The sequence below is a fragment of the Lissotriton helveticus genome, chromosome 7, assembly GCF_964261635.1.
Source record: "Lissotriton helveticus chromosome 7, aLisHel1.1, whole genome shotgun sequence".
Lineage (NCBI taxonomy): Eukaryota > Metazoa > Chordata > Amphibia > Caudata > Salamandridae > Lissotriton > Lissotriton helveticus.
In genome coordinates this window covers 222880949-223025127 of record NC_136068.1, presented here as the reverse complement: position 1 = coordinate 223025127, position 144179 = coordinate 222880949, and positions in this window count along the sequence as shown.

The following is a 144179-nucleotide window of genomic DNA, read 5'->3' as shown; positions in this document are numbered from 1 at the left end:
GTGAGTTACACAACCTCTATGTGTCTCACCCCTACCTTCTACATTATTCAACAATCTGCAATGTTTCAAAATCTTCAACAAAATTCTCAAAATAAGCATCCACACCTTATAAATGTCCTTGTTACACCTAATCTGTCTGTAGCACTGTATCACAACTGTTTAACAAGAGCATGTGCCCAGACACACTCTATTCAAATAAAAATAAAATCAGGTGTTTGTTAAGTGCGACTACTCACCAATAAGGGTCTCAAGGCGCTAGGGGGGGGTAGTTAGCAGGTTCCAGTCCATCAAGAAGGGGGTCTGTCGAAGAGCCAGATTTTGAGGTTTCTTGCAAAGATGGGGAGCAATGTTATCTATCTGAGGTCGAGCGGAATGTCGTTCCAGGCACTGGCCACGTGGAAGGAGAAGTAGCGGCCTCCCGATCTGGTCTTTCTGGTGCAGGGACCACGGCGTTGGAGAGCTGGGCCAATTGTAGGGTCCTTTGGGGTGCGTGGAATTTGAGTCGGCAGTTCAGGCATGCTTACTAATCTATTCCTTGTGAATTTCAGTGGTCTTTTCGGGGTGGGGATCATTTTTCTTAACAATTTGTTTTCATCTCAATTCCACACCTAAACTTTTCATTTATTTAGTGAATTTTGATGTTTCTTTAATGTATACTATGATTTTATTGCCATACCTAATTATAATGTAAATTTAACATTTGTATTTTTTTTATGCCTAGTTTTTTCCTTTCCTGTTGCGCGCACTAGCCTCAGCCCCATAGTTGGGGTGGTGTTTTCATTGGAATAAGTGGGAGAACTCTGGGGGGTAGGAATGTTGTGAATTCCTGCAGATCCCAGACGTCTGTCACAGAAATGCAAGGAAACTTTGTGATTTTGGACAACCTTTGGGGTTTGGAGGATATTGTGGGTGTGAAAACACCATGGGAAATACTCAAAGCACACTGTCATGGCCCTGTAATTCCCTGGTTCTCGAGGATTCTGAAATATTGGATTTGGTAAGTTGCTCTGGGTGACGGACGACTCTGAGGTCTAATAGTGCAACCATTCAGCATGGCAAATAGGATGATATTATGATTTAGACCCACTCTGCTGGTCAATATGTAAAAACAACACCCAAAAGAACTGACATTTCCTCTTGCTTAATATAGAAATAGGGGTGCTTTAGTCTCCAGCTGAACAGAAAGACCCCACCTTAATAATTTAGGAAAAATATTGCTGCCACCCAGCAATCTTTCTGCAACATCCAATAGGCAAATTGGGGCTAATCACTTCTCTTTACCAGGGGGACAGAAACACTGGGTTACCCTTTTGGGGTGGGGGCACGGTTCAATGTCAAGGTTGGCCGCCTGCACCCATTTGTTTTGTTTTGCCCAAATGTAAAATCCCTGGTGTCTTTTGGTTTTTCTGTATCATAGGGGCGAATTGAGGCCTCACCCACTCTGTGCCCACCGCCCTTTGTTTATTTTTCGGTCAGTACAATCCCTGGCTGGCATATTCTGGCTTTCTATGCCCCAGGAGTGGGGCAAAATGTCACCACTTTGTTTTTTTTTTATTTCTGAGTTGTCTAGTGGCATTTCTAACCCACCACATGGGGCTAGATTGGGGCAACCCAGCAATCTGCCTTGCAATGTCAGAAAGACTTAATTGTCCCCATTTGGGGTTGGAGCGTGGCCCTAGGCTGGGGTGGGTCACCACTTCATTAACCTTTTTTTCTAACTATATCCCTGTCATAAAGAAGGTTTTCTAACCCCAAGGTTGGCCACCCACACCACTTTGTTTTCTTTTTTATGACTTTCCCTGGTGCTTAGAAGACTTTCTTCCCTACCTCATGAGCAAACTCAAGGCGAAACCAGCCCTCAGTTGCTTTTGTTCCTGTTCGCGGAGGGCCTAGCCTGGCATATCTGGTTCTAGTTGGAAGATGGCCAAGACTGATTTGCATACGCGGGGTCCAAACTGAGGTGGCAAGTTGGGTGGGAAACAATAGATTGGGATGCAACACCAGCGATTTCCAGTGGCTAAGATTAATTCAAGCATTCTATCCATCAACTTGTTGTTGCAGTTGATGCCCTAAGTGTAAAAAGAATGTTCAGTCGTAGGTTCCATGCTCACTGTGCCACTGAAACCAAGCAATAGCTTGCTGATTGGCTCTGATCATGGCAAAAACAGAATTTCATTCATCACCTTGCTGATTTTGAAATCGAAGTCTGACAGGTATGCCCAGGCGTGGTCTTTTGCTCACTGTTCCACTGGAACCAGGTTATACCTGGCTGATAAGCCCTAAGCCCTAAGTTCCGGCTGGACTGTTCCCATTGGCACTGGATTAAGACTGGATTGTTTATGGCTGACCCCAAATTGAGGTAGCATGGTGGACAAAAAATGATGGACTGGGATGCGGCCTCGAGCAATTGCCAGTGGCTGAGATTAATTCAAGCATTCCACCCATGACTTTGTTGTTATTGCAGTTGCTGCCCTAAGTGTGAAGGATATACCCAGGTGTGGCTCAAGTGCTCACTGTGCCACTGGAACCGAGCTATACCTGGCTGTGGAGCCCTAATCTGGGTGAATAACAATAGAATCCCATGCCAAATCAGAAGAATAGAGTAATTTCTGATAAGTAAAACATAACAAAAATGACAAAAATCAGTAGAACTGGAGATATGCAATTTTGGATATTTAAGTGGAAATAGTGCCAAAAAGCACAATGCGCCTTCTGTGGATATCTGGTCACGTTAGACCGGTACAAAGTCACAAGTTCAGACCAACCACAATGCAGCACGGGCCAAATACAGGGACCCAGCTAGGTCCACTGAACAAGAATACCTTAAATCCTGGTTATAAAGAGTTGCGGAGTCCCGTAGGCATGGATGCTTTGTGCTGCTGAGGTGATGCGATGGTTCTGAGGAGCTGCTAGGCTGAGATGCAAGGCCCTTTGTCATTGTTGAGGGCCCCATCAATGAGGGCTTGCGATACGAAGTCCAGAGTCAAAAATGTGCAGTGCAGCTGAGGTGATGTGTTGACTTTGAGGGGCTGCAAGGCTGCGATGCGAGGTCCTGCGTTGTCAAAGATCCCTCAATGAGAGGTTTGTGATGCAAGGGCCTGCTTTGGGGATGCATCTCACAGCGGTGGTTATGATGGAGCTGCAAGGCTGCGATGCAAAGTCCTTGAATCCTGAAAGTCCACGCAGCACAGGCAATGAGTCAGTTCTGCTTGGGTTTGGTCCATTTCCAAGGGTCTAGGACTGGGGTGGCACCATTTGGCAGGGTAGAACTCACAGCTACAGAGTCCTGGTGCTGGTTACAAGAAACTAGCCCTTAGAGTCACTTTGATGGTCTTGGGTACAGGTTTTAGGTCCAGTCCATCTCACCCAGGCAGGAGGTCAGCCGGCAGCAGGTCAGCACAGAAGGCAGCAGTACCTTAGGGCAGCAGTCCAGCAGAGAGTCACTCCTTTGAGCAACACAGCAGTCCTTCTTCCTGGCAGAGTCTTCCACAGATTCAGACGTGTACAGAAGTGTTGGTCGGATGTCCAATATTTATACCTAGAACCTCCTTTGATGTGGGAGAAGCTTCTAGAGGTTTCCCTTTTAAGTGCACAGGTTTCCTGCCTCGGCTGCCCTGGTTCCAGACTGACTACAGAGGCTATGCAATCCTTTGTGAGAAGGCAGGACACAGCCTATTCAGGTGTAAGCGGCATGTGCCTAACTCCACCCTATCATACTCCCAGTGATGGCCCATCCAGCCACACTTAACTTCTCTATTGTGTTTGACTGTCTAGGAGTAATACGCAAAGGTCAACTGCCAACTACACCCAGTAATGTGATCAAGAGACAGGCTACAGGCCCTAAATGTTTAAGGGAGGAAAAAGCCAACATTCAAAAAGTGCCATTTTCAAAACTGTAATTATAAATCTGACTTTTGCAGCAAATAGGATTTCCATTACAGTTACAAAGACACTAAACATTACCTGTTTACCTGTTCCCATTTCGAACTTACATTTTGTTAAATTTTATAAGGTAATTCCAATGCTATCCTACGAGAGAATCAGACCTTTCAGTAGTGAAACAAATGGAAGAGGCTTTCACTACCAGGACATGTAAAACTTAATATTATATGTCCTACTATTTTCTAAATATATCGCACCCTGTGATGTGGCCTGTTTAGGACCTACATTAGGAATCACTTATATGTATTAAAAAGACAGGTTTGAACATGGCAAAAGTTTAATTTTGCCAGGTTGAAATGGTAGTTCAAAACTGCACACACAGGCTGCAATGGCAGGCCTAAGACATGTTTAAAGGGCTACTTAAGTGGATGGCACAGTCACTACGTGTGGGCCAAAAATCCGTTCCGCTCGCGGAATTTGCGGATTTTCGGCAATTTCGTGATCCGCAAATCTTGCGAAATTGCCGAAAAATCCGAAAATCCGCTCGCGGGCGGATTTTTTTTTGGGCCCACAGGTAGCACAGTTAAGGCAGGTGCTCAAGTTGAAGCCAACTTTGTAACCATTTTAGAATGGCACCGGCAAGCTGCCAGAGTTGAAGTTGCTTACTTGTAAGTTGCAACTTCAATTCTGGCAGTTTGCCGGCGCCATTCTAAAATGGTTACAAAGTTAGCTTCAACTCGGGCACCTGCCTTAACTCTGTAAGTGCTTCCTGTGGACCAAAAATTAAACCTCAACAGGAAGCACTTACAGATATAAATAAAGCAGGTACCCGAGTTGAAGCTCAAATTCAGTAACGTTTTAATCAGCCTAAAACAATAGTGAGCATGGTTGAGGCTGGACAAGTGTGCTTTAACCCCATATCTGCCGTCGAAAATTAGCTGTAATACTCGAGGGAGGTCTTTGAATCCCTGAGTTTCTCGAGCGCAATCCCCGTGAAGTTCCTGAGACCAGGAGGCTGCTTTCTCCTCACCTGCTGCCCTGCTCGCTCTCTGACCCTTTATACACAAGAGGCATGTGAACACACATAGAAGCCCCGCCTGTTTGGCCCCGCACTACACACTAGCGGTATCAAACGTCTTCCCGCCCTTTCCCAACTATGATGGACAGCTCACTCAAGGGACCTCGGCGCCTTTTGGCCCGGTGGCAAAGTTACAGGCACACATGGTCAGTGGAGACAAATCTTCTGGCCCTTTATGCAGCTGCAGTGTAGGAAAAGCACTATCATTTACCCAACGAGGTAGCACTTACTGGATTAGCCAGTAGAAAGTACTCCAGTTGAGTAGAGGTGTTGTACACAACGGTGGCATCTTCGTGGATAACTATGCAGGGCAGGATTCATTCTGGCACGAGGCTCCAGTCACAAAAATTAAACTTCAACAGGAAGCACTTACAGATATAAATAAAGCAGGTGCCTGAGTTAAAGCTCAAATTCAGTAACGTTTTAATCAGCCCAAAACATTAGTGAGCACGGTCGAGGCTGGGCAAGTGTGCTTTAACATCATATCTGCCGTGAAAATCAGCTGTAATACTCGAGGGAGGTCTTTGAATCCCTGAGTTTCTCAAGCGCAACCCCCGTGAAGTTCCTGTGACCAGGAGGCTGCTTTCTCCTCACCTGCTGCCCTGCTCGCTCTCTGACCATTTATACACAAGAGGCATGTGAACACGCATAGAAGCCCCGCCTGTTTGGCCCCGTACCACACACTAGCGGTATCAAACGTCTTCCCGCCCTTTCCCAATCCCAACTATGATGGACAGCTCACTCAAGGGATCTCGGCGCCTTTTGGCGCGGTGGCAAGTTACAGGCACACATGGTCAGTGGAGACAAATCTTCTGGCCCTTTACGCAGCTGCAGTGTAGGAAAAGCACTGTACATTTACCCAACGAGGTAGCACTTACTGATTAGCCAGTAGAAAGTACTCCAGTTAAGTAGAGTGCAAATCGCAAAAAAATCCGTGAGTTCGCGGGAACATTTCGCGCGAATGCACAGACCGCAGATCCGCAAAATTCGCCCATAGTTAGTCAGTACTTCTGGCCCACTAGTAGCATTTAAATTACAGGCTCTAGGCACATGTAGTACTACTTTACTAGGGACCTATGAGTAAATGTAATATGCCAATTGGGTGTAAGCCAATACTACCAAGTTTAAAGGAAGTAGCACATGCACTCTAGCACTGATTAATAATGGTAAAGTGTGCAGAGTCTTAAAATATGTACTGACTTGCCTTCTTATGTTGTTTTCATAAACACCTGACTGTCTTGTACTTTTACCCTTGACTTTTCAAATACTTTCTGTATCTCTGAACCAATTGCGGACAGGGTTTTTTAGAGTGAGGGAAATACTGGGCGCACTGCTCACGGATAATGCGCAGGAGGTGTAGTATTGGGCAGTAGGTGCATGCAGGTGAGGGGAAAAAATCCCTTGAACCCCTCCAAAGTGTGTGAAGACACACACCATATACACTGAAGAAAGAAACCTGTTGCACACTACAATTGAGAAAGTACAGACACAAGAGATGTCTCAATGGACATATAAAAGTTCAAATTTCCTTCGTTGAAGAAAAAGGGGACCACCAGTGTTTCGGCTCCTCTTTTATTGCTCATACATAGCCAGCCGACACGTGTTTCGTCGCAAAGAAAATACAATGTTTCCGCGACTCCTCAGGGCTGTAGTTAAAGGATGCTGAACCACAGGTCGCAGTGCCGGTGATAATTCCGACCCGGCCCCGCTCGAGACCGGGTTAGATGCTTTCAAGTCTTCGTCGTACGCGGTCCAGTTATAGTACTGTCCCGTGTGTTTGGGGAGATGCTTGAGTTGGGAGAAATAATTCAGTGAGAGAACTTCCAGATGCGGAACTTCCAACAGGAGCACTCATCCTGCTGGCTCTCCTTTTTCCCGCACTACAGGGATTTCACTACTTAGGAGTCTCTACACCCCCTGTGATTCACCATGTGGACGCAGACACCATTCCGAACAATTTATACAGAAGTTCTCTCAACGTAAGACACAAACGAGAAACCATGTTGTCTGATGAGACTGACGAGTGGGGTGACATATATATTAAACAGAGTTGGTGACACCGCCAATCCCTGTGGCACTCCACATGGGAGAAGGAAGGGTTCAGACTGAAGATTTTTTTCCCAAAGTATAGTCTGTTCCCTATCCTCTAGGAATGAGGAGAGGAGGGACAGAGCCGCATCCCTATTCCCCACCGCCTTCAGCCATCTCACTAACACTGTGTGATTCACGGTGTTGAATGCTGCTGATAGGTCTAGGAGGATGAGGATAGCTCTTCCCCCATCTACCTGTCTCCGAATCTCCTCTCTTGCCATGACCAGCGCAGTCTCTGTCGAATGACAGGACCGAAAAGCCATGCTGACTTGAGTCCAGCAGGTTGTTAACCCCTTCGATGCTGATGACGGAACGGTTCCTTCATGAGCGTCGGTTGAGCTGTGCTGATGACGGAACCGTTCCGTCATGACTCCGCCCGCGCAAGGCGCAGTCAGCATGGGCGGGGAATTCACGCCGCACGCATGCGGTTAAAGTCTAGATATTGTTTGTAAACAGGAAAAGGTTTGACAGAGTGCACACCAGGTTTTTCTTTTCATGAACTCTTATTCCTCCTTTAAATCTGATTGCGTGCAGGCCCAATATCGTGGTCTGCCCTAAACCACGTGGATAAACAAATCTGTTGAGATGGGGCGACACATCACCCTAATTTTGGACGCACAGCATTATACAAGCATAACTTTGATGCCAAATGTTTAATCCAATTTCAGAATCTGTTTTCATGTACACTTCCCAGCTGTATTACAAGCATCCACGTACTACGTACTCTCCTAGACCTGCGCTTTAAACACATGTGCTCTATCTTCGCCCTCCTACTTTCAGTAACCACCTCTATTAACCCAATGCTTACCTAATGCATCCTGCATTACGCAGTCCCTTTACCTTCTTTTTGCTTTGATGATAGTTGGTTGTGCATTTAAAGTGCCGCCCTCGTTTCTCATGTGTAACCAGATCGGGAAAATAGCACACATAGTGGTGCTACCTGCTAGACCCCTCGTGTCTCACTGCGCAGTCGCGCCAGTGTGCTATTTATTCCCCAGCTAGAACAACTAGAATGCTGAGCCTAAACACACTGCGGCCCGGCCCGCTCTTACAGATGGGGACTGCAAGGTCGGTGGAAAGTGGTGTAGTAGCAAAGAATTTTATAAAACAAACTGTCAAGCAAAATACAAGTTTAAAAAAAACTATATTTAAAACAAATACTCACTTCAATGAGGCACAAAACAGATTGGCAAATCGCACACGTAGTGGTGCTACCTGCTAGACCCCTTGTGGCTCACTCCACCTAAGTAACGCCTTCCCAGTGAAGAGAAACGCAAGATAGTGACTTGTGCTGGTTTGTGCTATGCACTTTTACTAAGTCACACAGGGCCATGCAAGGTAGCTGTGTGCGGCATAGTAAACCTGACTTAAGGGCTTGTGTTGCCTTGCATCACCTTGCGTGACACAATAGTAAATCTGGGCCCAAATACTTAGCTATTTCGACTGCCTTGTCCAATGTTAAATCCTTTATTAGCAAACATTTTCCTATGGTTTCTTGCAAATTTACTGTAATTTACTGCACGTCCAAGTTCAAAAGTGGGTTTTATTCATTCAAAGGGTTCCCAGCCGCCATGTCCAACTTCCCTCATCTTCTAACCCAACATTCTATCGCACACTTCCTGGCGTTCTAAAAGTGAACCATTGTCCCCACAATACAGGGAGGACAGAACATACAATTGGAACAATGGCATGGAGAGTCCATCAATACAGGTGTACTGACCCAAAGCTGGAACATTACAACATGTTTTTGGTGCATTTATGTGAAATCATAAACTGTATGTATCCATGAACACAACAGCAAAGTTCATTCTTGCCAAAGCGTGTATGAAGCGCAAAACGTGGACCAAACCTGAGACAAGCGCTGCAAAAGTAAATGATTGCATTGCAGAATCCTGGTTACCAGTCTTCAAGGCTGCTCACTTAAATATATAGTGGCAGGTCAGATGCAGTTGACATGCACTTAATTTAAAACTCGACAGGTTAAATACTTATGATGGAGCACAGGTGCGCTGTACCATGAAAGATACGTGTCAAACCTGATTAGCTGCTTGGCTATAAATCAAAGTAAATTGGTGCTGAAACGTGTCAGTGCGTTCTTAACAGTGGCCGTTTAAAACTAGGTGCAGCGCCAACCAAAACAAATACAAAGGTCGACTGACTTTTTAGCTAGCTGTTTCAATCATGGCAATTTTTTTTTTTTAATCAATCAGGTATCTCTTCATTAGAGCTATCCTGACTCAGGCCCTCTTGGTCTGGTAATCTTCCTGGTACCTGACAAAATGGAGTCACAGAGACCCTGGGTACCGGTAACAGAGGAGACGGTGTTTTCTTGTGTTTTCAAGTAGGATACTGAGGGTTGTCTTTGAACGGAGGAATTACAAGGAAATTGGCAATTCCAGGCCCTATTTTTCTGCTAACTATTCAGTTTGCTGACGGGCCTGTAACTGATGTTATTGGCCTCATCTAAAATACATGCAGAGACGTCTCACTGAGGCCCTTACAGGGTAATTTCCCCTACAGGCCCATGTTTGTGAATGGTCAGAAGGCTTTTGGTCGCGTCAATCCCTTTGGGCCAGATGTACTAAGGTAAATGTTTGAGATAACCAAATAGCAAATGTTTGCACTTCGCTATTTGGTAATCGCAAACCGCTATGTACAGATGTGTGTTTGACACATTTTACAATTTCCAGTCGGTCACAAATAGACCTACCTCATTAATATTCATGAGGTAGGTCTTTGTTTGCAACCCAATGGGATACACAAAAATCACAGGGATGGTGGTCTGCGGGGTTCAGCAGACCACCATGTCTGTAATTGCTTTCAATAAAGCATTTTTTTTAAATGCAGCCTATTTTCAGTAGAGAAAACGGGAGGCGTTTCAAAATGAAAACTGAAAAGTTTTCTTTTTGTTTTTTAAGCGTGGACAGTGGTCCGTGGGATCAATGCCTGCTCTTAAAAAATATTTTTCAAACATTCACGAAGGAGGAGGGGTCTCTTGAGGACCCCTTCCTATTTGCAAATGAGTTAGCACCTACTTGAAGTAGGTGGTAAAATGCGAACATTTTGCGACCGCATTTGGGTCGCAAAACATGCACACATACCAATGCGATTAAGTATTAGTAAGGACGCCCTAAACGTTCCCCTTCCTAATACTGAATCTCAAACCCAATTTGTTATTCAGTAATAGGTTCTCAAATAGCAAATTAGGTTTTTGTACATTGAAAAATACCTTTTTTCACTAGCAAAAGGTCCAACTCTGCAAATCAGGCCGCTTACAAATGAAAAAGCTTTGTACATGTGGCCCTAATGTCCCAACATTGCTGACTTTTAGTGGTGTAAGTGCTGCCATCATGATTATACACTGGAGCCAAGCTTGTTTTTTACTTTGGGCTGTCAAGAATCAACTTTTACAATTGGTATTGTTTTGGAAAAGCCACGTTAGAGATGCGGACTATTTCTAATTTATTCGAATTACTAGCACCCCTTCAAATCTCATTGACCACATTGTCGCAGGAAAGCATGGAAGAGATATATTGGGGCATAGTTACAAGCCCCTATCACCACAGGAACTTCACTTTTAGTGACGTTCCTGTGGGGATATGGGCTTCCCCTCATTTACAAGCCTGAGTAAAAGGGTGCCTGCAAGGGATTTTGTTTCTGTACTTGATTAGAGATTTATTTGTACAAAAATTCCTTTCTGTTCAACCCTGATTAGTGATGAACTAATGATTAATCAAACAAACAAAACAAAGGACATTTATTTTTCAGACGCACAATTTTCTCGCAGACATCAAATAGGATTACATGGGGTGAACTTTTCTTCAAAGAAACATGTATTTTATATATAGTGATGTCACTGACCATGTCATGAATGATCTAATATGTGACATCATCAGCAGTGGATTGCGGGTGCGCGAAATATAGTTAGTACAACTAACTATATAGGAGCAATTTCAATGGTTTTGTATGAGTGAAATGTCCAGCTAACTATAACACCTCTAAAATCTATGGTTTTTTCAGTGAATTTGCAAGGTTTTTTAAATGCTAATTCCTAACTAAAAAGGCCTGAAACCTATGGTTTTTTAAGTGAATTTGCAAGGTTTTTTAAATGCTAATTCCTAACTATATAAGGCCTGAAACCTATGGTTTTTTCATTGAATTTCAAAGGTTTTTTAAATGACAATTTTTAAATGTATTAATTGTTATTTTTTTTATACTGATTTACTACATTTTTGCAGGCAGGTGTTCAGAGGGCACGCCCCCTTTTTACAACACTCTGCAGCGCAACCCCTGGCGCGTTTGCAGAGGAGGAACTAATTCCCCTTGCATACTGGGGGTCCCTGGGGGGCAACTAGCCCACCAGGAGCCTCCAGTATAAGCCAGGGAGCTGCATTCAAGAGAGGTGTAATGAGACCACACCCTTTTTTACACCTCTCTGCAACGCAGCCCCCGGGCGTGTTTGCAGAGGGGGAACTAATTCCCCTTGCATACTGGGGGTCCCTGGGGGCCAACTAGCCCACCTGGAACCTGCAGTATGCGCCAGGGGGCTGCATTGCAGAGAGGTGTAATGAGGCCACACCCTTTTTTACACCTCTCTGCAGCGCAACCCCTGGTGTGTTTGCAGAATAGGAACTAATTCCCCTTGCATACTGGGAATCCCTGGGGCCAAGTAGCCCACCAGGAGCCTCCAGTATGCGCCAAGGGGCTGTGTTGCTTTGCCCCGGGGCGGCGGTCCCCGGGGCAGTGTGGGGGGATTGTGGACCCCCCACACTTCTTTATCACTATGCCACTGCGTTTGGTCCCCCCGGGGGGTAATTTTTTAAAAAACAGACCAGGTTTTTTTTTTTTTAAATGTGGGCCTTTTTTGTCTTTGTGGGACCACCTGGACAGGCCTAGGGGGTCAGGGTGTATCTACCCTGCCCCCTTTTTGTGTTCTTCACGTTTGTTTTTCTGCTTTCTTGTGCCTCGGTTTATCGAGCACAAGATGGATGCCAACACTTCCTGGTTAGAAGTGTTGACAGCCAATGAGCATGCAGCTTTCTCGGGAAGGCATGCTTATTGGCTGCCACTGTCTGTCAACACTCCAAACCAGGAAGTGTTGGCAGCCATATTGTGCCTCGGTAGAACCAAGGCACAAGAAAGCAGTGAAACAAAGGTGGAAAACACGCAAAGAGAGCAGGGTAGAAGCACCCTGACCCCTAGGCCTGCTCAGGGGGTCCCACAAGGACCCCCCAGGCCCCACCCAAATTTTTTTTTTAAATCGTGGGGTGCGCGCACCGTACTCGTACGGTACTCGTATGGTACTCATACGGTACGCGTACCCCGCAATTTAAAAAAAAAATGTTTTTGGGGCCTGGGGGGTCCTTGTGGGACCCCCTGAGCAGGCCTAGGGGGTCAGGGTGCTTCTACCCTGCCCCCTTTTTGAGTTCTACACGTTTGTTTTTCTGCTTTCCTGTGCCTCAGTCTACCGAGGTACAAGATGGCTGCCAACAATTTCTGTTTTGGAGTGCTGTTGACAGACATTGGCAGCCAATCAGAATGCAGCTCGTACTCGGGAAGGTACAGAGTACAGTAAGCTTACAGTAAGCTTATAAAGATATATATATTTTTTCAAATTCAATTTTCTCAACAACTACTGGAGGGATTTACACCATTGAAACAAAAGGCCGTACTGCGTACCAGTCCCTACCATTTTGCCAAGTTTGGTGTAATTCTGTTCAGCGGTTCGGGCTGTAGCCGTGTCTAATCGTCCTATGGAAAATAACATGGGGAAAACACGTTTTGGGACCCCCCTTTTTTCTCAGCCCCCACTTGACGAATCCCCCCAAAACTTTCAGGGAAGGAGCGGAGCGGAGCGGGCCATCTTCTTTGAGAAATTCGCAGAGATTCATCAACCGGCACCAAAGTTATTCCCAATAGAATGTTGTGGATTTCCTATGGAAACTAGGTCTTAACTCTATATACCTACTGGCGACCGCCAGTAGGTAATATATATATATATATATATATATATATATATATATATATATATATATATATATATATATATATACAAAAATTAAAACAGGAGAATACAATCCGAATCAACCAAACATAGGTCTAAAGGTGTAACACCTTATCCTACAGAGCAACTATGCGTACATCTATTCCATAAGATAAACAAGGAAAATTAACTGAAAAAAACAGTAACCAGTTCCTTAAACCAATAAATGTGTGGAAGAAATAGATGTTTCAGTCGACGTTTTGGTCGGTGTTTGTCAATAAGACGGTCAGACCATCTTCAAGACGTGAGGTTGAATATGGAACCAAAAGATATCCTTCTGTGATTTCTTTTAGAAGGATTTAGAGCCAAAGGAGTCGAGGTAAACGGAAGCGTTTTCTGCGACCAGTATTATTGCACGTGTTCAATTGAATCATGTAAGCAATAACTAGAGACAAAAGTTAATTATCCAGTGAGGTCTTCGCATCTGAACATTTAACCATTTTGGTGCGAAATGCAGAGTAACTTTTGGTGTAGAGTTGCAGCCGAGTGTGATGCTGATGCCGGTAGTTTAAAGGCCAGCGTTGCAGGTAGATATGGTGCAGCCCTGAGTTTCTACAGTGACGGAGAGTGTTATTAGCCTTCTAGGCTTAACAACACACTTCGCCACTTTATTTATAAATATGCCCCATTGATTCTTCAAAATGTGCAAGTTTGCATTCACCAGGGGCACCCATCAATTGGTGAACCAGATAATGTCCACGTGTGTAGTAGCATTTTTCTGGGTCTAAATTTTTGTGGAAAAAATAATAATGATGAGCCATGATGTTTCCAATACACAAATATTGAATTAATAAATTAACATGATTGCAGTAGAAACAAGTTTAATATGATGTATAGAAGTGTGTTACATGGCATTTAGTTGTGCCACATTTTATGTGAAAATGTCATATTGGGAAAAAAGGGATGCTATTCTCTCATTCACTCCTGTATTCACCCCTGCCATCTGGTTCCCCGGCAATTTTTCTCTCCTCATGGGCTATGCAGAAATTAAGACAACGGATGTAATGGATTTTTACTGGTGTGCTCTAAATGAACTTTCTAGTGTCCCTAACTGTAAAACTGTTGCAAGGCCCTTTCGCTGAAGGTCCATTGCTGATCCTAGTCATATTCATTTGTGTAAAGCAGTGGTACCCAAACGTTTTAGAACCACAATTCAGAACGGCAAACTTTTGTGACCCATCTACCTTTAATAGACATGAGGGGGAGAGATTTTTTAATGTAACTGAAGAATAGTGTGGTAGCGCATTGTCTTTTACAGACACCACATTTTCAATTGTGGCCACTATTTTTGCATATACAAACTGTTTTACTGATAATAACACACAAATGATAATGTATGGCAATCGGGTATCTGTGAATATTTATCTTTTGTGTATCATCAAGTAGAGTGTCTTGATTTGTGTTGTTCCTTTTAAAATCTCTTTTTCCAGCACACTCCAGAATGCCCAAAAATGGTTTTAATTTTTGCTTTTCCTGACTGCTGAATGAATACAGAGGCTTTTTATCAACAATTAGTGATATTTATCACCAAATGAGCTTAGCGACATTCTTTTTATCGCCGCGCATCGCCAGATTTGATCGCAGTGACAACGTGCTATTAGCAATGTTCATCTCAAATGCGATAAAATTTCCGGCGATAGTGGTGAAATGCAAGAATATCGCTGGAAAACCACTGATATTCAGGCATTAATGCCAATAGGGTCGTAACCTGAATATCCAACTCCCATTGGATATACAGGTTAAGAAGTGGTCTGAGCAGGCGTTAGTTTTTGGCGATATTCGCGCTTAGCGTGAATTTTTTTATCGCTGTGCCTGCGTTGATAATAGGCGATAGCGATGTTAGCGACTGCTTTCAGTCACTAACCGGTTGGGTACGCCCACTTTGCATGTCATTAGCGATAAATATCGCTGACACGCAAAGTGGGCCCCAAACCGCTCGCTATTGCCTAAAAGCTGTCGCTAACTGATGTTAGAGACAGCTTGCTAATAGGGCGATGAAATTATCGCTGCTTTGCGGCCGAAAACGGCCACAAAAGCAGCGATAATTTCTTATCGCCTGCCTTGCTAATATGCCCCACAGTTCCTTTACAGGTATCTACATTTAGGGCCTGATTCTGATGCAGCTAGGAAGGCCTCCTAACGGCATTTGCTCTGTCCAAATCGGATCAGGAATGTGTCTTTCCAACGGACTCTGAAAGGTTTCCAACCGACCGAGTATGATGCGAGTTAGGCGTTAAGAATATCCCAATCAAAACCCAAATGCATTTCGAATGACCAAGCCATACAGATCATAATTGTACGTCTCTACGGGCTGCATTTCCAAACAACTCAGTACGATGATGGACAGTCTTTCCGAATCGTGTCATCGAATCAAATCGGCAGTCAGATTCATACTTTGGAGGCCCGTAGTGGGCCCCCGGGCACCTGGAGCCTTCCCAATCAGGCACATGGGGGTACCCATGCATCTTCCCTTACCAGCCATGCACAGTGTGGCAGGCACCAGGTGTTGACCGCCACAGGGTGCCAGATTTTTCACAGCCACCCTATCTTCAATGGGGGCCTATGCATTCGGTTGGAACACAGACTCCCATTGAAGTCAATGGGAGTCCAACCAAATTGTATCTGGAAGCATCCAGATGCAGCGCCCTCGGTCGGTTGGACTCTTGCGATCCAATTTGGTTGGGAACCATTCCTGAACTCATTTGGTTGGGTAGCTTTCCAAACCGCATCAGAATAGGGCTCTAAGTTGTGTGTTGTAAAAATGACATCAGAAAGAGTGTCACAAAATTCACTTTAAAAACTCATCTCACTTTGCAGTGAGAAAAGTAAACATGAATCCCAATATGCACAAATTTGTCATAAGACATGCCATTTGAATTTAAAGGCATCTTTATTTATTGCTCTGACTTTCGTGACCTACCAAAAATCAGCTGATGGTCCTCCGGTGAGTCATGACCTAAGGTTTGGGAAACACTGGTGTAAATCATTATTGTTCAAATGTTACATAGTAGTTGAACATCTTCGGACTGAGGTGTCATGGAAGATGGTAGATGCTTACTTTAAAATGGGATAGTCCTTATGAACTTAGATGGTGTCATGTTCCATTCTGATTTACCAAGAGAGTTGTTACTTGTGATCATGCCAAAATGATTTCTCGAATTTGTCATGCAAGAGTTGTGTATAAGAGCCCCTTGTTTTGGGAGATAAGCCAGAGATGTTTGAGTTTTCCTTGCCACTAGGGATGCTGACCGTTTCTTTTCTATTTTTTGATGCTCACTTGGAACTAAGAATTATTTCTGAATTTGTCTACTCCTAATAACTCTGCATTTGTACCTTCATTGCATTTATTCTGTAATACTTGATTTTTGAGATATTGTAATTAAACTCTTTAACTTTTCCCCTGATCTAGAGCTCAGTTATTGAGTGGTCTTGATTACTTATTTATGATACTCTGGTAATAGAATGTTGGTATCATACTTTTTTGGGCAAGATCAACGCATGGCACAATAGCCCAAGATAAAGTTCATGTCATCTGAAAGTTTTGATTTTTGGAGTAGGGACCAGAATGCTGTTAAATACAGTTCTGCTTCCACATGTTACATACTAATGGATATCTTCTCAAGCATATGACACACACTTTTTGGCAAGTCAATGTTTTTTGAAGTAGCTTCCTGTCCACACTTATGATTATCTCACTTGCCCAGATTCTATTTTCTCAGTAGGGCTAAATTCCCTATTGTTCTGCCATTGTGCATATTTTTTATGTGAAAATAACCTTTTGGTTCTGTGTTTCCACAACCACAGCTCTCTTTTATCACTGTTGATGTTTTTCATAATAGTTTCCAACTTTTTAAGGAAATTGAACAGAGGAAATGTTATTCGTACTCAGTGACTGCACTTTTGAGGCTGTTTTCCAGAGTCTGCCAACAACAATTGCCAACATTGTTCATAGGGATATTTGGAGCCAAGATACAATTTAATATCATTTAGTAAACTTTTTTAAAGAACTATTTGGCAATGTAACCAATACCTGAGTCAAAAAGGAAGCAGAATTTCAAAAGAATCACCATGTTACTCATCATCATCTCTTGATGAGGATATTTCGCTTCAAGACATTCGTACAGCCGTTACTTCTATTAAAACGGGTAAGGTTCCTGGACCAGATGGTTTTCCTACTGAATTCTACATTCATTTTTCTCATATTTTGGTTCACAAATTGCATAAATGTTTTACATTTTTTACCATGAATCAATCCACTTCTGGCACATTTCAAGATGCCCCCATTTGTCTTGTACCCAAAGAGAAAAAAATGCCTAAGTTTGGTAAAAGTTATCGACCGATATCCCTTGTTAACTCTGATTACACAACTTTTACCTAAATTATTGCTCTCCATCTTGATCCTTTTCTTCCCATTTTAATTGGCAGGGAACAATCTGGTTTTGTAAAAGGGAGAAACCTTTCTGATAACACCAGGTTTTTTTTCAATATTTTAAGTAGGTCAAAATAATATTCACAGTTGTTGGCTGCTATATCTTTAGAAGCTGAGAAAGTTTTTGATAGGGTTCACTGGGAATTTCTTTTTTCCACTCATTCTTGGTTTTGATTTGGACAAAAAGTTATTAATGTTATCTCTTTGTTATATTCTTCTCCTAATGCATCAAATTTCACTAACGGTTCAATATCTCCTTCCTTACATTTATATAGGGGAGTCTGGGAGGGATGTCCTCTTTCTCCACTTCTTTTTCTCCTTGTACTTGAACCTTTTTTTATCTTATATCCATCAAAACCCTAATATACAATGATTTAACATAAAGATCAGCACAATAAATGTTTCTTATATGCAGATGATAATCTCTTATGCATGTCTTCTCCAACTACCTCTTTACAACCTTTTTTGGACACAGTTTGCATTTTTGCAGCTCTCTAGGGTTACAAACTTAAGGGTGATGAATGTGAAATATTACCACTCAATAAATGGTGTTTAAAAACATGATTTCTCTTCTTCCTGTTTTCTTTGGAGTACTACCAAAATAAATATTTAGGGCTCAGGTTTACTACTTCCGTTAAAGGTACTGTTTCTATTAATTCTGCTAATCCTTTTACTACCCCAAGCACTCTTACATCATGATGCAATAAACTATTTCTTTCATGGTGGGATAGACTGGACTCTATTAAAATGGTTTTATTTCCCATAATACTCTTTTATCTCTCTACAATTCCAACTAATATCCCCTCTCTGGTTTAAAAAAAAAAGAATTCAATTTTAATAATTTTTTATGGAATAACACAAATCCTTGTATATCTCTCATCGAACTTCAACTTAGTAAGCAACACCGGGCTGTTACCTTTCCAAATTTTCAATGGTATCACATTGCCTTCTTTCTAAAATATTCCGCTTATTTCTTCATAGAGCATCATTTGCGTGAGTATCCTCTGGTTAGCAATAGAGTCATCGTTCATGCATCCCTTTTTTTGCCCCGGATTGTTATCTTTTTCCCAACATCCTTCCTCTGTGTTGTTACCGTTCCTCAAAAGCGCTTAATAGGGTACTATCTCTGATTTTCATCTCAAGGGTCTCTGCATTTGATCAATTTCTTCAGTCTTCTATCTGGTGTAATACATTTATCAACATTAATAAGAAATCTATATTTTGGAAATCTTGGAGAGAAAAATGTTAGTTATGACTTACCAATTGATAGCTAATAATTCTGTTATTCCTTTCTCTCAAGACAAAGCCTTATTTAATTCCTCTAACTCATACTATCCAAATATTATCTCTTGAGCACCTCACTTTCCTCTGCTTATGATGATTTTTGTTCTGTCACTTCTTCATATCTGTAAACTCCCCTACGAAAACGTTTTTATCAACTTCCCCCTCTGCATCTAAGCTATACTCCTAATTGATTTCCCTATCTGATCCCAGACAAAAATCACCTTTGGAATTGCAATGGGAGTCTAATTTACTCACTTCCATTTCTACATCTTTATGGGACAAAATATGGATAAGAATTAAAAAAACATAGCATGCTGCTAATACTACACAAACATTGTTTTTTTTAATTTATAATAGATTACTTTTTATACCTGATTCATTACATTACTTTAATTCCAGTATAACATCATCATGTTGGACATGTAAATTCCACACTTCCACATTGAAACACATGTTATTTGAATGCCCTCATATGTATCAATATTGGTTTCAAGTTTGGGAACAAATTAATAGGAATTCTCAACAGTAATCTCTCATACACTAATTTATGTTTGGGTAGTCTTTCTGACGATTGAAAGAACAGCACGATGCAGAATATCGAGTTTAAAATGTCAACATACACAAATATCTGGTTTTAAATATTGTGATCAAGAATATCGACTTGCATGTAAGAAATATCGTTTTTGGAACAATCGAAGTTGTTAGTATCGTTTGCTAAAATATTGTTGTTTAAAATATCGGTGTTTTAAATAGAGTTATGTATTTTAGTATGTATTTTAAAAGCATGTCATCTATTTTTTTGTATAAGAATTTGGTCTGTGTCTTAATACATGTTATATTTTTTGTAGTTATTAATTTTGTCTTAATTAAATTTTGCATTTTTAAATTCTGTAGCGGGTTGTGAGTTTATAGGCGAATAGGGTGGGAATTGATTTAATTATAACAAATTAATTTTAGTTTTGTATGTATTAGTATTTATTTAATTTAGATTTTATAGTGTTAATTGTGGGACTTAATTTATTATTAATTAGCTGGTTGTTGATTATAATTAATTAATTAATTGGCAATGATGGTATTTGTGTCGTTTCTTTAGAAGCAGGTTGTGGGTTTATAGGGGAATAGGGTAGGAAGTAATTTAATTATAATAAATTATTTAGACTTTTTTATGTATTAGTATTTATTTAATTTACATTTTATAGTGTTAATTGTGGCAATTAATGTATTATTAATTATTCATTATTTGGCTGTCAATCATTATTAATTAATTGGCGATTATGTTAATTGTGTCATTTTTTTAGGAGCTTGTTGTGGGTTTTTAGGGAAATAGGATGGGAAGTAATTTAATTAAAATTATGTATTCATATTTTTATTTATTAATATTTATTTATTATATATATATTATAGTGTTAATTGTGGGATGTATTTTATTATTAAATATGTATTAATTGGTTGTTAATTATTATTAATTAATACATTTGTAATTAATTATAATAATGTTGTCATTCTTTTAGGCGTGGGTGGTGGGGTTTATAGGAAAATAGGGTGGGAAGTCATTTATTTATTATTAATTACTAATTGTTAATTAATGTGAATTAATAAATTAACATTAAAATATGACAATTATGTAATTAATTGTTTATGTAAGTTGTGGGGTTTATAGTGGTAAAGGGTGGGAAGTACATTCTTTTAAATTAATTAATAAGTTGTTGTTAATTGATATTCATTTCTTAATGTAAAATTAGTTATGGAAATTGTGTAATGATTTTTAGGTGTGGGTTCTGGTGTTTATTGGGGTAGAGGGTGGAAAGTAATGTATGTTTAATTAATTAATAATTAGTTGATTATTAATATTAAGTTATCAATTGATAAATATTTATGGTAAGTGTTTATTGTTATTTTGTGTGTGTTTTGGTTTTTATAGGGGTAACGTTTGGGGAGTAAATTAATTTTTATGTATTTAAAAAAAAATGTAATTGATAATTAATTATGTTAAATATAGAGGTGCATTAAAACAAATATAATGTGGGTTGTGAATTGTGCGGTGTTATTGGGTAGGAAATAGAAAATATTACCTTTATGTAATAAATAATATTTTTGTTTATAAAACATTTCAATAAAAAATAGTGTTTAAAAAATATACTTTTGAATTTTTTTAAATATTCTTTCTAGGTATTTATTAGATCTTTTTAACATTCTGATCTGTCGCTATCTTTTGTAATATTTAAAACTTTTATACATGTTTTTTTTTTGTTTTTTAAAATCTTGTGTGTTGTTGTCGTTAACTTGTTTGTTTTTAATTTTGAACTAACTCCTGTGAAAATATTAAGTTTTACCCCTCTCTGTCCAACACTTTCCCTACCGTTGCTCAAAGTGGAACGGGAATAGTCATTTTTACCCCTCGGCTATCCAACACTTTCCCTACTGTTGCACCCCCTGGAGTGGGAAAAGTAATTTTCACCCCTCCGCTAGCCAACACTTTCCCTACTGTTGCACCCCCTGGAGTGGGAATAGTAATTTTCACCCCTCCGCTACCCAACACTTTCCCTACTGTTGCACCCACTGGAGTGGGAATAGTCATTTTTACCTCTCCTCTATCCAACACTTTCCCTACTGTTGCACTCACTGAAGTGGGAATAGTAATTTTTACCCCTCCGTGATCTAACCTTTACCTACTGTTACACCCGTTGGAGTGGGAATATTAAGTTTTACCCCTCCACTGTCCAACACTTTTCCTACTATTGCACTCAATGAATTGCAAAATGTAATTTTAAAGACAATTTAAATATTTTAATGTTTTAATTTATAATATAATGGAATTTTTCTAGATTTTATGTAATAAGTGTATGTAAATATATGTATTTATTTGTAAATGTTTCTATATATATACAATTATCAAATAAATTAAAATTAATAATGTATTAATTATTTTAAAGGGATATATATATATATATTAAAAGGGAATAGATATATATATATTACATTTTATTTATGTATGTTTAAATATATTTTAAAATACATTTATGTTCTTATATTTCTTAAAATATATTAAATCTAAATAATTTTTTAGGTTCATTTTATTATTTAATATATTTAACAATAATTTTATTTAAATTTAAAAACTCGATTTATTTCGTACATTTATATTTTTTATATCAATATGTTTGTTTCGATATTTTTGTACTTACGATTTTAAATATAGGATGTCGATATTTTTGACATAGATATTTTTGCATTGATATATATGTGTATGGGGATATTTTGGGAATCAATATTCTATCAGTGAACCGAACAGCACTTGTGGTAGTGTACAAATTGTTGATTTAGTAATTGCAGTTGCTTTCAACAGATAAGTAAGAATCGCAAACATGCCTTTAATATTTCTTTTAAAGCATGGTGGTGTAGTGTTTACTACAATCATGGGCTAGGTGGAAGCTATTTCACTCCATTATCCTTGGCCATTAAAAGAGATACCCTTTGGACACTGGTTACTGCAACGTTGGACTTTTATGCTTTAGCGACTAAGCTACATCAACACTGTATTGAAGAAGTCTCTAAACCCCCATTAGTTGCTTCGTTTGTATCTTATTGGCTATTTATTGAGACTATTTGCTGTTCTTCAACACTTGTTATGTTGCTTCTATACCGTTATATAATTGTTCATTGTATTTTATCTTTCTATATATAGAATATATGTATACCATAGGATATGTTTTTTTTTCATTTACATTTCCTTTTTCTTTCTCTTCCCTTTACTTTTCTAATTTCTTTTTCTCTCTTCCTTTACAGAACTTTTTCTATTTATATATATTGTACACAGATATAATATTGCTTTAACCGCTTCCGTGCGGCGCCGATTCCGCCCCTGTGCTGGACATTCCAGAACAGGGCGCGGTCGTGACGGAACCGTTCCGTCATCAGCACAGCTCAGCCGTGACTGATGACGGAACTGTTCCGTCACAAGCATGGAAGGGGTTAAATTTACGTTATATCACATTCTTAATGTAATCATTATTATTATATCAACTGTTTTGTTTCAATCTCAATAGAAAAAAAAAAAAAATTTAACTAAAAAAAAACACAGGGAGTACCACGGATTAAAATTCTCCAAAATGCCGGGGAAAGCGGAAGCAGAATAATGTCAGATTTTATCACAGGTTATATCACATGGTTGACCTTGGTTTGCACCCTTAGCCACTGACTCACTAGGGGAACTCATTAGGGTATGTGCAAGATGTGGGAGGTGCAGAAAGTAAACAAAGATCCTGGGAACCTTTGACTTTCTTTTCTTGGGGGTGCCAACATGGCAACTGATACTTGGGTAGCAAGGGCAGTGCTACAGGTGCCTGAAGACAAGCAAGGGTTAGTGGCCACCTCCCTCTAATTGGTACCTTTGATAAATAAAACTGAGTTATAACAGAAATTGCTGTTTACAACGCTATAATGCTTAGCCCATTATTTGGTTTGTGGATACCAACGAGTCAGATTCTCCAACTATTGACAGTATTACTGCACCAAATAAAGGGTATAACAGAATACCATTCTGACCAGGCTGTACCAGGTCCTTTTTCATATGCCATTGCAGTTTCCAGGCTAATAACTGGCCCTCTCATTTCCTTTCATCATGGACACTGATCCAGGTCCTAGACTTTCAATAAAAATGATTGCTAGCTGGTGTGTTGGCCTATTTAGTGCAGGGGAAGCAAACACAGTCTAAAGCACCCAAAATGCATTAGGTCTCACATGAAACCCCAAGAATGAAAGCAATGTCTGGGATGGCATGGAGTGAGATGCCCACTCTATTTACTGATGTCAATTACCACCTGTTTTGAGTAGGTGGTAAATCAATACAATTGTTATTATTTGAGCACTAACATACAATTCATTTTGCAGTGCTGACTAGAGAATAAATTAATCTCATCATTATTTGTTCTCTTCATTTGTATTGTCTTTCACCTTGTTCAATTTATGGCATCTCAGCATGTTCTGTGGTGTTATTTTGCACCGCATAGTGTATGGGTTCAAATCCGCAAGGTACAGCTGTGCAGAGAAATTAGCACTGAAGGAAGACGATGCTGAGCCACATAAAATGTATAACAATTATGTAATCATGTGTTTAAAATGTTTTCTCACTGCAGACTCAGCTTTGCACCCTAGCATATGCTGCTTTCTAGCAGACATGTGCTAATCACATGGTTTAATGTCTGGGGGTTTCTTCAGTGCTTCCTATTTCTAAACAGTTGTTTCATTTTTTTCAACCCAAATAGTCTCTAACAATTGAATTCTTCCCAATTTTATTGTTTCATTTCACGCAGCAACAGTACACCTCACATTGATAGCCATTATGCCCTGCTTCTTTCACATTGATAGCCATTATGCCCTGCTTCTTTATGGGTAAAGCATATATTTTGTTTTAGGTTATTGGAGGCAGGCTTAATGCATTTGCTATGACTGTGATATTTGTTCGGTAAAAGGAGGGAGTGCAGATGCAGTGAGTTTCGTAGTTCTTATGTCTGTTCAGAGAGATTTGTTGACCCTACCTCCATTGAAAGGGCCAGTCAAGTGACGTTTATTTGTATGCAATCTATAAAGGGGTTGCTCTGCGAAATACAGTTTATTCAGCTTTTGTTGAAATCCAGTGGATTCTCATTCATTGTGTGAGCCTTTAAAGATGTGTATTCCTTTAAAGAGCATACATATTAAATTGTGGTTCCCAAATCCTTGCTTTAAAGGTCCAGTATACTGAATGTTTGGTCCTTTTGATCGCATTCATATATGTTGGCCTGTAAAGTGCTTTTCATTCCACTATGTTAAAGGGCCTGCCCAAGGGAAAATCATATAGTTATTCTTTAAAGGGATTGTCAAGTAAATTGTTGAGTTTTATCTTATGCCTACTTCGGTAAGTTACTTATAACAAGTGAATTTCCGTGGTATTTCATTTTTTACAACTTAGGGCCCATTAGGATGTTGGGCGGATCTCCACCGTCATGCGGGCGGTGGTGATCCGCCTGATATCCTTGCCTGCCCGACACCCATTTCCTCGCGCCATATTACTATGGAAACACCGTCCGACGCTTTTCCGCCCCGGTCGCCTTGCAGCCAGGGCGGAAAAGGGTTTATATGGTGGCGGTGTCTATCAGACACCGCCAACCATATTAGGATGGGCTGTTGCAGATGCCTTTCCGTGGCGGCAATGCCGCCATGGAAAGGCAGACAGGAATTGCTTGTGGGGGCCTGTTGTGGGCCCCCAAGGACTCCAGGGGGTGGGGGGTGGACATGGGGGATACCTATGGTACCCCCCAGTTCCATGCACAGCATGGCAGGCACCGCGGCGGTCCAGATCACCAGTAGGATGACGGGCGGACAAAGTACGCCCGTCATGCTAATGACGCCCCTAGTTTTTATATAATTAGACAGCCTAACTCCAGTGTAACCTTTGTTTTAACAGGGAATTTTAAAGTTTTTTTATAATACATAAGTCAAAATAATTAAAAAACTTACTATCATACTTATGACTAATTCCACTTTAACCATTGTTTTTTCAATGAACCTCCATGTTTTAAAAAAAGTAAATTAAGATCTTAGTACGATACATCTGTTGTCGCCTACACGCCATACACAGCCTTTGGCGGTGTGTCTCGGGTGGCTGGCTGCAAGGCCTGGCTTATACCCAGAACACATACACTGCCTCCAGCCTTACATGTCATGGGGAAGCCACAGGACCTGGCCTGAGCCAGGCCCAGGCCCAACCAGATGCAGGCAGCCAACCCCCCGCAGCTCGCAGCTCGCAGCTCGCAGCTCGCAGCTCACAGCCTTCGCCCATGTACGACATGGGGTTGGTCATAGGCCCTGGCCCACGACAAGGCCCTGCAAGCCTGCAGGCATCTAACCGCCGGACCCACATAGCCTTTGGCTATGAATGTTGTGGTTTTGGGAGCAGGGCCTGGCATGCAGTTTGGCCCTGTGCCCATCCCAATGCGGATGGCCAACACCATGGCGTACACAGTCTTTGGTCATAGGGCTAACTGCAGAGCCTGGTCTATCGCCAAGGCCCTGAACATACCACCCCTGCATGTGGCCAACTCCTGTGGCATTCAATCCCCTGTCCCCACCATGCATGGCCTTTGCCCATGCATGTCATGGGGATGGGGCCTTTGAAGATACTGTTTCCTGCGAAAAATTGCATTTGTTGTGGAAGTTAAGTAAAAAAGCTATATGTGGGAACAGCAAAAAGGCATGCTTTCCTCCTAGATTTAGAGAGGACTTCTCTAAGGGATGACTACTGTGAAAAAAAAATGTATAATGTTTTCTGAATGCGGTCTACTATTAGGAATGCATATTGTGCCCCTTTTATTGAGTGGAAGAGTGTAAAAGATATGTACTGTGATGGGTAAAAGGTTAATTCTAATTTTAAAACTTTTTATGATCTAGCGAGATTGGCGGCATTGCGAAATACAGGAAAGAGTAGGTGATCTTTGAATACCCTCCAGTAGGTAGACTTGTTTCTTTAGGAAGTAGTCTTATTTGAAATGGTGTTTATTAGAGTCTACTATTTACACCATCAGCTTGGGAAGAGTTCTGAGTAGAGAGTTAGGACTCTTCCCACACCAGCTAGGCATAGAGGTCATACAAGAGGAGGTGACTCAGCAGAGAGGCAAGTCCCTGCACACACCCTACTACGCACACCCGTTATCTGAGAGAGAGCTTTCAAAGGAGAAGCCAGTCCACGCACACACCCTAAAAAGCACACCTGTCATGTGAGAAAGAGGTCTCAAATGAGAGGCCAGTCCCTCCCCACTCACTATTATGTCCACCCATATGTGACAGAGAGGTCACAAAGGAGAGGCCAGTCCATCCACACACAGGATCTATTCTCCAGTCATTCTTCCATGCATATACTCAGAAAATCATTAATTTACCTAAAACAAAACCTAGAAATTCCCTGAAAAAAACATAGGTTAAAGCAACGTTATATACATAGCGCTAATAAAATGATTTGTTTTTGTTTAAAACAACCCTAGAAATTCCCTTTTTTCAGTGAATTTCTAGGTTTGTTTATTGTAAAGTAATATTGTATTGCCATGCGTAAAGACAATCCCCTGCAGGGTGTGGCTGGCAGGGGATGTCCAGAGTCACTGGTCTGCATCTATGCCCTGTGACAAACCCCCCACAGTAAGCCAACCACATGCAGACGGCGGCCTTCGGCCGTGCACAGCAGGGAGTTGATAACAGAGCTTGGCCAACCCACTCGGAGGCAGTCAAACCCCCGCAGACAGCCAACCCCCCTCTTTGCAGGGCCTTTCATAGTGTGCGGTGTGGGGTGGCCCCAGGGCCTGCCATACAGCCAGGCTCTGCATCCAGCTCCACACTGGCAGCCACATGGAGACAGCCAAACCCATGCAGCTTTCAACCTTTGGTCGTGTGTGGCATGGGGTTAGCTGCAGGGCTTGTCTTGCAGCCGGGCCCGGCTTCCAACTCCCTGCAAGCAGCCAACCCCATGCTGTGCACAGCCTTTGGCATTGCGCAGGTGGGAGTTGTCCACAGGGCCTGGTCTGCTACCACGCCATGTGGTCAAACAAACATCAGGCTGCTAACCCCACAATGTCAACATCCTTTGGTGTGTGCAGTGTATGGTTGGCCTTTGGGCCCTGGGAACCACATCCCCTGGGTTCAAAACATATATTATGGGGAGGGGCAGGATGTTTTTATTTAAAAGGGAAGGGGGATTCATGGCCCTTCTCTCTGAGCTTTACCAGGGCCCGGGAACCCCACCCACGGGGCCAAAGCCAATTTATAAGGGAATGAGGGATAGAGCTCCTTTCCCGAGCCTTTTTGGCCTTGGGACCCCATCGTCTGTGGCCAAATTTAATAAAAAGGTGGAAGGACATGCAGCCCGACTCCTTGAGCCTCATTAGGCTCCAGGGACCCCACCCCTAGGGCTGAAATGGGAATAAAAGGGTGGCCCCTGGAACCAACTCCTCGAGCCTTTCTTGGCCCTGGTGACACCATTCCCCAGGACTATACCTTTGTTAAAAGGGGAGGGTAGCAGCACAGTCCCCTCCTCTCCCACATTTTTGCCCCCGGGGTGTGCATTTTAAACAGGTTGGCACCTGGGTCAAATGTTTGGGGCTATGGTTGGAATAATTTTGCCCCCGGGATTTGGCCCTCCCGGTAGCTAATTATTAAAGAAGCTCAGTTTTATTTTATTTTTTTTACGGCAGGATCCGCGCACCCTATCCTTGCGCTATAGTGCAAGGGTCCCTGTGTCAATGCATGGCTGCATTGTAAGCAGCAGTGCAGAGGGAAGCACAGACTTGCAACATATTTATGCACATATGTTGCATCCCTGTGCTTCAGAAGTACCACAGCACACTGCAGCTAAAGAGCTAAAAGTGTCATGCTACAGTACTTCCTTATAGTTCTGCACTTATACATACACCATACAGTACTAATGCATTCGTTCAGTCAATCATGCACTATGCATACATTCAAACACACTTTCATACAGTATCATACAAATATAGCTCTTTCTTTAACCAGAGAAGTTAGTTCTGAAAATAACTTTTTTATTTTTTTTGTTTTAATTTTTTTTTAGTTTTTTAACAATTTTCTGATTTTTTTGTTTTTTTTTAAAAAAGAAAACAGGACAAAAAAAACAGTGAACTTCAGAAACCAACAGCCCAGAAAAAAAAAGCCTAACAGCGGTGGTTTCGTTGTGCTGTACAGACTAAGTCCACAGACTGCTCTCCGTAGCACAGAAGTTGGTTGCACTTGATGCAGTGTATTTTTATGTGTGCAAATTCGGAACGTATGTCCTGACGTGCTGGCGAAGAGGAACTGGCAGAAGTACTTGGCACTGCAGTTTGAGGTTTGCCTCGAAGTCTCCTGCACTCCTCCCGAGACAGATTAACAGGGTGCAGACTCTTAAGATGTTTGTACATACTTGCAGTGCCGCACAAGTACTTTTTATCGGCACTGCTTCTTGAAAGAACCTTACCACAGATTTTACAGGTGACTTTCGTGGCATTCACCTTCTTTTGTCCTTCAGGGTAGGTAAAAAACTTCCACACCACTGAAGAAGGTCTTTTTCGAGGTGGAGGTTCTTTAACAAATTCTTCGTCCGAAGAATGGTCCGATTCTTGTGGTGGCTGTTGTCCTGAAGCCATTTTGTCCTCAAAATGGAAAATATCAAAAAAGAAATAATCCAAAAGAAGTTCTTCTCACTTCTCAGCGGAGAGATCTGTCTTCAAAAAAGCTCTAATACGAATGATTGAAATGGGTGGGGTCCTTCAATAGTTACAATGGGAAAAGTTATGAACCAATCAAATCTCTTTTGTTCTGGACACATGGGATCCGTGTAGGGTGCGCACACGCAGCTCGCACCCAGTGCGACTTCGCGAAATTGCATTTAAAAGTAATATAACTTTATTAAAAGTAAAAGAATACTATTTTTATGATTAGCTCAGATAATGTCTTGCCTTAATATTTATATTAAATATATATATATGTTTTTGGACATTAAAAAATTTCACGGAAGTCGCGCACCCACAGCGTTGAAAACGTATATGACGTCACATGAAACTGCGCGACCGTCGCGTAGCGTAATACATACATGTTGCGTATGCGCCACAAGTCGTATATCAGTTGCATAGCAATCGCACAGGAAAATTCGCACCCGTCGCACACCCTACACGGATCCTACACAACAATCCTAAAATGGTGGCTAGGTTTCGCACAGTGATCGAGAAAGGTGCGCTTTGGGTGTTTCGACTCCTCCAAAAATTTTGGGAAAAAAACAATAAAGAAAATATTATAAATATATTAAAAAACTATATAAAATAAAAAAAACAATTAAATATTTTAAAAAAAATTTAACAAATGTTTTTATTAAATATGTGTAATGTAATTTAAAAAAGAATATATATAAAAATAAATAGATTAAAAAAATATAGTAAAACAATATGAAAAAATATATAACAATAAATACATCTAAAAATTATCATTGAAAAAACCTTTGAAATTCACTGAAAAAACATAGGTTTCAGGCCTATTATAGTTAGGAATTATCATTTAAAAAACTTCCGAAATTCACTGAAAAAACCATAGGTTTCAGACATGTTATAGTTAGGGATTAGCATTTAAAAAACCTTAGAAATTCCCTCAAAAAAACATAGGTTTTAGTGGTCTTATAGTTAGCTGGACATTTCACTTGTACAAAACCATTGAAATGCTTCCGTTATAGTTAGTTGTACTCATTATAACTCACTCGCACGCAATCCACTGCTGATGATGTCACATCATTCATGACATGGTCAGTGACATCACTGATGACATCAGTGATGACATCTCAAATTACATCACTGATGACATCATCCACATGACAATGTGATAAATCTCATCATACACTAGTATAACCTTTCAACACTCATTATAAAATATGGACTACCATATTTGAAACAATTCACAAACCAACACAAGTTTCTAAAAACCCACTCAGTGATTCCTACATATACACACACATCTAAACACTTACCTATACATTCACTCATACATGCTAACAAAGATCAATAGAATACTATTAAATATACTTATATGCCTACATCGACACTACACACCAGTACACATCCTATTCAGTTATGTAGTCATCCTACTCACTTATGCAAACAATTGATCATACTTATATTTACTAACACTTATACAAACACTACTTTATTTATTCATATAGGTAGTAACTCATTCTAAGTGTGTGATAAAATCACCATTATAGGTATACAGTTTTTAATACAGTCACCCATGCAATTACTGAGTCTTATGTATACTTATTTATATACAACAACTGTCACATACACTGCCTTTTATATTTCAAGTTTTTTGGACATGTATCATTGAGAAATATATTTACTCATCACCACATCCATAAGAGATTTACTTACCCAAACAACTGTTTCTACATATAGTCTTAACCTCACATACCTACTAAATCAACTATTTACACATCTTTGGACAGTCACACACCTCCTTCCCAACCACACACACGTTCACTATCCCATACAAATACTCACTTTATTAATTAATAACTAATATAGACTTTCACATAGCTAGTAATCAACTTAGGTAGTAGTTTACACAACAAGAGAAAGAGTGACATAGGTATTTATACAGTTTAATCACTATCCCATATATTTAGTGAGACACTTTAAATTAGTCACTATATTTTTTGGACATGTATCTTTGAGAAACATATTTACTCATCACCACATCCATAAAGAGATTCACTTACCCAAACAACTGTTTCTACATATAGGGGTCCATTAGGATGTCGGGCGGATTGTCTCCGCCAGGGTGGCGGTGGCCACCGCCACCCTGGCGGAGGCAATCCGCCCGACAAGCACTCTCGCCTTCCCCTCCGCCAGATTAGGATGGCGGAGGGGACAGCGGCGGACGGAAAGAACGTCCGCCGCTCTACCGCCGCGGTCGCCTTGCGAGCGCGGCGGTAATAGATTAATATGGTGGCGATGTCCAATGGACACCGCCAGCCATATTATGATGGCACAAAGTAGGGGCCTTTCCGCGGCGGCAATGCCACCACGGAAAGGCAGGCGGAGATTGCTGCGGGGGCCCTCTGAAGGGCCCCCAGGTTGCACCACTGTCGGGGGGGCACATGGGGGGGTACATGCACATATGCAAAGCGGCAGGCACCGTGCGGTGCCTGCCGCTTTGCATCTTCAAAAGCGTCAACATATGTTTTGCATTGTGGCGGGCGGTGCAGAGAGCACCGCCCGCCACAATGTAAAACATATAGGATGTGCCCTCCACTGTGGCGGGCACCTCCTAATACCCACAACGGCACCCCCGCCCTTATGGCGGGCGGTCCCGATCTCCGTTAGGGTGGCGGGCGGACAAAGTCCGCCCGCCATCCTAATGGACCCCATAGTCTTAACCTCACATACCTACTAAATCAACTATTTACACATCTTTGGACAGTCACACACCTCCTTCCCAACCACACACACGTTCACTATCCCATACAAATACTCACTTTATTAATTAATAACTAATATAGACTTTCACATAGCTAGTAATCAACTTATGTAGTAGTTTACACAACAAGAGAAAGAGTGACATAGGTATTTATACAGTTTAATCACTATCCCATATATTTAGTGACACACTTTAAATTAGTCACTTAGACAGTCAATCACAGTGCTACTAAATCCAACATCCAGACACTTATACATCCACTCAGTCTTCAATGCAGATTGCTATATATATATAATACTTATTTAAATATCAAACCAAACCACATTCAGTGGATGATGTCATCAGTGATGCCATTTGAGATGTCATCAGTGATGTCACTGACCATGTCATGAATGATGTAAAGTGTGACGTCATCAGCAGTGGATTGCGGGCGCATGAGTTATAGTGAGTACAACAAACTATAACAGAGGAAATGCACTGGTTTTGAACAAGTGAAATGTCCAGCTAACTATAACACCCCTAAAACCTATGTATTTTTCAGTGAAAATATATATATATATATATATATATATAATGGAAAATGGGCCAAATATATAGTGGTCTGGCGTCGATATATCGACGACCTCTTCCTGGTGTGGAGGGGCTCCTCCACACAGGCAGAGGAATTCATTGAGGACATCAATTTGAACCAGTTACATCTGAAGTTCACCTCTGAAATAAGTAGGACTGAGGTACACTATCTGGATTTGAGGGTCTTTGTCAATCAAGGGAGGTTAGAAACGGCCCTATATAGGAAACCCACTGCCGGGAATAGTATTTTACATGCCGGTAGTAGTCATCCCCCCAGTCTCATTCGCAGTATCCCCTACGGCGAACTGTTAAGATTACGACGGAATTGCTCGCTTGAGAGAGATTACGCTATCGCGGCTAGGGGATGCATTGCTAGATTTCTTAACAGAGGTTATGATGAAACGTTGCTAAATGACACCTATAACAAGGTACTAAGAATCCCCAGAAAACAACTCCTTGCCCCAAACATGGAAACTAAAAAAGATTCGGATACCACAGGTAAATTTCGAATGGTCACCACCTACTCTGCTGAGGCCAATCAGCTGAGGAGAATACTCACCAGAAGCTGGCACATATTACGTACAGATCCAGTCATAGGGAAAGATGTCCCAGACAAACCGCTCCTCACTTTTAGGAAAACCAAATCCCTTAGGGACAATCTGGTACAAAGCCATCTGAAACCGATTGAACAAAAATCGAGTGGGAAGTTAAGAGATATGAAGGGCTTCTACCCTTGCGGCAAATGTCGTGCCTGCGAGAATAGTAGAAGGACACTTAAATACAATGTCCCGGGTTTGAGTCAACCGAGGCCAATCAATAAATTCATCACCTGTACCACCCCTTACGTTGTTTACTGTCTGGTCTGCCCATGCGGACTTCAGTATATTGGCAGTACAATAAACAACGTAAAATTGCGAATACTTGAACACCAGAGGGCAATAACCAACAAGGATGTTGCCTATCCTGTTGCGCGGCACTTTGCCAAAGTCCATGCGAGCAATAGAGAATTGCTTAGGTATTTTGGTATTGATCATGTACCTTTGCATCCTCGAGGAGGAGATAGACTCTTGAGTCTCCGCAGATTAGAGTCTAGATTTATCATAGATCTGCAGACCAAGAGTCCACTTGGGCTTAACATCGGGGAGGAATTTACAGTGCATCTAGGCCGCTAATATTAAATAATAAAAAATAGGGATGGAGAGAGAGTAATATAACATCTAAACAAAAGAAGTAATGAGAAGTCTCAACTCAGGTCATCACACCTCCATCCCAAGCAGCTACTACCTACTGATAGCAACGTTGTTTGTAATGTATATTATATCTAGGAACTTATTACTGAAATTGAACATCGAGTTCCATATTCTGGTCAAATCTATGATCGATCATGATCTGTCTACATACCTTGTACATATTGTATATATTGTATATATTCTATACATTTTGCACTTTCAGTGCAATTTATATATTTATATACTGTGATTTTGATTTTGATTTTGATTCAGTCCTTGTTTCCTTGCTTTGTTCTTGTCTTTTGACTTATGATGGGTCTCTCTTATGAGTTCTAACAACTTGCAAATATGTCTACTGTAAATAATTTTTGAAGTATATATTGGACATAAGCTAGGTGGCTTATTGAACTCTTGAATTTTGAATTTTGATGCAATCTTTGCAAATTAAGTATCCACACACACATATGTATATAGATTTCTCTCATGCACTTATTCTTTCTAAAATCACAGTAAGGCATGTAACAGCCTGATATTACCAATTTGTCTCCGGTAGACTAATATTTATTATGAACACCGGAGAAGTGCCGATACACGGCGAGATTCAATTTTTATCTCTGGTAAAAGACATGCCATTGTTGGTCTATAATTTACGGTCAATTTTTTGTTATTCTCTGGTATCTAGTGGGATGTAGAATGTAATTTGGAGTTAAAACCAGGTACAAGCCGATTCACGGCCTGATTAGGCGCTCATTATTTTTATGCCTCTAATTTTGTATTTACAATAATCTTGGCCAAGTGGAGTTATGAACGCTATTGCTAAGCAATGGTTGATTTACAAAATGTATTATGACGTTTTTCCCATTGTGCAATGGCCGCCACGTTATTCCTGGTAATAGTCATGAATGAACACCCATACCGATACCATGAGTCCGCCTTCACTTTCTGTGAAGGCGTGTATGAATACAAGCCGCGCGCAGCTTTACACTGACACTGAGGAAGGACTTTTGTGTTTGAAACGCGTCTGTCATCTCTTGCTTGCTGTAAGCCGTAATAAAATCCTCGTTTTGCTGTACCTGGAGTGCTTGGAGTTTCCTTTTTTCACTGAGGGAGACCACGGAGCTTCTATATATATATATATATATATATATATTTTCCACAGCATTCTCCTTCTCTCGAAGTAGAGAGGCGGCACACGGGGAAGTTAAAAACCATTTATTTCAACCTGGCATGACGCGTTTCGGATTGCTTCCTTCCTCAGATGCCCAATGCTGAAAATGGTTCCACTGGTACAACCAGTTTCTGTCTCCCTCAATCACTAAAGTAGTGTTGATTGTCTGCAAAACATGGCACGGAGTCACCAAAGTTCCCGTTCTTCAAACTACAATATCCAGCATGCATTGTTCCAATCTTGCTGGTTTGGTGGTCCGTTTCCTCGGCTTGCGCTTTTTGTCCCATCGTGCAGGCTTTGTTGGCAGATTGAAACTGTTGTACTTGTGCAGGGAAAACGGAGTTCACTTCCCTCAATCCCAAGCCTCACAGTTCCTTCAGCACACAGAGTCGGGGACCTCGATAAGGTAAGGACGTCCCTTCATAAAGTATGAATTGTCCTTGACAACGTGTCTCTGCAGCCTCCGTTGTGCGAGGCGGTCCGGGTTCCCTCCATTTTAACACCCTTCCTTCAGACGCTTGCTGGGAGTGCCATCCTCGCGTGTAATGGGGACCACGCTATAATTTCCGCAGCATTCTCCTTCTCTCGAAGTAGAGAGGCGGCTCATGGGGAAGTTAAAAACCATTTATTTCAACCTGGCATGACGCGTTTTGGATTGCTTCCTTCCTCAGATGCCCAATGCTGAAAATGGTTCCACTGGTACAACCAGTTTCTGTCTATATATATTCACTGAAAAATCCATAGGTTTTAGGGACGTTATAGGTGGAAATTAGCATTTTAAAAAACCTTAAAAATTAACTGAAAAAAACATAGGTTTCAGGGACGTTATTGTTAGTTGGAGATTTCACTCGTATAAAACCAGAGAATTCGGCTCTTATAGTTAGTAGGGCTAACTATAACGCACGCCCCGCAATGCACTACTAATGACATCACATATTACATCACTCATGACATGCTCAGTGACATCACTGATGACGTCACTGATTACATCTCAAATGGCATCACTGATGACATCATCCACTTGATCATCTGATGCACCTCCTCTCGCACCATGGCACGTTTTAAATTGGGGGATTAAGTTCCCTTGAATCCTGAAGTTCCCTGGGGTCCAACTAGCCCACCAGGTACCTCCAGTAGGTGCCACAGAGATGCGTTGCAGAGAGGTGTAAAAAGGGGCATGACCTCGGACCACCATCAGAGGCATTTCTCCTGTACACATTGGGCCTCTTAATGAAAAGTGTCTTGATGAAAAGTGCCTGTTCCCATCACATCGAGATCCTACCAAGGATTCTAACTGACTCTCTGACTCTCAACTAAGCTGCAATGTATCACTACATTATAATGTAACACGTTTTAATAAAACAGGTGGTAGCCGCTGACATTCCAGAGATTGTAAGAAAGCTACGTTGGACTGTGGATAGCCAGGAAATAATTGAAGAGAAGGTGGATGATTTTTTGGTTACATTGAAACAGAAGCACAGTGACCAATTAACCGCATTGTCGTGGGAAACAGAAGTGGTGGACCTCAGAGAAAACATAGCCACAAAGATAATCAAAAGGCCAAACAACAGCACCCCAATTACATCTTGTCTCTCTGAGCATAGCAATTTACAACGAGCATTAAGAGCAATTACATAACTTACTACGCAGGCGTGACTACAATGACAGAGACTACAATTCCTTGTGAGTTAAAATATCGATCACTCGAAAGGAATACAGGAAAGCAAGGTTTATCACTCAGAGAATGAAAGAAGAACATCATTGGGCAACTGCCCATGAATTTATAAAATCAAAGGACCAAAGACAATGCTGGAGCTGGGTAAACAAAGGTGTCAGATCTTCCCAACCCCCCAAAGTAACAAACATCTCTCCTGCTGAATGGGACAACTACATTGATGCACTCTATGTAGAGCCTGCCAGAACCAACTGGCCCAACCTCCTTAGTCCTAACCTTACATACTCTTACCCCGGATTGGTACCCACTATAAAGATAACTTCAAACCAAGTTGCACTTATAATAAAGAAAATGTGTCCACATGGAGCACCAGGCTCAAATGGCGTACCAACACAGATATACAAAGCATCCACTCATAAATGGGCCACGTTGTGGGCCACCTTATTTCAGGCAACCAGAATGGGTGGGCCCATTCCAGACTCCTGGCATGGATCTCTTCTAATCCCCATCCACTAAAAAGGCTCGCGGTCTAACCCCGACAATTACCAGATGATTGCCCTCCTTGATGTGGAAGGGAAGGCATATGCAAGTGTCCTACTACAAGAACTGACCACCTGGGTGTTCAGATTCCAAGTTTAGTGCGGCTGAAGACCTATGCCATTTTGGAATTGCCCTGACATTTTGCACTTTGGGCCAATTTACACTAAAGCAAACAGGACCTACTGCAAAAGGAGATTGGCCAGGGCCAGGGAACCTTCACTCCACTGATCAGTGAGAAAATAGGAGTGTCTTATAGTGTCTCGACCCACAGACTGGTGAACCTCACAAAGTTGGACCCTCAACCAGCCTTCCTCAAACCACTTCTGGATCTGCAAAAGAACAGAAGAACACTGCACCTACTGTCCGTGATCTGAAGGACTGGACCCCCCCCTTGTACCAAGGACGTAGAAGGGGACTCCATAAGTCAGTGGGCTTACTTCCTGTGAAGCTACACGGACCTCACAAGCTGAAAGAGACCATTTTTCCTAAAGTTCCAAGGTGACTAGTGGCAACTGAGTCTGGACTGGACTTTGTTATTGACCTCTACTACACTCTGGAGGCTCTAAGTGCTCTTCCTCGAGTTCCTGGATGCTTAAATGTGTACTCGTGTGTTGGCTGCGACTAAAAACTCTAGGGGCTTTATATCTTGGCAGCATAGGTACTCCATCACAATAGTGATGGAGTACTTAAAGTGCCAAGATAATGGTCCACCCATCAGATTTTGATGCTTGTGGATCATAGGTTTGGCTGTGGGGTTAACTACTCCTCCACCATCAAAGGCAAACCTCTCTGATGGCCCTACGGAGTAAGGCAAATTACTACAAGCACAGAGACTTGAATGCGTTGCGCACTCTTCACCTGGTGTGTAACACCACTTTATGTACAATCAATCTAATCAGTCTGTTCTGATTTTTATTTTTCTATTTTTCAACTTTCTTTGCTTAAGACTCAAAAAATCATTATTATAGAAAAAAACATTTACATAATCTTCATATCAGTGAATATGACATTTACTACTAATATTCATCATATACATGTAAAGGAACAAAAATAATTGCAATTGCATATATTAGTTCATTCAATGTTCGTTGACGGTGCCCAATGCATTTCGGAACTTGAAGCAGTTCCTTCATCGGGGGCTAATCTGTAGACAAAACATGATACATATATGAAAATACATTAAGATTCCATCGGTGGTTGACAATCTCATTATTTTTCTAGGATACTACTTTGGTAGTCACTCTAAACATTAGTGTCATAAATGACCAAATAACCAGAAAATGTAAATGTATTGGGTGTGTGTCTCCCAACCTGCCACAGAGATGTGCTTGCCTCAATTTCTTATACACCAAGATGTAAACTGAAACCAACCAAAAATACTAAAATTCAATCCAATAGCCACAAGCTCTGTGCGTTATAAAGGCTTGATACACAAGACTTGAGTATTACTGGTTGTTTTGTCATTTATGACACTAATGTTTAGAGTCCACATAGGACACCTAGGTCTGCAACAATGAAAAGAACCTTTACGTCACTGCCACTATAGGGCAAGATAACGTTAATTTTATACATGTTCCACTTTTAAATGCCATGTACCCTCCTTGTGGGCTACAAGGCTTAAGTAGGGGTAACTTACTAACATATAAAATCGAGATTTTTACCTATCAGAAAGGGTTATTTTAACAGGTTTCACTTCATGTTTTACACTGCAGTAGTCAGATTACACAAGGGAGGCCTGAAGCCTTATTAGTACTGTCACCTTAGTAGATGGCTGGAGTGGCCCGTGCGGGTGAGAGGAATGGGGCGGTGGGGTGGGGCGGAGTTGACAGATGACGAGGGAAAAAAGAATTAAAAAAAAGAAAAACACTTACCTTGCGCTCACCAAGTCAGCGATGTGGTGAGCGCAAGGTAAGTGGTTTTCTTTTTTTTATCTGCTTTTGCAACATGTTTAGCTGCTTTCTATAAAGTATGTGTTCCTAGCTAGAGAGCTTCTTATACAATGCATTCCTACCCTACCATGCCCCTTGGCACTTTGCTGTGCTAGAGAACTTGCCATAAGCTACTGCTTACAGTGATTTGTTTGTTTTCCTTACACTTTGTGAGAAGATTTTCTGTTTTATACTGATTATAGCTACAACTGTGATTCTCTCTTTCTGACCTTCATAGAAGGTTGCTACTGCAATTGTCCAGGGAACTTGACTGAGTCTCTAGAACTATCCATTATGGGGAGTTCAATCTTTTCCTTAGTTATTTGACTTTGTTCTAAAATGTACTTGTCTTTTTCCAGAAGGAACTCTTTATGGGTCCTTGTTAGGATAGGATAGGTCCTTAGTTTAGAATAGGGACTATACTCTGAATGGAACCAGCAGTTTATATTACTCTATGCTTCTTCTAACCAATCTTATTTATTTTATTTCTTCAATTGATTTGCCACTAATTTGAATAAAAAGAACAAAAATGCCAACTAATCTACTAAAAGAGAAAATAAACTTTTAAAACTTCACCAAACTGAAATTCAAATGCACTTATGCACTTATTAATGTTGTTGTGTAAAGCTATGCATTTTGCTTATGTGCTTTTATGGTCATTGTATTTTATGAACCGAATAAAGCTTCATGAATTGAATTGAATTGCTATATTCCAAAACGGTGGCAAAGATTCATTAACCTGGGAAATTGCAGAACTTCTAGACTCTCTAAGTAAGTTTTATGGTGACATAATTTGTGGAAAATGTATACCATTTCTGTGCTCACAGAGGCCTGGGACCCTAATGCTGACATATACTGTCTTGGACCATTGATGCGTGTTTTTGCCTTGCCCATTGATGCAAATTGCAAGCAACGCATACTGATACACCACTGTCTAACAAGAACCAATGCTCGTTACTACCTGGTGTTATGGACACATGTTTCATTTTCACCAGCTCTTCAGTCCTTCAAGTCTATCTTAAGATACAGCCTCAAGGCTTCGGATTGACAAGCGTTGGACTGTTTCAAGTGGACAGAGGTGACCTGTGTACCTTAGTGTGTATGCTTATCCAACCCTTTCTTTGCCTTTGTCAGAATCCAACTTTTGAAGAAAGGGTCAAACTTATTGCTGTTATATTTGATTTTTTTGCAGTTGTCGTGTTACTGCTCCAGTTCCCATGCCAACTTTCGTGTGCGAAAACCACCCACACCAATAAATCAAACAGCAGTCAAAAACTTGGAAAAACAAAGGGAGGCAAGTGTTCTTTAAAAACAAAAAGAGCGAACTGACTACACAGGTTCTTTTCTGATCTTAGGCGGTTTCGCCAAGATGATATGGGCCGCTACACAATTAACACAACGCATAATGAGCGAGAGATGGCTCTTTTCTAATACATTTTAATGAGCTTCTTTTTATCTAAATGATTATGCTAAGATTGACAAGTGTAACTGGTGGCACACAATCTTGGCACCGAATAAGACGAGCCACAACACCCTTTTGCCTCTGGGCATCGTCTAAATTGTTACAGCGAGAAGCACCGGGAACCTGTCAGCATTGTGCAGCTTGTGCAATTTAATTAGCAAGCTAATCAGCAATCAAATCAAGGTTACCCAGGAAACCGTGCATTATTTGCTCCTGCTCCCATTTTCTTGCTAAAGACGGGGAGCACTTGCGCTTTATTTATCGATTTACAGGCCCGAGACTTCAAATATCGAAGACTATGTGGTTTATACGTCTTCTTGGCGTACTTAAGTAAGTACGTCCAGGCCATATGTCAGTGCGCGGGAAAAAATGGGCGCACTTCATCATGAGATTTTCCAAGGGGGAGTTCTTATGTGTCTCCGATGCTGCCTGAACAGCTGGTATTGATACAATGAGGGGGTCGGTGGGGACGGTCCCACTTGTTCATAAACGTCTCCTCAGTCACAGCCATCTCACAACAAGTTTTTAAAGGTTTTACGAAGCCCTCGAATGAAGGAAAGCGTCAAATTTCCCGCCTGTTTTTTACACGCTCTATTTGAGCGACATTGACGTATCACAAAACGTACGTTGTACGTGCATCTGGGCAACCGCTGAAAAGCAGGTATGCAGCCACTTTTGTGGACATGCGTCGTCAAGGCCCCTGTTAATTGCCGATTAACCGCCGGTAAGCTATAAAGAACCATTATGTCGTTAGCAGAAGTGCTCTGCAGCTAAGAATGATATGCTAATCTTTTTGTGCAGCGCCCTTTCATCTTCAAGAAGTGGGTTTCAATGCAACCCTCGCCCCACTCTCCCGAAGGTTGCAATTCAATAACAGGCCGTCCCATCCGCTAGTGAGAGCCACAAAGACAAATAGTTTGTGAAATGCCGTTTTCTGCTTGAAAATTAAAAAAAAAAAGAAGCAGGCCGTGCAAATATATGTCAGATGTCCTCACGATAAATGAAAGACCCTGTGGTGCCAGTGGGCACTTTGTATTTTTATGTCCGTCTACTGTAGATAAGGCAAGGTTAGGTAACAGGGCTTAGGGCTTTGCCAGGGGAAAGGCTATTTAGTAAATAAGACCCGTATGCTGAGATGTAATAGAGAACACCACTGCTCTGCTGGAAGAAAGTTTCCCGGTCCACAATGCACGCTTAAATATCAAATTTAAAACGCAATTTAGATTGGAAGAGGAAATAGTACAACATTTGCTAATGCAAAACAAAGCCTAAGTATCAGTCTGTCATTTAAAAGAATATATATATGGATACATTTTTTTAGTAAAAGTTCTGTTTCCATAGTGAAGTAGCCTTTTAGGTTTTAGCGTATTATAGTATAGCCTTTTCAAAAGACACACATATGGAGAAACAACTCTGGGGCCAAATAGGAAATTAAAGGCGCCTAGAGGTGTCGTCTCTGAGAATGATACTCATTTATTTATCAGAGTCTGGGATTGGTCTGCAGGACTGGAGGCTAATTGAAGAATTCCAATTCTTTTACCCATCTATCGATCAGGGAGGGTGCCTAGGTTGACCTGTTGTGTCATATCACCAGGACACAACTTTCCCTTCCTAATTTTTGCTTTCACATATCAGTGCATTTTTGGAGTTGTAGCCTTGGCTCATTTTAATTGAGCCAATTGGACCAGCACATCTGATAGCAATGATCAAGGGCGTAGCTTCAGTGGGGGGTGTTTGTGGTGTTACACCCCCCTAGTAAACGTATTTTCTGGAAAATAGTTGGGTCCAGGTGCTTTCAGTTGGGTATGGTGAGGTGTCTGTCAGATTTCATCAGGAATTGTTCCTTACACGCAAATAAAAACACACTCTCTGCCTCTCTGTTCTAAAAGTCTTCAAACATGTTGGTAATTTTACAAAAGATTGTGTTTTCTCTAACTTCATATTTGTACTAATCCTTCTTTGTCTCCCTTTCCACTCCCCTTTTAGCCCCTCTCATGCTCCCTGCTTGTCGTATTATGTATTTTAATATTATATGCCAGTGTGATTGTTGGGAAAACCGAACCTCACACCCTCTCAATCTTACCGACCAAGCTATGCACCAGGCAATGATATGTGAAAGGTAAGTCTGGGAAAGGAAAATTCCGGTGACATGGAGCCATCTGATCACCCCTATGAAGCCAACAACTGTAGGTCTACTGGCCTGGCTTCAGCTGAGACTATTAGTGAAGTATGAGGCAATCAAACCACGCCGGCATCATCAAGATGAACTCCCTCATTCTGCTTCAGACTCACCATTAGAGTTGTGGGTGGAGGTCTGTGCCTGTTAATCAAATGTAGTGAGACAAATAATGATTTCCAACACTCATTTTCTTTTGTGCTTGGTCGACAGGATGTGTCGTTTTTAATTATTTGTTCCAGTAGTGAAATCACACAAAAAAACAGCCGACACGTGTTTCGCCTCATGGCCAGTTTGCCAAGGGCTTTCTCAAGGCAGGGCGTCTGGTTTGCGGTCCTAAACCCGAATTGGTTACAGCAACGTGGTCTCTGCGTTCCTAGGAACAGAAGTTCAGGCTCTCCATTAGCTGTGAAATTCATTAGTCTAATATGTCATTCATATACAATCTATTCTGCTTCCTATGCATGCATCAAATAATCATGTATTTCTGTCAGTAACCTCCGTGCTCAGTAAGCATATTCATGCACACACGCAATATCTAGGCCTAGGCCACATAGGCCCCAACTTACGGTGCCCCAGGCATAGTTGCATTACACCACTGTTGTGCCTGCACAGACCATCAAAATGCCATAATGATTTTTTTTTTATTTTTAACGTTTTATATCGCATGGCTAGACCCGGAGGTATCAGAGCGCTTTACATGAGCATCAGATCATAGTTACAGGTTACATCATTACAAAGGTTACACAGTTCTTAGAGCATGGCAACATAGTTACATGTAAGGTCGAGATAAATAATAAGCACAAATACGTAAGGGGAAAAGCAGGCAAGGTGAGAGATTCAGGGGAGGGGGGTTGGAGCACGGGAAGTAGACAGATAATGAGGGCGGGAAAGGGGAGGGGCGGGTGAGAGACACAGCATGGGAAGAGGAGGGGTGATGGGGACACAAACCGGTATACGAGTCAAGGCAACGTCCAAAGTCCAGTAAGCTGTGATCCCAGGGCAGACAAGGGGAGAGATTCAAGGGCGAGAGGATAGGAGCTAGGGAAGAGACAGTAAGGAGAGACGAAAAGAAGTCTGCCTAAAGACCGACTGGGTAGGTGACGACCAAGGAGGGAACTGCTGGCTCTCCACAGCTCCAGCAGGTGATTTCTCCTTTATCTGCTGGCTTGTAAATCCGTTTATCTTCTAGTCAGGGCAAGCAGCAGTTACGAGCAATAGCAGAAATAACTTGAGGCTTGCACTTGACTTCTATCAGGTCATCCAGAACCTCTTGGTGAAAAACTTCCAAGTTGTTGACAGCAACCAGTATACAATTCTGTACGCAGAGGAGACCACTATCTCATTTGTCTCCTGGCACATTCATGTCATCAATACTTGGTGCATAGATGTAGGTCTTTTGCATGAGTGATAAAGCGTAGAAAGCACACAAAATCGGACATTAACCACGGAACCAAAAGATCGTAATATGGCTGTACAACAAACCCACAAATGCACACTATAAGGAAATTCATGTCTATGCAGCTATCTTCCCATGTTCTATTTTTTTGCTCTGGACATCTGGTATTTCGACCCCTGCAGAAGGTGTATTCTGTTAACCAGCTTCACCCATATGTTCTTTGTGTAAAAGCTAGGAATTACTATTTCCAAATAGCTATAATTATTACTTTGGTTAGGCAAATATCAATGCATTGACCATTCCAAGAAGTAAAAAAATATATCTGGCCCAACAGCTTCTAAAATAATACCATTTTAAATACCATGTTTTCCATATATTTCTGCTGCTGTTTTAGTTTATAATTCTTCACCAGCCTCCAACGCTAACTCACATACTGGCAAATCTTGCCTTCGTTATATCTGACTATAGAAAACACCTGCCTTGCATTCACTTATGTACAAATTGCCCCTAATTTAGGCCATCTCCACTGTTCGAAGACCCCGATCTTACAGTTAAAGCAGAGTTCAACAATGATTGGTAACAACTTTCAGACCTAACGAGGAAAAAGATCAGGAGAGCATTTTATGGTACGTCAGTAACTGAATGACTCAGGGGCAGTGCTGTACCAACAAGTCTTATATGAAGGGTCACACCCCGAGGATCACACGTTTTTAGATGATACTATATTCGAGAACGAGTGGAATAATGTGTCCAAGAAGTGCACTGAGTCTGGGTAATTTTTATAAGTTACTCAGGCAAGCATTTGAGGAAGTTCTCCTCAAAGATATTCACAAACAAAACAAAAATAATGTGAACGTGAAAATTATAAAGCACATCAGGATGAAATCTCTGATGATATTGCGGAGTAAAAGGACCAACTGATTTATCTCAAATATATTGCTGAGTAAAAGGACCAACAGGTTAACTCAAAGTTAACAGTCGTAAGAAAAACGTGCAGCATCGCTGTCACAAATGGGCATTCCCTCATGTGAAAGGAGAATACCATACCTCTAGCCCCCAGCTGCTCAAGTTCATAGAAAATTGAACAATGAGTGATGTAAGAAATAGACACAATGGAACTGGTCTTTTACCACTACTACTTGCAAGGAAAATTTAGAAGCATCAGAGGCTTCTACCTCTATATCTACCCCCGGGGTACGTTTTGCAATGGAATATAGTCTCCATACCACCTCCACAACATATTTAGGGGAGGGGATGTGGTCCGTCAGCTAGACTGCCAACCTTGATGCTGGAAACCAGGGTTCGAACCTCCGGGCCGCGTCCACATCCTGTGATTCTGGGCAAATCGCTTAATCTCCCCGTGCCTGAATGTATAATGTAAATACGGTGCTCATGTAAAGCGCTCCAATACCTTCGGGTCGAGTTCGTGCTATATTAATATGCAACAAAAAATTTTAGGCAAAGGAAGAGGACCAGGAAAAGGCTGTGGGCGTTGTCAACTTTAGAACAACCTAGAGAATTCCCTAAGAGGGACCCACAGCAGGGACAGTAGTCAATTCAACTTCAACCACTAGTTGTAAACCTTTCTATGCTCTCTTTAAGTGCAGCTTAACAGAGAGTGGTTAATTAGGGGCTACTCATTTACGTTATCTTTTTCGGGTCCAATGTTGAGTTTGAAGAAACCAAGAGAAAAATCCAACTCAAAAAGTTTTTTTTTTCAAAACCCCAGCCGGTACTGGAAGTTTCTTCTCTTCCTCTGGCTCTCATAATCCAAAAAGGCTACAATCCTCCTACTTCTATAACAAGCCATAAAGTTATGACATTTTTGCAAACAGTATTGCGAAATGTTGCTACGTTAGGAGTTAATCAGATAAAGGGTTTTCAGCTCAGAAGATCTTATGGCTTAACAAGAACACCTGACCAGTCCCTCCGAACTAATGAAATGTGCTGACAAAAGGGACCATCGTAATTATTGACACGGAATGCAAGAAGCATTATGCTTTTTCAATCTTAAGGAAACGGTATCCTTCTTTTCAAGGAGTCCAAGTATTTCCAATCTACCATAGAATGCTTAGTGTCGGAAGCTGCGGCCAGTAATCTTAAGGATAAGAATGAGGGGTATGTTGTAATTGAAAGGAACAGTAATGGCTGCTGTGTGGGTGGAGTGGCAGGTCGGGGGCTATGGAGGAGACGGGACGACGGACGAAAACAGAAAAAAAGGGGGGAAAAATGTACCTGCTGCAGGCCCGCCACTCTTCTTCTCTTAGTCCACGCTGCAGCAAAGGCTCCCCTGAAGCCCATCCTGATGCTGCTCTCATGTTTGAAAGCAGTTTTAGGATCGGCCCTAGTGCCGTGAATTTGCACTCCCAGAGAGACTGTGAGTCTGTGCTTTGCTGTCTCCAACCCAGCAATGCAGCTGGGTTGGAGACAGCTCAGTGCGCATGTCAGTTTAGCCAGCTTGAGTGGGTCGGCCAAACTGAAATGTACACTGATAGCAGTACCCACCTCTCCCTCTCCTGACTGTCCCTGCGAGGGCCCTCCCCCAAGACTAGAACTTGAAATATAAAACAATAATAAACCTGTTTTATCATCATTTTAGTTTTCAAGTTTTTAGGCTGGTGGGGAGGGGGGCGACGCTACTCCACCATAGCAGAGGCGCCTCCACTGGAAAGGAAAACAATGATTCCTGCTTTTTATGTTTTTCAAAGATACACAAACATAGATCTCCTCCTCCTGGAAGATCGATAGCTTCGGTATAGGATCCGTGTGAGAGCCCCTCTCAGATTACTCTATTTTCTGAGAGAGTGCATTGTTACTCAACCCTCCTAATGTTAGAGACACTTTATACATTTTAAATATCCTTAAAGATCTTACTTTTGTCCTTACTAAACAGATCATACTGACTCAATATTGAAGCACTTTCTGCATCTATACCGCAGATTACTACTTTAAAGGCCGTAGCACAATTGTCTACTGAATAGTTTCATGACACCAATTATTTGTTCTACAGTGTGTGAAGTTAGCACTTACAATAACCTTTTCAGTTTGAAGACCAACTAGGGGGCCCATTAGGATGGCGGGCGGATTGCCCCCACCAGGCTGGCGCTAGCCACCGCCGGCCTGGCGGGGGCAATACGCCCGCCATCCTCACTGAAATGAAACCCCGCTACATTAGGATGGCTGGGGGGTCCGCGGCGGACGGGAAGACCGTCTGCCGCTTTTCCGCCGGTCACCTTTGCGACCGGCGGAAAAAGTGCGTACATATGGTGGCGGTGTCTGCGAGACACCGCCAACCATATTACGATGCCTGCGGTCCCATGCCTTTCCATGACGGCATTGCCGCCATGGAAAGGCATACGGTCTTTGCTTTGGGGGCCCGTTGCGGTCCCCCAGGTTGAAGGGGGGTGGGGGTGCACATGGGGGTACCTATAGTACCCCCCTGCGTTTCAAAGTACAACATGGCAGGCACCGCGCGGTGCCTGTCATGTTATGCTTTGAAATGCACATCATGCATTTTTAGCATTGCGGCGGGTGGTGCTTTCAGCACCGCCCGCCGCAATGTTAAAAATGCGGGATGCACCCGCCACTGTGGTGGGTGCATCCTAATTCCACGCACGGGACCCCCGCCCTTATGGCGGACGGTCCCTTCCCACGTCAGGATGGCGGTTGGACAAAGTCCGCCCGCCATCCTAATGGGCCCCCTAATTGGCAAATCTGGGGTAGTAGTGTCAGGAAAAGGAAAAGGAAGGTAGAGCAGTTACAGAAGACTGTAGCATAAACTCTGCATTATTTGGGATCCCAACCCTGGAGCAGAAGAGGTCAAACATGAAAAATCTAGAAAACGGGCGTAAAAGTAGTATGAGAACCATGCAATCCTTACTTCTGGATAAGGGTGAGATTTCCAGCATGACAGGGTTAAAGCTGCTATATAAAACTCTTTTGGACACTGGGAAGGTGTATGGTGACATATCCCAGTTGTTTCGGTTTACTCTACTTCTGACTGGTCATCCCCCAGCCTTGCATTCCAGCACCTTATTATTTTTTCCCTTTGGAGTTCCCAGTTTTATCTGATGCTCTTGTCTGTTCCTCCCTTGGTTACCTTGCCTCCCTCTTCAGAGACTTATTAAATTAGTTCATACGTACCTGCATTCATAATTGTTCATAATGAACTGCTGTCAATGTGATGCCTATTCCACTGCAGCGCTCCATTTCTTTCCTTGGCATCAATCCGCCCGCCATCCTCACTGAAATGAAACCCCGCCACATTAGGATGGCTGGGGGGTCCGCGGCGGACGGGAAGACCGTCTGCCGCTTTTCCGCCGGTCACCTTTGCGACCGGCGGAAAAAGTGCATACATATGGTGGCGGTGTCTGCGAGACACCGCCAACCATATTACGATGCCTGCGGTCCCATGCCTTTCCATGAAGGCATTGCCGCCGTGGAAAGGCATACGGTCTTTGCTTTGGGGGCCCGTTGCGGTCCCCCAGGGTGAAGGGGGGTGGGGGTGCACATGGGGGGTACCTATAGTACCCCCCTGCGTTTCAAAGTACAACATGGCAGGCACCACGCGGTGCCTGTCATGTTATGCTTTGAAATGCACATCATGCATTTTTAGCATTGCGGCTGGTGGTGCTCTCAGCACCGCCCGCTGCAATGTTAAAAATGCGGGATGCACCCGCCACTGTGGTGGGTGCATCCTAATTCCACGCACGGGACCCCCGCCCTTATGGCGGACGGTCCCTTCCCACGACAGGATGGCGGATGGACAAAGTCCGCCCGCCATCCTAATGGGCCCCCTAATTGGCAAATCTGGGGTAGTAGTGTCAGGAAAAGGAAAAGGAAGGTAGAGCAGTTACAGAAGACTGTAGCATAAACTCTGCAATATTTGGGATCCCAACCCTGGAGCAGAAGAGGTCAAACATGAAAAACCTAGAAAACGGGCGTAAAAGTAGTATGAGAACCATGCAATCCTTACTTCTGGGGAAGGGTGAGATTTCCAGCATGACAGGGTTAAAGCTGCTATATAAAACTCTTTTGGACACTGGGAAGGTGTATGGTGACAGATCCCAGTTGTTTCGGTTTACTCTACTTCTGACTGGTCATCCCCCAGCCTTGCATTCCAGCACCTTAATATTTTTTGCCTTTGTAGTTCCCAGTTTTATCTGATGCTCTTGTCTGTTCCTCCCTTGGTTACCTTGCCTCCCTCTTCAGAGACTTATTAAATTAGTTCATACGTACCTGCATTCATAATTGTTCATAATGAACTGCTGTCAATGTGATGCCTATTCCACTGCAGCGCTCCATTTCTTTCCTTGGCATCTTTGGCTGTCGGTCTGTATTTTGCATTGGATCGGGGCTAGTCACAGCAATCGCCAGTGAGATATAGGTAAGCCAATAAAGCATTATTTCTTATTATGCGTGGATATAGTTGAATGCTTGCAAGATTTTAATAGGTAATGTTGTCTCTGTGTTCTATCAAGATTACTGAGCTATGGTTCTGAGATGATCCCAGGCTGCTGTTGACGGCTTGACGCCAATCCAATGTCTTCCCCTTTACAGCAATTTATCCCCCGGGTTCCTAACCCATGTACTTCAGTTGAAACAAATGGAGGGTTAGGATTGTTGGCTTTTTCCTATGGGTATTACATGTTAACCTGAATCCTGATAGGTAGCAGGGAGTCTAGAAAATATATATGTTGGGCAGTTTGACCATATATAGATCTATAATATATATGTGACATTGTGATATAAATGTAGTTGTTTGTGTTTGGAATGACTCCTAAAGAGGAGTTCACTTGTTTGTTCGTTCTGGAGCCACCCCTGTTAATTATCTGATACTATAGCCTCTATGAGACAAATGTTCTGAATGAGCGATGCTGAAGTTAACGAACAAGCACATCTAAGCTATTATGTGCAAGGAAAAGGCTTCTGTTTATGAATACCCCATTTGAGGGCACTATTAGAAATCAATGAAATGCCTGCCCATATTGACACACTCACAGTTGTCACCACTTTTGACCCACCTCAGGAATTAAATCAGATGCCTAATCTAAAAGCAGTGGAATATTTCACTTATGGGTACATGCCTGTTTCCTGTCCCATGTTTTGCCTTTGAAAAGGCTAACAATCTCACCTCGGGCACCAACTTGTTCATATAGAAAGCAGAAAGTCTGGTATAGACCAACATAATGATATGTTTTTTCAGGTTGCCCAGCAAATATAGCCCAGTTTTAGACATTAAAAACTCTCTGACAAGCACAGACGTAAGCCAGTTTACCAACCCGAGTTAGGACATGACCAACGTACCTCCATTGACGTGCATCTACCATAATGATCAATCCAGAAATTACAGGTTTATTTGTAGTGAATCCCAGAGGCACGTTTATACATAGATGAACATGCACTGGAATTACATAGTATGTTCGTTGATTAGGAGTGGGTTGGTGTTTTCTAACTCTCGTGTTAACCCTGTTTTTCCGGGAGTCATAATTATGAGTTGGGTGGTATTTACTGCATCAGATAATTACTGGGTGATTTAAATATTTCACCCTTTGACATATTTTGGGCAGGTCAAACCTGACAGAATTTATCAGGGGAAAAGTGTTAGGTATTTACCATACCATGCAGACCGAGGGGCTGAAAATGCCAAAATCGGGGCGGCGGAGGAACATGGCGGCTGCTAGCATAGTTGCGCAGCAAGGGTTGGAGCCCATTCCTGGCATGTGACACGTGTCACTCTGTCATGTGGCATATGCCACAGCTGATGTGACATGTGCCGCAGATTTTTTACATGGTCTTTTATGATTATCAGTTGAGGATTTCCAAATGACTATCTTTCACTCTGCTAAAATAAATAAATTGTTTAAAAAAAGAAAAACAATATAAAAATAGACTTTCCCCAGCTGGGGTTTGAACCCTGGTCAAAATGCACTCATAGACCCTGTGAACTGCCCCTGTACCATCTGTTCTGCATAGATTTTCTCAGCCCAAAGCCTTTGTGTCTTTCAAAAAGGGTGATGTCCCTTTTCTCTTTCCATGCTGGTTTTCTTCCAGCATGTCACAAATCTACACTTGATTTTCGTTATTTATAAACAAAGAGCCCTTCCTTCCTCACATTCTGGCACTTGGCCGATGCATTTACTTTTCTTACACAACCATTCCCAAAGTCTCATTCCACAAATTAAGGGATTTATTTCATAGCAAACCTGCCCCCCCCTTCCACGTGCCAGTACATGTCACAAATCTCTAACATGCACTGGCTTCACTAAAAAGGACTCAAATCTCACAGATACTGCTAGGGTTGATTTACAAAAGGGAATCTTTCATTTGGGTAAAATAGATTTTTTTTTTTTAAAGAATTCAAAAATCGATTTTCCCCAGCTGGGGTTTGAACCCTGGTCAAAAAACACTCACAGACCCTGTGAACTGCCCCTGTACCATCTGTTCTGCATAGATTTTCACAGCCCAAAGCCTTTGTGTCTTTCAAAAAGGGTGATGTCCCTTTTCTCTTTCCATGCTGGTTTTCTTCCAGCATGTCACAAATCTACACTTGATTTTCGTTATTTATAGACAAAGAGCCCTTCCTTCCTCCCATTCTGGCACTTGGCCCATGCATTTACTTTTCTTACACAACCATTTCCAAAGTCTCATTCCACAAATTAAGGGATTTATTTCATAGCAAACCTGCCCCCTCTTCCACGTGCCAGTGCATGTCACAAATCTCTGACATGCACTGGCTTCACTAAAAAGGACACAAATCTCACAGACACTGCTAGGGGTGATTTACAAAAGGGAATCTTTCATTTGGGTAAAATAGATTTTTTAAAAAAAAAAAAACAATTCAAAAATCGATTTTCCCCAGCTGGGGTTTGAACCCTCGTCAAAAACATGCATAGACCCTGTGAACTGCCCCTGAACCATCTGTTCTGCATAGCTTTTCTCAGCCCAAAGCCTGTGTGTCTTTCAAAAAGGGTGATGTCCCTTTTCTCTTTCCATGCTGGTTTTCTTCCAGCATGTCACAAATCTACACTTGATTTTCGTTATTTATAGACAAAGAGCCCATCCTTCCTCTCATTCTGGCACTTGGCCCATGCATTTACTTTTCTTACACAACCATTCCCAAAGTCTCTTTCCACAAAATAAGGGATTTATTTCATAGCAAACCTCCCCCCCCCCCCTTCCACGTGCCAGTGCATGTCACAAATCTCTGACATGTACTGGCTTCACTAAAAAGGACACAAATCTCACAGACACCTCTAGGGGTGATTTACAAAAGGGAATCTTTCATTTGGGTAAAATAGATTTTTTTTTTTTAAAGAATTCAAAAATAGATTTTCCCCAGCTGGGGTTTGAACCCTGGTCAAAAAACACTCACAGACCCTGTGGACTGCCCCTGTACCATCTGCTCTGCATAGATTTTTACAGCCCAAAGCCTTTATGTCTTTCAAAAAGGGTGATGTCCCTTTTCTCTTTCCATGCTGGTTTTCTTCCAGCATGTCACAAATCTACACTTGATTTTCGTTATTTATAGACAAAGAGCCCTTCCTTCCTCCCATTCTGGCACTTGGCCCATGCATTTACTTTTCTTACTCAACCATTCCCAAATTCTCATTCCACAAATTAAGGGATTTATTTCATAGCAAACCTGCCCCCCCTTCCACGTGCCAGTGCATGTCACAAATCTCTGACATGCACTGGCTTCACTAAAAAGGACACAAATCTCACAGACACTGCTAGGGGTGATTTACAAAAGGGAATCTTTCATTTGGGTAAAATAGATTTTATTTTTTAAAGAATTCAAAAATCGATTTTCCCCAGCCGGGGTTTGAACCCTGGTCAAAAAACACTCATAGACCCTGTGAACCGCCCCTGTACCATCTGTTCTGCATAGTTTCCTCAGCCCAAAGCCTTTGTGTCTTTTAAAAAGGGTGATGTCCCTTTTCTGTTTCCATGCTGGTTTTGTTCCAGCATGTCACAAATCTACACTTGATTTTCGTTATTTATAAACAAAGAGCCCTTCCTTCCTACCCATTCTGGCACTTGGCCCATGCATTCAGTTTTCTTACACAACCATCCCCAAACTCTCATTCCACAAATTAAGGGATTTCTTTCATAGCAAACCTTGCCCCTCTTCCACATGCCACAGCATGTAAAAAATGTCTGACGTGCACTGGCTAGACTAAAAAGGCCACAAATCTCCCTAGACACTATTTTGGGGGATTTAAAAAAGGGACATCTTTCATTTCGGTAAAGTAGAAAAATTAAGGGAAATATTAAAAAAACAAATTTCTCCTGGTGAGGTTAGAACCCTTGTAAAAACATATGCTTTTCCCTCAGTAATGACCAGTGCACCATATATAACCATGATTACGTATACTACACACAATCGTTTTTACACCACACTTTTTCTTCTTCCCATGTGCCACAGCATGTCACACATTTTTTACAAGGATTGGCATTACTTGGGGGGCTCTTGAGAGCCAATGAACAAGATCACCACACTGCAGTGCGGCTCTGATAGCCCAGGACCATAAACCGCCAGAATCCTCCTTCCTAAAGTGGTGAAAACTGCCTTTAAACACATTATGCCCATTGTGGCTCACCAGGGAGCTGATGAGAAGAGTGCGGACTCGCTGACACCGTCTAAGTGATCACTCGCAGCTCATCCCTGTTTTGCAGCCTACGGCTGTTCATGATGGCGGCTACGTGATTGAGCTAACCGGGTCTGCATCGCCTTGCCCTGCTGTATGGAATTGCTGCGGAGAGACCCCGGCTGTACCACCGCCAGGAACCAGGAGCTGCCCAACGAAGAGCTAGACTACGGGGAGAGGGTCGCCCGCTGAGTTAGATCGGGACCAGCTGGGGTAGGCTTGCTCCGGCGCTAAGGCTGAGCCAGGCTGAGCCCACGCTGCTTCCCCTGAGCTACCTTGGGCCTCGGCTGAGGTGAAGGGCCACTTTAATATGAGTTGCGAGATTGCTGATGCGGCTGGCTCCCCGATCCTGATTTGCACCCTTGCCTGGGGCCTGAAGGGGGCAAGAGGAGAACCCTGTTCAGACGCGCTGCTCGAAGGATGCTGATATACCTATGCGACCTGTACAGCACCGGGAGTTGGCGCATGGAATGGTGAGGCCTTGATGCTGGGGCGCAGAGCAGCCTTGCTGCCTTGTAATACTCGGTAAGACAGGCTGAAGTGGACATTACCTGCAAAATCTCAAGCAAGACAGGCTGCTTTTTGTGGGCCGGGCCCTCTTCAGCAACACAAGAATCAGGGCGGAGGGTGAAGAGTTGGGCCGTGGCAGAGCCAGGGCTCACATAAATAACTGCACAAAGGCACAAACTGGCCTGTATAACCGCCCGAAGGCACAAACTGGCGCCTGTTGACCTGAGTGGGATCTGCACTTCCTGAGGGACAAGCTGCATCCTGATCTTCCTGAGAGGCATACCGTGCCCACCCATGCCACGTAGAGGGGAAAATCATGGGTCCAACGGATGGCAAACAGGCCAAACTCCAACTCCCGGCCTGGAAAAGCACTACTACCCCACAAGATACAGATATAAAAGAACTTCTCCTCATGATGTGCCAAAGCCGCACTTCTATCGAGTCCAAAATGGACACCATGAATATGCACATGGACTACATCACACAAACGTTGGAGAAGCATGATGGCCGCATTACCAAAACGGAACAGCTGATATCCACCCTCAAAGACTCTTTCTCTGACTGCTGTGAACATCTCCAAGAGATTGATAAACTGTTAAAAATTATTGCTGCAAAGACTGAAGACTTGGAGGGGCGGTGACTCAGGAACAACGTGCTTATAGTGGTGATCCAGGAGTCTACCACAACTGGCTGCATGGTAGACTGTGTAGAATGACTGTTGCTTGGGATCTTTGGTGCGGAGGCAATCTTCAGAGTTCTAGTGGTGGAGAGAGCCCATCGCTCACTTAAAGCCAGACCGCCATGGGGCGCGCCTCTGTGGCTCATACTGGTGCGGTTACTCCATTATAAAGACCACAACACGGTGCTGAGACTAGCAAGGGAAAAGCAAGAACTGGTTTACGAAGTAAACAAGCACTCAATCTACCCAGACTTCAGCACGACAGTACAAGAAGCGTGCAGGAAGTTCCTACCAGTCAAGCGGAAACTCCAGAAAACTAACATACAGTACTTGATGCTCTACCCCACCAGACTGCGAATTCCCTACCATGGGATGACACACATCTTTAACAAGACGATCACCCATAACTCGGGATGGTGATCCTGGCTCCCGGCGGACGCCACCTGCTCCTGAAGAAGACTAAGGCCAGGTCATTGTATGGAATTGGTCACCTGCATCACCGGTAGGACTATGCATTCCTTGTTTCATTGCTAATCGGTTTGAAAATATGCGACGACCCTGGGGGAATGGCTAAGCACGGACCCTGATGGAGCCTGCATGGGTGGTACTGCCGGGACTAATGAAATCGCCAAGCAATAACGACTTCCCGGGCATCCTCGCTCCTGCGAGGTGCGCTGACAGACTCTCTGGTGCTTTCCCCCAGTGGGAATTCCCTGAATGATGTAGTATGTTGAAGTTATGTTACTAATTGACTCATATGTTAGTATACTGCTTTTACCAGTCTTAGCTCTTACACCTCTTGCATGTTACTAAATTGTCATTAATGAGTCTATTCTCCTGGAGGTGCCAACGTCTATCCTTGCACAACACTTCAGGCAGAACACATAATGGGGGTTTGGGAGGGATACTATTTACCTACAGGTTTGGGCTGCAGGTATGGGTGGGGGGCAGTCTTACTTTTGATACACACAGCGGTGCTGCACAGATTAATACTGAGCACATACAATTACAAAAGCAAAGAGAACGATCCATACAAACTCACCATGGCAGAACACATTGACCCCTCCGGTCCCAGAGAGGACAAGACAGATATAGCGGAACCTAGAGCAGACAAGACGCACGTGTACACTTCCTGAGATGGAACATTTGAGGATTCCGAGGCCCTCGCAAATGCAGACAGATCCTAGGATACTTAGAAAGACACCAAGTGCAGGTGGCTATGTTGCAATAAACACACTTGGACCGTAAAGCAGCACCCACCTTTGGAAAGCAATGAGCAGCACACAGCTGCTTCTCCTCCTACTCGACATATGCTAGAGGCACAGCAATCCTCATCAAAGATAGCATAAGATACTGCCCTCTAGGGACACTACAAGATACACAGGGCAGATTCATCGTGATGTGGGGCAGATTGGAGGGACACACAGTAACCCTTGTTAGTTGCTACACCCCCAACATTGATGATGCCAGCTACTTTGACATGGTATGGGGTCGCATATTAGCAATAGGTTCCACTTTCATTATATGGGGAGCTGATTTCAACTTAGCACTAGACTCTCTTTCCGATTGCTCACATGGCACCTCATCCTCACATCCGCAGGCAACCAAACACCTCACGGGCATCATGACAGATCACCAGCTATTTGACCCCTGGAGGTCCCTCCATCCATCATGAGGGGAGGGCACCTTCTATTCTAGTGTGCACTCCAGCTGGTCCTGAATAGACCTATAGTTACTGTTGAAGGGACTTAACACTTGGATCCAGGCTGTGACGCACTTGGCGCAATCCTCCCTAGACCATTCCCCCCTGCTCATGAGACTAAAGCCGCCGGATAATGAATCTCCATATCGTTCCTGGCGACTCCAGCCCACAACCTTGCTAGATAGAGCCTTCTGTGAAGAAATACAGCAGGAAATTCTTTAATTCTTCCCTCGCAATAAAAACAGTGTCTCAACACTTGCATGTGTATGGGAAAGCTTCAAGTCACCATTCGGGGGCTATGTATAGAAAAAAGCAGAGGGATCCTACGTTCCATCAGGGGAACACTAAATAGACTATAAAGAGACATCAAAAAAACAGAGGAGCTCCTAACTTCTGCCCCTAGGCCAAAGAGAAGGGTTCATCTTAAAGATCTACTAATTGAATATTCCAATGAGGCGGAACGTGAATCTAAATTCCAATCTAAATATCATGTGGGCAGATTATTCGGCGAAGGCAGGCAGCCCGGCAGAACTCTGTCCAAGGAAACCAGACCCCCTAGATTCGCTAATCAGATTTTATAAATAATGGACGAGGAAAGCACTAGGCATATCGAATCGTAGGAGATCCTTAATATTTTGACTGCCGACTATGCAAAACTCACACGCATAGAAAAGTACCTCCTGACATAGCGTCCTACTTAAAGGACACTGCTCTTGAGTGGACCAACAACTCTCGCAGAGAGTTTCTGTCTGCCGCTATAGCGGAGGACGAAATCCGGCCCGCAATAATGGGCCTGCATTCCGTCAAGGCCCTGGGACCACAACATTCGCATTACAGATCAGCGCAGGAGAAATGAGATTACATGTTCATAATAATGGGTAGAATGGGCATTCCCCAGACATTCCTGGCATGGATAAAGCTGCTGTATGTCTGGCCTAAGGCCATTACACAGATTAACGGTCTATACTCCAATCCAACCCCATTATGCGAGTCACACGCCAGGGCTACACTCTGTCCCCTTTGCTTTTTGCTATCGCCATCGAACCCATCGCAGCCAAGGTACGGCAACATCATGGAGAGCATGCTATACCAGACCCCTCACATCAGATACTAATATCATTATGTGCGGACAAATTCACCCTTTATTTACGGGACCCACAGATTAGCCTCAAACCGATCCTAAGAGCGTTTATCAGATTTGGTTTCCTCTCCGGGGTAAGGATCAACTGGAGTAAATTCCAGATTTTCCAGCTCACGCCCAGTACTGGTCAGTTCTCATTCAAATTGTGCGAAATGGAAATAACATATCTAGGCGTGATAATTACAAGAAATAAGAAATGCTTTGCGCTAACTGTGGCACTGCGCTTGAAACCATCAATAACTGGATGTCTCGATGGATCGCAATGCCATTCTCATTGGCTGGCAGATTGGCCTTGATGAAAATGGTCCTAATACCTAAATTATAGTATTACCTAATTATTGTATTGTATATTCAATAATATACCCTTTAACCCGGGACGCCCCTTCTTCGAAACCCTCCGATCATTACTCATCAGACTAGCATGGGGCGAGAAACAACCCAGAGTGGGATGGCGGACCATGACGCAACCATGCCTCAATGGGGTTTTGAGGCCCCAGTTATGGAGCTATATTTTCAGGCTGCTCAAGCCCACTACACAATATATTGGCTCCATCCGCCCCCCTTTATGCCACACCTGGCCATTGAGCAGGGATATATGTCTCCTACGCCTATGACCTACTTTTTGGGAACACGCGTGCCTAACTGCTGTTGTGTGTCATAACACTATAAGATACCATAAAGTTCTATGTATGGGCAGTATACTACAGAACACTTGCTTTTTGAGAGCTGCTTGTGCTCAATCGTTTATTGCCCCATGATAGTTGTATAATACCCAAAGTTAGATTATCCTTCCACCAGTCAGTGCTTAAATAGAGCCAGTGGTTGCAGGTGTGGGGCAGTATCACTTATTTTTGGGGACCAGCACTTATTTTGTTTTGCATCTGTTGCTTCAAGATGGCAAAAGAGGGAAAAAAGTGGAAAGATAGAGAAAGAGAAAAATTAGAATGTCACAAAGGGAGGAAGCAGGATATGCAAGAGTGAAATAAATGGGCAGGTATATGTGTGTCAGTAGAGTTAAGGTGCATCATGAGTTTTGAGACAACCAGCTTTGGAATTTCACGCACCAACTTTTAATTGCACGGCCCACGGGCTTCTCATAAAAGTTGCAGGTACCAGCACTAGTATTTTACGAATTATGAGCTGCTACTAGTGCTCTCCTTAGGCTTTTCTGTGCATCACCATGTATCATCATCATGCAGCTGAAGTAAACACCAATTGTGTTCGGTAGTCATGCCTAATTACTCTAACTGAGCACCCATGTCTTATCATATGTGTACGTTTATGTCTGTATACTTGCTAAGCAATTAGAAAACCAAAGCTTTTCTTCATCCTATAGTGGTTTTGCCAACTGTAAGTCATGTCTGTTTCATCTACCAACATACACTTCATGCGTCTTTATTTCACTCTTGCAGGTTCCATTTCATATATGTTTTTTCTCTTCTGTCTTTTTCTTCCTTCCTTGGGTTTTGACCTTTCTCTTTGGGCCAAAACCCAATTAAAAATATTTTCCCTTTCACCAAAAAGAGAGTCACTTTATGCCCCACCTCGTGCCACAGACTTACAATAAGCACCAATGAGCACATTTCAGTGTTCGTTTGACAAAGTGTCTTTGATAGGATCACATTTAGGACATTGACATATTACACAGTAACTACATGGTGATTTGGAAGGTTTTGGACAGTGATCTTAAGGTCCCACAGACCTTGATCCAGGCACATGCTTTAGGCTTACTTTGTCTTAATGGCACAATGTGGAGTGGCTATGTCAGAATCCAGAAACCACTGCCTCTTTCTTTCTTCTCTCCTCTCTTTCTTCTTCCTGCTCTCTTTTCCATTTTCCTCTTGACACCGTGAGGGTGACATATTTGCACCCCGGTTTTAGCAACAGTGTTTCCTCATTGATTTTGGATTATCAGTGGGTGCATAGACACTAGACCATATTTAGTTCCTGGTCCCCCTTTCTTTTGTTTTGAGCGAGAATCCTGTTTCTGTCAGCAATTCTCCAGAATGAGTGACACAACCGGCATATGAAAGGGAGCAGTTTTCACTGCTTAAGCAGGTAAAAGTGGTAGTTGATGTGGTAGATTATTCCATTGTATGGCAATATATTCGAAAACAACCTCACAAAATAACTGGAGCTAAACAGAGGTGTCACATGGCATAGAGGAAGGCCTATCAATGAATTACCCGAATACTTGAAGTAGAAAAGATAATGCCGTTGTTTAAATTTAATTTAAAGATTTATAAAGCACGCAGCAACCCAACAGGGTTTCCCGGCAGCGGAACAAGTGAGATCGAAGCTCAGTTGGCATTAGGCCTGGCTAAAAAGAAAAGCCTTGAGCTTTTTACAGAAGGCAAAGAGGGATTGACAATTCCTGAGTTCTAGCAGAAGAGAGTTCCACAATTTTGGTCATAGGAAAGAAAACGAACGGCCACCCATACGGGCCAGCGTTACTCTAGGGACTGAGAAAAGGAAAAGATTAGCAGATCTTAGATTGCGAGAAGGTCAATAGGGCTTGACAAGATATGGTATGTATGCGGGGGCCAGGCCGTGCTGAGCTCAAAACATGTAGCAGAGAGCCTTAAATTCTATACACTTGCCAACCCTGAGCCAGTGGAGTTGATAGGGCAAAGGGGAGACAGAGGCGTGGCAAGGCAACCTATAAAGTAGGCGGGCAGCTGCATTCTGAATGAGCTGGAGACGGTGTACAGAGGTCCTGTCCCCACCATGATGCAATACATTACCCTAATCGAGCCTGGAGATCACCAAAGACTGCAGTACAGTCCTCAGAGCAGCAGGTGGAATTAGCCAGAGAATTTTCTTTAACCTCTTGAGGACCACAAAGCACGCCGAGGTAACTCCAGAGACCTAAGCAGTGAGAGAAAGCTTGCTATAGATGGAAAATCCCAGGTTCTTAACCTTAGTAACCTGGGTGGGTAAAGGTCCCAAAGATACAGGCCAGTGGTTGGCTCCCCAAAGCTCAGGATTGTTCCCCAGGATGAGCACCCCCGTTGTAGAACTATTTAGCCTGAAAGCTTTGCTGGACATCCACAAGGAGATGTTACACAGACCATGTTTAAGTGAAGAAGGATCTTGATATTGAGCAGAGGATAAAGAAAAGATAATCTGCATATCATCAAGGTATAAAAAGATGGTCAACCTAGATGTTTCCGCAATGTCTGCCAAAGGGCGAACGTAAAGTTTAAAAAGTGGAGGACTCAGGATCGAACCCAGCGGAACTCAAGATGGCAAGGCAACAGAGTTAGATTTCAAGGTGTGCGAAAAGACTTGAAAGGAGTGATCCTCCAAAAAAGAAATCAGTCACTGCAAGGCTACACCTACAATACCAGAGCTTACGCGGCGCTACACCAGAATGGAATGGGATACCGTATCAAAAGCAGCGCTGAAATCCAAAAGGATGAGCGCTGCTTAGCCACCACAATCAAGCTGCTGCCTAAGGTCCTCCATGACCCCCAACAGAGCTTATTCAGTACTGTGTCCAGGACGAAAGCCAGACTGAGATGGATGAAATAGCTTATGTTTCGCTAAATGAGCAGAAAGTTGAGAGTTAATGGGTTTTCCAATATTTAGAAAAAGTGGAGAGAAGAGATATAGGCCTGAAGTTAGATCAGCAGAGGGGATCTAAACCAGTCTTTCTCAACAGTGGAAACACGAGAGTGTGCTTCCAGTTGCGAAGCAACTGCCCAGATTTAGGGAGGAATTGAGGAGCTGAGCCATCACCTCAAGGGAAGGCTCATCCAGGCATCTGAGCTTGGAAGGAGGGAGAGGATCAAGTGAGGAGCCAGACTTGATGTTTCCAATTAGATTTATCAAAGGAATTCAATCAATTGGGAGCCAAGCCTTAACTTGACAAGATTCATCAGATGCAAAATCAGGGGGAACAGTCACAGCATGGTCAGAAAGTTGAGTAGTAGTGGGAAAGATGAAAGATGAAGTTGTCATGAGAATAGGAATCCAACTTAAGCTCACGATGAATAGTCACAACTTTATTATGAAAAAACTGTGCGAGTTCATTGCAATGGTGTAGTGGAAGGGAGGGGGATGGCAAGAACATATTGGATGCAGAAAGTTCATACACAACTTTAAATCGGGTTTTTGGGCGGAAGTAATGTTATCCATATAGAAGGATGCACGAGCAGGAGGGGCGCTAGAGGGCGCACATCTGTATGGCCGCACTCACGTGAGGCTCCCGAGGTCCAGAATAATTATCCTGCAATTATCCTCCTAACGACTTTAGGTGTGCGTCCGAAAAGCGAGTGATCCGTACTTTCGTGCCTGAAGGACACTCAGTACAACTTTGGAGTGGAACGGCTGCGGCATACTCAGGCAGGAGCCGACTGGAGTGGACCGGCTGCAGAGGGACAGGCTGGCAGAAGTGCACTGCGGCAGGAGAGGCTGGGATAGCCCGTGGTTTGAAAAGCGGAAGCTGGGCCCCGTGGATGTGCGAGAGGAGCGGAGGAGCCCGTGATCCTGGGTGGAGTTGTGCCCTGTTTGGCCGGTGCTGACGCGGTACGGCGTCCTGGGTGCAGCGCACCGTGGGGGCCAATTTTTTTAATGGTGCGGCAAGCCAGAACATCGGCGGACGACCCTACAGACTGGGAGGCAACGGCGGCGCTGAGGGTGGTTGCGGCACAAAACGCAGCTGCCACTACGTGGCAACGTACATATTGGTGAGGGGTGGGGGCCAAGTAACAGGGGCTCATCCTTGTGTGCAGTCGGGGGCCGCAAGACTTGCTGAGTAGCCCGCAGCGAAGGAGGGCGAATGTGAGGCTGCATTGGGCGGCAGCGGAGGTCTCCTGACCCTGCCAGATTTGGTCCGGCTCCCCAGTACCCAACACTGCTGTTGGAGTGCCTAACATTGAAGGCCCGGGACTCCCGCCCGATCGGAAATACAGCCAGGATCCAGCCGGGTGAGGGAAAGCAGCGGAGAGCAACGAGCGGGGCCAGGAACGATCTGCCCTGGGGCTGTGCGCTTGATGCCCGGTGCTGAGACCAGAGGTCCCCTCCGGTCGAGGTGAGGGCGGCAAGACTGGGCCACCATTGCGCCACGATTGGCGAGAGACGCTGATGCTGCCTGGGGACAACCACTGAGGACTGGGCCATTATGGGGGAGTCCTCCCCCTCCCTCCGTGCCTGCCGCCCCTGTGACCACCATAGGAAGCAGAGCCTCCCGGGCGGTGCAGGCAGGGTGCTGAAGGTTACGCTAATTTTTCATTTGGGAACACTGCAGTGGTGCCACTGCGCCCCTGGTATTGCCCTATAGACCGACGTTGCAACACACAGCCTGTCCGCCTGCCAGGGAAGAACGCTAGAAGAGACGCCAGGGTGGCGCCCCTACGAGCCGGGCACAGCATCACCAAGTTGAAGTTGCTAGGTGGTTGGGTCTCCTCCCCTCAGGAACAGTGGGTGGCAGTGGTGTCCCGGAAGCTCGCTTGCTGGTTGACGGCGTTCGTAGAATTCGCCACGCAAGGCGGTGACACGTCTTGAGTGAGTGTACACACACAACGTAAAAGCTGCGCAGAACTCCCTGTTTCGCACGTAGTGAAACGCCCGAGGACACGATGGGCAAGCCAGACACCAGGCAGCCGAAACTCACCTTCGAGACCGCTAAATCCAGCTCCAGAAGCAGGCAGCCTGACACGGGAGCAACAGGGGGAGAACAAGTTACTGGATTGCAAGGTGCGGACATGGAGCACATATTGCAAGAAATGCGACAGGGGTTCGCGACCGTTGTAGACAAGGTGGACCGCATGTCGTCTAGGATGGATGCAATTGCGCACAAATTGGAAGCACATGAGGAACGAATAGTGGAAGTAGAAAGGCGTATCTCGGACAATAATGACATTACAGCTGGACACTCGACTCAATTGGCTCGCATGGATAACATCTTGAGGATTATAGCAGCCAAGAATGAGGATTTAGAAGCGCGCAGTCGGCGCACAAACATATGCGTGGTGGGGATTCCGGAATCCACAAACACTGACAAAATGGAGGAATATGTAGAGAAGATGCTACTTTCGCCTGTGGGGCAAGATGCCTTCTCCCCGCAATTCAATGTTGAGCGGGCACATAGGTCGTTGGGCGCGCGACCTGTCCCGGGAGCAGCACCCCAACCCATTATTGCACGGCTACTTAACTATCGTGATAGGGATGTGGCCCTACGGGCAGCCAGAAATATACAAACATTGACCTATGAGGGAAATGCATTTTCAATGTATCCTGATTTCACCCCCATGGTACAAGAAGAATGCAGAAAGTTCATAGACGTCAAGAAAAAACTTTTAGAGGCGCAGATAGACTATGCTCTGCTATATCCAGCTCGTCTGCGTGTGACGCATCATGGCAAACAGAAATTCTTCACCAATCCTGCCCATGTGAAGGAGCACCTACGATCAATGAAACGGCAAAACCGAGATCGAGAGAGCCGCAATGGGTCGCAGAGGTCATCACCGGCCAGAGAAGACGAACATCCGCATGGAGTGGACGAGGGCCGCACTGCGAGAATCAAAGAACAGCTGGCAAGTATGGGAATGACAAAGCCTAATGACACTGGGACGTAAGTTCGGATGTGCACCAGTTGTTGGCCATTATTGGACTCCGGACCACCTCTCCCGCAGTGGAGGTTCCCTGGTGTTTCATCGTGGCGGTCCTTCATGGGAGAGGAGAACTTGTGAGGCCCTCTAGAGTAGGTCCCCGGAGGGTATCATCCACTAATGTTTGGTAGTGTTCTGGGTTTTGTGGAACTAAATTTTGTATGTTCCTATTGGGTAGGGAAGGGGGGGGTGGACAAAGGGTGCTGGCAAGATTGGGTTGCTTCAGTGGGAGGGGGAGGATGGAGGGGGGGTCACGGGGGATAGTTTGAGAGTTTATCGTCTTCGAATTGTGTGGTCCAACGAATAGAGGTCCAGAGGTACAAGTGGAACCAAGAGAACTATGGTATTATGAGACTGACAGGTGGGAGGCTGGCAGGGTGGTGGCCCGACCTTGTTCCCCATTGCTTAAGATGTGGATTGGTAGAAATGATGTCTTGGGCGGGTAACACTGACCTTAATATACTATCTTGGAATGTGAGAGGCCTGGGGGATCCCCGTAAGAAGAGACAGGTTTTATCATACTTGGATCGTCACCACATACACATTGCTATGCTACAGGAGACTCACTGCCAGCGTAATAGGCCAATTACTTTTGTAAGTAAGTGGGCGGAAACTAGGCTTTTTTCGTCCAACTCGAGCTATGCCCGTGGGACTGCCATACTGGTCAAGAGGCAGGTACCATTCCAAATGGCAGGCTCCTTATGCGATGAAGATGGAAGATATTGTATGGCATGGGGTAGACTGGGGACACAATCTGTCCTACTAGTGTGTTGCTATGGTCCAAATGTGGATGACCCCAGGTTTTTTGATGGCCTATGGGCCAAGATTTTTGAAATAGAGGTCACACACGTAGTCTGGGGAGGTGATTTTAATGTCACGTACAATCCCAGTGCAGATAAATACCACTCGGCGCCACATCACTACACTAGAGCGCAGGCTGCAGTCAAGGACATCAAGGAGGCTTATTGTTTGATAGATGCTTGGAGGCATAGACACCCACTGGAACGGGAGGGTACACATTTCACAGCGCAGGCACACTCATGGGCCAGACTGGACTATTTTTTAGTATCTAGAGGACTTGCAACATCAACTTGACTTTTTTGCACGGAACAAGGACTCAGTGAAAAGCGTAGAATTGATTTGGGAGGCCTTTAAAGTAACAATACGGGGATACTGTATAGGGAAAGGTGGGGGGGGTGCTTAAAGATATTCAGGCCACGATCGGGGCTCTTGATAGGGAGCTTAAACGGCTAGAAGCGGAACTCGTGGTAGCCTCCACTGTAGAAGCACAAATAGCCTTTCGGGAAAAAATGTCCCAGTACATGGAAGAAGCGCAGAGGGAGGCGAAATTCAAAAGTAAGTACTGGGTGGCCTGAAATTATAGAGAAGGAGACAGGCCTGGAAAAATTCTGGCGCAAAAGGTGAACAAACTACGTTGTGCCAACGCTGTCACGGAAATACAGGATTCGGGGGCGTCACTTATCGAGACACGCACAATATACTTAAAACGTTCTTGGAACATTATAGCGCTCTGTATACCACAACGGGCGCCTCGGTTGAGCAGCTGGATGACTTCCTAGGGGATGTGGCATTGGGATGGCTGAGCGACATGCAGAGGACTTTCTTATGTGCGCCCTTCGAGCTGGATGAGGTACGGGAAGCCATCATGAGCATGCAGTCGGGCAAGGCCACAGTCACCGATGAAATTCCAGTGGAATTCTATAAAACATACATTGACATCATGGCTCCGGTGCTTTGGGAAGTTTATGAGGGCGCGTTATGTCTTTGCCAAAGCCGGGCAAACCCCTTGGCCTTTGTGACTCCTATAGGCCACTTCCGATGCTCAACTGTGATGCGAAAATTTTAGCTAAGCTGATAGCAACAAGATTGAGTCTGCTGATGGAACATTTGATCCTCCCAGACCAGTCGGGGTTTGTGCCTGGCAGGGCAACCTCTCATAACTTAAGGATGCTATTTGCGATCCTGCACACCACCTCCCCTGACCTCCCTATGGCTGCTATTTTGTGGGACGCTACTAAGGCGTTTGATTCGCTTGAATGGGGATACCTATTCGGGGTGATGAAGCGGATGGGCTTCCCACCCTTGTTTGGTTGTATGACGTTACAACCCATACTTTTACAATGCCTACCTTTACAACGCATTTTTTACAACGCAACATCCATTACAACGCATTCCATTACAACGCATGCATTTACAACGAATTTTTAAAAACTACCTTTACAACGCATTCCATTACATCGCATATTACCTTTACAACGCATACCATTACAACGCATAACTTTACATTGCATGTAAGGTAAGTATTGGATAGTGGGGTAAGTGTTGGATAGTGTAGGGGTAAAAATTACTATTCTAACTTCAGGGGGGTGCAACAGTAGGGTAAGTGTTGGATAGTGTAGGGGTAAAAATTACTATTTTAACTCCAGGGGTGCAACAGTAGGGTAAGTGTTGGATAGTGTAGGGGTAAAAATTACTATTCTAACTCCAGGGGGTGCAACAGTAGGGTAAGTGTTGGATAGTGTAGGGGTAAGTGTTGGATAGTGTAGGGGTAAAAATTACTATTCTAACTCCAGGGGGTGCAACAGTAGGGTAAGTGTTGGATAGTGTAGGGGTAAAAATTACTATTCTAACTCCAGGGGGTACAACAGTAGGGTAAGTGTTTGATAGTGTAAGGGTACTATGTGTTGTAATTCTATGCATTGTAATGGTTAGCGTTGTAATGACTGCATTGTAATGACATGCGTTGTAGTGGTGTGCGTTGAAGTGTCATGCGTTGTAATGGTTGCATTGTAAATGCATGTGTTGTAATGGATGTTGCGTTGTAAAAGTTTCGTTGTAATGGTAGTGCGTTGTAAAAGTTGCGTTGTAAAGGTTGTTTCCCCCCTTGTTTCTAGCCTGGATTGAACTACTTTATACCAAACCAATTGCCAAGGTTTTGATCAATGGACCCACTTCCCAAACGTTTGAGATAACAAGGGGGACCAGACAGGGGTGTCCCCTATCGCCGCTGCTATTCGCACTGGCGGTGGAACCTCTTGCGGCAAAATTGAGGCAGAGTCACAATGATTAAGGCTTTGCGGTGCTTTCAGCGCCAGATGCTCATCTCACTATAAGAGATGATATTACCTTATATATCCGTGACCCACGTCAGAATTTGAACCCGATACTCTGGGAATTCATAGTCTTTGGAAGCATGTCCAGTATACAGATTAACTGGACCAAATCTAGTTTTTTCCCACTCACGACGGGGATGAAACGTTTTGAAATGGACTACCCCTAGGAATGGTGTGCTGATGAGCTTAAATACTTAGGAGTCAAAGTTACAAGGAATGGGAGGAATTGATGAGGGAAAATTATGGGACTATTCTGTCCAAGATCGGAGACTGTGTGACGAGATGAGTGGCGCTTCCCCTGTCTATGGCAGGACGCCCTTCATTAATTAAAATGGTGATATTCCCGCAAGTGCTATATTTATTTCTGAATATACCCTACTACCCGGGCTCCTACTTCTTCAAAACCCTGAAATCTGAATTAATACGCCTAGTGTGGGGAGGTAAACAGCCTCGACTACAATGGGAAGTGTTAACTAGACCTTATTCCCAAGGGGGCTTCGGGATACCTGATTTGGAGTTATACTTTATAGCGGCACAGGCACACTTTGTGTGGTTGTGGATTAAACAACCTCGCTACATGCCACAAGTAGCGGCGGAACATTGGCTGGCCCACCCTGTCCCGCTAGATGGGGCAATATACAGCAAAATCGGTCCCAGAGAAAGGCAACCGAATGCACTTTATAATTCACTTAAGGCGTGGCACAAGATCACGGAGATGTTGGGAGTGCCATTGACATATTCACCACTGATGCCCCTCACCTATCACCCGGATATCCCGCTACTGCAAGAGGAGGTATTTAGGAAATTCAGGGGCAAGTATGGACTGGGTAATTGGGGGGATATGTACCATGACAGTGAGTTCCGTGCTCTAGCACATATGTGTCCGGAAGAGATGCAGACGCCGTTAGATGTGTTTCTATATATTAGATTAAGGCAGGGGGTGAAAGCTATCACCCTAACGTTTCCGGACGAGCCTGCACGACTGACGCCATTGCATGCTGTGCTGGAAAGGCCCAAACCCATGCGCCTAGTTTCACTGATTTACAACATAGTGCATGTGCAAACAGAGAGATCTGCAGCTCAGGCGCGGCTGAAATGGGACGCCGAATTAGGGAGACTCTTGACAGACTCACAATGGGAGACCTGCTGCCTGCACACTGAGAGGGTTTCAGCGAGCAGCAGACTCCGCATCATACATTATAAGTTCCTCCATAGATTATATTATACACCTGCTAAGATGCACAGATTTAAGCTGAGTGAGGACGATCGCTGTGACAGATGTCGCGCCCCAGGGGCGGATTTTTTGCATCTGGCATGGGACTTTCCGAACATTTGGGAATATTGGAATAAGGTTTTTGAGGCATTGCAGCACATGATAGATGAGACACTGATGCCGAACCCCTTAATGGCATTGTTGGGGTTTGTTACTCCGGTAAAGGCAGAACACAGGCGGTTTGTAGCTATGGCACTTCTCATGGCAAAATGAAGGGTGGCCTGCAGATGGGGGAGGGGCCGGGCGCCTAAATTTAAGACATGGCTTGATGATTTAATTACCTGTCAAGAACGACTTGCCACATATGCGGAATTGTTACCGGTGGCTTCCAGGCCGAATGACATCTGGGCCCCCCTCACATGTTATCTCATTGCTAGAGAGACTGCTAAATTGGGTAACGGAGATTCGATCGCCACAGACGTGGGGTAATGAGGATTTGATGTTGCATGCGCATGAGGGGTAGGGGGTGTGTTTTTTAAATCTACAGACTTTGCGGCCTCCTGGTTCGTTGCCACTGACAGGTTGTTGGTGTTCGGGTTTGGTGCTGTGAGAGGGGTGGATATCAACTCTGACGGCCTTGTTTGTTTCTCCCTCCTGAGCAATTGTATATTTCAGAAGATGTAGGGGTGGATGAGGTGGGGCTAAAGCCCATATGCGGTTACCCCACTGATGTGATATGATGGTTAAACTGCACATGTACCTTGTTCGAATTGTATTGAGAACTATTGTGCTGGACATTTGGACCAATAGGATATTGCATTGTGAGATACATATAGAAGACGACTGTATGTTGTTTTAACAAAATTACAATAAAAAGAAAAGAAAAAAAAAGGATACACGAGCAGATCTGCAAAGAGCATGATATTTTTTTGTGTGCCGCCAGATAAGTGGTTTTGGTCTCTGGAGCATAATGCTTCCTCCACAGCCTCTCCTAAACTTTAGGGGAAGCACTCTAGATTGGTATTTAGGAGAAAGGGGAAGAATGGAATCGATAGCCTCAGACAACCAGTGATCAACAAGTATCTTGTCCTAGTCCAGTTGAGATGAAATGGAAGGAACAGTCTGCCAAAGCAGCTCATTTACTACCTTCATATCAAGTAGAGACCAGTTCCGAGTTTTCTTTAGCAAGGCGGGAGGGCGAAGCAAATAAGCCAAGAAGAAATCAATAAAGAAAGGAATGGCAAGGTGATCAGACCAGCCGAGCTGAATGGGAGGAGCTGTGGACACAACAGGAAAATTAAACAAAATAGGGTCCAAAAGATGGCCTGCTACATGGGAAGGTGAGGAATTGATGAGTGAAAGATTCAGAGTCAACAGATTGTCCAAAAGAGTTTGAGCAGATTTATTACTAGGATTATCAAAATGAAAATTCAAGTCCCCACAGAAAATTTGTCACACGAAGAACAAGAGGGGAAAGTTATTCGGTCAACAGGGAACCCCACTTTTTAGATGGGCCAGGGGGATGGTAAATGAGGGCACCAGAAAAGGTAAGATTTGAAGAGAATGGGATACAGAAAAGTAGGGCTTCACAGTTGGGAATCGTGAGTGCCTCAATTTTGCAGCTATAGATTCTTTTTTAAATAATTGCAATTCCTCCACCAGTTTTCAGAGGTCTATTTATACCTAATAGAGAAAAATTCTGTGGTAGTGCCGCAATCACATTTGGTATGGACCTGTCGTGGAGCTAGGTCTGTGTTAAAAAACCACATCTGGATCCATGTCAACTAGGAAGTGAAATGGTACAACTGGTGTTTGGGAAGGGAGCGACAATTGAGACTAAAACAGCAGAAAACCCTAGATGAATGTGAGCTAGAATTGTCAACTCTGGAAAGGTGGGAAGTCTCTCCTTCGAAAGAAGGGTGGGGGCCAGGGCGGGAATAAGTGGGGAAGATATTATCAAATAAAAAATGAGAGCAGAACCTGATGCTGGCATCAGGGGCAAGAACCTGACGAACATCATTAGGGTGAGTTTAAAACTCCTAAGATCTTGAGAGAAGAAAGTGAGTTGAGGCTGCAAGCAAAAACAAGCAAGGGTTCTGGCCCCTGGTCCAGTCCGGACGCGGAAGGGCGCATACGGGCTAGCGTTAGGCGCAGCCGCCATGGCATGGGTTTAAATAGGAAAAATCCAGACATGCCGTGAGACGCAAGTCTGGCTGGTTCGGGAATGCCCTCCACCCAATCAGCACACAGCCGTGGCGAAACGGGGCGGCACCATGAAGAAAGAAAAACTCCCCAGCCTGTGGAGGTGAGACCCCATCAAGTAAAAATACAAAAGTAAACGGTAATTAGCCACCAGTTAAAAAGTTAAAAAGACAACGTCATAAAATCAAACATTGGGATAGCATACAGCAACAGCGCAACTGACCTCACTCGTGTTATTAGATGCAAAATCCTTTAGGCAAAATACAGGAACTAAGAAGCTGCTTGGTTGTTATCCAGGGTTCTAGACTGACCAGTAGAATGTTTCAAATGCACTTTTCTTACATAATTGAAAACATTTAACAATCCTATTATAGAGAACATACAGAGAAAAATGAATAGATATTTTGTGGCTAACAGTCTTGAAAAGTAAAAGTGTTTTTGAGGCATGCGGTTGTGGATATACATCCCTGTTGGATCAACTGGAAGTTTTGAGTCCACGTTGGGCTGTAAGGATCTTTGGTGACTTTTACCCTGTTTCTCTTTGGAATATTCTGTTCTTTTGGACTAATCTAACAAAGAAAGAGGACACAAAATGGTGACTTCCACAGTTAAATGTGTAGCTCATATATGATTGGAGCATGTGACATGGGAGGTACAGGGAAACGTGGATAATGTAGTTTGTGTTTTACTTTATTGAGATTGGCTGCTGAAATTAGTAGTAAAGAAATGAGAAGCATATTCCTCACCTCCGTGTCCTTAATAGAATTCTTGATGCATCGGCTATAAAAAATTTCATCCACACTTGCTTTTAATGCTTTATAAATAAATAACCCTCCCTCTCTTTCATTCTGAGACCAGCCCCATAAATATGTTTCTCACAAACTCTTTCTGTATAGCTTCTGCCACAATTTTTTATGTATTTTGCATGCCTCAAAAACACTTTTACTTTTCAAGACTGTTAGTCACAAAATATCAGACATTATAACATTGTGAGCTTGGCCCGAAAGCTGTTTGCACGACAAGTATTTGTTTGCAGGCCATTGCTCCAAGAATTTGAGAACAACATTCACGCCCCAAATGGGTGTATACTTGGGTCTCGGAGGGTTGACCATACGGATACCTTTTATCCATTTGCAGACTAGAGGTTGGTCATCTAATAGTTTACCCTCTACTGTGAGGAGTCCTGCGGAGATTGCTGATCTGAAGTTATGAACTGTTTGGTATACTAAACCTGAAGATCCTATTTCTGATAGAAATGTTATTACTATACAATGTTGTGCCCCCACGGGATCAACACTCCATGTGTTGCACCAAGCACACCATCTCCTCTGAGCTAAAGAATATATTTTATGGGTGTTATCTGGTCAGGCCTGCCTGATGAAGGATGCAGCTTGCTGTGAAATGCCTTGGGTATGCTATTTTTGCCTGAAACCATCCAAGCCATCAGCTTGCGTTGACTTGATAGATTCAATGGGTGAGGAATACCTTCTGGGTCTAGGAGGTGATCTGGCTGAACTGGGAGTAGAACTGGAGGCGCACTCGTTAGAGTTAGAGCTACTGGGAACCAAGGTTGCGCTCTCCAGTAAGGTGTCACCAAAATAAATTCTGCTCCTTGTCAACTGATCTGTGACAGAACACAGGGAATCATGAGGAATGGGGGAAAAGCATAGCCTCGGAACTGATCCTAGTCCTGGATAAATTAATCTGTCGCCGGGGCATCTGGATCTCGGCGCAAGCTCAAAAAATGTGCCCGTTGCGGATTGAGTCATGATGCAAACAGATCTATTTCACACGGGCCACACAATCTGTTCAGAGCTTGGAAAACTGAGCGATTCAGTTTCCAGTTGCTGAAATCTTGTAAGTGTCTGGAGTTCCAGTCGGCTATGGTGTTCCTCTTGCGTAGTAGATGCTCCACTATGAGGGAGATGCGATGATCGAGTCAGAAGGGACAGAAGTCCTTGGCAATCTCGTCTTGTTGACGTAGCGGACTGCTGAGATGTTGTCCATTCTCAGTAAGAATTAAAAGTCTGTCTTTGTCGGGGAGAGACTTCTGATAGCGAAAGAGCCTGCCAGGAGTTCCAGGCAATTTATGTGGAGCCTGAGCTCCTTCTCCGACCACCAATCCCCTGTTGACATTGTCCCACACCTCACTCCCCAACTCAACCGGCTGGCCTCCAATTCGATCCCTATTTTTAGCGAGGTGCTGAAAATGGCTCGACCATTCTAGGATTCCATGTGGTCCAACCACCATGTTATCTCTGTTCTGGCTTTGCCCATCAGTGGGACTTGTTCTGTGTAAGATAGACCCTTCCAGAAGAGTAGGTGTAAGAAATAAGTCCAAAAAATTATAAAAAATAATAGATTTATTGAAGAGGAACACAGTATCACTTCTGCTCCCAACAGCAACTGCCAAACGTCTCCGCTTGGAACACAGAATATACATGCTTCATAGCAGCAGGGATTTTAATGGAAAACAATATGCAAAAGCATGTTAAAGAAACAGTACAACCATAAACAATATGACATATGCAACAGTAGGATTTTTAATATCTGAAGGGGTTCTGTAATGGAGGGGGCCTGGAAATATGGCTTGTATCGATGAGGCCAGGAGTCTCATGATTCTGGCAATCTACCTCAATGATACAGTCTATTTGCACAACGCAGACCTCAATTCCCTCTTGATATTGCAAGTATTTTGGGTTGGAAGGAGCAAGTGTGCTCGGGCTGATTTTATCTGGAAACCCAGAAATGCCATTTGCTGGACTGGCGACAGGACTGACTTCTGGGAGTTGATCAGGAATCCCAGCTTCTGAAGAAGTTGTATAGTCCCTGATAAATGAGTCCTGAGTGTCTGAAGGTCCTGGGCCATCAACAGGAGGTTGTCTAGTCAATTAGACATACTCCTCAAGTCCTCAGTGCTTCTACGACTGGTCTCATCAATTTAGTGAAACACCAAAGGCCTATCAGAGACCGAATAGAAAGGATTTGTATTTCATGCACTGTCCTTGTCATATGATCTCTAGAAACCATCTGTGAGGTGGGAATATGGGGATGGAGAGATAGGCAGCCTCCAGGATCAGACTGACCATCCAGTAGCATTCCTGTAGAATATCTCTGAGCAAGAGAATTTCTTCCATTTTGAAATGTCAGTACAATATCCAGACATTGAAATCTTTGTAGTTTAGGACTAGTAGTGACCTCTGCCCTTCTTTTCAAACAGAAAGATGGGTCTCATGAACCCTTTGGGGTGTGGAGGTGTCAGGCATATTGCCCCTTTGTCTAGGAGAGTTTGAATATAAAAACTTGTTGTGTTTGGAAAAAATACATTTGTCTTGGGGGGCCAGACTGAGTTGGAGATTCTTAAAATTCCAGTTTGAAGCCCTGATTGGTCTCCAGTACACATGGGTCCATGGATATGCATTTACAGTTGTGGTGAATAGCGACACTCTTCCTCCAAATATCACTTCTGGGAAGGGAATAACTCATACCAGTAAATCTTGTGTCCTTGATTGCATTCTATTGTCCGTGTCCCGATCTGTGGCAGAATCTGGGGTGGTCGACATCTGGGTTGAGTGGGATAGAATGTGGGATCTGGTTGGTCTCCATACCAACCACCTTTGCCGTAGGCATAGTAGCTTTGTTGAGAGCTTTGGTGGGTTCCACAGCCTAGCACACCCTCCATGGCACCCGGCCCTGACAAAAAGGTCTCTCCATAATACTCTTTTTAGCGACATTGGGACCTTGTATATAGTTGAGTAGGTGGCACAAAATCTGGACTGTTCCTTAACAAAGGAGCCCCCGAATAATAGGCTGTCGGCCATTGGGCTGGCTTACGCATTGGATAGATCATTGAGTTTAGGATCTATTCTCATCAGGATAGATCTCCGGCGGGCCATAGACATGGTGCTGTTAGCGTTTCCTAACATGCAGACTGCTTACTGAGCCCAGCCAATCAGATCGTCAGTACTTACTGGGGAGTTGGACTCTTTGACTTAGTATGCTAAGTCTAAGATCTTAGTCAAGATTCCTGTCAGGTCAAGTAGTTTATCATGGCACATCTGACATGAGCGATCCAGGCCCTTTTTTAGATCCCTTGCGTATTTTTTCATAAAAGTGACCATGATAGGATCTACCTCTGGCATGTCTACAACCTTACCCGCCAGGTCTGGGCGGGGGCACTCCATGTGGAGGCATGCATGTACCTCTTTATCAAAGCTTCGCCATAAATGGGTATGAAGGTATTCCACAACCCCTGGAGGGTGAACCCACCCTACCGGAGGCAGCCCACCCTCATGCGACAAACTGGCTGCTTTCTTTACTGAGAAATCAAGGCTTATCAAAATTGAACTCGCCTCCAAGAAGCTGCTTCTGCCATCCTCCGGGTCTGTTCCACCCCTTGACCTTTTAGAAAACCGCAAACCTATCAGTCTGGTCACCAAGAGCAATGCATCATGGGGCACCTTTACCCCTTTCAGTGAAAAAGACACAACAAGATTCTTCAGAATATCAACCCTTCTAACCATTTCAGCAACCCCCTGTGAGAAGTTGGCCTGATATATGATGCTGCCTAGTTCTAGTGATCACCTTGTATCAGTCCAAACAACCCTTATGGTGATTGGTTGTAAGTCAACCTTATAGACCAGCTATCCTAATAGTAGCATGGACAAAGCAGTCTTAGGCTAAACTCTTTTGGCATGTGAAGCCAGCTGTTTTACCACAATATAACCCCTTGAATACCAGATGAAAGGACACCACACAGGTTGTTATGAAAATAAACAATATATTTATTAATAACAAACACCTCTGAACTCTTTATGAGATCAGAGGGCTAAGTACATGACAATCTCTTAGGAAAAATACGATCAGTTGCACGAAATTACAATGGTGCCCTAGGGGCACGACAAACCATATACTAAGTAAATGGAATGTGAAAGTCGATAGAAGGAATGGACCTGTCCAGAGGCTGTAGGATCGTTGGGACCACGCTACACTAACTCTAGGTAAGTAATAAGAGGCCCACGGAACGCGTGTGCAGAGTGTGAACTCACACGCGAGATGCGTAACAACGTCTATGGACAGTACAGTTCAAGTAAAAGGTAAGTACGGACAATCCTGACTAGTTAGGACTAAAACGACTGTGGAACTGGACACTAGGAGAGTCAATCTACCCTTGAGCACCGAAATGCTCTTGTTACCTCACCCACGGGCTGCGGGTGCATAGGTGCAAAGTCGTGTCGGGTTCCGGCGTTGAAGTCTATGGAGCCTGGAAGAAAAGATGCTGCAGGCGACCAGGAGGACGATGTCCGGTGTGATCCAAGGGTGGATCAGAGATACTGAAGACCTGAAAGCAGAGGGGACAATGTTCACAGTCACTAGCCAGTGACTGGAGTGGAACCAGGAAGGAACCAGATGTCGTCGTCGCGATCAAGTGAAGAGTGGACGCTTGACTCTGCAGCCACGTGGACCAGGAGGTGTCTTCAACAACCAGGATGGATGCACGAGCTGTCCCATGCAGGCTCTCGCTGTCGGCGGTGTCGGATCCGGGATTGGAGTCAACAGGCCTTGGCAATGGCAACCCACGCAGTGAGTGGAAAAGGCGTCGGGTGCGAACTAGGAGAGTCCGGGGTGCCCCTCTTTTGGAAGGGAGCAAGGGCCAGTCTGGAGCAACCATACCAGCAGTGAAGATTTCAAAGTTCGTCGTCTAGGAGGCCACTAGCCAGCCGGCAAGTGACCAGACAACGCGTCGAGCAGCAAACAAGCAGAAGGGCCCCACGCAGATCTCGTGGAAGCTGGAGGGCTGATCTTCGGTGCAGGAGCTGCTCGGGGCTGGGGCTTCTCAGTCCCCAAAGCACTTGGTCGAGTTTACCTCGGGAGTTGTGCTGGAAGCGAAGTGCAGTTTCTTTCAAGATGGCCAGTCCCACGTGTCTCGTCGCACCCACGGGTCTCAGCTTTGCTGCAGATGTGAGTTGAGGTCGGAGAGGTCTGGCAATCCGGGACTCGTCGGGCTCTGAAGTCTGGATCCTCGAGGGAAGACAACAAAGTGAAGCCGCTGGACGCTTGATGGTGCCTGCAGTTGCAGGGTGGACACTCTTTGCCCACAAGTGAGATTTCTTCAGTCTTCTGTGGAGCAGAACGTCGAAGTCCAGAGTTTCTTCTTGTAGAGTAGTTCAGGATTAATCTAATTTGGAATGGGACCAGCTCCTACCTTTATCCTGCTAAAGGGGGCTGTACTGGTGACTAGGTCCCTCCCCTAGGTGGGACCAGGAAGGGGGGTGGTTACACCCCCTATCCTTTGTCCCGTTTTGCGCCAGAGCTGGGGCTGGAGTGCCCCAGCAACTGGTTTGAACCGGTGTATGCACAGGGCACCTTGTGTGCCCCAGGCATGTCTCATTCCTTTCAGGCCTCCCTACCTCAATACACAAAATCCTGTCTGGGGTGGTGCTAGCACCTCCCAATGCAGGAAACCCTTTGTCCAGTCCTCCCTCACTGGAAGGACTCCCAGCAGCAGGAGGTCAGACTTGTGTCTGTGGTAGCATCATTCATTTTGTGATGCCAAGGCTCGAGTTAACTTTAACCAGGGTTCACAGTTACATACATGTCGTGCCCCTCTAGAAGGGTGGAATGCAACCCCCGTCGCCAGAATTGGCGAGGGGGTAGTATTCCAATTCGTATGACACCTTACTCGACATGTTTTGATAATGTTATACCAGAGTTAACATTTAACCGCGAGGTTGATAATGCACTTAAGAGTATATGGTATAGCGTTATCATGGAACAGCTATTAGGACTTGGTTCTGCAAGCTGCAGACGGGCTCAGCTCATGCCAGAGCACCATCTCACATAATTCCAAGCACTCTGCTTTCAGGATTGATAAGGCCTGCCAAAAGAGTGACTAATAGGAATATATGTGTCCATTTTAGGGTTAGATATAGGTATACTATATCTATAGCAAAGGGTGATTACACCACCTTGCCCCAGCTGTCTTGCAGCCAGTTGTGTCAGTTTTAGATAGCCAGCCAGGGGTGGCATAATACATGCTTCAGCCCCTGGTAGGCCCTGGGTACACCTATGCCCTGGATACCTAAGGTACTCTGTACAGGGACTGATAAGGCGACCGAGTATCCAATTAGATATGTACCTAAGGTACATGGAGTCCATTTTAACAGAGATAGCAGTAAGCCTGGGGTCCTGAATAGCAGGATCCCAGGCCAACTAAGTCAAAAACCAGCAAAACACTAGGCAAAAAGTTGGGGTTAACCATAGTCAGATATATACCTTCCTACACCCCCTGCCCCTGGCCATCTTCAAAGAAATCAAGAAAGTTCTCATTCCTACCTGAACAAGGATTGTAAATGCTTCACTGTCACAAAGTATGATCCCAGATTGTCTAAAAGCAGCTCAGGTATCACCGATACTATAAAAACGAACGCAGATAATGCTGACCTCAATAACTTACGCCCTATCTCCAACATCCCCACCCTAGCCAAACTCCAAGAAAAATGCATACAAACCCAACTTTGTGCTCACATTGAGAATTTCAAACTCCTGAACCAGCATCAATTTGGCTTTCAGAAGGGGCACAGCACTGAATCGGCTCTCATTCACGTTATGGATGACATTTTAAAAATTATTGACCAAAAGGAATTCTGCCTCCTAATCCTCCTCGACCTTTACTCCGCATTCGACACGGTCAATCACGACAACTTCCTATCCATTCTAAAGAACAAGATGGGCTTTGGTAGGGCATTACAATGGTTCTCGTCCTTCCTTCACCATAGATCACAAAGAGTTAAGGCAAACCACTCTCTCTCCCAGACCTCCCCAGTTCTCATGGGTGTACCCCAAGGATCCTCCCTATCTCCTATACTATTCAACCTTTTCCTGGAACCATTAGCAAACTCACTAAATTTCATGAACATTCTCTTATATATGAATGCGGTTGATACACAACTCTACTTGAAAATCTACCCCCCAGATAACATCATATCACTCAACTCTACCCTATCATATACTCAAAATTGGTTAACTGAGAACCATCTCCTGCTCAACATCTCAAAAACTGAATTCCTTCTCATCTCTCCTCCGAACCACATCCCCAAACTAGACCATTGACTGAATCACCTCACGGCTTTCAACTGCACCCCCCTCATTATAGGCTCAGCCAAGTCTCTCAGAATCACCCTGGACAAGCACCTGAACATGAATAATCATATCAGCAACATGTAGAGGAACAAATCACTTGATGAGGACAATTAGAAATATCAAACCATTCTTTCCACAAATGGATTTCAGGCAGGTAGTTCAAACGCTCGTCTTATCGAGATCAGACTATGGCAGCGCTATGCTCTGTGGCCTTTCCAAATACACCATAGCTCCACTAAGGGCAGCACTTAACGTTGCGGGCAGACTGGTTACTGGTACTAAATGAAATGTGCACATATCCCCAGTCCTAAAATCTCTTAAGTGGTTACCATATGAAGCTCGAATCCAGTTCAAGATTGCCGCTCTGGCGCACCAAGCCCTACACTTCAAAACTCCCTGGTACCTAATGCAAAAACTTGAATTATCCTGCGGGGGAGAGCCTCAAGAAGCACTAACACTTTCCTCTTGAAACCTCAAATCTTTAGGAAAAAGAGAACTTGCCTGAGAGCATTCTCCGGTGCCGCCCCATAGATATGGAACTCTCTGCCACCGGAAATACGCAGAATCTCCTCAGCTGTTGCTTTCAAACGGGAAGTCAAAAGATTCTTAATAAACAAATTCCTACCTTAAATGGGTTAAGGTCACCTGCACTAGATCATTGATCATACAACCATTGGACCATCTTTGGATGATGCTCTTCTTAATCTCATAGTGTGCCCCCGTTTAGTCCGCTATGTACCTGCTTACTGTATTACGCTACTTTGACCTATTCTTCTTGTAATTATGTGATTATTCTTGCTTTTATTCCTACTTAAGGTCGCTATTGTATGTATTACCCTCCTTCCATCCTCATCCTTCTTGTAAAGCGCTCAAATATCCTTCGGGATCCTGTTCGTGCTATATAAAACTTCATAAATAAATAATAAATAAAAAAATTACTCCCTGGGATGAATTATTTCATTGGGCTCGAATTGGAGCACCCGAGGGGTATGGACTGGAGCCCATTTCCTCTTACTGGGTCTTGTCTTCTCACCCTCATCACTGTCTTCAGTGTTTGAAGAGCAGTCTAAGTCTAGGGCCTCTGTGTACTGTGAGATGTGAGACTGAGCGGACTCTCCCTGTGGGATGGCGCTATAATAGTGTTCAGTGTTCCTCTTGTGCCTTAGCTGTTCAAAAGCATCTCCATGTACCTCTGGCTTTGATTTACTCTTGACTTTGCTCTTTTTTGATGGGCCCACGTCATTGTTGGCCAGAGGAAGTTGGGGTTGCCAGCCTTGTTGGCATGCAAACTGACACAGGCTTTGGGGGGGGGGGAATCTATGCAGAACAGATGGTACAGGGGCAGTTCACAGGGTCTATGAGTTTTTTTTGACCAGGGTTCAAACCCCAGCTGGGGAAAATCGATTTTTGAATTCTTTTTTTTAAAAAAATCGATTTTACCCAAATGAAAGATTCCCTTTTGTAAATCACCCCTAGCAGTGGCTGTGAGATTTGTGTCCTTTTTAGTGAAGCCAGTGCATGTCAGAGATTTGTGACATGCACTGGCACGTGGAGGGGGGGCAGGTTTGCTATGAAATAAATCCCTTAATTTGTGGAATGAGACTTTGGGAATGGTTGTGTAAGAAAAGTAAATGCATGGGCCAAGTGCCAGAATGGGAGGAAGGAAGGGCTCTTTGTTTATAAATAATGAAAATCAAGTGTAGATTTGTGACATGCTGGAAGAAAACCAGCATGGAAAGAGAAAAGGGACATCACCCTTTTTGAAAGACACAAAGGCTTTGTGCTGAGAATATCTATGCAGAACAGATGGTACAGGGGCAGTTCACAGGTGCTATGAGTGTTTTTTGACAAGGGTTCAAACCCCAGCTGGGGAAAATCGATTTTTGAATTCTTTTAAAAAAAAAATCTATTTTACCCAAATGAAAGATTCCCTTTTGTAAATCACCCCTAGCAGTGTCTGTGAGATTTGTGTCCTTTTTAGTGAAGCCAGTGCATGTCAGAGATTTGTGACATGCACTGGCACGTGGAAGGGGGGGCAGGTTTGCTATGAAATAAATCCCTTAATTTGTGGAATGAGACTTTGGGAATGGTTGTGTAAAAAAGTAAATGCATGGGCCAAGTGCCAGAATGGGAGGAAGGAAGGGCGCTTTGTTTATAAATAACGAAAATCAAGTGTAAATTTGTGACATGCTGGAAGAAAACCAGCATTGAAAGAGAAAAGGGACATCACCCTTTTTGAAAGACACAAAGGCTTTGGGCTGAGAAAATGTATGCGTTACACAAAGGGGGGTTAAACCCATGTAGTCACGGGGACCTGGGTGCTATGCGATACATGTATAAGAGGGGGGTCCCCGTAAAGGGAGTGTATGCCAATGGGCCACACTAGAACATGATTACTAATTAGTCAAACAATAAACAATGACATTTCCATTGGTAATAAAGTTTTATTACCAAAAGACAAGCGACAAAAATATCAGTGATAATACAAAAATTCAATATATTGACAAAGCCCCAAAGGGGGGAGGGAAAGGGAAAGGAAAGGAAAAGAATGCTAGGGAGGAAGGTAATAAAGCTAATAGACACAGTATAAATGACCTGATTATTACAAGGTTAAATGACACTATACAAAAATTACAATATGACGGCCAAAATACGGCCAAATACAAACAATTAACAAATAGTCCAAAACATCCGGCACATATGATGAATCAAATTAATGAGGATAGTGCCCGGTGTATCAACATAAAACAGTCGACGTTTCGACCCCTATTAACAGGCTGAGTGTAGTCCTTTCACGGGGTCTTCATCAGGACGTCACACGGGGAGGGGGGAGGGGGGCCAACTGTGGGAAAAGATATTACGACTTTAATATATGGTAAAGACGGGAATTGGTCCAAAAGTCTAAACCAAGTAATTGATTCGAAACACATACAACAAAAATAAATTACCATGGGGTACGGCCTGTAGGGGCTCTGTACACTGGATTGGCGCCACGCTGGTAAGTCGCGGTCAGTCAATAAAGGTGGAAGGCTCCACTACAGAGGAGAAAGGCTACAGTTAAAACTGTACATTAACATAAGTCACAGTACTATGATAGTGAAACGAAGGCTCCATTGACCTTCTCAAAGTACTTAAAGTGTCCACAAGAGCAGAACAACAGGCCTTGTTACCGCTCTTAATTATTATATTAAATTGATGGTTAAATTACCTCGGTACTCTGGCGGATATGGTACACCAGGAAACAGCGTGTTTGGCACATATATTAGAATATGGCCACTCGGGCGAGCTGGAAGGGGTAAGTGAATAAACTCACATTACTGAATATGTAACAGTGCTAGCCACAAAGATTAAAGAAGTTTAGTTAGTGTTGAAGGACTTACAAGAAACTATTAGGAGACAAGATTATCTCGAATACATCAAAGGTCTCACTCAACGGGGTCGTGTGGAGAGCCGTTTGCGTGGAGAAATTGTTGACATAAAAGCGGATTGGCGTGTATTTTCAGAGACACAACTCGCTGCTGGAAAATTAAGGAGAGCTAGAGTCTGCATTTAAAAACAGTCAAACACACCGTGCAATAACGTACAAGGACTCTTACTTACAAAAATGTTTTTGTGGCAAGCAGAAAATCCGTCTGGGTGAGCAGCCGGTGGTAACTGCAAGGCTCAACAGAAAGGCGAATATACTTCGCAGGGCTCGTTGTCCCTTATTTCCTAAAGAGCGGAAAAGCGATTATCTCTTTAACTTCAAAAAGAGAGAGAGAGACGGCAAGGCCACCCGTCAAATGTTTACTTACATTAACTCGACTGGTAGACAGGCTACAAGGATCCGCACCGCACAGCGTCTGCAAGGATCCGGACAGCAACTCCGCCAGACCGCAATGCGGAGTTAGTGGGCGGGGCCGATTAGTGTTGGTTCCATTAAAAATGGAAGAAATACTCAAGGTTAGAACCGGGAAGGGCTGATTAAAGGCAGTGATGTTTAAAAAGTTTCTCAGACAGCACAAATGAATAACAATAGTACAAAAGAGTCACAAAGCAGTTCTAATAAATCGGTGCAAGTCTCATGTGAGAGGAAAGTACCTCATTCCAAATCCACAAATTGTCATATGTTGCAAGTGGTGCTTCTCTCACACAGGAGGAAGTAAACCACTTCTTAAGTAAATTTCAGACTACAGAGTCGGAAAAAAAAACACATGTTGAAAGAAAAACTGTGAAAAATGAGGGATCTCACACGCAGGTTATTGCAGGCCCATTCAAACAATATTCCAGAGACATAATTAAATTCCAAAGTACAGATTACAAAAATACAGATGGAAAACAGCACAGTGATTAAGTAAAAACGTGAATCAATGGGTGCATCTCTCACGCAGGAGGATGAAGACCCATTTAACCGCTATTCTGGAAATTACAGGAATTGACTTTAGGGTCACAGTTGCCATAACGGATCAATGAGAGCCATGTTAGGTGTATCAACCTAACGCTGCCAATTGTGATAGACTGCTATCCTGTTCATTCAATCCGTGTTTTATGGAGTCCAGAAGTGACATCCATTTGGACTCCCGTGTGTTGAGGATAGACAGGAGGTTGCCTCCTCGTCTACCTAGAGTCACCTTTTCAACGGCAAACCACCGCAAGTCTGTGACCAAATGGCCAGCTGTCAGCCAATGGTCCACAAGGGGGGCGCCTGCCACTTTACATCTCAATCTACTGCAATGGGATGAAATTCTAGCCTTAATTTTCTGTTGCGTCTGACCTACATACAATTGACCACATGGGCAACGAATGATGTATATCACTCCAGTGGTATTACAATTTGTATAGTGTTTGAGAGTGTATGTGCGCCCACGATGATCAAATGTTTTAGTCTGGATTGTGGTATCGCAAGCAGTACACCCACCACATCTGTAGTGGCCAATTACAGGGGGCAAATTCCAGAGGGATGTTAAAGTAGGTTGGCTCTCGCCTTCAAGGAAAGAGTGGACAACCATGTCCCTTATATTTTTAGCTCTCTTAAAGGAGTGAAGAGGCAACTCTGTTTGGTTGATGACATCAGCTACTAATGGCCAGTTATAATTGATGATCTTCTTGATGTCATTGCTGCGAGTGGAGAAGGGCGTAACGCAAATCACGCGATCAGTTGTGGCCCGTGAGGCATCATTTGGATTAAGTAGAGAATCTCGGGGGTTATACCAAGCCCGTTTTCTGGCTCTCTTAACCAACCTGATGGGGTAGCCCCGTGATATCAGGCGTTCACTCAAGACCTCTGACTCTGTAAAATAATCGGCTCTTGTGGAACAATTCCTCCTAATCCTAAAGAATTGGCCAACTGGCAGGTTGTCTTTTAGACCTCTAGGGTGGTGACTCTGGTATTGTAAAAGTGAATTCCGCTCAGTGGGCTTCCTAAACAAAGTAGTGTACAAATGGTCTGAATCTACGCAGATCGAAATGTCTAGGAAAGGTATGGCTTCTTTGCTGGATTCCATCGTGAACTGGATCGCCGAATTACGGGAGTTAAGCCAATTGTGAAACATTTGGAGGTGGTCAACATCTCCGTCCCAAATGCAAAGGACGTCATCTATATATCTGACCCAAAGGGGCAGATGGGCCTTGAATGGATTGGTGACTGGAAAAATGTGCTGGTGTTCGAAATAATCCATGAAGATTATAGCCAGATTTGGAGCGAAGGTGGCCCCCATCGCTACGCCCCTGGTCTGCAAATAAAACTGATCTTGGAAAATGAAAATTTTTTGCATCATGGCAATTTCCAATAATTCGATAATGAACTCAGTGGGGACCTGGACCGGGGTGGGTCGAGTGTCCAAAGCCATTCTCATTATGTCCAATGCTTCTTGTTGGGGTATGCTCGTGTAGAGCGATACGATATCGCATGTGACTAAAAGGGAACTCTCTGGATTGAAAGGTCGACCATCTATCAGATTAATGACTTGTGTTGTGTCTCGTAAGTAAGCCTTAGTTTGTAAAGCAATAGGCTTAAGGAAAAAATCGACGTATTGGCACAGAGGTTCTAAAAGAGACCCGCAGCCAGAAACTATCGGGCGTCCAGGAGGTTTACTAAGGCTCTTATGAACTTTGGGTAAGGTATAAATTGTGGCCAGTCTAGGAAATTTCTGATTAAGGAACTTGAATTCCTGTTTACTCAAGAAACCGGTATCCAAACCCTTTTGCGTAACCCTTAAGATGGTCTTAGTCAAGTCACTTGAGGGGTCACTGGATAAAAGACGGTAACTGATGCCATCTGATAGTTGTCTGTGAATTTCTGCTTTGTAGTCTGAAAGGTCTTGGACCACAATGGCACCGCCTTTGTCCGCAGGTTTTATAACAACCTCTTTGTTGTTACTCAGATCCGACAAAGCCTTCTTCTCTATTTTTGATAAATTCAGCCTCGTGAATTTGGGCTCTTTGAGTGAATGGTCTATAGAGGAGGTTACAATATCCTCAAAGGCAAGGATCCGGCTGTTCATAGCATACGTAGGTGGAAAAAAGGTTGAGGGGACCCTCAGGCCAGTGGCCGAATTGTTTAGTCTGGTGGTCTGATTTCGAAAGAAATATCGCAACCTTATCCTTCTGAAAAAACTATACAGTTCCGTTTTCAACAAGAATTTGTTCACCGAAGCAGTGGGAACATAAGAAAGTCCTCGGCCGAGGACTTTGAGTTCTGCCTCCTGGAACTGGTGTTTGGAGATGTTAATCACAGGACTAGTAGTACTGGGAGTGCCAAGATCTGGTGGAGTAGGCACGGTTACCATCTGTAGGTGTTCCTCCGTGTCGATATCTCCCCGTGAGTCTCGGGGCAGAAAGTAACCCGCTTCTGTTGCTTGCCTCGGCCCCCTTCCCATCCTGCCTGATTCTGTGGTTGGCCTCTTGTTTGTCCGCGGGGCCAATTGTTGCCGCGGCCTCGTGGTGGGCGCCACTGTCCCCGACCCTGATCTAAAAAATGAGGTGGAAACTGAGGGGGATACTGCTGGTAAGTGGGGTCTTGAATGGGATAGGGAGGGTAAGGGTAGGATGTACTCGGTCCTGCCTCAGCCTCACTGCCAGAACTGTAAGAGGAGTCCGAAAAAGTGGTATAATTCTGTCGTCCTCTATACCCCCCGCGGCCGCGATTGGTAAATCGGCCTTGGTTGTCGAAACGTCGACCCTTTGGGGCTTTGTCAATATATTGAATTTTTGTATTATCACTGATATTTTTGTCGCTTGTCTTTTGGTAATAAAACTTTATTACCAATGGAAATGTCATTGTTTATTGTTTGACTAATTAGTAATCATGTTCTAGTGTGGCCCATTGGCATACACTCCCTTTACGGGGACCCCCCTCTTATACATGTATCGCATAGCACCCAGGTCCCCGTGACTACATGGGTTTAACCCCCCTTTGTGTAACACTTTCTGAGCAGGTGCTGACCTGCGAGGTTTCTTTTCCCTAAATTAAATTTAGCTACACCATGGTGGAATCAGAATTACTTTCCTATACAGAGGAGTATATCAATCAGCTAACTAAAGACCTGTCGTCCACTTTCTTATCTACCTCGGTCCCGGCTATTGACATCACCCTCAATGATAAGGTAGCCCGTCTAGAAAGATTAGAGAAAAAACTTATTCGAACACGACTTCACGGTCACCTCTTTACGAGGTACCTGCAAGAGAATATAATCCCGGTGGGATTGCAAATCAAAATCGAGCCAGTGATATTCGTTGACGTACCTAAATTCAAAGAGGGGTTTAGTTACGTGGCAAATAACTGCTCCCGGCACTGGATGGTGCTGGGAGTCGAGACAGCCGCAGAACAGGTAGTCTCCTTAAGTAAAGAGATCGCAGATTTGAAGGCGGAAATCTTGGGTGATAGCACACTCACCAAAGCCAAGGAGGCCATAGACAACCTGGAAGCAACCATCAAAGATTTTGACACTACGGCACAAACAAAGAAATTGGAGAAATTGGCACGTGATCTCAGGAATTTCGATAAAAAACTAGTGTATCCTTACCTACAGCCAGAGTATTATAAACAGGACAACCAAGGCCGATTTACCAATCGCGGCCGCGGGGGGTATAGAGGACGACAGAATTATACCACTTTTTCGGACTCCTCTTACAGTTCTGGCAGTGAGGCTGAGGCAGGACCGAGTACATCCTACCCTTACCCTCCCTATCCCATTCAAGACCCCACTTACCAGCAGTATCCCCCTCAGTTTCCACCTCATTTTTTAGATCAGGGTCGGGGACAGTGGCGCCCACCACGAGGCCGCGGCAACAATTGGCCCCGCGGACAAACAAGAGGCCAACCACAGAATCAGGCAGGATGGGAAGGGGGCCGAGGCAAGCAACAGAAGCGGGTTACTTTCCGCCCCGAGACTCACGGGGAGATATCGACACGGAGGAACACCTACAGATGGTAACCGTGCCTACTCCACCAGATCTTGGCACTCCCAGTACTACTAGTCCTGTGATTAACATCTCCAAACACCAGTTCCAGGAGGCAGAACTCAAAGTCCTCGGCCGAGGACTTTCTTATGTTCCCACTGCTTCGGTGAACAAATTCTTGTTGAAAACGGAACTGTATAGTTTTTTCAGAAGGATAAGGTTGCGATATTTCTTTCGAAATCAGACCACCAGACTAAACAATTCGGCCACTGGCCTGAGGGTCCCCTCAACCTTTTTTCCACCTACGTATGCTATGAACAGCCGGATCCTTGCCTTTGAGGATATTGTAACCTCCTCTATAGACCATTCACTCAAAGAGCCCAAATTCACGAGGCTGAATTTATCAAAAATAGAGAAGAAGGCTTTGTCGGATCTGAGTAACAACAAAGAGGTTGTTATAAAACCTGCGGACAAAGGCGGTGCCATTGTGGTCCAAGACCTTTCAGACTACAAAGCAGAAATTCACAGACAACTATCAGATGGCATCAGTTACCGTCTTTTATCCAGTGACCCCTCAAGTGACTTGACTAAGACCATCTTAAGGGTTACGCAAAAGGGTTTGGATACCGGTTTCTTGAGTAAACAGGAATTCGAGTTCCTTAATCAGAAATTTCCTAGACTGGCCACAATTTATACCTTACCCAAAGTTCATAAGAGCCTTAGTAAACCTCCTGGACGCCCGATAGTTTCTGGCTGCGGGTCTCTTTTAGAACCTCTGTGCCAATACGTCGATTTTTTCCTTAAGCCTATTGCTTTACAAACTAAGGCTTACTTACGAGACACAACACAAGTCATTAATCTGATAGATGGTCGACCTTTCAATCCAGAGAGTTCCCTTTTAGTCACATGCGATATCGTATCGCTCTACACGAGCATACCCCAACAAGAAGCATTGGACATAATGAGAATGGCTTTGGACACTCGACCCACCCCGGTCCAGGTCCCCACTGAGTTCATTATCGAATTATTGGAAATTGCCATGATGCAAAATTTTTTCATTTTCCAAGATCAGTTTTATTTGCAGACCAGGGGCGTAGCGATGGGGGCCACCTTCGCTCCAAATCTGGCTATAATCTTCATGGATTATTTCGAACACCAGCACATTTTTCCAGTCACCAATCCATTCAAGGCCCATCTGCCCCTTTGGGTCAGATATATAGATGACGTCCTTTGCATTTGGGACGGAGATGTTGACCACCTCCAAATGTTTCACAATTGGCTTAACTCCCGTAATTCGGCGATCCAGTTCACGATGGAATCCAGCAAAGAAGCCATACCTTTCCTAGACATTTCGATCTGCGTAGATTCAGACCATTTGTACACTACTTTGTTTAGGAAGCCCACTGAGCGGAATTCACTTTTACAATACCAGAGTCACCACCCTAGAGGTCTAAAAGACAACCTGCCAGTTGGCCAATTCTTTAGGATTAGGAGGAATTGTTCCACAAGAGCCGATTATTTTACATAGTCAGAGGTCTTGAGTGAACGCCTGATATCACGGGGCTACCCCATCAGGTTGGTTAAGAGAGCCAGAAAACGGGCTTGGTATAACCCCCGAGATTCTCTACTTAATCCAAATGATGCCTCACGGGCCACAACTGATCGCGTGATTTGCGTTACGACCTTCTCCACTCGCAGCAATGACATCAAGAAGATCATCAATTATAACTGGCCATTAGTAGCTGATGTCATCAACCAAACAGAGTTGCCTCTTCACTCCTTTAAGAGAGCTAAAAATATAAGGGACATGGTTGTCCACTCTTTCCTTGAAGGCGAGAGCCAACCTACTTTAACATCCCTCTGGAATTTGCCCCCTGTAATTGGCCACTACAGATGTGGTGGGTGTACTGCTTGCGATACCACAATCCAGACTAAAACATTTGATCATCGTGGGCGCACATACACTCTCAAACACTATACAAATTGTAATTCCACTGGAGTGATATACATCATTCGTTGCCCATGTGGTCAATTGTATGTAGGTCAGACGCAACAGAAAATTAAGGCTAGAATTTCATCCCATTGCAGTAGATTGAGATGTAAAGTGGCAGGCGCCCCCCTTGTGGACCATTGGCTGACAGCTGGCCATTTGGTCACAGACTTGCGGTGGTTTGCCGTTGAAAAGGTGACTCTAGGTAGACGAGGAGGCAACCTCCTGTCTATCCTCAACACACGGGAGTCCAAATGGATGTCACTTCTGGACTCCATAAAACACGGATTGAATGAACAGGATAGCAGTCTATCACAATTGGCAGCGTTAGGTTGATACACCTAACATGGCTCTCATTGATCCGTTATGGCAACTGTGACCCTAAAGTCAATTCCTGTAATTTCCAGAATAGCGGTTAAATGGGTCTTCATCCTCCTGCGTGAGAGATGCACCCATTGATTCACGTTTTTACTTAATCACTGTGCTGTTTTCCATCTGTATTTTTGTAATCTGTACTTTGGAATTTAATTATGTCTCTGGAATATTGTTTGAATGGGCCTGCAATAACCTGCGTGTGAGATCCCTCATTTTTCACAGTTTTTCTTTCAACATGTGTTTTTTTTTCCGACTCTGTAGTCTGAAATTTACTTAAGAAGTGGTTTACTTCCTCCTGTGTGAGAGAAGCACCACTTGCAACATATGACAATTTGTGGATTTGGAATGAGGTACTTTCCTCTCACATGAGACTTGCACCGATTTATTAGAACTGCTTTGTGACTCTTTTGTACTATTGTTATTCATTTGTGCTGTCTGAGAAACTTTTTAAACATCACTGCCTTTAATCAGCCCTTCCCGGTTCTAACCTTGAGTATTTCTTCCATTTTTAATGGAACCAACACTAATCGGCCCCGCCCACTAACTCCGCATTGCGGTCTGGCGGAGTTGCTGTCCGGATCCTTGCAGACGCTGTGCGGTGCGGATCCTTGTAGCCTGTCTACCAGTCGAGTTAATGTAAGTAAACATTTGACGGGTGGCCTTGCCGTCTCTCTCTCTCTTTTTGAAGTTAAAGAGATAATCGCTTTTCCGCTCTTTAGGAAATAAGGGACAACGAGCCCTGCGAAGTATATTCGCCTTTCTGTTGAGCCTTGCAGTTACCACCGGCTGCTCACCCAGACGGATTTTCTGCTTGCCACAAAAACATTTTTGTAAGTAAGAGTCCTTGTACGTTATTGCACGGTGTGTTTGACTGTTTTTAAATGCAGACTCTAGCTCTCCTTAATTTTCCAGCAGCGAGTTGTGTCTCTGAAAATACACGCCAATCCGCTTTTATGTCAACAATTTCTCCACGCAAACGGCTCTCCACACGACCCCGTTGAGGGAGACCTTTGATGTATTCGAGATAATCTTGTCTCCTAATAGTTTCTTGTAAGTCCTTCAACACTAACTAAACTTCTTTAATCTTTGTGGCTAGCACTGTTACATATTCAGTAACATGAGTTTATTCACTTACCCCTTCCAGCTCGCCCGAGTGGCCATATTCTAATATATGTGCCAAACACGCTGTTTCCTGGTGTACCATATCCGCCAGAGTACCGAGGTAATTTAACCATCAATTTAATATAATAATTAAGAGCGGTAACAAGGCCTGTTGTTCTGCTCTTGTGGACACTTTAAGTACTTTGAGAAGGTCAATGGAGCCTTTGTTTCACTATCATAGTACTGTGACTTATGTTAATGTACAGTTTTAACTGTAGCCTTTCTCCTCTGTAGTGGAGCCTTCCACCTTTATTGACTGACCGCGACTTACCAGCGTGGCGCCAATCCAGTGTACAGAGCCCCTACAGGCCGTACCCCATGGTAATTTATTTTTGTTGTATGTGTTTCGAATCAATTACTTGGTTTAGACTTTTGGACCAATTCCCGTCTTTACCATATATTAAAGTCGTAATATCTTTTCCCACAGTTGGCCCCCCTCCCCCCTCCCCGTGTGACGTCCTGATGAAGACCCCGTGAAAGGACTACACTCAGCCTGTTAATAGGGGTCGAAACGTCGACTGTTTTATGTTGATACACCGGGCACTATCCTCATTAATTTGATTCATCATATGTGCCGGATGTTTTGGACTATTTGTTAATTGTTTGTATTTGGCCGTATTTTGGCCGTCATATTGTAATTTTTGTATAGTGTCATTTAACCTTGTAATAATCAGGTCATTTATACTGTGTCTATTAGCTTTATTACCTTCCTCCCTAGCATTCTTTTCCTTTCCTTTCCCTTTCCCTCCCCCCTTTGGGGCTTTGTCAATATATTGAATTTTTGTATTATCACTGATATTTTTGTCGCTTGTCTTTTGGTAATAAAACTTTATTACCAATGGAAATGTCATTGTTTATTGTTTGACTAATTAGTAATCCTGTTCTAGTGTGGCCCATTGGCATACACTCCCTTTACGGGGACCCCCCTCTTATACATGTATCGAGAAAATGTATGCAGCACACATGGTACAGCGGCAGTTCACAAAGTCTATGAGTGTTTTTTGACCAGGGTTCAAACCCCAGCTGGGGAAAATCGATTTTTGAATTCTTTAAAAAAAAAGATTCCCATTTACCCAAATGAAAGATTCCCTTTTGTAAATCACCCCTAGCAGTGTCTGTGAGATTTGTGTCCTTTTTAGGGAAGCCAGTGCATGTCAGAGATTTGTGACATGCACTGGCACGTGGAAGGGGGGGGGCAGGTTTGCTATGAAATAAATCCCTTAATTTGTGGAATGAGACTTTGGGAATGGTTGTGTAAAAAAGTAAATGCATGGGCCAAGTGCCAGAATGGGAGGAAGGAAGGGCGCTTTGTTTATAAATAACGAAAATCAAGTGTAGATTTGTGACATGCTGGAAGAAAACCAGCATGGAAAGAGAAAAGGGACATCACCCTTTTTGAAAGACACAAAGGCTTTGGGCTGAGAAAATCTATACAGAACAGATGGTACAGGGGCAGTTCACAGGGTCTATGAGTGTTTTTTGACCAGGGTTCAAACCCCAGCTGGGGAAAATCGATTTTTGAACTCTTTTTAAAAAAAGATTCTATTTTACCCAAATGAAAGATTCCCTTTTGTAAATCACCCCTAGCAGTGTCTGTGATTTGTGTCCTTTTTAGTAAAGCCAGTGCATGTCAGAGATTTGTGACATGCACTGGCACATGGAAGGGGGGGGCAGGTGTGCTATGAAATAAATCCCTTAATTTGTGGAATGAGACTTTGGGAATGGTTGTGTAAAAAAGTAAATGCATGGGCCAAGTGCCAGAATGGGAGAAAGGAAGGGCTCTTAGTTTATAAATAACGAAAATCAAGTGTAGATTTGTGACATGCTGGAAGAAAACCAGCATGGAAAGAGAAAAGGGACATCACCCTTTTTGAAAGACACAAAGGCTTTGGGCTGAGCATATCTATGCAGAACAGATGGTACAGAGGCAGTTCACAGGGTCTATGACTGTTTTTTGACAAGGGTTCAAACCCCAGCTGGGAAAAATCGATTTTTGAATTCTTTTTTTAAAAAAAATTCTATTTGCCCAAATGAAAGATTCCCTTTTGTAAATCACCCCTAGCAGTGTCTGTGATTTGTGTCCTTTTTAGTAAAGCCAGTGCATGTCAGAGATTTGTGACATGCACTGGCACGTGGAAGGGGGGGGCAGGTGTGCTGTGAAATAAATCCCTTAATTTGTGGAATGAGACTTTGGGAATGGTTGTGTAAAAAAGTAAATGCATGGGCCAAGTGCCAGAATGGGAGAAAGGAAGGGCGCTTTGTTTATAAATAATGAAAATCAAGTGTAGATTTGTGACATGCTGGAAGAAAACCAGCATGGAAAGAGAAAAGGGACATCACCCTTTTTGAAAGACACAAAGGCTTTGGGCTGAGAATATCTATGCAGAACAGATGGTACAGGGGCAGTTCACAGGGTCTATGACTGTTTTTTGACAAGGGTTCAAACCCCAGCTGGGGAAAATCGATTTTTGAATTATTTTTTTTAAAAAAATTCTATTTTACCCAAATGAAAGATTCCCTTTTGTAAATCACCCCTAGCAGTGTCTGTGAGATTTGTGTCCTTTTTAGTGAAGCCAGTGCATGTCAGAGATTTGTGACATGCACTGGCACGTGTAAGGGGGGGCAGGTTTGCTATGAAATAAATCCCTTAATTTGTGGAATGAGACTTTGGGAATGGTTGTGTAAGAAAAGTAAATGCATGGGCCAAGTGCCAGAATGGGAGGAAGGAAGGGCTCTTAGTTTATAAATAACGAAAATCAAGTGTAGATTTGTGACATGCTGGAAGAAAACTAGCATGGAAAGAGAAAAGGGACATCAGCCTTTTTGAAAGACACAAAGGCTTTGGGCTGAGCAAATCTATGCAGAACAGATGTTACAGGGGCAGTTCACAGGGTCTAGGAGTGTTTTTTGACCAGGGTTCAAACCCCAGCTGGGGAAAATCTATTTTTGAATTATTTAAAAAAAAAAATCTATTTTACCCAAATGAAAGATTCCCTTTTGTAAATCACCCCTAGCAGTGTCTGTGAGATTTGTGTCCTTTTTAGTGAAGCCAGTGCATGTCAGAGATTTGTGACATGCACTGGCACGTGGAGGGGGGGGCAGGTTTGCTATGAAATAAATCCCTTAATTTGTGGAATGAGACTTTGGGAATGGTTGTGTAAGAAAAGTAAATGCATGGGCCAAGTGCCAGAATGGGAGGAAGGAAGGGCGCTTTGTTTATAAATAACGAAAATCAAGTGTAGATTTGTGACATGCTGGAAGAAAACCAGCATGGAAAGAGAAAAGGGACATCAGCCTTTTTGAAAGACACAAAGGCTTTGGGCTGAGAAAATCTATGCAGAACAGATGGTACAGGGGCAGTTCACTGGGTCTATGAGTGTTTTTTGACAAGGGTTCAAACCCCAGCTGGGGAAAATCGATTTTTAAATTATGTTTTTTTTTATTTAATCCAGATGGAAGATATATCTTAAAAATATTCCACTACCACTTAAGGGGGTTTATAACACAATTATATGTCAAACAACATAGACACAAAATGTGGCATACTGTGCCATATGTCATGGCATATGCCACATGCCAGACTTGGGCTCCAACCCCTTCTCTAGTTGCGGGCGGCAGTTCGGGGGTTTATCTCTCTGTTGGAGAGTGAGCGAGACGTGCATTCGAGCGGAAGCTCGTTGTAGGAGCGGGTGAAAGCGTAGGCTATAGCGGCGGCGAAAGTAGCGTGAACTTACCGGTATTGGGCGATGCTTGAGGGGCCTGAGTGTGTCTGGTGAAAAGAGCGTGGTGAGCAGCCGACGCGCTGGAACGAGGCAGCGTGGAGCCTCCAGCGGATCTGGCAGGCTGGAATCAGGGGCAGAGGCAGAACAAGCAGAGCTTGTTTGCAGCAGGCTGAGAGAAGTGACTTCTGCAGAGTTGAGAAGCGGCAGATACGTGAAGTAAGAGAGAGGGGAGGAAGCCCCCTGCATATGGAGACAAAGACCCAAAGGGAAGGTGAGGCCCTCTCTAGGTACACACTGAGGACCAGGAACACTGGAGGTAAGACCAATCTTTTATCTGTTTCCCCAGACGCCCCGCCTGATTTACCACAAGGGGCAAAAACTACAATTAAGGTGAAAAGGGGGCGACAAAGGGTGGCTCCACAGAGCGGAGGGGCTGAGAGGGTCTTAAAGGAAACTAGTGAGAGGACGAACATAAGGAAATCGTCCCTCCAAGCTACGAGAAACATTTTCACCCTTTGACATATTTTAGGCAGGTCAAACCTGCCAGAATTTATTAGGGGAAAAGTGTAAGGTATTTACCATACCATGCAGACTGAGGAGCTGAAAATGCCAAAATCTGCATGGTATTCCCCAGAAACTCATAATAGGTGCCATTTAATGCACCTGGTAAATAACGTACCTGAGGACATTGTTATTTATCTGGTGCGATCAGAAGCACCAGGGTTACGACAAACTTAGAATCGGAGCGTATATGTTTAAAATGGCTTTAATAATAATTAATGCTCTAATCTAGTGCAGTTTATAATATCTACAGTACTCCATCATCCAGTTATACAACCTGCTGCCAGTGTCCAAGTTTCCACCAGGGAAATAGTTGAAGAATAAAGATCTCATGAAAAACACTATATAAATGGAAAAAGTGACTACAATGCGATTGGTGATTGCATATTGCAATTTAATTAGTTGTTTTTGAAGAAAAAGCTCTCTAGCTTTCGAAAAAGGCAGTACTCCTGTACTATTGCTTGGCAAAAACATTCTCCCGTGTGAAAACTGGAGGACGTTACAAAGGGCAAGTAAAATGTACCTAATTTAAATTCATTATATATTTGAACACAATGTAGTTACTTAGATTTGTAAACAAACAAAAGTGATGAGATTATTGCCTGAATTATTTCAGCCACTGGTGACTGCTCGGGACTGCATTCCAGTCCATCGTTTTTCACCCACTGTATCACTCTACTCAGAGATCATCCATATGCAAATCAGCTTTGGACCTCTTCCAAAGAACATGGCTTCACTACTGGTTAGAAAAAGGCTGATCTCTTCATCTGCACACGAAAGATCAAGATTAGGGAAGTGGATCATACCGCATTATAATTCATCTTGAAGATTTACACATGCATACTTTATCTAAGTGATAATTTACTGCCCTATGTTGTCCTTTCGTTTAATTTGTTTTCAATGTTATTTTAAACAATTGCTCATTTTTCATTTGCCTACATATTTGTTCTTTACCTTATTTACTGTTTCTACATGTTGGTCTTTCTCACTGCGGTTTGTTCTATTATCCCTGATGTATCTGAATATTCCTACGAGTCTGAGTCACCCTTCCTCCCTTCTTTTACCCCTTTCCTCTTTCCCAATCTCTTAGCAGTTCTTTCCTCTATTTGTGTCTTTCTTTCCTCTGTTTGGGTCATTCCCTCAATGAATTCTCCTTTCTATTGCCCGTATAACCACTTTCTCATACTGTCATTCCTGGCGCTTCCCTTTTCTAATGCTCTGTTATGCATTCTTCGAGACTCTCTCTCATTTTAATTTTCAATATTTCTGTCTGTTTCTATCTTATTTTTTTGCATCTCTCACCCAATTTTCCAAGCTTTGCATATTGCCTAATTCTCCCTTTTTTATCAATCCTACAAAAAGAACTGTTTCTGCTTCTCGTCCTAATTGTCTTCTCTGTCTGACTGTGATTCACAGTCTTGTCTTCTTTTCACTGTGGCTCTGCTGACTTTTTTTTGTATCTTTGTTTCTGTCACTTTCCTCTCTCTGTCTGTCTGGATGTCTTATTCCTCTGCCCTTTTGTTGATAATCAACAAGAGAGTGAAACAAACAAAGAACCACCTCAGAAATTCATGTGATGGATTACCTGGGAAAGAAACGTGAAGAAAAAGCACACAATGTGATTATTTAAGAAGAACCCTTACTCACCAACCTAGTGGTGACATGCTTCATCATCGGGTTCCCACTGGAAGGAACTAGCGTCCCTCCCAGTGCTACAACGCCTGGTTACTGCGGAGCTGGTTCTTGTGAGTGTTGGAGTGGTAGAGAAACCCAATTGTGTGCTTTTTCTTCTCCTTTCTTTCCCAGGTAATCCATCACATGAATTTCTGAGGTGGTTCTTTGTTTGTGTCACTCTCCTGTTGATTATCAATATTAATACTAGGGGTAAGAGAGTGAAAACTTATACCCTTACTCTCCTGTTGTTCGATTGTTATTCCTCTGCCCCACAGTTTTCCTCCAAACCCGCACCAGTGGCATACATTAAAATGATGGGGCCCACCCGCAGAATCAGACAAGATGCCCTCGTGTCTACCATATCTCAGATTGATATCCTTTCTTGGGCTCAATGCCTCCTCCCCCCCCCCTTTTTTTGTTGCAGTGTCATAAAACGCGAATTCGACCCGGAGGTATTAACACGCTTTAAATAAGCACCCAGTTACATCACACAAGGACACATTCATCTTTGGTAGGGACAAGATATAGTGATTTGCCCAGAATCACAAGAAGCTGAGCCGACGCCGAGATTCGAACCTGGTTCCCAATTTCCGGGGTCGGCAGCTCTAGCCGTTACACCATATCCTCCCGGTTTAGGGCTCCCTGGAGGGTTGGAGGTCCTCTGGCACCGCTGCAGCCTCTTTTAGGCCCCTGTCAGGTACTGACCCTTTTAGGCTTGTCTTCTTTCTGCATTTGTTCCAACCTCATCCCTGATGTGGGTCTCTTCATAAAGTCAGTGTCTGTGACAATTTCTTGCAATCGGATTTAACCTTCCCAAAACCTTCCTAATAATGAAAATACTGGACTTTCAGTTTGAAATAAGTGTTTCACCTTGATTGAGGGTCACACAGTCTTTCAAATTTGTTAAACAGTGCAATTAGCACCGAATTTGCCTAACTAAAATGAATGTGTTCATCTGTAACCAAACTTGTGCTCATGTAAAGCGCTCTGATACCTGATATCTTCGGGTCTAGTTCGCGCTATATAAAACTCTTAAAAAAAAAAAGTTACATGCCAGATAGGTATTAGTGGGCAAATTAAAAACTTTTGTAAACATTTTTGTTAATTCCGTCACATATACACTCTCTGTTCTTGGCATCTCGTTGTTCGATTTTGTCTATTTGTCTTTTTTTTACACTGTGAGAATTATTTAGTGTTTAGCTGAATGGTAGATCCACCATAAAACTTCGGATTCACTATTTTATCAAACTCGCAAATTCATCCGACCCTTTCAGAGGTAAGGAGTTGCAAGGCTTCCGAGCCGGCTCAGCTGTTCTAAAACCCTAACCCGATGGCATGTCCGCCACTAGGCCTCTGTGTCACAGTGATGGTCAAAACTAGGCTGTTTAGGGCGGGGTAACGTTACTTGTTTTCCCTACCCTGTACCCGAGAGCATGGCATTCTCGGACAGGGAAACTGTACAGTGGTCCTCACATACAGAAAGAAAGCTCCCTGTGCAGTGGGGCATTATAAATTTGGTCTGAAAGAAAAAAACTTGCTCCGTGAGTTTGTCTTGCTGAGAGGGTGCCAGTGGCAGCTCCTCCGCTAAGGCGGAGGAACCTCGCTAAGGCGGAGGAACCTCGCCTCGCTGCTTTCAGCAGTTGAAATAAAGGGGGAAACATTTTAATACCTAGCTGTTATTATCATTTTATTTGTTCCTGCTGCGTCGGGGCAGGTGTGCTCTGCTCTCAGATCAGGGGGGAGAAGTGGTGGCCACTCTGTGTGTGTGCAATGACTGATTGGCCAGCTCTCTCGGGCCAGTCAAACAGTCATGCGTACTTTGCATGTTCTCCACCCAGACTGCATTACAGCCTGGGTGGATAACATGCCCATGCTCCCATTCCCTGGCAGAGCGCTGAACCACGGCGCTCAGACTCATCGCAAAGCCTGGGTGCTTCCTGTTCTACAGCGGAGGGACAACGACGAGGGCCGACAACAAGAGACGCTGCGAGAAGGTACGTTTTTTTTCCTTTAACGCCTCCACCCCTGTGACCCCCGGTCGTCGCCAGCTGCCACTGGATTGCATATACTGCAAAGCAGCAGCCCAATAATAAAATTTTAAATTGGGGACGCCCCAACCTCCTCTCACCCTAGGTAACATTAAATATTTCAAAGCCCTATGGGCTCTAGCATATGACCATATGAAGCTACTGGCAATATCCTCCATCTGTTTGAAACAGTGACTCTCAAACCTCAAGGGGATTTCCCTAAAGAAATAGAATACCCAGGGCAAAACATCTTAAAGACATTACAGCATCTCACTATTGAGAGATGTAAGTTATCCATTTGCCTGGGATCCCTCTTCATATTTAGCACTACTGGGGCAAGGTTTGTTTCTACTATCTGATTCACTTTGCTCCTAATCATGATCCCCAGGTAAGTTCAGTTCTTCTGTCATCCACTAACTATACCCATTCATTTGCCACTATCTGACTCTTGCTCTCATATAAAAGGTACCCAGATGCCATACCAAATCTAGCAGCTTCCCCTCCACTTCCTTTCTACCCGCTTCAGGTTCAAGTGTAACTAACACAATATTGTGTGTACAGGCTAATACCTTAGTATTTAATTCATGCATGACCAATGGTACTATTAAGCTATTATCTATAAACTTCCTGATTAGGGGTCAACATATAGCGCAAACAGCAGGGGCAAGCATGGATACTCCTGTCTTGTTCCCCTCGTGACGGAAATGCCTTTAATTCTACCCCAGCAATTTTCAGCCTAGTTATCGGTCTTGTATATAAGGCATGCACTCCCCTTATAAAGCCTGCGCTCATTTAATTCCACCTGAGCACGGCCCAAAGGTAATCACATGTCATCCTTTAAAAGGCCTTTTCGGCATCATGTAATAGCAAAGACATGGGATCCCTTGTGACTTTGGCCTTGTCAAATAGTGTAATTACCCGCCTAATGTGATCTGTAGTCCCGCTTCCGGGGGTAAAACCATATTGCCATGGAGAAACAAGTTTACCAATCACTTGACTCAACTGAGAAGCTGAACCTTCGCATATAATTTTATGTCCCCATTAATTAATGAGATGGGCCTGAAAGACCCTGGTTCAGTTGGATCCTTGCCTTTTCTTCTTCAAAAAGAACAATATTAGTAGAACCCCAGATAATGGAGCCTGTGCCCCCCTTCCACTTGCCTAAATAGGTTACAGAGATCAATCTGTATTTCAGGATGAAACATCTTGGAAAATTCAAGTGGAATTTTGTCTGGCCCAGCCGCTTTTTTGAATGCCTCAATTTCCTCACATGCAGTTGGAGCATCTAGAGTATCCCTTTCGTCCTTAACTATCTGTTATCATATAATAAGCCCAAGATACTGACTAATGTCATTTTCCTCAGGGACAGCTTCCGATTGATGCAATTTTCTGTAGAATTCTTTACATACATCCAGTATTGCTTCTTTAGCATTTACAAAACGCCCATGTTCATCTTGAATTTCCTGAATATTTCTTGTTCTAAGTGCCAGCAATTAACCCACCCTTTCACTAAATTCATAGCATTCGCAACAATGGGCCTGACATTTTTCAGCTGCCTTATCTGCAAATATGCCCTTTTCTAGACTTTACAACCAAGATCCTGGATAGCATTTCCTGTGATGCCTTATCATCTGTCACCACCAACATAAGCTGGGACTCAGGAAAGATAAGCTTGTCACTATTAGCTCTCAATTTCTGTGCCTGAATTTTCTGCCTGTATAAATTGAAACTAAGGGTTTCTCCTCTTACTCCAGCCTCTAAGACATCCCAAGCCACGTAACTAGGGGCACTACCCCAATTCACGTCCAGAAAAGCCAAGAGCCATTTCTTCATATAGTCCACATATTCCAAATTCGTCACCAACCAGGTTGGGTCTTTTTAGCCAAGGCACTAATTTTAATCACTAAAGGATAATGAGCTAACAAGATCTGTGGATATCGCTCAATTTTCAACCCTCTAAGCAAAGCAGCAGAGATGAGAAAGTAGTCAAGTCTAACATATTTCTTATGGGGGAATTGAAAAAAAAGTGTACATCAGGAGCCCTCATCTGTCGCCACTTATCCACCAGCCCATGATTTGAATTAAGGACCTGTACTGCACAAACACTTAAGGGGTTCTGCCATCATATCTACCCTTAGACTGAGTATCTGGACCACTAGGAATGTGTATATTTAGGTCACCACATATTCTACTCAATTGATGTAGTGTGTTCTCCAATGTCCATAAAAACATTCATGATCCTCCTCAGTACTCCCTGTACCTTCTTGTTAGTCACCCGAGTATTCTTACAATCCAGCAAGTTCTCCTCATGATGCTGAATTATGGTGTGGTAAATAAGACCCAGAGATGGTGGCTCAGATGGTCCAGCTACCTGGGCAGCTGGATTCTGCGGTAGATCTCCAGGGATCTCATATGACTGTTAGGTCAGAGAGTAGTCCCACTTTAGGCCATGAATACCTGGCTTGATTGTTCTTTTGCCTAATTTCTTCTGGGGTTCCCAGCTTTCCTTGCTGGACATATCGACCACAGCTGCATCACTAGGGCCCACAGATGTGGTACTTAAACTACTGTCCAAGTCTACCTCTACTGAAATGCTAGACTCACTGGTGTAGCCTGAATGATCTGATAGGGAGAAGAAATGTTCCCTAGTTCCCTAGTTTCCACCTGGCCTTTCCACCTGGCCTTGTGCCAGAATTTTCATATTAAAAAGTGGTTTGGTTCTGAACATTAATCTCTTCAGCATTCTCCCTGACCCTTTCTCCTTGACCTGGCACCATAATGGTCTTATCCCACAGTCCAGTATAACCTAAATAACAAAAAAACCCAGCCCTGCAGTGGCACAGTCTGAGATAAAATGAGTTATATTTGAAATCTGCAGGATTTTTCTTTGGGTCTAAAGTCTTTACCAACTTGTCAGACCCATTCCTCACCGCCTATGCCACTCCTGGCAAGTTTGCACAATCCAAACCTTGAGTAGGCGAGATGAAAACAGCCGCCATTAACATACCACTCACCCCGGGCATCATGTTAGGGCTTAGACAAGGTCCAGAACCCACAAGTTTGCATTCACTGTCTCATTGGAAGACTCCTCCCCAGGTTCGTTCCCAACAGATTCACTAACCTGTGAATTGTTAGCCACCATGCTCTTCTTGTCGTGCTGCCATTGTCAATACTCAAGCTCCAGTCCAGGAGCCCCTTCACCAGCTAGGTTAACATCCCCATCCTCCACTGTTTTAGAACATGCTTCCAAGCCTTACGTTCCATAGAACGCTGGTTAAATCCCTCTACATAGTTAGCCAATTGAGGTAACCCAGTTCACCTCACGGCCTGCATTTCTTTGCTCTCTGACAATCATTTAGACAGACCAGGCGTTTAAAAAATATCTGCTATAGGGGGCCGATCTTCACTGGAGGCTGTTGCTCCACCTGCTTTCACCACCACTGCAGGGGCCATCTCCATAGATAACTAGTTCCACACGCGGCCCCCTAGTGGCTCCACTCTAGCTTCTGATTGAGAGCTCTCGTTGAACCTGCTTCGTCAAATCTCCTGCTCTGCCTCGAGGATCCCGGACGATCTTAGGGGCCATTCATGCCGGAGACCTCTGCAGCCTGCAGTTCATCTGCTGCTCTGATTCACACCACGGTCTCCTAAGGCTGCCACTGATGCAGACAGCCATAATTATATGGCACAGTACTCTGCCAATGCCTCGTACATCGTGGGGGTCCAGGTTACCCGTTTTCCAAAGGTCAGCACAATCCTGAAGCAATTTAGTGCATCTTCCACCTCCCATTACAGTATCGGTCCGGAATTCTCTCCCTTAACTGCCAAGCCACGCTGGAAGGGACAGGCAAGATGGCTGTGGTGTGGTTCGGGTGTCTGCAAGATCCCATCCCTTCCAAACGTGGCCCACTCACATAAGTTCAGTGTCTTCATTAGAGCCGCCACAGCAGTTGCTCCACTGAATACACGGAGATCCCTACCTTCCTGGTGAAGATCTCAACATTTGGTGGCTTGGTGAGTGACCATGGGCTCTATTGGTCTGGTGGGCCAAGACTCTACCTGTCAGGGTCAAAAAACGCTTTCTGTCTCTTTCTCAATCCTGTACCCCCTTTATTTGTCTGCATGCCTGTTTGAAAATTCCCCCTACTTTTACTTAATTGACTCTGTCTCTCTGACTCTGTCTTTCAGCCTGTTTTCATTATTAGAATGCTCTTTTCTGATGAAACGTAGCATGCTGTCTTGGACTCCCATTTACTGACCTTACTTTTTCAATTCAGATTCACTTTCATTTTCTGCATCTGTGCCAGACTTTCCAATATGAGTTAAAAGCGTTGTCCTTTCAGGAAATGTCCCCCAATCGCACTGCTAGGCTCCCAAGGAAGGTTAATCCAAAGTTAATCCATGAGAAAATGATGGTTTAAAGTTGCATCTGTTTTTATTCGACATCATAGTATGATTGGATTCAAATTCCTTCAAAACTTTGCATCGTTTTGGAAATGAATGAGTCTTAACATCAGGACCCAATGCATTTCAGGCTAACCCTTCATCAGGGGAGTTAGATCTGTAAACAGAACTTAACACCACCAAAATTAATTATTATCATTTCATCTTACAGATTGAGTCCTGTGGAAATCAACATTCTTCAAAAGGGCACATCTTTTGTTCCAACATACCACTCCAACTCACTTGAACTTGAAGTTATTTTCTTCAAATGTATGCGCATTCTTCGCCTGAAGCATTTCTTTACCAACATAATGGACAATCAACCTTGCCAAGAAAAAGGTACACTCAAAGGATTGAAACAGAAGAGCAGCTTTATGCCTCCAGACAGTCACAAAATATTGGACTCGTTTGAAATCCTCATTAAACAAGATATACAAAAATTGTTTAAAGGAAGAACGAAACAGTCAAATCTTACTGTTAAGGAACAAGGAATTTTGGAAAAATTGCAAGGGATCCTTCAATCACTTGCAGCCAAGCTGATAAAGGGGGAGCGCTCGTGATTATGGACTCTTTATTTTATTCCCAGGAAGTTCTAGAACACATTTATGACCCTCTAACATAAATGAAACTGGATAAAAATCCAATTGAGGATTTTAGAACAGTTCTCAAAACCATTCTTTACGCCACAGTTACTAATACGACAATCACTGATGGGGACAAACAGTTTCTATTCATGGACAACCACAGGAGCCCCAAGATCTACATTTTGCTCAAGATGCACAAAAATCTTAGGAAGCCCCCATTCAGACCCATTGTGTCAACCTGTGGTACTATTCACAAAACCGTTGACAGATACTTGGGCAATTACTTACAACCATTGGTTCAACAAATGTCCACATACACCAGAGACACCAATGATTTTTTGCTTAAGATACGTTCCATTAACCTTGAGGGTGATCAGCAGATTCTACTGTGCACTATTGACGTCAAGTCATTATACACATCTATTTCCCATGACATGGGTTTAGAAGCTGTTGAATACTTTCTAACTACCACTGAGCTAGATCATGATCTCAAGATCTTTCTACTTGAACTATTACACTACACACTGTATCACAATTATTTCATTTGTGAAAACAAATACTTTCTACAGCTTAATGGTACTTCCATTGGCAATTGCGCAGCACCCTGTTACGCTAATCTGTTCATGCACAAGTTTGAACTGGGTCTTATTCTGACTACCGACCCATGGTTTGACTATCTGATTATGTTTGTCAGATACATTGATGATATTTTTCTAATATGTTAAGGTTCCCACCAAGAACTCTCTACAGCCATACAACAATTGAATTGTGTCAATGACCAGATTGAATTCACCTATAACATCTTTGACACTGTCATAAATTACGTGGATGTATCCATTGCCAAAATTGGCAGTGAATTAGAAACCAATACCTTTAGGAAAGAAACCGACTGCAACAACTTATTACATTTCAATAGTTTCCACCAACACTCTTTGAAAAAACACTTACCATATTCCCGACTTCTCTGTGTAAAAAGAATTACATCCAGTCCTACTAAACTATCTACAAATACCACTGAGATGCTCCAATGATTTGCTGACAGAGAATACTCTCCAGAGATTCTCGAACCCGCGGCACAACGATCCTCCACCAAAACCCACGATGAACTTCTTACCACTACCCAAAGATGTACTAAAGACCGTACAGTTTTGGTCTCTAAATTTTCCAAACTCAGTTCCAATTTCAAGCAAACCATTTTAAAACATTGGCCCATGGTGCAACTCGACACAGACTTCAAAGGAATCTTCACAGAACCACCGCTCCTTGCCTATGAACGCAGCAGAAACATCAAAGAAATACTTTCCATGCCAAAATTGACAAACCCTCTTCAATATCAGGGTGCCGTCCCACGTCTCAATTGCAATAATTGCAACAACATCATCAAGGGAAACCATATAACTCATCCATGGAAAGGCAATAAAATTAAACTCACAGTCACTGCAACTTGTGACACCAAAAATGTAGTTTACCTCCTTAAATGCCCTTGCGGACTGACATATATCAGCACAACTAAGCGTAAAATCAAAGACAGACTTAATGAACACAAAAGCAACATCAGGACTGTGATGTATTCCTATAGGTACTGTATCGATTCCCCTATTCCTGACCCTGGTTTGGTTAATAATTAACTAGCAGCCATCCAACGGTGCAAGAACCGTTATCTGATTAAGCCACACCACGGCACAGAAGCGCGTTATCTGATTAGGTCATAACGCATGCCATCTAATTAGACAAGCGATATTCCTCCAGCCCCTGATAAGGCATACGGAGTTCTCAAAACAAATCAAACCTACAGCGACCTGGGAAATTCCCATAACCATTGTTTTGATTTCACTGAGAACTTCAGCAAAAGAATGTGCGACCGAGCCCGTTCATATGACATCCTTATTGACGTATATATGTCCATCCTTACGTCAATCTCGGCACCTTTCAGGTATAAATATTACCGACATTGCCTTAAGCAAACACATGCGGTGGTGACGAGATCGGAGCAGCGAGACGTGCTGAGGAGCCCAGCAGAGAGCGAAGCCCACAGGCGCTGCCCCGCCTTCCTGACGCGCTGAGAACGAGACGCTGTCTTTCTCCTGCCGAGAAATCCAGCTCCGGCGCTTCCATGCAGCCCTCGCAGGCAGCTGGAATATCAAGACCTGGGATAAGAGATACCAGCCCTCCATCATTCTAGATCTCAGGTACAGAACTGAATAACCCCTTGCAGAGAATTCTCGAATCAGTCCCTTGGCAAAACAAACTTAACTTAAACTTCTACTTATCTACTCCCGCCCACGTATTAGGCTTAGGTCAGGTACATTGGGGTAGGCGTGGTTAGAAGCACCAGTTGAGTATGATTAGTCAAATGTATATATGTATGTATCTATTTTATCCATTTTAAAGTATCATATGGCTCAGAAACCATATCAATGCTTTTACAGTATTATTTTATAATTCTGTCTCTACTATATGCACTTTACTTAACTACAAGTATTGCAATAATAGCGATTCATTTCTCTTGTATGAGAAAAGAGACTGATCAATAAATATCATCTTTTATTGAACCACGCCCATCTCTTATTTCTCTACAAACTGGTGAAACTAAGAATGCACGTACTGACTGAGTAAAATAAGTTGTCTATTGTTTTCACACGACTCTAGAGATACACTCTTTATTAGGGGAGAGCAAAGTTGTCATGTTCTATGGTTGTCAGAAACTAAATCCCTTCTTGTCTATCCAGGGAGGTTAAAATCCTCCTTGTCTATTTGAGAAAGTTTCTAGTGAACTCTGAGCTAGCTGGCAAACACAAACCTTTAAGTCTAATATCGTCGGTAGAAGACCTAGTTAACCTCTACCCTAGGTCTATACTATTGAAGATATTATTCCAATGCGCAGAGCCTATTGGGATAATAGGAACTACACTACATGGCGCCCAACCGTTTGGATAGGCGATAAAACTAACGCAAGACATTAGAGTAACTCAGTCGTGCTTTTTCACACAGAACCCCTTTTTTCCCATAATACTCCAAAGACGTCTGGAGTGGGTGAAAGGTCATATCCGCCAAACCTCGCAGGAGGAGACTCCTATGTATGGTTCATGGTTTACTCAACGTTGAAGGATACACTGTTACCAGATATTGTGCATCTAATCTTTGTTTCCATAGAAACCTGATCTGCAAACAAACAGAATAACTTTCTTGACAATAGTATGTCAGAAACTGAAGAAGAAAGGGAGACAGTTAGACTAGCAGCTGAACTCCTAGAAGCAGATAATACTCTACAGCAAAATGACCCGGATATAATACTCATCCCGGTCAACATAAGAAAATCTATAACCCTAAAGCTTATAGAAAATGGACTGACACCAAGAGGTGGTACAGTCATATTCGTAATTGAGGCACACGAATATCGGCAGACAGAGGTATTCTATTCATGGATAAACTTTCCAGCAGCAAACGCTGTAACAAAGGACTTCCACTATTACAAAATAGAGGAACCTCCTAGTGAGTACACTCCTTTCGAGGAAGTGGAAATACCACTCAAATTCCAAGAGCACCTGCTCTTGTTTAATGGCGCCCTAAAACATAATAATCACATCACCAGGCTTGGTCCACTAGGTAGACCAGGAGCAACGTGGCCGGTCCTAGCCGGATACACACCACATCCAGACATTGAAGAAATGCCTGCACCAGAACTTTTAGCACAGCTAAAAAAATTCATAAAAATACATAGACAATTAGTCCAATATGTAATGCGGACTTCAACTATCCAACCAGCAATTAAAATTCCACAGTTGACCAGTCATCAGGGGAACACAAATAAAATTACACCACAGAACATACAGTCCTGTCTAGGTAAAGTACTCGCAAAACGGGAACAAATTCCTTTCTGGCTAGCACAAAAAATAACTCAAATAGAGGCAGTGTTTCCAGATACCACCACTGTTGAGAAACATAGGATTCTGACTATCTGTCTTCCAATGGGAATCGCACCACATGTGGAGGACTGTGACACTTGGGGAACAGTCTTTGCTTCCATTTACACAAAAACACATGGTGTACCATCCATGTCAGTAATACCAGATGTGCTAAAACAGATTCAATATGAATACGGTCCAGAACCCGCTTTAACTCTCGGTATGAAATTACTGAAAGACTTCAACCAGGTCTCTGCAATATTATTAGCCAACATAAAGGGAGAAGCAGTAAATGTGGCGATTCGCCAGAGGTTAAAAGAGACAAATATAGCAGACCAACCATCTGAAATTGCCAGAATCATAGAAAAATCCTATGAAGAACTAGGAAGAGATAGTTTGGGTGGAATACCAGTGAAACCCCAACTAGTTGAAAGTCCTGAAAAAGTATTTATAAAAAATAATTTAAACACTCAAAAAAAGAGCTGGGATAGAAATAAACAATCCAATCCTAAAGAAAAAAGATTCCAGTCCAGAGGAAGGTCTCCTCGGCGGAGAGAAAGATCTCCCGACCAAGGACGCAAGTCTCCCCAAAGGGAGCCCTCTGTGAAAAAATACAACCTTAGAAATAGGGATAATATAAAGAAACCTGATAGATATCAAGATATTGATACACGTCCCTCTCAATCTTTTCAGACTTCCTCGCAGAAATCGGAAAGAAGAGGACGATCAGAACAAAGGGAAGAGCACGTCAAGTCCAAAGACAGATAACCTGCTCATCTGAATAAAAAATTACAATTTCCAAAAAAGAAGGTAGCCAGTATTAAAGTAATCAACAATGACGAGAATACTGAGGACACAGCTGAAAAACGGAGAATGGGCTCAGACAATGCTAGACAGCGCAGCAGAAGTGAGCATAGCTCGCAAAGTCCTTATGAATCATCTGGAGACAGTGGACATGAATGAATACATTCAGGTGGAAACTGCAGATACCAGAGTTAGCAAACCTCATAAAATATATGAAATAACATTGCGTATAGAAGGGGATAAGACTAGAAAAATAAGGGGACTATTTTGGGATAATCTGTCCAAGGGCTATGACATCCTTCTAGCTGAACGAGACTGGCCTCCAGAGTTTGTCAGGGAGTGCCCACATGGCGAAGAAATAATTATGCCTGCCTTCTCAAACCATATTCCAATTCATAAAAAATATACACTTGCAAGAAAGTGGGCAGTAGCTCAAGCCCCTGCCTTATATAAAACTCATGTGGGATGGGATGAGGACTCTCCTCCTCACAAAATCCAGTTAAAATCACAACCTACTGCACAGAGGCAGTACCCGATTAAGCAAGAAGCTAAAAAACAGGTAAAAGAGATCCTAGATCAACTTGAATACCAGGGGGTGATTGAAACTTGCACCTCACAAATGAATAATCCTTTGTTGCCTGTCTCCAAGCCAGACAATTCATATCGTCTTGTTTTGGACTACAGACACCTTAACTCATGTTGCAAAACATTTGCAGTACAAAACTCGCATAGTGCTGCACTAATGAATAACATAGTGCGCAAAAAATACAAAACCACATTAGACATTTCTAATGGATTCTTTTGTCAATATATAGCACCAGAGAGCAGATATTTGACGGCGTTCTCAATAAATGGCACGCAAAAGAATTTCTGTTGTTTGCCCCAGGGGTTCAAGAACAGCCCAGGATTATTCTCAGCGAGAGTAACAGAATTACTACAAACATATGATGACGAGGCATTATCTTATGTCGACGACATCTATCTAACAGATGATGACTTGGATACTCACTTGAAGAGAGTGAACACCATAATACTTGGGTTCGCAGCAGAAGGGTTACAAATTCAACTTTAAAAAGTCAAGAATTGCCCATCTAACAGTCCTGTTTTTAGGATATGAACTATCAAGTGAAGGCAAAAGCCTGGCTGACAATGTCCTAGAGAAATGTGCTGTAATCCAAGCACCTAGAACACTGAAAAACTTACAATCAATTCTAGGCTTCCTAAACTTCGGAAGAACTTACATTATAAATTGTGCAGAGAGAATTAAACCTCTCTATGATCTAATAAAACCAGATTTTAAAAGAATCAATTGGACTCAAAAACACACAGAAATTTTGAGATCGTTACAAACAGATATGTTAGTTAAAACAAAACTACAAACACGTGACAACACACGCAACCTTGTGATTCGAGTCATCCCAGGAAGATGCGGATTCACATACCTGACCTCTAATGAGGGAGAGAAGGTACCAATAGCATACAAATCACATTTGTACACAAAAGCTGAAATGAAATTTAGCCCAACGGAAAAAATTCTGACCGCGGTACAGACTGCTGCAGCAAAGGAGCGGGTCCTAGCACAGGGTAAACGAATAATAATCGTGACACCTATACCAGCCCTAGAGGCGGTAACAAAGGCAAGCATTCCGAATGCTAAAGCACTCCATCCAAGGTGGATACAGTGGGCTAACTCTCTTGCTGCAACAGACGTGGCATACGAATTTGATCCAAATTTAAAAACACAAGAATTTCTCCAATATGAATTCGAATGTCCCTCGCCGACCGAAATTCTGCCTTTAGAACACTACGGCTGTATAATATATACAGACGGATCAGCACAACCCGCAGTGGGTGGTAAGCAAGCCTACAGTGCTGCGTGCGCGATTGTTAAAGGTCGCTGGCACGAAGGAAAATTTAAACCTGTGGTCACTAAAACGCAATCTCTAGGAGACTGTACAGCTCAAAGAGCAGAACTACTGGCATTCAAGATGGCGCTTGAAAATACCGATCGAGAATTCCCCACACTTATTGTGTGCGATTCGTATTACTGCGTCCAATCTTACAATGAATACTTGCAGATCTGGGTTCAGAATGGTTTTAAAGATGCAAAAGGTGGCACAATCAAACATAAAATGCTTTGGGAACAATTAGTCCTTTTAAAGAAAGAACTACCAAAAACTCACGTGATACATTCACTGAGTCATCAGCGTGATGGCGTTCACGTTGCAGGGAATTCATTGGCTGAGACAGCCACAGCGGGAGCAACTAAACCGGCTTCCGTAGCTACAAAAAAGCGTATAGTAAAACACATTGACGGTGAAACTGGGCTGGCGGTGAAAACGTCATCAAAAGGCGACTGCTCAGCGTTACCGATCAATTATCCACTCAATTATACATACATAATCGATGCAAACTCAGTCCCTTTTGCTCGAATCCCTGGAGTGGGGGATAGAGTAATTCCAAACACGGACAGGAGAGGCTTGTTAATAGCAGACGCACATATGGGTGAGGGTCTCAGACACCTTAAGCAAAAAGATTCTCTGGAAGAATTACAATCAGTGTACTGGTGGCCAGGCATGAGCCTGCATCATCACATTTTTGTAAAAAAATGCCCAGACTGCAATAGAGATCACAGTGGCGAGCGTGGAGGACTATTGCCATGGCATTTCACTCCAGATAAACAACAACAATAAGAAAGCACCCATCATGAAAAAAGCGCTATATTAACATAAAAAGACTAATTTTCACTTATAATGTAGACCCCAGCGCTCGGCTGACGTCTGGACTGTTATAAAAGGATTTGCAAGTCTATAATGGCATATACGCTAGGAGCATGCTACGTTTTGACTAATGTATTCCTTTTAGCCCTCAAGCTTATGGGGAAGCATGGCCAAATGAGCATTGCATAGCGGGACTCTTCTCACTTCCTTCCTGAGGGATACGGGATGGTGTAAAGAAAAAACCAAGACATAAAGCAATCTATAACGGAAAAGGTATTAGGTTCGGGAGCTGGGTGGGTCAAACATTTAATAAGTGTCCAACGTAGTCTAAATAACCTGCCAAGGAATTCTCTGAAAGGGTTCAGTCCGTACGAACTATTGTTCGGGACTAGAATGATGATCCAAGATCTTGATAGTCAGACTTCAGTGGTTAAAGACAAAAGCTTTGATATCAAAGATCGTTTGGCTATTTTACAGGACTTAAATGAAACAAGAAAAGACCTGAGCAACATAAAGCTGAAACAACAGCCAACAACCACTGAAGAGAAACCACCAGTCCCAGCAAGGCCTGTCTGGATTCCAAAAGTCGGGGATCTAGTCAGAGAAAAGATCGCGGTAAAGAAGGAATTTGGGCCTTCTTACAGAAAAGCAGTTCCTGTCTTGTCTATCAACGGGACAAGATCAGTAGTACTACCGCCCCTTGCTGGTAAAAAGGAGAACCGAGTTGTATCCATCGACCTGGTTAAACCACAATCATGTGGCCGATAACAAACAGTAGGCCAAGTGGACTCCCAAGAAGTAGCAGAACACCAATGTTTGCTACGAATACAGAGGCTCAAACTGGAAGACGGATCACCTTTGGAAAATCTACAGTGAATCAACAAGGACTATGCAACAAAGCAATGGAACTTGAACCTCTTAAAACCCAAATTAAAACTTTTCATCAAGAAACAACAACCTATGATGATGTAACTGCAGACTTTGCTAATGAAAGAAAGCAAAATCCAAAAGCAATTGGAACAATTGACAGAACAGCATCCGGCTACTTCATCAACTTCGATGATTCATCTGAAGACCTGAGTGAAGCAAAGAAACAGCCATGAGCAAAAACTTTTAAAAACAAAGCTAAAGAACTTTTGCAACAGCTGAAAGAAACCTATCTGATTTCTCCATGGATTGAATTTTGGGTGGCCTTCGGTGCATTTATCCTCATTCTTTGGCTCATCTTAGTACTATGCTTGGGACATTTCATTGAAGGAAAATATGCTAAAATGGACACAGCAAGCCAGAAAATCAACTTGGTCCTTAAACCACACACATCTTCACACATCGAGAAAAGAGAACTTTCTTCAGTGAACTTCACAGCCAATCCTATACCAGGCGGTGTAGCATGGGACAAAACTGATTATGAAATCTATGGTCCGGTTGAAATCCTGAAGTATCCACACCAATTCAAGATCTCATTGAGTGACTTTGTAAAACCGAGCTCATTTGCTGATGATTGGGACTTTGAAAGTATTAATGATATGATGTCTGATCTTGTGATGTCTGCTAAATTCATAGAACATGATTATTTGCAGGGTTCGTCTAATTATGATCAGATGTTCTGCTATAACCACTATGGTAAGCATTATCTACATAAATCTGCACAACCTAGAAATGTTTTGAATTATAACCAATGGGAACATTGTGCTATTCCTCCAAAAGATAGCTTGAAAACATTTTATGATAAATATTCATACTTTTCAGGGTTTAACATAAGTAATGCAGAAACATTTTATTTCAAATTGTCAAATAAGACAGGTATGAAGACCATGCTTACAAACACAAAATTGATATATTCCGATTCATTCTTTGAACAAATGAATACATTTGGGTTTGATTTCTGGAACAATAATATTGAAGCAAAAACTGTTTGAGGTACAAGAGATTGGCAAGTACAAGGTATAGAATCATTGTTTAGAGCCTGCATGATCCCAGAACAAATTATATTTTTGAACGACACTATTCAACAAACTACCTGTCTTGGCGTAGCCAAAATCAAAGATTTGAACAAACCGTCTATTCCAAAGCCAACAGTGAACAGTAACAGCTCTAAAGATGTTGAGATAGACGTAAACCATATTTTAAACCAAAACAGAACAGATCCTGAATGGAAAAAATGGTTGATCTGGCCCACAGATACAAATAACTGTCAAGACAGATTCCTGAACAAAATACAGGGGTTCACATTGACTAGGCCAGACCCTAGATATTCCCAAAGACAACATCCAGGGATAGTAACCACCTACAGCGTGGGCAAGCTCTGGCTTCATTGGCTACAAACGTCCACACTGGCTGAAATTAAGCAACACCTAACTTTACTTACAGAAGGTGCTGACTTGCGTGATTTCATATTGGGACCACGCAAACAGCGTCAAAAACGTTTCATAGCGGCCTCTATATATGCAGCTTATAACGAAGTTTGGAAAGTAACTCAAATTGAGACATCAGAAAAAATACGGGAAATTGACCGTATTAATTTGGAAAAATCACTTTCTGTGGTGGACAATGGGCTAATGACTCTGTCCTCCAGAATATATTCTCTGGACAGCATTGTGTCTTCAGCAATCGATATAATATCGCAAGACTTACTGATGTTACAACACGGTCAGTCCCAATTGCGTTCTATCGTACAGCTTGGCTGGACGTTACAAAATCTGCGTTCTGGCTATGTGCCCTGGCGTTTAATCAACACAACGTCATTATTTAATATCTTTAACCTCACTGATAAACAAATCAGTTTGGCACAGAAGGGTGCTGACTATACAATTCTGAGCATTGAAAAACTTGAGAGATTACCATTGACAATGTCAGAACGACCTGTCATTGAATGGATAATACATGGGATAATAAATATTCCGACAACTACTTTCCAGTTTCAATTCTGCCAAAAATATATACAGGCAGGCCAGTATGAAAGGTTGGGTAAAGGATACATTAAGTCAATATGGAACTTGCCCTATACACACGAATGTGTAAGTAATAAAGGCCAGAAAGTGTTTCTCAGTGGCGATAATTGTGCAAGATCACTAAGTGGTACACTTCTGTGTCAGGGTATTAGTTTGCACGGAGCCTGTGAAGGGACTTCAAATAACCTTTCATGTTACCAGCTAGGCACACCTGCAACACAAATAGAACCATTCTTTAGGAGACTCTCGAACGGGAGTTACATTCTAATAGTAGATCGCAGATGTTGTAGTTTGCTGCCCGGAAAACCTTATCTCATAACTGTGACTAGGAAGGTCATGTGCTGTGAACATGTATTGTTCCCCAGCGATTCTCCAGACAGGGAGGCAAGGTTATGGCCCGATTTGAAAATTGCTTCTATTCGAATAGATACTTTAAGCAGAATGAAGACTGTGCTCCTATAGACGCCGACAAGGCTCACGTCATCAAAAGAAACGTATGATCTCCAAGTTGCAAGGACAACAGAAGAGATTCATTCATTATTATCAACTAATTCCCCCATACATTTCGCAGAAATACTGAACGAAATCTTAAATATTTCTGATACCACTGGTATCTCCAGTGTATTTAAAGCAGTGTTTTCGGGTGCTTTAACTCCATTCAAAGCCATCCTGGGTATTTTTCCAGACTTTGTCCATTCCATTTTTGGCGGACTTCCTCTCCTTTTAGGACTAGTAGCGGGTATTCTATTTTTGATCCTGTTATTTCGCTATGGCAAACCATGTCACAGACAAAACACCTGCGACAAGGGAAGAAATGATGCTAGCCATTGGCTACCGGGACCGGGTAACTAAAATCCTTGGACTATCCCGGCTTAGAGACCTGAACATGACCTGGTTTCTTCCATTTAGACCAATGTGGCAAAGTTGTGTTATGCCTGTATTAAGATGCTTGCTATGCGGCGAAGAATGCGTGTTGGACACCTGTCTGGCACTACAATCGGATGTGCCAATGGACGCAGATACCTTGTTGGGTCCGGTAACGGCTCATGCATTGTGCTGTCCCCAGCGGCTACCAATCCTGATGACGGCATTCGTGGAGTCTTCACCACTACGATTGAGGGGTAGTGAAGTACAAGATGAAAGCAGCATCAATCAGGTACGACCTTCAGTCAGCTATGCTGATCAAAACATCAATGGAGGCAATCATGCTCAGGCTCATGAATGCATGGTAACAACTTTTTCCGAATTAGTGGAACTTACGCAAGAAGCTATTGACAGTTTTTTCAATAGTCTAAATGATATGATGTTTTCACCGGAGCAGCAGGAATAACTTTGAGCAAACTAGCACTTGGAGTTCCTCACATCCTGAATTTGGCCTTCAACTTTTTAAAGAAACGCGATATGAAAAATGTTCTCATCATTTTTTCAGACTGCGAGAACTTTTTCCCCAATTCCAAAATATTTACGATTTTTGGGACACTTATCTTCTGCTTAAAGTAGACATTATTCTTAGAGAACTACATTTCTATTTTAGGTAGTCACGAGACATACGCTATCCTCTAGCACTATTATACATAACTTTATGATTGTGATGAAATGGTCTCGCATTCTTTTTTCTGTATTAAGAGCCATTTCATGTGTGGTTTTCGCATTTATTCATGCTGAATTTAAAAATATGCATTATATGTTTAGCATTATTAGACTGCTTGTGCATATAGTACATGTGATTGTGTTTCATATATTTTATAATTCCAATTTTCTGAATACATATGATTGTATTTTTGGGTGGTATGGTATACACAAACGCTACTGGTTTCACTATGCCTAGATTTGTAAATATGGACATAGTCTACGTGGAGTGGGTGTGATGTATTCCTATAGGTACTGTATCGATTCCCCTATTCCTGACCCTGGTTTGGTTAATAATTAACTAGCAGCCATCCAACGGTGCAAGAACTGTTATCTGATTAAGCCACACCACGGCACAGAAGCGCGTTATCTGATTAGGTCATAACGCATGCCATCTAATTAGACAAGCGATATTCCTCCAGCCCCTGATAAGGCATACGGAGTTCTCAAAACAAATCAAACCTACAGCGACCTGGGAAATTCCCATAACCATTGTTTTGATTTCACCGAGAACTTCAGCAAAAGAATGTGCGAACGAGCCCGTTCATATGACATCCTTATTGACGTATATATGTCCATCCTTACGTCAATCTCGGCACCTTTCAGGTATAAATATTACCGACATTGCCTTAAGCAAACACATGCGGTGGTGACGAGATCGGAGCAGCGAGACGTGCTGAGGAGCCCAGCAGAGAGCGAAGCCCACAGGCGCTGCCCCGCTTTCCTGACGCGCTGAGAACGAGACGCTGTCTTTCTCCTGCCGAGAAATCCAGCTCCGGCGCTTCCATGCAGCCCTCGCAGGCAGCTGGAATATCAAGACCTGGGATAAGAGATACCAGCCCTCCATCATTCTAGATCTCAGGTACAGAACTGAATAACCCCTTGCAGAGAATTCTCGAATCAGTCCCTTGGCAAAACAAACTTAACTTAAACTGCTACTTATCTACTCCCGCCCACGTATTAGGCTTAGGTCAGGTACATTGGGGTAGGCGTGGTTAGAAGCACCAGTTGAGTACGATTAGTCAAATGTATATATGTATGTATCTATTTTATCCATTTTAAAGTATCATATGGCTCAGAAACCATATCAATGCTTTTACAGTATTATTTTATAATTCTGTCTCTACTATATGCACTTTACTTAACTACAAGTATTGCAATAATAGCGATTCATTTCTCTTGTATGAGAAAAGAGACTGATCAATAAATAACATCTTTTATTGAACCACGCCCATCTCTTATTTCTCTACAAACTGGTGAAACTAAGAATGCACGTACTGACTGAGTAAAATAAGTTGTCTATTGTTTTCACACGACTCTAGAGATACACTCTTGATTAGGGGAGAGCAAAGTTGTCATGTTCTATGGTTGTCAGAAACTAAATCCCTTCTTGTCTATCCAGGGAGGTTAAAATCCTCCTTGTCTATTTGAGAAAGTTTCTAGTGAACTCTGAGCTAGCTGGCAAACACAAACCTTTAAGTCTAATATCGTCGGTAGAAGACCTAGTTAACCTCTGCCCTAGGTCTATACTATTGAAGATATTATTCCAATGCGCAGAGCCTATTGGGATAATAGGAACTACACTACAGGACCATGAACCAAAAGTCTGTCATAGCCACACACTTCCTTGAATACAAGCACAGCGTAAGTCAACTTCGATTGTTGGTGTTAGAGACTGTGAACATTTGTGAGGGTCGTAATAATCACAAACACTTACTTCAACGAGAAATGTCTGAGATAAAAATGTTAGACACCATCATACAGAATGCACTCAACAATCGTATTGAATTCAGCTGTTTGTTATAAACCTATTCTTTATACCTTGACATGTTCTTTGATCCTCGCACTGTATTTTCCTATCCTCTTACGTTATCTTTTCCTTTACCCTTCAGACACACCTATAAATATCTGCACTTTTCAGTTATTCTTCTGACCTATCCAAAAAGGCCCCCGTCAGGCTTCCTCATGACTGACCTTTCAGTCTCTATCCACTCTTCCAACCTGTCTACCACCAAGCCTCATTCCGATTGATCATTCCAAGATGGCACCCTACTCCCTTGCGAGGGTCTTGGGTTTTAATATTTCCTTTTTATATTTTCTTCTTCACACCCCTCATACCTTGTTATATTATTTCACATCCTTGTACTACCATAACTAGTTTATTTCCCCCTTGGATTCACTTGGATTCACTTGGTATTCTTTAGGTTTTTACAAGTGGCCAATTTTTGGTCCTTCGTCTATTTCTATGGTTCTTTGCATGCAACTTGCTCCTCATGGAATCGCACCGATGCTGAACACTTTCTAGTAATCTTAGCGGTAAGACTCTCCAGTTCCGATTGTCTGGAACAGACGTATGTTTGTGGCACACCATGAGATATCCATGGTTTTTACCGTCACCGAGTGAATTGACCGCTGACTTCACAAACTCTGTTTCACTTATGCTGTTTTTTCACTGGCGTTAAGGTGCATTCTTTTTCGTCCACTATCCCGAACCCACTGTTCCATCTATGTTGGGTCACTTCTGTGATTCTCATATCACTGGCAGTTCGTAAAACACAGCTTTCACCCGCAGTTTCTCTAGGGGAATTCCATGACACCATTCTTCACCGATTCCTTTGTACCATATGACAGGATTGTAATTTTTATTTAGAGTTCCGCCTCATGGGATAGAACTTTGATTTCAATCCTGTGCACGCCACCCATATTTTAAGATTTCTGTTAACCCCTCATGGAGTGTTTCTGTTCACTTTCTGCACACTATTGTTTATCTGGGTAAGTCCTCGACTTTCTGTGATTTCTGCTTCAGTATTTATAGATCTAACTTCCCCTGATGAAGGGTTCGCCCGAAATGCATTGGGTCCTGATGTTAAGACTCATTCATTTCCATGACGATGCAAAATTTTGAAGGAATTTAATTCCAATCATACTATGATGTTAAATAAAAAACAGATGCAACTTTAAACCATCATTTTCTCATGGATTAACTTTGGCTTAAGCTCCCTTTGGAGCTTAGCAGTGCGATTGGGGGACATTCCCCGAAAGGACATTGTTTTTCACTCATATTTGCTTTGCGCTTGTGGATCAGCCAGCAAAACCCCGTCTGCACGCAAAAAATAAACACTATTGTTTTAAAAATATGTGAACACGAGTTACTTACCTGGTGTGCATATACCGCTACCCTACAAAAGGCTTTCCAGTATCTCATCTACTGGCCATCTTTCCCTCTTTTCTCTCATTCTACCTAACTTCTTCTGCCTGATTAAGACTAATTCTTCGGGTCTTCTTTCTTTATTCTCGGTTTCACAATCTCCTCTATGTTTGTTACCATCTTTCAGAAACGTTTCTGTGAATGTTTGCTTCGTAATTTACTTATGCCTCTTTCTTCATACCTCATTGACTATGCAAACAATTTCCCCTTTGCTAGGGACACCCTCCTGCCTTTCTCTGTCTCTTTGAGTGCAAGTCTTTGCGTTTGTGACTGACTGGGTTTCTCCTTTTCATCTGTGTTTCTTATGAAGTCTCCCTTTTGTCTTCTTTTCCAGTGTTGCGTTGATGCCAACATGCAATATGGTGTTTTGTGAACTAATCTGAAATTTGATTTTGCAGGAATGGTTTTAATTGGATTCAGAGAGGCTGTTGGCGTGTAAATGGCAATCAGAATGAAAACTTAATGCTCAAATGGTAACTGCAGCTGCAAAGCTGATTTTTCAATCTGACGTTGTCTCCCTTTCTCATTGTTTCTTTTCAACCCCTTTAATTTCAATCATTGTATGTACACTGTCCTTATGGCTTCTGCGTCCATTTTTCATTCTGCTCTATATTGTTCTCCTGTGTTCCTATTCTTTCTAACCGCCCTTCTCCTCTGTTCTGGTTTGGTGTTGCCTCTCCCTTTTCTCTGTTTTTTTTTCAATTCTCACTAACGTGTGTGATTATTTTTACCTGTCACTTCCTAACTCCTCAAATCTTGTGTTACTGTTTGTCTATCTGCTCTTTGTCACTCTCTGTGAAAGAGGGGAGGCCTCTTTTAGGACAAGATTCTTTGCTCGCCCAGAGGTGACATGCTTCATCATTGGGTTCCATCCTCACACCAAAGCTGCAAGGTCATTGGTGTGTTCTACAACTCTCCAGGCTTTGAAGAGGAGCTGAGGTGTTTTCAAGGGAGGAACCTTCAAGTAAGGGTGGTAAATGGCAGAGTGCAAAACAGAAGAAGGTTATAGGAACAAACTGTGAACAGGGGGCCAGGTAACCTTTATTTCGGATGTATGACGTTACAACGCATACTTTTACAACGCTTACCTTTACATCGCAAGTTTTACAACGCATACCATTACAACGCGTAATGCTTTTGGGCGCTGGATAGTGAATAGTTTAATTTACTATTCCAACTCCAGTCCCCGTGGATAGTAGGGAAGGTGTTGGATAGTACATTAAACCTATTCCCTATCCTAGAGCGCCCCCCAGCGCTATGCGTTGTAATGGTTTGCGTTGTAAAAGTTGCGTTGTAATGGTAGTTTGTTGTAAACGTTTTGTTGTAAAGGCTGTATACCCTTTATTTCGCGGTCTCCTGGGACAGGATTAAAAGAAGAGAGGACTAGGGGTTACCAGCAAATATACCCCTACAGTAGGTCTACGTATTTCTGCCCCTAGTGACCCCATTCTTCAGGACCAAGTGGTCCCCCATACTGTTTCCTGTCAACAGCAACTGTCCATTACTTCTCATGGTTTTTGTGTCTGTAAGTTTTCTCTGTAGAGTACTTCCTCTTTAATTTCTGTTCCTTGATTTTCCACAGTTTGCTTCCTCAGTGTCAGAAGTTTTCCCGTTGGTAGTGCACATTTACCTGTCTCTTTTCTCTGTCTCCACCCATTTCAGGATTTGTATTTCTGGCTCTGTTACTACTTATAGCTCAGTGCTTTGAGTGAATTCAGTGCTCTGAGTGAATTCTCTCCACTGTGGCCTCCCACCTGTTTTTCAATACTGCTGCCAATTTCAACTATAGTGTGAACTCGCCTAAAATATAATTTTGCAGTGATGTTTTTTATTTAGGATCATGTAGTTGGCGTGAGCCTAATGCATGTGGGGTGTCGTTAGGCATTCTTTGGCAATATGTACAAATGTTGACACAAAGGAAAAGTGAATGTTTGAAATGAAATGTGACAATTGCACAGTATAGCAGGTTTTTTCTGTCTTGTGTTGTGCTCCCCTCTAATACTGTTTCATTTTAAATTTCTCGAATTTCTGTGGTTCTTGTTTTCTAGGCCTCTTTATTTTCATAGCCTTTGTAGCTACTCAAGTGTCTGCTCTTTAAAACTGTCATTTATTTTCCCTGTCTTCTATATGTTGTCTAGGGTTGAGCTCTCCTTTTTGCCTTTTTCTTTTCATCACCCATTGGCGTCTGGGATTCTTTGCACCTTCCTCTCCATTGCTTCTCCTATCTTCTGGAACTTTTTCTCTGTCGGTCTACTTTTTATCATCTTTCTCTCTTCCTCATTGAACATTCCCTGTCTTTTTAGTTCTTGTCTTGAGCTGCGCTTATCTCTCACTTTGTTTCCTACGAACACCACCAGCCTTCTGTTTTTGACCTATGCACTGTTACATCTTATGTTTGCTCTGAGTATCAGAGTGTTAGACGTGTAGTGTACTTTTCCATCCATGTTTTGTTTATTGATTTTCCACTCTCTTCGTTACTCGTTCATTTTCTGCACACTTTTCCCCTTTGATACTATTTGACCAGATGTCTGTCTCCCCTATAGTAACAATATGTCTTTTCTTTTCAACCATCCTCCTCCTCCGTATTTCTCTTTGGCTTTCGCTCTCGATTACCTTCTTGCACTATTTCTTTTAAAAACAATCGATTTTCCTTAGTTCTTCTTTTTTTACCCAATTTGCTCATGCCTTCTCTGTCAGTGTGCCTTTTCTATAGTTGCCCTCTCTCTTCTTCTTCTTTTGAATTTTCAGTATGTTCCATGTTTCAGTGTGTGCATCCCCTTCCAACCCTCTTTCTTTTAAATCAAAACCCTCGTCCATTTATCTTTCCCTCTTTCTGCTTTCAGTGTGTCTGCCTTCTTGCTTTTGTGAAGTAATTTTGCCTCCATTTTCTGTTCCATGATTTTTCACTCTCTCTTTAATACTCACTCATTACACATGTTTCCCTCTTGAAAGTGTGCCTTCCCTTTTGTCTATCTCCTTTTGTTTCAGCCTTTTGCCTTTGTGGGTATCAGTTTTTCTTTTACCTCTGTAATGTCAGTGAACTCCTACATTAGGCCTCTCTCCTCTTTTTTTGTATTGCCTTGATGCATCATGATGTACTATGATATTTTATTGAATAGGTTAACTATGATTTTCACCGTTTGCATTATTTAGGATCACAAATGTAGTTTGGGTATGCCTATTTAATGTAGGACAATATTGGAAACAGTGCATGTTACTATGAATTGAATGAGCTTCCACATATAGAGAATGCACAGAGAGGTTTGTGTTGCCTTTCACCAAATCGTGTGTGAAATTCCTTCATAGACTCACAAAAAACATCAGAGAAAAACGTGTTATTGCTCCACTCACACTTTTGCCACCCTTACACCCCTAGTAGCACACCTGAAAAGCCATGGAGAAAGTCCTCTACCTTCACCACCCCACAACTATCTGCTTAGATTATTTTTTTTAGTTATCAATGGATATCAAATGGTAAGCACTCAAATCTCATAAAGTCGCTTCAGTGAAACCACTTTCTCCCGCTGCGTTTAAAAGTGTAAACAAAATAATACGGTATTCTTTTTAGTTTTTTACAAAAATATTATTTCAATCTTGATTTGTCATTAATAATAATATACATAGAAGCTTTGCTTGCAGACATCTTTTATTTTGACTTGATATAGTTATAACTATTATTTTTAAATATGATGATTGTTCTCCAGTACTATTCACAATAATTAGGTGTTCAATGCTATTTCCTTTCATTTCCTTTCATGTTGGACATTACTAATGCTGTTTTAATAGTGTTTTAATAATGTTTACAAGAAAAACAAATTCAAAATATAAATAACACTCAAGAATGCACAGCCATGAAAGCTCATGATGATGAAAGAATTTGTAAAGCGTGCAATTACCCATGGTAGGAGTGTCATGGCACTACAAAGGAAGCAGCAGAAGCAAAAGAATTGAAAAGGTGAGTTTTAAGAAGGTTACAGACTGAAACATAGACTGACACAGAGGTAACTGGAGGAGGAGTTCCAAGTTTTGATCATCACCCATTTGTTCTTTCAAGAACCTGGGCACCACAAGATGATTGGCTGTACTAGAATGCAGTGTTCTGGAAGAAGTATAACAAATAACAATGAGAAATAATTTAAGTGTTAGAACATCTGTGAAAGGCCATATATGTGTGTGTAAGGCCTTATATCCGAGGTAGAGAGGGGTGAAAAGGCATATTTTTTGACCAGGTGGCCACTATAGAGATTGAAGGTACGAAAAATGTCGGGAACATATATTTAGGCCAATAATGATTTGAGCGGTAGCATTTTGAATCTGCCATAGACTGGCTTGTGAGTAGGTGAGGAGACCTGCAAGGAGAGATTTCTAGTGGTCCAGGCAAAAAAGAAATGGGCCTGGAATACAGTATTATGGAAATGAGAAAATAGAAGGGGAATAAGATTTTCCGACTGGATGAGGAAATAGGTAGAGGAGAGTCGATTTATGTGCATTGAGAAAGTCAATTTTGAATAAAAAATAATGTCTAAGGTGCTGGCTGAAAGGTCCTGGTTTGAGGAAGTACCAAGGTCCTCTTTTAATCAGCTAGTAGACTAGGGGGTGATTTATCTAAGATGAGAACTTCCAGCTTATCGGTGTTGAAGTAAAATGAATTGACAAACATGTACTTTGCAATAGCAGGAATACAGCCTTTGAGCTCTGAGTCGAGATGAAAGATTGACATCTAGATGCAAGATAAGTTCTGTGTCTTTGGAGTCAGCATATAATTTGATATTTAGTGAATGGATGAAGGCTGCTAAAGAGATGCTGTTAGACCTGGCATCCTTGGCATGGTTTCCCCCTATCTTTTTGCCTCTACCTCCTGTATTTTTGATGCTTTGCTGGATTTCGTTTTTGCTGGTTTAGATGCTTTGGACACTCTGCCACTGCAGATCAGTGTCAGAGTGTAAGTGCTCCCTGTGTAAATTGTTATTATGATTGGATATGCCTGATTGGCATATTAGGATCACCAGGAAGTCCCTAGTAAAGTGCACTGGGTGTGCCAGGGCTGGTGATGACAAATGCTACTAGTGGGCCTGCAGCACTGATTGTGCCACCCACATGAGTAGCCCTAAAATGGTGTCTCAGGCCTGCCACCGCAGTGCCTGTGTGCAGTCGGTGAATTGCCATGTCCTTCTGGTCAGTGTCCCCAATGACCAGGCCTAACCCTTCCCTTTCTGTGCACATTGGTCACCCCTATGGAAGGCAGGGATGCCATATATATTAAACAGTGTAGGACTCAAGGCAGACCTTGTGGGACCTCTCAAGAGATCTTTTTGTATTCACAGCGAAAAGGAATTAGGGAGAAATCTTGAGAATGGTTGTTTAGGAAAGCAGAGATCCATTGCAGCACAGTGTATTTAACTCCAGTACAGGTTAGATAGTTGAACGCAGTGATAAGAAAGACAGTATGAAAAGCTACCAACAAGTTTAATACAGTCAGGACGGCTTAGGTCCAGGCCACTTAGGTCCAGGTGCATATGGATGCCACTGATAGTGGATAATGAATGGCTCAGTACATAATTGAGCTTGACAGCCTTATTTTTGGGGGTAGAGAACATGGTTATATTTGACAGAGGTGGAGAGCTGCAGGTTCATGATAAAATGAATAATTGTGTCAGGAAAAGGAAGGAGACATTGGTCTGTAGTTGGACAGTATTTTAGGGTTGTTGTTTTTTTAACAGAGAGATGTCAAGGGTATTTTCTCACCATCAGGAACAGTCTCGTGAGTCAGAGAGAAATTATATATGTAAGTAATAAATGGGACAATGATAGACAAAAGAAAATTACCTTGGTAGGACAAGGATCAAGAAGGGACCCACAGGAGGTAGTTTAAAGTTTGGAAGAGACCATGGCAGCAGAGCAAGTGAAAAATACAGAATTCAACAGGAGGCAGTCTGTTAGTGAAACCAAGGGGATGAGACAGACGAACGGGAAGTGTGAAAGTAAGCAAGTTCAAAGTATTTTATATTTAGACTGAAAAAAGATGGATCTGAGTATAACAGTTGTGAAGGTAGAGTAGCAGATTTAACTAAGCTAGACTGAACAAGGGAATTAAATATGTTTGCAAGACGCTACTATTTCACTCAATATTGTGACATTCAACGCAGGATCTGCAGATACTTTGTGAATCCACTAAAAGCTGGGATAGGACGTCTTGATTGTAGCATTGCAGCTCTCAATACACAACTATGTATCAATGTCATAGAGAAAGATGTTGTATATATAATTGACATTACATTGAGGGAGAGTCTGTGAATCATTTTGGAACCACAAAACCAAAAAACATTGATAATAATCTTTACTCACATGATCCGAAAGAACACAAAAACATGTCATATTCTGACAGGGTTGGTGGATCTTCATTAACTTTTTATCTTTCTAGAGAAAGAAAAAGTTGCCCTTTAGTAAGAATAAAATGTTCTTCTACAATGGCATTATCGACATTTCCAGCAGCAGAATGGCTAACCAACCTTTCAAACAGAGGCGTAGCTTGGGCATTAAGATGTGGGGGGAGGGGAGCTCCAGATTTCCCAACATTTATGATAGGATATTTTGTTAAAATACACTAAGGGGCAGTGGAAAGAGAGGCGGGCGTATTGTTAGGGGCACCTAAAATAAAAAAAATTTCAAACTAATCAAAAAATGTTAAGGCTTTCAAAACAGAGACAAGAGAGTGTGTGTGTGTGTGTGTTTTCTTTCAGTGTCGGCATGTAAAAATCTCAGGTGAAATCCAACATGCATGTCACCATACCTGACTGAAAGCACTTATACCCAACTAGTTACACCAAAATAATATTTTTAGGGCTGAATGTGACACCCCAAATACCCCCCAAAGTTACGCCCCTGGTGTCAAATAGCAAATTGATTAAAAATGGCTGGACCATCACAACCTCCAGTTTCACCCCTTGAAGAGGAACCTGAACTGATCATTGTCAGAGCCTTAGATGGAGCAATTTTACAATAACTCGCATAATGATAAGCAGTTCAATGCGCTTCATTTGCAATTAAACATAAACACGTGGTCATTCAGGAATGTATTTAGCCAAAACATCCAATGTGAAAAAACAGTTTCTCGCATGTCTTCTGAAGGAGTGCTTTGCAACTGACCTGGAGTTAAAGACTATAAACAGTCCAAAACGATCCTGAGGAGTAAAATAAAACATTGCCTAGACAAGTGTTGCAGGAGCAGCAAGATCATGCTGACCTAGGGATGCAACTCTTTAGCATTTACAGATTACAGTGCAAAACGTAGAGAGCAGAACTTCCATACTATCTCCAAAGTATCGTCATCAAGAAGTGTCATTGCAGTTTCCATTGAAGTATCACCTTGTTTTTGCCTCTTTTGAAATAAGATGCGAAATATCTATTGGCTTCTAGATTACAAAATGTGAAGATCTGGGAAGAAACTCTAGAATGTATTTTTAAAAAAGACAACTTTTATAAGTAGCTTTTTAAGATTGCATATATTGTTGAAAAACCAACCTATTTCCATTTCTTGCTTGTGCCATTTTTCAACCATGAGGATTATGTAGGCATCACATTAAAAGATCATGGATTCTAATTGTACACTTTGGGGCATATTTACTGGAGTGGTGGTGCAGGGCAGCACAACATGTTACCGTGCTGCGCTGCCCTGTGCCGCAGGGAAAGGGCAGGAATGCGCCATCTTTATGAAATACAGTGCATTCATGTCCTTTCCACCTGCGCTGGCACCATTTCAGCATCCTAGCGCCAATGCAGGCACCCTTGCACCATATTGCAAGGGTGCAAGCGTTACAGGCAGGATTGTTGATGTGCAGGAAGGGGCTCTTTCCTCCACACAAAAGCAATGCATAAAGACGTTTTCCTCCTTTGTGGAAAAAAACTACATTGAAATAAACATTTGTCCTCATTATGCCTCACCTGGGGAGGCGTAAGACTTTGACAAATTCCCAGGTTAACAGTCCTTGTAAACCTGGGAATGCGTAAAAAAAATGATGAGAGTTGCATGGAAACACCCACCGCAACCCCCATGAAATGCCTCCCTTGCCCAGAGTAAGGCAACGCAGCGATTTGCACTGCGTTTCATTACTCAATATTTCTGAACCCATCCAAAGCCACACAAAGTGGCTTTGCATGGCTTCATAAATATGACTTGGAGCTTTGTGTCGTGCATCTACCACATTGCGTGGTTCAAGCATGACACAAGCCCCTAAGTGTGAAAACTCAAGACAAAGCTCTGTATGTTATCTTCATGCACAACACCAAATGATATGAACATTGACAATTTGACCCATGGACGTTTAGACACCAGGTGGCACATCTTTTAAATTATAGCACAATGCAGCACAGCAACTTTGGATGCTGAGTTACATTGCGCTAGGCGGAGAAAGAAGCAGAGAGCCATATTATCAAATAGGACCTGTTGCTGTAGCTCTCTTTCCCTGCTATACTCACACACCTTTGCACCATAATGAAAAGACATAGGAGTAGTGTGGCTCAATGGTTAGAACGGCAGACCCTGATGCAGAGGTCTGACCTGGGACCAGGCTTCAATTCCCGCCTCGGCGGGTCTTGGGCTCAATTTCCTCGGACTTGATCATTCTCTCCTCGGTGCCTATTCTAATCACGGGTCCCACTCTGCAACGCTTGGCAATAGCTTGCTTAATCTCCACAAGGGCCCCAACAGCGCTGGGATGCCTGGCTTCACCTTGGGGGTGCCCAGGAGTGGGCATTTCACAGGGAAAAGCCAGGAAGGGTTCCACAGCGGTATGCGTACAGCGCCAAGACGCCTCTGGGTGTAAGTGCGCTATACAAGTACGATTTCATTTGTGTTGCCTAACATAGGTTGGGTGTTGGAAGCATACCCATCCAGTTTAAAATTCAACTTTTAGACACTGCTCCTTACATTTCACACATTGGTTGCGTGCAGCCCACATGCAATGTGTGAAATGTTTGAAGAAAAACTACTTTTATCCTATTTACCGCCTGCCTCAAAGATGTATTAGTTTTTTTGACACAAAGCCAGGTCTGCCAATCTTTAGGGATATGGATTGCACCAAAAGCCATGGGTCAAATCTTTGGAACGCCTATTGCCACCCATGCAATGCCCCTTGATGTACAGCAGCACAAAGTGCTATTTCCACTAATTTAAGGGCTCTTTCCATAGCAAGAAAACGTTTTGGACTGGAAAGTAAATGCTTTATAAAGACTTTGCTCCTTTTTGCATCACTTTGCATAGCTTGATAAATCTGTCTCGGGGTCTGACCATCAGTTAGCCCTTGCTGCAAATACCAACTGTGTGTGGCCGTAGGTCAATTAACCACAGGGACGGTCCACCTCTGTGTAGCAGAGCTAAACCCTGATGAGCCTCTAGCCAGTTGGATGGAGGTTATGCCAAGCTGAGTTGGGTGCATAGCCCTACCAAAGGTCAAACCAGGCACCAACTGCAGCTGTACATGTTTAAAGATGTTTAGCCTGTTTAGCATGGGCTGTTCAATGGAGGGCTGGGCACAATGCCTATCTGAAGGCAAAGAGCAGGCTTGTCAGGGTGTTAAGGTCACAGCAGGGTGCAGCAATGCTCCATCGACTCCTTGACAGATTGAGCTGTCTCCTTAGGCTGTCACAGTGCAATGCAGTTAGAACGCTGCAGCTAGAAGCAACAGGCAGCAAGTGTTGGAAAAGAGCTTAGGGCCTCATTTATGAAAAGTGTTGCATCGGTGGGAAAAAACATTGATGCAACATTTTCATTGTGCCATCCTTGCAACACCATGAAAGTGCCATATTTACACTAAGCATACACAAGGAGATGATGGACGGAGCGCTGAAACTTTTCAGGCCAAAATCCGCGCTGAGTTGAAAGCCAGACGCTATCAAGATATCGGTTGACAGAGAGCAACCGTAGTAATTACGAATGGGCGGTGTGGACACGTACACATCCCCAGGAAAGGTGACTGCAATGAAACATATTGGCTTTCCATAAGAACTGATGGAGTGTGACAGTATGTCTTGTCTTTAAATTGAGCAAACACCTGGCAGTGATTAAAAATTGATGGTTGTGCCAGTGACTGTTTATCTCGTTTTTAGTTTGTAAAAGCAAAAAAGATTTGGAATTTTTGCTTTGATAGTAGGGGGTCAGGTTTAGTTGGCACAGGAATGTTTTTCGTAGTGCATTTTTTACCTTTGCACTTCATTTGTGCACATTTTTTCTCTCTATTTTTTTATGGTTGTGGAGGCTGCCAATGATATCGGAGCACACTGATGAGAACCTATCAGTAGCTCCCATGGTGGTTTTTCCTTGAGGTGATGCCATTAGCCTCACACATTTTTTGTTTATTGTGATGTGCAAAAATTTCTTTGACTGTGAGAAACATACAAGACCATCTGTGTACCGGGATCAGACACGTATGAGAATGTTTTTAAATTAAGGATAGGAGCACCCAGTGTGTACAGCATTGAATAGCTGGTATTTAATTATTAGAGCCAAGATATGGTTTGGGGTATGCTCATGATGTATGTCCTGGTTTAGAGCAGGTCCTGTGTTTGTGATTATATATTTTTGGGTGGGGGGCGACCTGTGCTATATCCCTCTGCAGCTCCTTTTGTGAAAGACTGCTAATTCCTAAACCTACAGCTTAAATTAAAATAGGACATGAACAAGAAAATAGTGCCAACTTACTAACTAGTTTTTCCATTAGAGGAGGGGACGGGGCTTGGAGGGGGTGGGCTTCATGCCGAGAGCTACCTAAGATGCTCCCTGTCCTCACCAAGCCGCCGACCCCATCCCAAAACAACCTAAAACAATCGATTCCTGAGGCTGTCGTCGATGTCCTGGGGTGTCTTCCCACCCCCTAATGGACATTGGCTGCCCTCTGCCTCTGCAAACAAGCTGGAAATCCACTGTTTACAGTGGTTTTCAGCTGGTTTTCCCTGGCCCGTGTGATTTCGGCTCCTCACCGCGTGACCGTGTGAAGGTGCAAAAATCGTGTGTCACAGGGTGGCACTGTGTCAGCTGGCAGGTCTGTAGACATAATGGCTTATTAAACTGCTCGAAATTACACCTCTAAAGTATATGGTCAAGGCTTGCATTTGCTCAGGTGCCCGGTAGGCAGGGCTGCCCTTGGGCATGGGCGAGTTGGGCTCAGACACGGGGCAACAACATTCTGAGGGGTGCAGCAGGGACCTGCCTAACTAAATGTCATGCAAACAGCAGCTCGCCCATCTCCCTTGGTCTCAATCGAGTCCCGTTAAATACTTTGTAAACAGCCCACACCGCAATAACCCCCATCCCCCACAACAAACACCACATTTTCTATCTGCCCAGGACGCTGTCCCGGGCACACTAGCTGCTGAAACTGAATGTGGTGAGGCAGCAGGGGACCCATTTTGTGTTTACTGAACAGTCACTGGTTGCATCAGGTGGTGACTGGCCTTAGGGCGGGGGCATCTCAGCACCTTCCTCGACTCTCCCTGATTTGCCCACACCGTAGCCAATTTGTTGGTGGGACAGATAGGGCTGTTGGTGCATGGGCGGGGTTGGGAGGAAGGTGTGGGGGTGGGGTTTTTCAGCTGCGCACAGCTGAGCATAGGCACTGTAATGACGGAGCCACCCGGCCCATCCACGCACGCACGCACACACACCCCGAGGGCGGGCTCGCCCGAGGGTATAAATAAAGGGGCGCGAGACCGCTCAAGGTCTTCGGCCCAGATGAGTAGCCAGAGTCTGTGTACATTATTTTAGTGTATGTAGGCCCAAATCAGCGGCATAGGTCACCCCTGTTTCCCTGAGTGACACGTGTCACCAGACTGGCGATGAGGCGGGTCTACCTCACGCCTCGCCCCCGCGGACGCACGTTGGATTCTCAGCTCGTGTCCGCGGTGCTCGCGCTCCGTGCGCTCGAGTTGGTGCAGTCGAAGCACTACCGCGGGTACCTACCCCGCATGCTATCCGCACCCGTCCGGTGCCCAAGCCGGAAGAGTCTGCTGCCGGCGGGTGCCCGCCCGCATTCGGCGCTCCCCAGCTCTGCCACCATGCCCGGACCTGACGCCAAGGTGAGGTCTCCCTGTGTGGAGGCGGTCGGCAGCGTGCGCTTCCTGCCACCGCGCCGCGCTGTCCCCGTTTACTGGAGCATCTGCCACTCCCTCCTGAGGCCTGGGTGTACTCGCGCCACACAGCGCGACTGCTGCATGCTTGCACGGGGGGACTGGTTCGGCCCCCGCAAGCCGGGACCAACGTGGGCGAGTTTTGCCACCCGCCCCCACATAGAGGGATACACTCTGCACGGCGCCCTGCCACGGCGCCCACAGGCCGGCCCCGCAGCGTACTGGCTGAAGCAAGGCCGAAGACCACAGGCCTCAGGCGTGACAAGGCCAGAGTGGAGCCAGTTAGTGAGGGGTACAGAAGGAAGCACTAGGGTACCAGTTTCTCAGCCCTCAGCAGCAGAAGACTCCTGGGCACTACAACAGCGTGGGCGCACGTACTCCCTCATTTGCATCACTACAGCGCCACGCCTAAGGAGTGCCGTGTGCGTGTCCACACCTCAGCGCACTGTGCTCCTCCCCATCGCTGCTACGTGCCGGTTTACCTGCACCTGCCCGGGGGGACGGAAGGAAGAGGAAGCACCGCAACTCCTGCGTGCAAGGGGTCCCTGCAACGCCACGCGGTCGGACGCCGATGAAAATGAATAACTCTGCCGCCACTGGGTCGCCGCCCTTTTGACAACGCCAGCTCCTCTGCCAGCTGCGGTCCAGGGCCCTGCGCCTCAACAAGTCGCCGTTCAGGCCCCTGCTCCAGTCCAGGCCGCGCCCCACATGCTAGCCCCCCCTGGCCACGGAATCGCCGTTTAGCGAACTCTCTGACCCGTCTACCGCAGCAGCAAGATGGCGCTCCTGGAACGGACCCCTCGACCACTACTTCATCGGCGTCAGGGAGACGGATGGGAAAGTGAAACGGTCCCTACTCATGTGCTATGGCGGAGCCGAACGCTATGATCTCTTCGAGACACTGCCCGACAGGGGCAACGATGATGACTACGCCGGAGCAGTGACTGCTCTGAATCGTCACTTTGATCCGCAAATCAAACCGGACTATGAGTGGTTCAAATTGCGTCAGGCCCGACAAGGGGAAACAGAGACCGTCGACGCCTACTAAGCCCGCCTAAGGAAGCTGGCCACCTCATGTGAACTGCCAGATCAGAGACTGGAGATTCGTGCACAGCTCATTCAAGGATGCAGATCCGTTCACCTCAGGCGTCTCATACTCAGACAGCCCCACATTTGACTCGCGACATACTTGTGCTCGCACGATCTCATGAACTGTCCAACGCGCGAGCGGATGAGATGGAGGCAGCCCTCAATCGTCCAGGGACAACGGCGAGTGCACCCGTGATCAAGGAGGAAAGAGTCGACGTAATCCGCAGACGACCCCAACTGTCGAGGGGAGGTGCAAAGACCGCGCAGACCCCCTTGTGTGGCAACTGCGGCATAGACCATCCGGCTGGAGGGAAGTGCTCCGCGAAGGGGAAGACGTGCTCACAATGTGGCAAGCTTAACCATTTCACAAAAGTGTGCCGAAGCAGTGGCGGGCGACGCAACAATCCTGGCGCACGGGGGTCCACACAAGGTGTGCAACAGCTGACGCTCGAGGTCCCGGGACCATGCAGTGACGCGACGCGTTCAGCTTTCAGTCTGGGGGACGATGACGACAACGTATTTTTTGTGTTGTTTGTTGGCAGGGAAGGCTCAAGAAGGCGACCGCCACCGATGTGCGACATCACCTTCGCAGGCTTCCGGGTACATGCCCTGATCGACACCAGGGCCTTTGTCATTGTAATGGACAGCATCCAATACGACAAGTTGTCACCTCGCCCCCCCCTTCGGCCGTCCAGGGCCAAGATTTACACTTACGATAGTGACAAACCACTCCCTCTACGTGGAGTCATGGATGTGGAGGTTGCCAGCAATGGCCAGGCCACGAAGACGAGGTTCCACGTCACGGAGGGGAAAAGAGGGACCCTCCTTAGCTGTCACACCGCGGAAGACCTTCAACTAGTATTCTGCGCAAACCAGATACACGAACTACATGCGGAAGAAATACTCAAGGACTTCCCCACGCTCTTCCAGGGGCTAGGCTGCCTCAAGGGAAAGACTTTCAAGCTACACGTGGACCACACGGTCAGGCCGACTGCATTGAGGCACAGAAGGGTGCCGTTTCCACCTGCAGCCGCAGGTAGAGGAGGAACTCCAAAAGCTGGAGGAGTTGGGGGTTATCGAGAAGGTGTCAGGCCCGTCACCATGGGTCTCACCCCTCGTGGTCGCCCCGAAACAGCCGGATGCCATTCGACTGTGCGTCGACATGGGCCTACCAGATAAGGCGGATCTCAATGCGGGATACCACCAACTGGTGCTTCACCCAGATAGTCGCAACATTACCACGTTTTCTACACATGTTGGTCTGCAACGATACAAGAGGCTAAGCTTAGGGGTCTCTTCAGCAGCAGAAGTTTTTGAAAACGCCATAAGGGAGACACTCCCCGGGCTGTCAGGCGTAATCAACTTGAGCAATGACATCTTGGTCTTCTCCAAGACGCTCGAGGATCACCACATCCATCTCAGGGCCACCCTTCAGCGCCTGGCAGACCATGGCCTCACCCTGCACAAAGCCAAGTGCTCTTTCTACCAAGAATCCGTGGACTTCTTTGGCTACATTTTCTCAAGAGAAAAGCAGAGGCCATCCACTCAGCACCGAGGCCGACAACTGCGACGGAGGTCCGAATTTTTTGGGGATGGCCACATACTGTGGCCGCTTCATTTCCAACCTCGCATCCCTCAACGAGCCCCTGCGGATCCTGACCAAGGCCGGACAAGCGTGGGTTTGGTCAGTGAAGGAAGATGAGGCGTTTAACGCAGTAAAAAATGCCCTCATAGATGACAAGGTGATGGCGTACTTTTGCCGAACAGGCGCACAGAGATCGTCGTTGAAGCGAGCCCTGTCGGACTCGGAGCTGTCCTCATGCAGGAGACGGAGTCCCGGGAATGGGTGCCCACCGCATACGCCAGTAGGGCATTGACGGCAACGGAAATGCGCTATGCACAGATCGAACGTGAAGCATTGGCAATAAAATAGGCTTGTCAACATTTTCACTTATACCTGGATGGCCACGAGTTTCGGGTAATCACAGACCACAAGCCACTCGTGCCGCTGTTCGCAGGGACCGCAAGACTCGCCCCTCCCTGGATAGAAAGGTGGGCCGTACAGTTGCAGACATATCGCTTCGAAGTGCTCTTCTGACCAGGAGCAGACAATCCTGCTGACTTTCTGTCGCGCCCCCCGAATGCAGTCCTTCCTGCTTCCTTGCAAGATGAGTCTGAGGAGGTCGAAGAGTTCGTACAAATGATATCGCAGGAGGCATGCCCTGTTGCCCTCACGCTGGAAGACATTGGGAAAGCCACAGAGTTGGATGAATGTCTGAGCAATATGAAGACCACGCTGGCAACCCGGAGTTGGAAACACTTCCTGGACGGCGCCAGCTCTCTCACGACCACGGGGAAAACTTTCAGACAGCAAGTCTGGAGAGCTCAGAGTGAGCTCAGCGAAGGCCCTCACGGAGTAGTGCTGCGAGGTACGTCCCTTTGTGATCCCAACGAGCCTGCAGAAGGAGGTGGTTCGACTGGCGCAACAAGGCCACCAAGGAGCATCCAAGACCAAGGCAAGACTACGAAGCAAAGTGTGGTTCCCCGGGATGGATGCCATGGTGGAGGAGGAAGTACGCAACTGCCACTCGTGCATCATCACAAGGAATGATCCAGTGCCGCACACAGTGATCACGGAGGAACCTTGCCTGGAGCCATGGTCAAAGTTGAGCATCGATTTTGGGTCATTCCCGGATGGCAGGAACATTTTTGTGCTCATAGACTCACCCTCACCATTCCCGGTAGTGGAAGTGGTGCCCTCCACGGCATTCTCACATGTCAAACTGGTACTTGATCGGACATTCGCAATGATGGGTCTGCCCGAGGAGATCCGATCGGACAATGGGCCACCATTCCAGGGCAAGGATTTCCAAACATATCTGGCATCCCGGGGCGTCAGACACAGGAAGATTACTCCACAGGGGCCACAGCAAATGGAGAAGTCGAGCGGTTCATGTGCACGCTAAAACGTGCCCTTTGAATCGGAGTGGAAAAAGGAGAAGATGCGGAGGAGTGTCTCTCTCAGTTCCTTAGTGCGTACCGCCAAACACCCCATTGCACCACTCGGTGTGCCCCGGCACACTTGCTATTCCGGAAAATCCCCAGGGACTGTGTGCCGGCGGGCCCCTCCTGGAATCCCCCAGAACTCGACCAGAACGCCACCCAGAACAGAAGACAACTCGCAAATGACAGAGCCAGCCAAACTCGAAGAGCTCGTCCCATGTCCATTGTGGTTGGAGATGAAGTGATACTTAAAGACCGACACCCAAACTGGAAATATCGCACCGTGTACGAGACGGAGATATGGGAAGTAGTCAATGTCCATGGCACTATGGTGTCAGTAGCACGAGGTACGCGAGTGGTTACGCGGAACACGTCATGGTTCAAGCGAGTCCCGAGAGAGTGGGAGACCGCAGAACAACCTGCTGAAAACAATGAGCATGAAGAAGAACCTACACTCGCAGAAACTTCACAATGCCAAAGCAGAGAAATAGTCACGCAACCAAGGATTGAACGCGAACAAGCAGCTGACCAGGAGATCACCACGGAGAGTCCTGGGGTCCCTGCGGAACATCCCGAAGAGTCGGAAGCCAGTGGGAATCCCAGGAGTCAGAGATACAGCCTACGGCCAAACCCGACTCCCAGTCGGAGATTAAAAGGCCATGCTTGGCGCATTGACAAGATCCAAGGATCACCCTAGATGGGACTATGTGTCCGTAAGATTGGAGGGATGTAATGATGGAGCCACCCGGCCCGTCCACACACGCACGCACACACACACCCCGAGGGCGGGCTCACCCGAGGGTATAAATAAAGGGGCGCGAGACCGCTCGAGGTCTTCGGCCCAGATGAGTAGCTAGAGTCGGTGTACATTCTTTTAGTGTATGTAGGCCCAAATCAGTGGCATAGGTCACCCCTGTTTCCCTGAGTGGCACGCGTCACCACAGGCACCATGCAAGCACTGGCAGTTAGAGGGGTTATTGGGGTGTTGAGGGCATCAATTGTGGCCAGCGAAGAAGAAATGACTGAAGGAGGTTTACTCTGAATAAGTGGAGCCGGGTAGGAGGGAGGCTGATGACAACTCCATGCGCCCCCTGAAGATTGGCACCGTGTGACTGGGCCCATGTGGTTTCTTGTCTATCAACCTGGCAGCGCGATAATGTTCCCATTCTAATTTTTCAATTTGATTGTTTTTAGTTGTTTTTTTATATATATTTGCTTTCAGTGTCATGCCAGATGGACTCCGTATCTGTGCTACAGTCTCGTCGGAGAAAGGCTGTGATGACAGGAATTTGTGTAAGAACAAAGTCAGTGTTGTACAACATGAGCATATGCCCGAGTGCACGGGAGGAGCATTAGGATGCAGCGCCACTTTATTCTCGCAGCGCCTCACATGTGCCAGGGTGATTTGGAATTCTCTGCTTCGTTCGCTATTTTTTAAAAAACCACATTTTGTGTGTGTGCAGAGCTCAGCAGTGTGCTTGTGGCAGCGGTAGATCAGACTGGCGCACAGCGGAGACACTGACAGTGCCCATGCCACCTGCACCCCCTCAATCTGCTGGAATTTGCGGACGCCTCGGCGCCAACAGGTGGCATTTCTCTCATTACACCTGTTTTACTTAAGTGCCTCGTTTAGTGTAATGGTTCTCAGGCTTCAGACGTTTCGTTGTCTCTTCCAAATTATCAAATTAAAGCCCAAAGCCTTCAGAATCTCTTTATTGTATCCTGATTCCCAAGGTGACAAAGGCGGGAGAGGACAGATGGGGCGGGGGATGGGGAGTATGGGGGTGGGAGGTGGGGGGGAGAGTTGAGACCACATACCCTACATTGCTGCTGAGATCTCATATTTAGGAGCCTGAAATAACCTCCCAGCATAGTGTATTGTACAAGCGACAAGAAGCGGTACTACCTCAAAACTGGAAGTACGTGAGCAAAAACGGTCCATTGGTATCGAAGACATTGATGGGGAAAAATAAGGTGCTAATACAGAAGTAAAAAAAAAGTGATTAAACTGATTTCTTATTCTTCATTCAGTTTTTCAGGCAGATGTTATTTACAATGGGAAGATGTTTGGCTGTGTGTGTCTGTGTGCTCATGCGTGTGTGTGCGTGGGAGACAGCGCTTAATTTGCACAGGTGGTTGTTGGTGGAGACCACTGGCATTCATTTTTCGTGACCGGCACATATTTTTCCTCATTAGATATTGACCAAAAGCAAGAGAGGGGAAATGCACTAAAGGAAAAGAAGGTGGAAGAGAAAGACGAAAAACCACCACAAAGGTAGAAAGCAGAACCCACAAGAGGAACATAAAGGGTCAGGGTGTGTCTGGTAGTCTATAAAAGAGAAACAGGTGGATTCGAGACCATGCAGCATTGGTATCCAACATACTGACATTTAGTATCATCAGCTACAGAACTCTGACAGAACTTTGGGCACCAGCACTCATTCTTTTGCAAAATTAATTGCAAATTAAGCACCATGTGCAGATGTGTCTTTTGCAGTGGTGGGGGAGTCAACTAAATATGTATGTTGTACCAGAAAACTATAAAAAAAAAAACAATATGGTATGCAGTCAATTGTGTCATGTTTTATAAATTATAATGCTGCAGGCTCTTTACTAGGGGTGAATGTTTTATTTACTCAGCATTTCGTCCATCATTTGCTGCTGTAGCAATTTTGCCCTAAGTGGGATGGGTATGCATCCCTTGCTCACTTTGCCACAGGATTCAAGCTAGCCTGGCTGATGAGTGGTGAAACCCTGAAACCGGTCCCAGGATGCTTGTTTCCGGTCCAGTGAGGACCGGGCTTGGCAGTTCGGGCTGGACTGTTCCCATGAGGCACAGGGTCAAGACTGATTTGCATGTGGCTGGGTCCAAACTGGGTTGGCATGGTGAGCAAAAGAATGATGTAATTAACCCACTTCTCTTGACTGGGGGGATGTTTGATTTACTCGGCATTCCGTCCATCAATTGTTGCTGTAGCATGTTTAACCCATTACCGTGCAGGGCTGTTTCCCCCGCTGTGCTGGGGGGCGGGGGGAACGGGGGGGGCGCGTACAGTGCCCCGGTGCTCATGATGAGGTCAGCTCGTCATGAGCTACGGCGCTCCGGTGCTCATGACGAGCACACCCGTTCCCATGGAATGCTCAGCACAGCAGGGGAATCAGCCCAGCATGCGAGCGTTCCACGGAACGGGCGCGGTCATGACGACACTGGAGCGTCGTAGCTCATGACAAGCTGACCTCGTCATGAGAACTCAAGGGGTTAATAATGCAGCACTTGGCATTTGTAACATTTCACATCTGTCACTGGAACAGTCTCCTACTGGAGCCAAGAACAGTGTGGTGCTGGGTTCCCAAGCAAACCTGAGTCTCAATACGGTTTGCGGGAGACAGGTAGGTCTGGAAATACTGAGCTAATAACAAATAATCTAAAATGTTTAGCACATTCAGGTAGGAGGGTGACATCGGTAATTTAAGAAAATGGGTTAGGGTGAGGTTTAACATACGTGCTAGCTGTTGGAGAGAATGCTGAAATACAGAGTTCCAGCTTCAGGCCTGATGATATGATAAGCTGTGTGGGGAGGGTTCATATGATTTGGCATATTTTTGAAAAACCACTATAGCCTTGCTACTATATGTCTGGTTGTAACTAAGGAATGCTTTAGCAGGATATGATAATGTGATTAAATATACTTGGGGCCTATTTAACTCTTGTTGTCATTAGTATTATAACTGCTGAGTTGGTTATAATATTTACAGTCATTTTAATGAACATGGTTTGCAGACAAAACACGTTGAATAAATTATCATACAGTATAAAATACCAACCATTTTGCATGAATACCGACTTCGGGCTAAAAAGGCGAGCCTCTGTATAAACCACCTGCTGAAGAGACATTCTCTGACAGGTTTGTCTGGCTCCTTATACTCATACACCAGAGAATAACTCAGATGGGGAGGAGTGAGAGACAGCTGCCTGCTCTCTTTCACTCTCCCCCCCCAAAAAAAAGGTCAGTTTCCTTTAGGGCTTAGAGGGTCTACCGATAGTGCACCTATTAATTGACGGTGTAGCCCGACACTGGCTGTGGAGCTTATTGTGAAATCCATATAAGACAATTAACCCCTTTGCCGCGGCCGCGATTTTGCAGCAGTGCGGCACTTCCGCAAAATGGGCGGGGCGGCGTCGGCTGATGGCAGCACTAGTGAGGTAGTGCTGCCGTCGGCCAACAGCCCGACAGCAGCACGCAAGGGGCTAACAAGCTCAGGAAGGCCCAGTTCCTATTCACTTGAGGGGGGAGGGGTAATGGGAATCCAAGGCTATTCACAAGACAGGAAATCCTCAACATCCTGTCACTTCAAAAAAATACTATTTTATCACTGATTGCGTTTATCAAATGGTCAACTAGAATGTGGACTGGAGAGACTCACTGGAGACATTTTAGCGAGTTCTCTCCTAGCCACGGCAACTCAAAGCAAACTATAAAGGGAGGGGCACACAAAGACTCTAAAATATATAGTTGGGCAGGCATGGGTGAGTCATCCCAAGCATGAGTAATCTGTCATATGGCAGATCTGTCCTTTACTCACAAGCCAAGCTCTGGACAGGGATGATATGAATGTGGAAACTCCCAGCTTGCTCGGATGGGTTGTAGGCACCATTCGTTGAGCACATGGATACTAAAGCATGTTCAAAACATACACATCATATAAATTACATGACTCACACCATACTCTCACTGGGAAGTCAGAGACCCCAGTTAAAGTGAACTGAGACGATTTTGCCTGAGGTCTATAGACACTCTTTCAGGACTATATAAAAAAGCCTGTGCCCCTACCCAGGAGGCGAAACCACAACCGCCAATTGTCAGTCTCCCCAATGACTCATGATTAGGTGTCAATCTTCATTATCTGTGGTTAATGCTCCTTTGGGTGTACTCCTTATCTAATACAGTGCCGTGACCTACTGAAAGAACAGACCTAAATGTGACCCTCCCCTCTGTGGACTCAAAGGTGTTGTGTACACTAGCATAAAAGGTACAGACAAAATGGACAGCAATGTCAGGCTGATAAACTCTCCAATATTCACTCCTAGAAAAGTCATGCAACATTATTACATGTCAAGATATTTGTTGCAATCTGTTTAGGGATATCTTATTAATAAGCCACAAGCACTCTCATGGCACATGCAATGTATCTATCCAAAGACCTGGAGCTTCAGGCTTCCAGGTGACTTGGGCAAATATTTTCATCTGCTACTGCTGAGGCCTTTCAGCAAGTTAAACGTGCAATTGTGTCAATGGACACAAGGCTAAAAGAGTTCAGTACCTGGCTAAAAATACTGGACAAAAACAATCATGACTATTATGACAAGCAGCTAACAACAGAACAATGACCCTCATCAAGCATCAGTGGTTGAATTTCTGGTTACTGCGGTCAAACATTTAATCTCCCCATGTGGCTAAATGTGTGTGCCCGGCCACAATTGAGCAAGACCTCAGTTAGTACAATCTGAGGGCCCTAAGCACAAAACTAAATATACACGTGAGTAATACTACATGTGCAAATGTACTATTCCATTTTATAGTAAATTTACTGCTTTTCGCTAGTCACCATTTATGAATGTAAATTTACTACATAGCGTAGACTTGCATGTCTCCACTCCCTGAATTTCGCGGTAAAGTTTAATTTACCAGTATAAAGTTACTACTAGTAACTTTTCAAAAAATTGGCAGATGAGGGCTGAGGTCACCAACACCGGGCCAGAGATCTCCCTATAGTATAATGAAGAGGTGTGGCGCCGCGGCCAGGGCGACTGACTCCGGAATATGGGGATTACGGTTCGATCACCGGCGGCAGATTAGCCCAGCACCATGTGACTCTGGGCAATAGCTTGCTTAATCTTCCCGACGGCCCCCAGCGCCTAGAGACCCTAACGGGTGATTGTGCGCTTTACAAATGTGGATATTATTATTATTATTATTATTATTATTATTATTATTAATAATGAAATTGTAAAACAGTTTATTACCCTTAAAAAAATATTTTTGTGTTACATATTAATGCAAATGGATTTTTTATATTTATTTTAAATATAGGACAAAATAAAACATTCTACAGCACTATTAGCTTAATTTTGAATTAAATATTTAATTAATTTAACTCCATTGAATATAATTATATTTTAACAGTGCCTTAATAAAAAGTAAGCCTGGAGAAAATGTTTATATTATTGTATTCAAATGAATGTAATTATTTTAAGAAAAGTTACCTTTAATTTTAAATTTGAAAATGTTACTAGAAATTTTGAAAATATTATAATATTTATTACATACATATATTTTTAACAATAAATTAAATATATATATCTTTATTTAAAAGGACAACATAAATTAAATTATTTTATCATTATTTGCTATGGGGGGCCTATTTCATTTTCAATGGAAGGGTGGTACAGAACCAGTAGTTGGCCATGTGCAGTGCTGACCTTACTGCATGGGTGAGTCGAAGTAAATTGTTTTGGAGGCTCTTGGGCGATAGTAACTGTAGAAGACCATTGTGTGAATAGCAATAGGCTTACTCTTGTGTTGGTGGGTGCATGTCCTTCCCTAAACTCCTCCCTAAGCCTCCCTAAACCCACCTTACTCCACCCTAAACCCCTCCCATTTAGAAGTAAGTATGCCCCTTTTTCAGTCACTCACCTGGTCCCGCTCACATTTACTGCTAAATAGTAAACTTACATGTGTGAGGATCTCCCATAGAAAAGATAGGAGAGGTGGGGATTTACACTTGTAGGTTTGTGAATTCCATCTTGTGGGAAGTGGTACTAGAGTAGCACTACTTTATGTGCTACAAAATGCACCTTGCATATTACACTCCCAGTTGCTCAAAGCATTGTGTAAATGGTCTTTGTCACATTAATGCAAACATGTGACCAACATTTTCATTAAATGCATGTTGTTTCATCTCATTCTTTGTAGTCAAAGCTGTAAGTGTGGTGGGTCCCTCCAGGTCTCAGACCCAGCAGTCGTTACAATCTGACACTGAAATGGGTCCAGTATCAGGACCCGTATTCATGTTTTTTCAGCAATGTAGTCCTGAATATATGTTATATGTTTTACTTACTCCTACGTTTCTGTGGTATTTTCTCATGCAGCCTAGTAATCTTGAATTATGTGTGCTGTGTACTAATTTGTTTGTAGGTTTCTGCATGAGCTCAAGTTGTGGGTGGGTGTTTTTAACCGGCCACGATTGAGAGCTCTGAGGTTGAGGCTAAAGGCATTGTGGGGCATATTACCAACAACTAGCGATAATTATCGCTATGTTGGCTTAGCGGTAAAAATTTTATCGCCGCGTTGCGGCCATTTTTTTCACTTAGGAGCCTTGCTATTATCAAGGTTTATCTCCTAAGCGATAAAAATCGGCCGAAATGCATGAATATCGCTGTAAAGTCGGCGATATTCATGCATTACCGAGCTAATGCTCTTAGCCATGTTATCCACCTCCCATTGGATAACATGGCTAAGAACTGCTATGGGCAGATGTTAGCTTTTGGAGATATTCGCGCTTAGCGCGAATATCTCCAAAAGTTGGTAATAGGAGATAGCAAGGTTAGCGACTGTTTCCAGTTGCTAACATCTTGGCACGCCCACTTTTCATGTCATTAGTGATAAATATCTCTGACATGCAAAGCGGGGCCCAAGATGGTCGCTATCTCCTACTAGCTGTCGCTAACTGGTGTTAGAGACAGCTAGGTAATAGGGAGATAATTTTATCTCCGCTTTCTTGGCTTTTAAAGCCAAAAAAGCGGAGATAAATCCCTTGATAATATGCCCCTGTGAGTTTATCACAGTGTCTGTCAGTGGGTTATAAAGGTGTTCAGAATACATTCTCATCCAATCCTAGGTGCATCTGAAAATCACACTGAGGGATGCTCACATGCATCAATTGTAATTAAGATTATTTGTGAAAGTGTGTGAAAAAGGTGCAAAGCTGTCAAAATATTGACAGGCAAAAGAAAATGTGTGGTGTAGTGATGGTAAATTGAAGGCGGAGCAAGGAAGTACATGCAGGGGAGAGTAAAAAGAAGATGCTGTGGAGCAAAACATGAGAGTGAGATATGCAAAAGAAGGTTTTCAGGAAGCTGTGAAAAGCAAAAGGGCGCAGGTGTCTAACAGACTTCAGAGAAAAATAATTGTACAAAAGAAGGTGATTGAGACCCTCTGAAGAACACTATCTCTCTCACTCAGACTTTAGTAATGTTTAACTCACAAACTCATATTTTCAGAATCGAAACATTTTAATTTTTAATTCTTCTCAACAAAATCATTGCTATTACTCATTTATATGATACTGCTAGCAAGTATGGGCAAAGCCAATAGATTTGACTTGTTTTTGGTAGTGTGTTACTAAGTGATATGTTTAGTTGCAAGATTCCAATGCTCACAGAGAGGCACCAAACTACTGGTCAGGTGCCACGTTATAGGGAACACAGGATTTTAGTTTACATAGTTTGAGCCGTGCCCTTTATTACGTAGGCCACACCACTTAGATAGAATTCCTAGAAGGTCCTGCAAAATGTAAATTATGCCAACAGAATCTGTGGAATTTCAGGAATTTTGTATTACTCTTGTTTTGTGAAATTCCCAATTGCGCCATTACATCACATCGTACATTTATGTGCCTTTGAGCTGAAGTGGCCGGCACAAGTAAGAGCGGTGGGGCAGTGGGGCGGGGGCGGACCAGGGTGGGGGGAAGTCGATAGGTAGAATTAAATTAAAAAAACCTTAAACCTTACCTTGCGCTCGCCACATCACCGAGTTGGCGGTTTTATTTATTTAATTTTACCTACCTTATCGTCAGTCGACTTGCTTCCTACCCGCCCCACCCCACTGCTCTTACCTGTGCCGGCCGCGTGATTT